We start from the raw sequence: 141,926 nt of genomic DNA on the forward strand, positions 1-141,926 counted from the left end.
CTGGATTTTTTAAAGTGTCTCATTTTCCCCAAAGATTATTTCTGATACAATTTAAAAAAAAAAAGAAAAAAAAAGAAGATTATTTCTGATACTAATTTACTAATCCAACATTACGCACACACAAAAAGTCCTCGTGAACATGTACAGTAAGGAAGTGCAAATCATGGAGAAACTAAGGAACTGCTACGGTGTTCGGTCACTTTTGTGAGGATGATAGTTGATATGAGTAGAGACACTCATGTTTCTAATCAAATACCGACAAAGTCCAAGACATACATACATACAAACAAGAGAAAATGGGATAAGCACACAAACCCTCAACATCACATTTAGTGCATGTTCTTACTGTCCAACCTCAGGAATAGTGATGAAGGAGCACCCTGTAAGAGGCAGAGGGATCTGTCACAATTCACACGGTCACATTGATGCCCAGCAGGTGACTAATTTGTGATTCAAGTCTGCAAACATAAACGCAATCCATTTGTGATTCATGTCTGTGGACACAGAGGAACTGAGGTGTCTGGTGGCAAACAGAGTGAATGAGAGCAGCAGGGTGAATCTGCCTCATTGCAGCTGGGGTGACCCACAGAGAAAGAGGAGGGTGAATACGGCTTTGTACAGCTTTCTTCATGCTGACAGTCCAGCCACAGTATCAGACACTGGAGGAATTTAACATATAAGCTAAGCACCTCATCAGCTAAGTCCTAAAGCAGGCTGAGACTGGCCAAATGCCTCATTTAGGCATTAAAGGCAATTTAGAATGAAGGCTTTTGCTTTCAAAATGTGGACACACATGCTACAGTCTCAGAAGTCACTATAACTCCAGTCAAAAAGTTATAGAGAGGATCTGTAGTTGGAATAAACAGAAATACTAGTATAACCATGTCATAATTATCTAGATACTTTTAAAACCCAACATTTTTATAATGTATTTTGCTATTTAATTATTATATTTTCAGATTTTTATGTATTTTTCTTTTGTTATTTGACATCTTTTCCTATATTTATTTATTTTTATTTTATTTATTTTTTTTAATTATTTTTCATGTGAACAGACAGTTATCAAAGCATTTCACTGCTAGTTGTACCATGTAGTACTGTTCCATGTATGTGACAAATAAACTTTGACCTAACTTGATTAGATCGCTGTTTTACATATCTTGAGACACCAGCAATTAATGAAAAAATGCCATGGCATGGAACTAATAAAAAGAATTGGGTACCTGCAGAGTATTTCACAAAGCAGAATGTTGCAGTTAGCCAGACAATTTAACATCATTTTGTGCTTAGACCCACAGCATTACTGAAAAAAAGATAATACTTTTATATTAACTCTTATAGTTAATTTAAAAATCAATCCGTAGTGGCCAGCTTGCCCTTATTACCAATGTAATCCAACCACAAATGAAAGCCACAAGCTTTGATAGAAGTTTTAAAGAAATCAAACCAATAAAGTGTGCTTTAGCAGTGGTGTCTAGCCATTTCAACCAATTATGTGGTTATATAACTCTTTACATTACTGAGTTTATTACACAGTAAGAGGACATAACACAATGCAAACTGACCAATTTACTAAGTTATTAAACAGGGGAACGTAAGCCTGTACCTGCATGGTCTGAAAGCATGCATGTTTCTGAGGCAGTAATACCAGTTGCTCTTAGCTCTGGGTCTTGGGGTACTGCTGCTCTCCAACCCTCAGGTCACCTTATGATTATTAACAAAACCATGGTATGTTAATTCGTTCATAATTAGTAACTGGCTGGACAGCATCAGGTGAAACTCTAAAATGTTTAGGGCAGTGGTACTGCAGGACCAGGACTATGAAACACTGATCTATATTGTAAGTAAATATCTTGTTATATTAATGTAATTGCATGTTTACATTATATGTGCTCAGCGCTGACTTGCTGCTTGAAACATAAGCACATAAATGACATTGCTGCTACCATTAGGGCCAGTTAAATCCAGTCAAACCACGACCAGGAAACTATGAACTCACACTAAACATTGTCTAGCTTTTGCACACCACATCTACAACTGTGCCTGCCATTACCTTTCAGCATGGCTAAATTTTCCAGATGAATTCATGCGGCTTTTCTAAAGGAAATACAAGACAATCTGAAGAAATACATTTGCAAATGACCCAACTGTTTTCTCATGTAACCACTTGTGGCAGAAAAAAAGGTTTACCATCCCATGAGATTGAAGTATGAGAATACAGACCATCCTGTAAGAACGGGATCATCTTTCTCCAGCTCAGACTGCCTAGATCCTGAATGTAGTAACCACAGTAATGTACAGTAGTTGACGGTTGCCCATATAAAAATATATAAAGAAAGCCTGTATTGAGAAACTCCATCAGTCATGATCTATGAAGAGGCAGTTGCAGGATGGTGCTAAGGCTGGTTTTGGACAGAGGTCACTCAGCAATTAATGCTGTGGTGCTGAATTTATGACAGCAGAAAAATGCTGACCATAGCCCTAAAAGGGGGAAGGGATTTTCTCAGACATGCCATCACCCTGCAGTCTGCAGCACACACTGAGTCAGCCAGACTAAGCAAATTTTGACTCAGTTTACCTGAAATAAGGAATCATCTCAAATGAAATCAGAGTTAGACTCCATAAACTCTTATTGAACAACAACCACAGTTTACTGTTACAGTCAGTGTAACGAGCGATACAAACTTATTAAACAATAAGAATGTAATAAAGATCCATTGTTCAAAATTGTAAAAACAGCATGAACAGTTTAAAATCAGTTGAAATCAGAGCCCCCTTGTTGTACTTAAAACTTTGAGAGTACAGCATAAAAGGAGCTTCAAACTGTGAGATCGGATTAAAAAAAAGGCATTTGCTTCACAGTTCAATAAAAAACTTGGCATCATCCAGACAATACTTTTTTGTTAGTTCTTTTTCTAACATCCAGATTTAGAGGCCAAAGTCCTCTCCCACTCCAGTTCTACCAATTTATAGAGCTCCATGGTGGCTTTCGCATCTTCTACTGATGAGTGGCCCTTCTTTCCCACCTAAAAGCACAAGAGTGAATTATTTTGGATTGTTACCCATTAGTTCTACAGCAAAAACACACCAATGCAGACTCAAATCAGTACAACTGACCACACTAAGAATTTACGAATTCAATTCAAGAATTCACTCCGGTGAAGGATGTGTCAAACTGAAGCCAAACTCAATTACTACTCACTGAATTAAAGCAGGTTAGGAAAAACAAGTGGGGGGGGGGGGGGTGTGCTTGGAAGAGACTCTAAAAGCAGAGAGAAACTGAACATGCAGAAAATGACATGCATAATGTAAAGTATCAAAAGCTTTTTTATTATTATTATTTAAAAAACTTATGTCCTGGCTCCAGTTTCTTAAAAGAATCCAAGTGCTATGTCATCTTATGTAGAGAAAGCATTTAGTGTGATGTTTGCATGACCCTTTAAGAATCATCTTTTTGCCAAGGGGCTTTTGGCCCTGAACTGAGTTATGCTAGTTAAGCGGACATTTGTATTTATATCTGTGCGTAAAAGCCTTTACTAAAAGCTTAGTTGCTTTAATTCAGTTACACACTGTAAGTCCTGTCTTAGACAGTAACAGCAAACTAATGCACACACTGCTAAAAACCTAAAGAGAACTATGTGATATGTTACACGTTTATGGATTTACAAGTTATTGTAAATGTTGAATTTTCTAATATTAATCGATTATGATTCCAGGTAGATTCCAGACCCACCACAAACCTAAAAAAAAAGATGTACATAAGAAGATAAACCAAAAATGAATGTTAGGCTTTGAAAAGTTTTTTTCTGGCCAACCAATAAAGCCAGAGAGTGGGCCCAGAGGGTCCTGCAACAGTTTAAACACATGCAGCTAGTGCAACCAGCTCTAGGCTTTTAATTAAGGTTCCAATCTCTTGATCGAACCCACCTGAATATCTCTGCCGAAGAGAAGCTTTGTCAGGCTCTTTAGGGAGGCAGGGCGGCCCTCGGGCAGGCCAGCTTTCTTATTCAAGATCGATATGCGTGAGGTATCTCGTGTAAGGCAGTCTGGATGGAAATAGTGTAAAACCTTAAAGTCATTCTGAATGGCATGGCCCACAACCACCTTCCCTGAGAGGATCTTTAAAATCTGTGGGAAGATAAAAAAAAACACAGACCTATAAGGACATTATAAACAGAGACTATGTTACTAATTAGCAGTTACCAGATTAAAGCGTACAATTATAACATTCAAAACATAGCAATGGTGTATCTCCTTACTTCTTTCTGGGCTTGTTTGAAAGGTGTTGCACTACGGAGATCTTGCCACCTGATCCCGCTCCAGCGAGTGCGAAGATCTGTGACTGGATTAACAGGTTTGATGAACTTGTCATAAATGACATCCCCATCATAGGTGACTATGCTGCAGCGGGCCAGTTCACTGCAATGCCCTTTGGCCCCCGTCCCTACCATCTCACAGTCAATGGCTACATATTTCTGTGGCTTTCCTAGACATGGTGTCAGTCTCTGCATTGCTGAAGTGGATTCTCCTTGAGATGATGAACTTGAAGGCACTGTGTATTCCTTGTCAGCCTCCGAAGCACAGTTGTGGTGGCTCTGCATAGAACTGGAAGGATCTGAGGACAAGTTATGTTGAGAGGTAACAAATTTGGGGAAAACAGCACCAACTTGAGAATGGTCCTTGTTCTTCTTCTTTTTCTGCTGCTGCTGCTGCTGCTTATGCACCTGTTTCTTCTCGTTTCCTTGCTTGTGATGGTTATTTGGGTTTTGCTTTTTATTCAATAGACCTTTGTTCTCCAGGTAGTGCCTCTTCTTAACAAAACTCCTGTGTTTGGCATTTCCGCCAGGTTTTCTTTGTCCCTTATCATAGCTGGGGCCATCACAGTCTATGTTCAGAATTAGTCCTGACATTTTCAAAGAAGTGTGTCTGAGAAATACCTATAAAGATGTTTTATAGGTTTTCTTTACCAGATGGTCCAGTTAAAATGTTAGCCCAAAGAGACAATGAGAGACTAATCTAAAAAAGAACCACCAGGCTCAGCAAAACTCACTTAGACCTGGGGACTCCATCCATATGTTCTATCCAACCTGAGAAGAAAACAGCAGCAGCAACATGCATCAGGCCTTGTCAAGTGTAGTATATCATCTCTGTCTGACAAATAAAACTTTTTTTGTATTTTACATTTTGACATGAACTTGCAGTGGTTCTACATCTTCCTTTTGAATTTTGCCAGACAGGGACCCACAGAAATGCTCTACAACGACTTGACGAATAAAACATTTTTACTTCGACTTCCATTGAAGGTTAAGATATTTTCCCTTCTCCTGTGAAGTTACTATTGTGGAAGTCTTTTGCTGTGTCATTGCATTTTCGCTCTCTGAACTACGTCTCGCTATTAAGATACTTTGTATGCAAAGGCACTTAACCTTTAGCAGAGGAACAGGAAATAGTAAGTTTGCCTCTGGCGTATTATACCTTGGTAATTATGTCTGCAATCTGATCTGTTTTTTTTGGGGGGATTGTTTTTTTTGGGAGGTGGATGAAATGGCAAGATGAATTCTGATGTCTACAGCCAAATGTCTCCAAACTAAGGGGGCACTCTGAGACAGGATATTAACCATTTACTACCAAAAGTACATTATTGACTGACTTCCAATTTTCTAAAGACTGTTACATCTCTACAGTTCATCCCAACAGAGTATAAGACTAACCATGCACATGTAGGCATTGCAAAGTTTAATAGACTTGTAGACACATGTAAAGGGTGACCAGTCAAGTCCAACGATTGCCTTTTCTATTATCCCTCACTTTGAGAACACAATTCTACACATCTCAGCTAACTTAACCTCTTTGTTTGTCAGAACAATCCTACAAATATTACACATCTTGAATTATACGGCTTCTACACGAATCTGTCATGTCTGAGACAGTGGCTCAGGCTTCACACTGAACCTAACGATCAGGTGCAGTAAATCACAAGCAAACACAATGTAATAATAATAATAATAATAATGAGCAGCAGTAGTTAACGTAATTTAAAGAACACAGTCATACGTGTTGTAGTGTCTGCTTATATAGCAGTATAGCAGGCTGGTTATATCGTGCGTTTGGTTTGCCAGCGATTTCCAAAACAACATGTGAAGCTAAGTGGCTAAAGTCAGCTAACGTGCAGCGCTAACTCTGCGTTACGCTCCGTGTCTACTTAATTAACTCGCTGTATTTGCGAAACAAGTGTCTTACCCTTTATTTCCACCGCCATCATAACATAAATCACATCAGAGAACTAACCTTAGATGAAGTTGCACTGAGCATCACTGAAAACCAGCTGGTGAAAGGAGGACTTCAGATACATGTGAGTTCTCTGCGTGTGTATTTCCGGGTTGAAGGGCAGCGGCTTTCCGCGTGTTTTCCTTCTGAACACAACAAGCTAGACATGTTTTCAAGAATCTGCCTCTCATGGCAGTTTGTCAGCAACTAGTTTTCCTTCAGCTTATTTTGTAGAGCAGAAAAGGCGATGATAAGCAAACTGACTGAGCTGGGATCATGTTCTCTTCCACGTTTTCAGAGCAGCAGCAGAAGGATTTGGCTAAGAGGCTCATATCTTTCCTGTCCATATACAAGCACATATCCGACTCCTACATAATTGTAATTATCATTTTATCTTAAAATTTATTCAGAATTGTATACGTAATATAGCTATATGTTATCCATACGGTTTTTGCCTCCTACTAAACGTGATAACAGATAGTTACTTAGCCTAGCTCAGGCTGTAAGCAGGATTTGTGCAGTTGTTGGAACTATGACTGACAGAACCATTTTTAAAATGTATTTATTTATTTATTTATTTTTGCAAGTTGCATTTCATAGTATAGCATTTAAGCTATTATTGTGTTAATTATTCTATAATTTGTTTATTCAGGAGTTTTTTACTGAGAACCTATGGGACACACTACCAGAAGGATGGCAGAAAGCTCTGAGTGATCTTACAGCACCTCAAATTGCAGATCTGCTGCTGGACAGTGAAATCAAGAACAGAATGTAAGTATAGCCTACTCAGTATAAGCTCATATGCCTAATAACTGGCTATTTCGAGTGCCAGCCTTGTCCCAAAGGTGATAAGCCCTTTACTCAAAATAACTTTCGTACAAAGAACAACTACCAGGGGTAGGGGTGGCTCAGCGGTTAGAGTGCCGGGCTATCGATAACAGGGTTGTGGGTTCGATACCTGGACTCGGCAAGCTGCCACTGTTGGGCCCTTGAGCAAGGCCCTTTACCCTCTCTGCTCCCCGGGCGCTGGAGTTGGCTGCCCACCGCTCTGGGTGTGTGTGTACTCACTGCCCCTAGTTCACTAGTGTGTGTGAGTGTGTGTTCACTACCACAGATGGGTTAAATGCGGAGGACACATTTTGCAGTGCACAGTGACAAATACCTTTACCTTTTTACCAGATTCAAATTATGTCAAAAATACATAGGTTAATGCAAGATGCAATGACCAACTTTTTTTTTTCTTTCTTCAGTTATCCCTCGGTCTGGCCGCTTTCATTACTTGCACTACGAGCCACAGCTCACACACTATCCTTTCCACGGACACCTTCAGACCATCGAATAGTAGAGGACACAGTGGGACATGTCAAACCAGAAGAGTTTCTTTCCAATAGTAGCCAGAGCTCTCTGCTTGGTCACATCTTCCGAAAACATGTGAAACCCAAGAAACAGCATGAGATCCGCAAACTTGGAACGGTATGTTGGTAAAAGCTTAGCAATTCGTACTTAAAATGATGCATTTCAACAGATGTGAGTTTTTATCTTTTGTTTAATCACAGTGGTAGCATGAATACAAAGTTTACCTCACCTGTGTTCCACCTGCTTTATTTCAGTTGGTTAAGCAGCTGTGTGACCAGACTCAGTGTAGCAGTGTGGTTGATGTTGGGTCCGGGCAGGTAAATTTGCTCTCGCATTGCATTTCATTTGAAGTTTAAAATTATATTTGTTACATACAAAATATGCATGATGTGTTGCAAGTAGCACGTTCCTGTGCAAGCATGAACAATAAAAGTGGCACTACAATATGATGGTGTATTTACATATAATTTTCTCAACTTAGATAAGTTAATTGTCAGTGAATTAAATTATCATTGAAATGATCATGTTTTAGTTTTTTTAGGGTTTCTTTGTAAAATTCCGATCTTCAGGTGTGGAGTAAATACATAAAAATACATAGAAATGTCAATCATAACCGTAACTTGCATTTCCCCTTTTATTTTGTTGTGCATCCCCAGTTTTGAGTCTGTCCTAACACTCTATTATTTACATTACTTCATCGCAGGGCCATTTGACCCGTTTTCTTTCATTTGGACTCGGGCTAGATGTTACTGGTATTGAAGCTGATCCCAACCTGGTTTCCATGGCATCCAAGTTTGATGGACAGCTTCTGCTGACATTGGCCAAAGAAAGTCAGAAGGTACCATTTTATATATACATAAGTGCACTCCAACATTCAGTGTTATCAGTCCTCTTCTCATTCAAGAATTTCTGTGTTTTTACTTTTCCAGACTGGCACTTCTCCACTCTCAACAATTGGTCCTGAACCTCAGCATGTGCTTGGCTGGGTCAACCCCAGAGCTACCTGGGAGGTCTTCGTCCAGCAGTTGGGGAAGAGGCAGAAAGAAAGCGAGAGTTATCCAGACTCCGCAGCACTGTGTAAAAAGAGACAGCGGGTGTCTGTGTCAGCCCAGGGGCATGAGGTTGAAAGCAAGCTTGTTTATGGAAGTCAACACTTGTGCACAGAGGAATGCAGCTCAGTAGCTGATGTTGATGAAAGACAGGTCATATCTCTTCTTCAGAAGCCTGATGGCGGTAACTCTGACTGTTTAGCCCAGTCAGTCAGTGTACCAACAGAACCTCTACTTAAAACTACAGTTGGTTTAAACAACTTGCATAACAAAGACTTGTATAATGACACACCTGTGGGTCTTGTGTCTAACACTGGTTCTGGATGGACTCCAGCTTCAGCTTTGGGGGAAGTCCATTCTTGTACCCAGAGTTTGGATTTTGTCCTGACTGGGCTTCATGCATGTGGTGACCTTAGTGCTACTCTCCTCCGTCATTTTGTAAACTGCCCCCATGTTCAAGGAATCACCTCTGTAGCGTGCTGCTATATGAAGATCACTACCAAGGAGAACCCCAACCCACCTGGACTTATCCCATCTCCACTTTCTGACAACTTAGAAGAAGTGTCACAATCAGACTATGGCTACCCAATGAGTGAGTGGGTGAGAGGTTTGCCTGGACATGAGCTGTCTTACAAAGCACGAGAGGGGGCATGCCACGCAATGGAGGACTACCTTAATAGACTGAGAGAGGAGAGTGGGTTGCTGAAAACGCACTGCTACAGAGCAGCACTGGAGAGCATCATCAGAGCAGAGAGGCCTCACCTGCGGAGAGCAGGAATCCAGACCATTAAAAAAGCCCATACTCTGTCCTTCTCAGAGTCAGTATCACTCTTTCTTTAACTTACACAGAACATGTACTGCTTTATAATATGTATTAAGCGTCATTTACTTTTTACACCCCTGTCGTAAATACAAATCACACCCTCAGTGTTCCCCACATTGGCCAGCTATAAACATGCATTTGTTGAGATGCTGAAAGATGCAGTGCTGGCAACTGCAGTGAAGGATCCGTGATGCAGTAGAGTAATTTTACAGGATTTTACAAATATATAACAAATATATATTTAAAAATATAGCGTTGTAACAGTGTTCCTGGCCTGGAGTGGCCATGGCAGAGACACTTTTCTTCCTATTACAAATCACTGGAGCAACAAAATGGTTTTGAAGCTGATTTTCAATGTACAATTGCCACATAATGTTGCTTTCATTAACACAACATTGTTGAGAGGCTGTACCAAGGCTGTTTTACTGGTAGAAGCTAAAGCACAGGTTCGTTACTCTAGAGTCCAATGCTGGGGGTGATGGAAGAGTTTTTATTTACCTCTTTAGCTAAAGCTTGTTCTCACCATGTGGCCCATGTGTGACTATTCCCAACTGTGTCAGCAATTGGTGCAACATTAAAGTAACTGAATTCACTAGAATAAGTGTCTTGATACTTTTCAAAATGGAGTATATTAAAAAGGGCACAACTAGAAGACTTTTGTCTGTACTTTTGACTATTTTATTGATAATAGTATGCCATTTAATATTAAACCCCATAAGCATGTGTTGTTTGTAACTCAACACATTTAACATTATTTGTAAGCTACATTAGCACATAGCATCAAATCCAATTAATGTAAGTTAGCATTTGCGTACATTTTCCAAACTAGTTCAAATTGACTGACGGATCATCTCACATTATCCGTCTTATTTACTTTCTCTGAGGCTCCAGCCCAACCTTTGATGTTCTGCCTTTGCTTCTATAGGTATGCCCATTTGGGGCTTCCTCGTGTGGGCCTGTCTGCTGACCTTCCCTTTAACCGGGACCATGTGGAAAGCATGCTGGAGCAGCAGGGTCGAGTGGTGGTGTATTTTAGCCTGGCTCTGCTCCTGGCTCCAGTGGTGGAGACCCTGGTGCTGCTGGACAGAATGCTGTTTCTGCAGGAGAATGGTAAGCCTTTAGGACTGCTAGCAGCCAGTGATAATCACCGGTTAGCAATTAATCAGGATTTGTTTACATCTACTAACAGTATTGTACTTCAAATAAAGCCTGATACTTGGTTTGTAGTGTTTCTTTTTTAGGTGATTTTTCCATCAAACATAGCCTATTTTTAGTGCTGTTCCATTACACATAAATCAGTAAATGCTGTTTCCTACTCAGGGATAAAGTCCAGTACTGGAATACAGTTTTCCATTAAAAGGAAGTCTGAGACTAATCTTAATCCCTGTCCTGGAAACCAGCCTTAAATGTGTTCACAACATATTAACTCAAGTATGATTATGCCTATAGCTGCAAAGTAAGCTGATGTCTATATGTGGTGTTCTTAGGTTTTCAGAGCCGGTTGGTTCCTCTGTTCGATCCAGCTCTTTCGCCTCGAAACTTCGTGCTGGTGGCAGTGAAACCAAAAGCAGATGGAGAGGAGATTCATTAGTGGAATAATTCCAAGTCATCTGCAGTCAGTGTTCAGAACCTCAGGGTGGGTTTAAAAGGCAGTTTCATAGATTACAACAATTCAGACCTGCTTATTATGGGAATTAAGTCTGCTGTGGTCTGAATTTAAAATTGCTTATCAAACAGAATTTCAAAGTGCACTGGACCAACCTTTCCTCAGACAGGCATTTTCCATCAAGTTGTTCCAGGACCATTTTATGGCTACATTGTCTGCTTTCTTGGACACATGTTCTTTAGGAAATTCATTTATGATGCCTATTTTTAACTCAGTGCCCAGAAAATGCTTGTTTTTACTTGTCTAGTATTTTAAGTCAGCAGTAACAGTCTCATGCAGTACTCGAATATGAATTATTTTGAATGGTTATTGCTTTTTTTTCCTGGTTGGTTTGTTTTTAAATATACAACTTTTATAATCATCTGCCTGCTCACTTACGTTTCAAAGTCACCCCACACCATACTCCTTTTTGCAGTTGAGACTAAGGCTACATTCAAACTATTGCCTTTAGCTTTCTTACCAGGGTTTTGCGTTTTGTTGGTCTCTTGTTCACCTACTGGATTACTGTAAAGCTGCATTGTGATGTCCGATGTAAAAAGTGAAATCAAGTTTGATATTTTAAAATGCTATTTAAAAACCCTTTATGGTTCTTCTATAGCATCACTCAAAGAACCATTTGCAGCACCTTTATTTTTAAGAGTGTAGTTACCAGGGTAGATGTGTTACACAGGTTGTTTTACATTAATGACACTGATTAATTACCAGGTTTGATACTTGATTAACCTACTAGGAAGACCTGGGCAATGACGTGCGTATGAGATTACACTGGCACTGCTAGGTCGTGGACCTTGGTGGCCTCTAGCCATTGTGCTGTCCCGGAGACCTTAGTCTCATTAATGCGATATCAGAGCTCAGGATCGCAGACTCATGAAACATTTAAAACAGCACAAAAATGAACTGTCTGCGTTAGGAATCAAATTAAAGAAATAAATGAAAAAACATAAGCAGCGGGTCAAACGGAGCAGGTTTGCGCGAAGCTTCTTTACACAAAGAGGATTTTTAAATAGTCGAGCAAGTGTCACACTGCCACTTATGATTTTAAGCCTAGTATGCGTTTGAAAAACTAGGCCCAGAAGCAATTAACTAACAAATTAATTTAATAAACCCATTTGGGATGGCACTTAAGCACATTTCACCTCTAGAGGGCACCTTTGGAGCAAAACATTATATCACCTATATGGTTAAATACCCATCAGAACTCCACCACCTTAAATAATTAAGATAGATTCATAGATCTAGAAAGTAAAGATAATCCACTTTAAATATGAATGCCAACATTTCAGTGCAATCTTTTATTAATTATCTACAGAAGAGAACTTGAAACAATGTCTCAATTCTTCATACTCTCAACAAAGAAATCATTACATGCCACAGTAAGGGCTGCAACTAGAACTACAAACTCCTGGAAGTCCACCTCCCCATCCCGGTTCTCATCCAGATCAGACATTATCTTCTCCACAACCAGCGGATCCTTACTTGCCTAGAATAGGAATGAGTTTCAGGTCACATTTAGCAAGGCTGGTATGCTATGTATATATATTTAATGTGCATCAAGCATAGCATTATCTGCAAAAATAGCATTATTTGCTTCAAAAAGTTTCATAAATGCAGTTAGAAGAATAAACTCACTGCTAAGAAGTCACTTAGTTCTCCCTGTAGAAGACTCTTCAGCTCCACTTTGCTCAGCTTGTATTTGTCTCCCTCTTTGGAAGAATATGTGTGGAACACTTTTATAAGGCTTTCCATTGCACTCTCCAGCTGAGACACCATGTTTTCTACAGGGATGACCTGTGTACAGCAAAAGGCACTACAGAGTCACTGAAGTCATTACAATGATTTCACAGCCACATTAACGAACCACTCTTTAAAATAATCTAGAACTATAGGTTTCCATGTGTGGTAAAATCAGAAAGTACATGTTAACAGACATTGACATTCTGCAAGTACATTCCAAAAGGATTCTCCTGTATGAGCATCACGGGACTTTTGTCCCTTGGCTCTTCATGAACATCTGCTGACCCATGACTATTAGATCCACAGAGCAACTTCTCACACACACTATAAGAGAGATCCAGTGTCTGAGAGGTAACAAGTGGTTTGGCCCCAGCAGACCGATGATGTTTAGTGGGAATAGGAGGACAGGAGAGCATCAAATATTTAACCAGCCTTTTGTCTGCAGCTTAAGGGGTTGAGAATGAGCATCTGACATTAAGCCTCTTCCAGCACATGTGCCCTACAAGTAACTACCTAAATGTAAAAAAAAAAATCAAACAAAAAAAGCTTTGTGTATTAGACAGTAGAATTAGAATGCATGAAATATATGACCATTAAAAAAAAATTAAATAAATAAAACTAGGAGCAGGCTGATGCTTAGAGCTTGCATTTTTAGGAAATTTACCATATCTGTACCCCCTGCAATAAAAAGGCTATAATTGGATGTATTGTCAGTTTCTACCTTTTCATAAGTCTGCGCACACAATTAGCACATAATCAGAATTCCAATATTGGTGCATCCTACTAGTTACTCTCACTTTTTAAGATGTTAGACATCCCTCAACCATGCAGCTTCTTGCAATCTTAATTTTATACACTTAAAAAAACTTACTACTTAATCAGCTATTAAAGCAGTTACTGCCTGTTAGCCTACACTCATTAAATGCATTCAAATGCCTAGCCTACAGCTGCAGCTTTCTGTGTTCGTTACTCTAATCCCAACAAGTCGTAAAAAAGTTATCTTACCTAGAAAGGAAAAGTAGAAACTAATGCGTGAAGAAATCGTCTCAACTTTCTAGCATCTCACTCATTAAATGGCAGCTACTCACCTGTGCAACGGAATGAGCTCTTTATGTGGCGCCGCCTCCTCCTCCTCCTCCTCCTCACTGCAGCAGTTCCACACTCCCCTGCAGTCCACCTGCAGCCCACCTGCACTGCTCTGTCTGCTGCTTTCCTGCACCTGAATCACATCACTGGTTCTGAAGGTGAATCAGGTGAGCAGGAAAACACGAACCTGTGCAGAACTAAAGTTGAGCAGCGCTTTCTGGGTAAGCATTTTGTCAGAGTAACTGACTCTGCTGTGCAGGGAATGCTTTCTACTAGATTTAGAACATTGCTGTGAGGCTTTGATTGCATTAAGCCACAAGAGCATGAGTGAGGTCAGGATGTTGGATGATCACTACCCCACCCCAGCTCCACAACTCATCCGAGAAATACTAGATGATGCACCATCATTCCAGACAACACAGTCCGGCTGCTCCAAAGCTCAGTGCTGGGGTTTTCTTTAACCCCTCTAGCACAAGCATGTTTATCTGCTCCGGAGAGTCCTATTCTACTGGCAATACTTCTCTACATGGACTAGACAAGTTATGTGTGTTTACACATCTGGGTCATTAACGGGTGCACCTTAAAGTAGCTGAATTCATTCATTAGAAGAGTTGTCCACAAACATTTGGACATGTAGCGTATCTTCGTTTTGGTAAACAGAGCTTGCTTCAACGTGAACATATGCCCGATTCTCATGTAGGCCTATACCTATACCAATGCCAGTGCTGAGCCAGGGGTTTCTCTGTGGAAGAGTGGTCTAACACCTAATATGGGACTGTCCCAGTGTTGAATATGCAATTTTCACAGGTGCAGTTTAGACATTATTTCAGCTAAGGTACTTCTAACCTGGGTCAGCAACATACAGCTACATGTGAAACACTGCCACCTACTGTAATCTCTGGTTCTTCAGTACTCCTGTCCCTGTCTTCTTCCTCTTCTAACACTTCAACTTTTAAAGGCCTCTTTAATGAGCTGGACTGGTTTTCCCAAAAGCATCTTAGCACAAGGCTGATTCTTAAAGTGCCAAGCGAGCATCATACTGAACACACTCTCTACCGGTTAAGATGATCCTAACACTAAGATGCTTTTGGGAAATGGGCCCTGACTAGTTAGAGCAGATATAGCAATAAAATGTGCAGGGCTTGGGTACAAAAGGAGAATTACTGTTGTAAGTGAACATCCGTGCCTTTTCCTCTAAAGAAATAAATAAATAAATAAAAAAATTCACATAAAAAATGAGACCTTTTCTTTCTCAGTGAGCTGAAAATAGATTTATTAAGTACGCCACAATTCTCTTGATACATATTTAAAAATAAACACTCAGTATCTTTGGGAATGTTCATTCTTTGGCTTCTTTTATATTTCGCTTTCACACAGACACATACTCTGACTATCTCTCTCTGTCTCTCATATTCTTCACCAATCACAATAGGCTTTGGCTTTTTATTTAAGAAAGCAGACAGTTATGAAACCAAGTTTAAATCTGGTCTTGTGTCTTGTGTACACATCATAATATACATAATAATTAATACTAACTCAAACCAACAATATATCATTACAAAAATAGTGATAATATGTTTAATTAATTTAATGAATAACAAATTTCAACTTTTAAATTATTCGGTGATTACTACAGTTTGTGATTACTACATCTACTGCAACAAAGACATCTATCCAAAACAGTCAAGTTGCTGTTAGTGCTTATTATTAATTTAGGATTACTTAGAATAGTACCACAGTTTGACAATTTGATAGTTACACATACCAGTACATTGTGATTGTGATTTAAGCTAGTTTATAAAATACATTTTTGGTATTTGTTGCTGTTTATTTTTTGTGAAAAAAGTGAGTACATGCAATTAAATATATCTCAGACTGCCACTGCATAGCTGTGTCCTAAATGTTCATGTCTTTCCACAGGCACATGAACATTAAGGACATTTGGTTATTATTACTCTGCGAGTGCTTCGATAAAAGCTGTTAGTTCTGAAGTTGATTTTATAATTGTGTATCACATCATTCTGCATAATAAGTCTAGTATGTGTCATCCAAAGCCTGTCTGAACACAAAAAACAGATGTGCAGTTTTACAAATAGATCAAACTTGTTTGATGAAGTTTGAGCTGCAGTGAACACAGTGAATACAGGCTACCCTAAAAGCACTATAGAAAAGTAGTCTATTGACTACTACTGCTACAACCACTCTGAAGACTAATGAAGCTGATTCAGTCTGAATAAACATGTCAGCATTTGGATAATCAGCAATGCCAGGATTAGAAGAGTGATTTTTGTCATCTCATTAAATAAGGCCCTGTGTTAAAGCTCCTAGTATGCAATCTTCGCCTCTTCGCCTATCTCAAAGCATCTCTCAGATCAGATGTTATGCTTACAAGTGTGTAGTGGGACACTGCTCTCATGTTGTTGATTCTCACTCTTGTCAACAGATCATCCCAGCTGTAGCTTAATAAGACTCCTGTCTCAAAGCTGCTGTTGACAGCCAGGCTTAAAGACCCAAAGCATCAACACACTTACTGTCATCATCATGTGAATCTCGCCAGCTACAGAGCTGTTTTACCCTTCACATATATATCGTTAACTTCCACAGAACAGTCTGTCCCAAGACACTGTGGTCCAATATCACTCCAGTCCCTTAGGCTTAGGCTAACTGTTCCAGTGATATTCTGAGACCTTCAGTCCCTGCTGTGGTCTGCAGTTTGACCTCTGCTCCTGGATCTGGATCCATTTTAGGGCCACCATCTGCAGGCCTCTGGTTCTCCTCTGGCAGCTCAATTACGGACATTCTGCTCAGCTTGGAGACACGTCTGTTCTCGATGACTGAGTGCTCTTTTAGGAGATTTGGTTTTCCCATGACACTCCTCAGCTGGGCCCAGAAGAATGCTTGCTGTTTAGGCTGTTCAGGCCACTCCAGATATGTTTTTGTATTCAGCATCTTTTTGAGTTTACAGTACTTGCTGGGCAGAGATTTGGGATCAATAGGTTCCTTCACCACCAGGATGACGTCCCTTAAGGTCTTGCCAATAGCTCGTTGCTGGGCAAAGTAGAGTTCGTAGTTGCACCACTCACTGTTCACAAAGTGTCGTGACAGCACAAAGATAACCTCAAAATAAGAAACGGGATGTTAGGATGTGTTGCAAAAAGACAGGATTAGCACCAGATTAGTCCCTGTTCATGTGACTTGACAGCTAGAAACATCTAGAGACTGAAACATCTAGAAATATGTAACAGTTGAAATTAGGGTGTCCATGGTTGACTGAAAATTTGGCTTTCAAATTTGTTCATAATCAAGTCTTTTTAGGTGAATTTCCTTATACATACCTTGTGACTGTGTTCAATGTTCTCAATTATGTTGTCAATGATCCATTTTCCTGGCATGAAGTCTCTTTCATGGATGCAAATACGATAAGGAGGTCTACAGTTTTCCAGGCAAGGTAGCAGTTTGTCCCTTACCCAATCAGCATCTGAGTGGCTATAGGAGATGAAGGCATGAAAGGTGTAGTCTGCAGACAGCCCGACTCCTTCTTTACGTGCCCTATACTTAGCTCTAATGATTTGGTATGTAGCTTTAGCATACCAGGGTATATTAAATATATAGCACATCAGCATGATAGCCAGCACAAAAACAGCAGTGGTGACTACAGAGATAAGAATGACTAGTCTGATATCACAGGCTACATGACCTGGGAAATACTGAGATACCATTGTATTAAGCAGGTCTGCTGGGTAGTAGCACCTATAGTTCTCTGGCCAGTCTGTGATTCGGACATTACCCTTGACAGTGGTCTCCTGTATGAAAGTGTGGAGATCACAGGTGCAGTGGTAAGGGTTGTTACCTGCCTTCAGTTGCTCCAAGTTAGGCATTCCTTTAAAAGAACTCATACTGATGAGCCCAAATGAGTTTCCATCCAAAGCTAGCGACTTTAAATTAGGACTCCTCCAACCAGAGGGAATGAATTTGATCTTGTTACCACTGAGGTAGATCTCCTTCAGACCAATGGCCTTCTCAAAATATTGCATATCTAACTGGTCTAGGTTACAGTATGAGAGATCGAGGGATAATACAGTGGTAGGGAGACATCTGAAGCTGTCAATAACCAATATGTTATGGTGAGCAATGAAGGTAGTGATGTTCTGCTTCCAAGAACACATGTTGTTACCTTCAGAGCCTAGCTGATTGTAACTGACATCAATTGTTTGCAGGCGTTTGAACTCCCCAGCTAGAGAAGCGAAAGAACTGAGGCTAGTCAGCTGATTACTGCTGAGGTTAAAGGTATGAAGTGATGGCATTGTTTCTCTGTAGTCACATTGCTGGTTAAAGAGATAAATGTCCTTCAGCTGGTTTTTTGAGACATCCAGAATTTCAACACCTTTCATCTCTTCCCAAGCATCACATGGCACACTGTTGAAGTTGACATTGTGTATGCGCAGGTGACGAATCTTGTTAAACCACGTAAAACGCCAGTCAAATCGCAGGATGTCTGGGTTGCTGATATCCCTGTTAAATAGATATGAAAAACAGACTGAGGTGCTGCAGAAGTGCAATATGGAATATTAAGAAAAAAAAATAGAAGTCATATTCATACGGGGCAGACCGTTATGATACTTACGATAGTAATAACATTTCGAGCTCTAGATTTGTCACACTGGATGCTTGATCAGTGTTCACAAATGTCTGAGACCGTGCAAAGTCAATGAACAAAAGTGACAGAACTTTAATTGGACTTTTTTGTAGGTTAAGAAGGGCCATTCTCAGGAGCTCCTCATTGAATTTACCTCGAAAAAAAATCAGTTGCTGGGAGTTAATATTCTTCAAACCATTGAAAATGTCCTCTTTGTCAGAGTAGTACTTAAATTCAAAGAGATTGCGAAAACGGAGAGCACTGAAAGTTTTGTTCTCAAGGTCTTTCAAAATCATGGGTAGTGCAAATGTTCTGTTATCTATGGCCACATCCAGCCACATATTCTTTGTCTGTATGTTTTTGAGATACCCTGGTTCATAAACATCCAGTCTAGAACCTGTTTTAATCGCAAACTTCTCCAGAGATACATTCTGTAGTGCATTAAGATCATCTTTTTTCAAAATACTGACAATGGGACCACCCATGGATAGTACTTTGAGGTTCCTGAAATTTAAAAACACGTCGTCCAGTGTTGCCTCAGTGTAGAGATTATTTGACATTTCTAAATTTTGTAGTCTGATGAGAGGCGCAAGGGCTTTCGATGGGATGGCTGTCAGTGAGTTGTTAAAGATATTTACATCCTCCAGTAGTGGATTTTCCTGAAAGGCTTCATCCTCAATCACAGAAATGTTGTTGAACTGAAGCCTGAGAACACGCAGGAGAGGCATTCCAGCAAAGTCTAGGTTTTGGATGACTTGAAGCATGTTATAGGAAAGATCTACCATCTCCAGAGAGGGAGGCAGGTCCTCCACAGGGACACGCTGCAGTCGAAGGCCTTGGCAGTTAGCTGAGCGCTGGTCAGCAGATATCAGACAGGACTGTTCACTTCTGTCTGGTAAGATGAGAAGAGAGGCTTGGAAGCCAAACACCAGGCTGAGCAAAGTAAACATTCTCACATCAGCAATGTGGATCTGTAAAGAAATACACAACAGTGCGAGTTGTTACTTGGGTTGTTTGTATCCTGTACATGTTATTTACTCCTCTTATGGCACCAGCTGTAAAATGAATAAAATGGCACCAGCAATGTGTTCAGTTTTATCATTTATACAGCATTTTGTCAACAGTCAACATGCCATATCATTAGTAATGAACTTATCAATTATAAAAATGAATGAAAATCAACAGGGTATACAATTCTAATCACTGTACAATATATGTAGTTGTTGCATGGAAATGGATGATAAACGCTGGGTTTGTCACACAGTGAAAAAGTCTTTTTTATAGCTATTATGTATTTTTATGGGTTTGTCGGGTTTCACTTCTGAGGGAAAGGTTTCATCATTGTATGTGCCAACATCTGGCATAATACACCATGCCTGTCGTGAGTTTATTTTTTAACATATATATAATGTATATATGTGTGTGTCTTGTGAACATTGTATAATACTGGGACATTAAAAACTGTCTAAACATCCTAAAGCTGCTAGAAAACTGGCAGCAGAAAAGTAAGGACAATTCTAAGTGCCTGTGACTGACAGAAGCCCTAAAAAGCCCTAAATTGAGTATTTTATTTGTGTATATAATATATATTTTTATTGAGCCTAAAATCTCTGGCAGTGTCTCAGGCTGGCAACATAAAATCTACTTCCGAAAAAGATCAGAAAGGAATTGCAAGTTTTACAATATAGCAAACAGATCATGAAATCTCATGAAGACTCAGCTACAACATACCACTTTAAAAAAAGGGGGAAAATTCCCTTTAGCTCTTAGCTTGCTAACTACTTCCCTTGCAGTTTAATTCTGCGAGAGCATGAAGAATCAGCCTTTTTCTACTCTCTGCATGCAGTGCTTCAGTCCTGATCGAAGAAAGCATTAGTTGTGTTTACAAATGAAGGGCTACTAGCTCTGTCCTCAGCAGCACATGCGCTTTACGACTACTTTTATTGCCAAATGAACAAACAAACTTTTAAAGCTGAGTGTGCGCCAGGTGTAGCAGAGAAATGTTTAGACTTGTTCTAGCCTCCTACACATCCTCTCCTAATTACTTTTCAATCTCTGGTCTGGAGGGGCTCTGTTTGACTTGAGCTACCCTTATCTTTTTTCCTCTCACGTGTGTGTAGCCAGTTAATATCCTAACTGAAAGGTTCAGTAAGTAAGATGATATGGCAGCCTTCCTGGTAAATGACATTAGTCAGTGAATGACCGGCAGGAAACGTTTGTTTTTAACAGTATTTAAAGTTTGGTGACAGACTGTACTAAATATTTAATTTAACGTGAAGGACATATTATTTAATGACTAAAAAGTATGTGCAGCCTTGTAGAGTTCCTGATGCCTGTCCGACTGCCTCAATTTAGCGTTAGACCATCTCTCACCAAATGACCCAGATTTGTGTCTCTCATCAGTCAAAAACCTTGTACCTAGGAGTGGAGGTCAAATGTTGTGTGTGTGTGTGTGTGTGTGTGTGTGGTTTAACTCTTACACACAAATCTATATATCTATATATAAGAGAATATTAGTTACAGAAAATAATGACTGAACGTTCCTTGTTTCACAATAACTTTCCTGGCATCTATCTTTCACACACAGCACATTCAACCAGAAACTGTGGAACCCACTGACCAATTAGGGAACCACCACTTTCTGTCTATACGTGTGTGACCGTGACTGGTTGACCATTAACATATTCCCAAACATCAGGCCTTGACACATAGAAATGTATCAATCACTGATCTGTCATGCAAATGAGCACAGAGTGAACAAAATATCCTCAAAAATATCCTCCCTTTTCTTTTTCTTTCTTTTTTTTTTACATTGATTTTCTTTTACAACACTGAAGCAAATGTTAGCTCTGAATGACCAGCGAAACAAATATGTAAGGAATGTTTGAAAAGACTGTTTGATTTAAAAAAAAAAAAAAAAAACTCAGGAAAAGAGATAAGGTTTACAATGCAGAGGTTGCCTTCTAACGTGCACTACACACAAGTATTTTCCAGCTAACAAACAAGACGTCCATGCTCCGTCAACAAGACACAGACGAATCAGTGTTGCTCATGTGAAAAAATACATTTTGCAGTGTTTACATAATTTAAGCATCTCGCAGCCTACCATCCTCATCACAGGTTTGTATCCAAACCACTTTTTAGGAACCTCACAGCCCAGAAGGAATAGTAACAAAGCTGATTTATATAACAGAATAAAATGACTGACAGTTTGAGTCTGAGATCACAGCTCAGAATCTCTTTAAACTGTTCAAAAGCTTCCAGCCTTTGAAGAATTCCTCTCTGGCACAGAAGAAAGAATACAAGAGTACACCTCAAAGCCTTACTAAGCTGTTTGGTTTTAGTCATCATAAGAACTCCTACATAACTATCTGGGCAGTTAAATATTTGCTGGTTTGTTGAGTTGAGCGCATCCTTTTGGGCACAAGTCGCAAATATCAAAGGTTTGGTATGTTTTTCCTCTTCTTTAATAGAGCAATTAGGAAAACAATTCAATACTTCACATCTTCAAAACTGCAGTAATACATAGACCTTGTATCTATTGTAGCTTTTGACCGTATTTGATTCTGGCAGTTCTTCTTTACATTTGTGTCCATATTTCATGATGAATGAACCAAAAGAACTTCTCTGGAATGACTCTGACTTAACGTAATGACTTTAATTAAAAATGTTTTTTTCCTTCTCCTATAAAGCTTTCTAAAGATTTCAAGGAGTTAGGAGGACCAACATTTTATTATATTGTGCTAAAATCAGTTTTTGTGCTACACAAAATGCTTTAATGAGCATATTGTGGATATTTTAGTGCTAAAAGAACACTTAACACATTTTATTGCAGAGAGTGTAATTAGTTCTGTTTAATTGAATGGAGTGCAACAAATAACTAACAGTAAAAGTTAAGGGAGAGGGTCTGGATCAGTATTTAAAATCTGCATAATTAAAAAAAATCTGGATAAAAGTTTTTTTCTAAATCAGGTGCATTTTGTCTGTATGAAATAAAAGTGTATAATGAAAATGTCTGAATATTTTTATGATATACCATTTTTGATAGTGGTACTGAAGTAAAGATTCTGGTATCGTGACAGCCCAAGTAGTCATACTATAAGTTATCTATTGTGCTATAATACTTCTATAATCATCTATAATTTTGTTGTTTTTATGTTTTAAAATAAGTGAACAGTTCTTGCAGTGCTTGCATCATTTAAGTCAGTTTAACAAGATGCAACACATCACAGGTGAAGAAGTGACTGAAAAGATCACGCCAAAATGATCTCCATCAGATACCCATCAGCTCAGTGGTAGCATCCTGTGATAAGCTTACAACTTTTACAAACAAGACATTAAGCTACTTACTTCTGAATCAGGCGGGTAGAAGTAGACATGTAAAAGCTTTATCGCTTCAGTTTAATTGAACCTTTTCATTTCACTGTCGTCCAGAAGTTTTGTCGGAGTTTTTGGCAGGCTGTGCCAGCGCTGAGGTGCAGCTACGAGGACACAGCACTCACCGACCACAGTCAACTCGCTCCTGCTGTCTTTCTTTCGCCTGAGAGAGTTATTTTGGAATGTGGGCGTGTTGAAGGACGTCAGTCTCGCCACCAACAATGGCAGTGAGAAAAGGTGCTCTTTGCTTAGACGAGCGCAGTGTGTGTATGCGCTGTTCGTGCGCAGTTCTGAATTTCTCCTGATGTTCCTTCAACGTTTACGCATGAGAGTGCAGCAGTTGTGTGGTGATCTAGGTGGGGTTCGTTTATTATATACTCTGCAGTGTAGCCTGGTTTAGGGGGGGAAACCTAACCCTCTAACCCTAGCATTTAAGTTAATTTTAATCAATCTCTAGCTCCAGTATTAGTCAGCATAGAAGCCCTTGAACCTAATCTCCAGCTCAAAACATCTTAAATACAAAAAAAAAAAAACATCTTATCCAAGTAATTATTAAATATATATTTCAATATTATCTTTAACTCCATGAGTCAACATAGAAGTCAGAATAGAAGCTTTAATATTTACCATATTTTTGAAAAAACAAACAAACAAACAAAAAAACTCCAGCACACAACCAATAATACACAACCAGAAAAGTGTTGGATAGCACTGAGGTCAGGGGTCTGTGCAAGCCAGTCAAGTTCCTCCACACCAAACTCGACAAACAATTTTTATGTCACTAGAATGTAAATATATGCTGTGGCAATATTATTTCTTATTATCACTTGGCTGGATGTAGCAAAGTAAAAATTCAGATTAGTCTGTCAGACTGCCATATGGCGAAGAAGATTCCAGTAAAATTGCAAGATGGCAAAAAAGATATTACCATTATTAGTTGCATGCTAGTTGCATGCATAGCACCCAAAATCCTGGCCACATTATCAGTGATTACATACATAGAAGCAGAGTGTCACATGGATCTGCACAGCTTTTTTTTTGTCCTAGATGCGCCACTTCACAATAAATTAATTTACAGTTGTCTAGGGCAGCTCTAGCAGGGCAGTAAATTGACAAACCTACTTGTTGGAAAGGTGACACCCTATGAGAGTTCCTGTATAATATTAACATTGTATGGCAACATGTTTTGTGGCTGAAATAAACCCACTAATTAGAATGTCCACATAGTTTGGACTAAATACAAAAACTTTTACTTCATTGACATTTAACAGGAACTACATTTTAAACATGAAATATTTCAAACAGAATTAATGTTATCTTTTATCTGAATTCCAGTCTAGTTTAATTCCACATAGAACACCATCTGCTAAACATGCATGAGGAGTGTAATTACATTATTAGACAGAGCTATCCGAAAACACTGCCATAAAAAGGAAGTTGTAACCCCTTGTAACCACAAGTGACATGTATTGTGTTTTTGAAATAAAACAATGGGTGAACTTTAGTACTTTTTACAATTCATAGAATGATGAATGATAGTTCTTCTGCTTTAGGGATCAAAAGTAATTGCACAAAGTGTAAAAGTCTGAAAGCATGCCATTTGATTGAAACACCCTTTATAGGTCTTACAATATGACAGCATTAACAAAGGTTGGCACAGGCAACACCTAGAAAGGAACTCTGAGATCTTACTACACACACACACACACACTGTGGCAATGCCACAAACAATGAAGGGTTTGTTTTGACGGTAACTGACTAAATGTCCCTTTTTCTCTGGGACATTTCTGGGCAGACAGTTACAAAGTCTCTAAAGTGTACGGGTAGAGTAGCTCTGTGGCCTGGCTGCAACAGAAGCCTCATTCCCTGGCAAAAGGTAAAGGTGCACATATTTGTCACTGTACAGCAAAATGCGTCCTTTAACCCAGACAAATGTGTCCTCAAGCCGCATTTAACCCATCTGTGCCCAGCAGGTGCCTCCAATCTCTTCTGGGCCTTCAGGTTTGTGTATACTACACTTGAGTTTCATCAGTAGCTGTATCCTAATCTTGATACTATTGTACCATCAGCAAAGAAGCAGACTCCGAAAGTGCCACAGAGGAACGCTCTTTATTACTTTTAGACCAGTACAGCCTTAACTAGTGCTGACCAAAGCAACAAGCAAAAAGGAACTAAGAAATTACAACATCCACAAACACGGCAGTGCTCCTAACCACAACAGGTTCCACACTGATAGGAACAGACTAAATGTGTATTTCTCTGTGTATACTGGCACGAAGGCATGATTCATAACTTACCAATAACAGATAGAGATAGAGAAGGAGACATATGTTGCTCTGAGACCTCAATCTCCAATTATTTATAATAATTATTATATATGTACACACTATGGACATATGAACAATAGTGTCACCATTATTGGTCAGCATGGCCATGTCCACAGTTTCTGTTTATTGGGCTTTTTGACCATACATCTGCACGACATCTGCATAGTTATAGGCAACCTTGCAAAGCAGCCACAGTTTGCCTTAAATTTTGATTTGTCTTTCAACTTTGATTTGGAAAAGCAATAACTTGTTTAACTTGTACAGCTTTATTCTTCCTTGCATCTATATACTGTATGTATTCTGGGAAAAAAGGCTGTTTATCCTAACCTAAAAAAATCATGTGGTAGTAAGCAATTAAATTGGGTTTATTCAACTCTGATAAATACTTTGAATTCTAATCATTTGAGTTGTACAAGTTCAATTGCTTATATCTATTTTATTGGTTAAAAGGACAGTTATTGCTTTATCAACTCACAGTTGATCTTTAAGATAAATCATGACTGCTTTGAAAGGTGTCTTCAACCGTGTAGATGTTGCTAATGGCTAATGGCTCAAAAACTTCGACAAACATCTTGAAGAAACTGGCATTCACAGCCATGCTGACCAAAGAGAACAAGATAAACAGATTGTGAAAATTAACTGCACTTGAAATACAAGCTACATGCTATGAAGGTAGCTATATGCTACTTCACATGTACTTAACGTTCTAAGAATGTGCTGTATGTTTAGAACCCACATGACACTAATGTACCTGGAGCAAAGAAAGCACTGCAAAAACTGCAGAAAGAAAAGTCCTGTATGTCAGTCATCGACCGACCACAATGGCTCATTCAGTCCGATTTTGAAATATTTATCTGTCTTGTATCTGTAGGTCAAAGTGGAAGAACTAGTTCAGCATGCATTGTTCCCCAATGGAAAAAGACAGTGTCATTTTCGCTTTACTGACCTTTATTATTATTATTATTATTATTATTAATAATAATAATAATAATAATAATAATGATAATAATAACAATCATATATTTTCCTTCAGTGATGCACTGATGTTTTATTTTGTAGATTCACTCTAAACCTTTACAGGCATAAAATACTGTCACTTATGAAATAGTCATAATGCAATAGTTTCCAGGAAGCATACCTGCGGTTTTGTTTGGTACTATTTGAATTGTCTCATTGTTGTGAAATAGTTTGTGACATGTTTATCTTCCAAACAAGTTCAACAATTGCTTAACTGACTAGCAGACGTTAATATTATTTTAGTGTGGTTTGTTTTTATGTCAGCACACAATGTCCACTTGTGTTTACGAAATGGAGATTGCAAAAGTTGAACTATATTTAGAAAGTCTTTCTCATATGTCATAATAAGTAGGTATTTCCCCTATCAGTGGTAAGATGTGTTCACAGGTGTGAACGAAAGCAAGTGTAATAATACACAAAAACTGTAGGTATGTATTAATTTATCATGTGAAACCACAATATTACTCACTTCCAGGAGTCGAAGAACATGCTGTATGTAATCCTTTTTTGTCACACACACTTAAACTAAAATCATAATGTGATGACCCTGTGATGCCAGACACAAACAAATGTGCAGCTTTTCCAGAATTGGTAAGACCATTTTATACAGTTAGCCACTATGTCATGAACTAGTGTCTGCCCCCTGTCCAATGGAGAATGTTTGGACCAGTAGTCAATTTTCCAGTAGTAGACAACATCCCAAAATCTTAAAACAGCAAGATAGTTCAAAAAATCATCCACCATTTAACAAAGAACTCAAGAACAACATCTAAAGAACAGCAGAGCTCTCTTGTCCCAGTTAAAGTGTTTTCATGTGTCCAGTGTCCTCAACCAGAAAAACACTAGGACTTAATCCATGTCTGAATAGCAGGGTTGAAATTATTACTGAGCAATGCTCATCTCATGTTTAAGGAACAGCTAGGCAGTCGTTCTGATTTTTGGAATGATGTGTTTTGAACATATGAATCTGTATTCTGGCTTTTTGGCTGACATTCTTTTACATTCTTATATCTGGTGAAATCCAGGCTAACATTGCTTTTACAAGGCACACTTATACTGACTCGTGGGGTGGTAGTGGGGATGATTTGGGCTGGCTTTGCTGCATTGGAACTTGCTACCTTGCTGCTATTGAGGAAGCTATACATTCTGAGTTATATCAGAGAATTCTTTAGGAGAATGTCAGGTCAGCTGTCATTGAACTGAAGCACAGTTGGTTCATGCAACAACTGCTGATCCCAAGTCTACCTAATCTTAAAACAATAAAAACCCTGTTGGCAAGAAGTGGTAGGACCTGAAATGCACAGTTCCTGAAAACCATCAAATGTCACTGATCTGAGGCAGTTCTACAAAAAGAACCAGGCAATATTTTCCCCCACAGCACTGTAAAACTGAAAAAAAGGATATGTAACCAACCATTGAATGAGGCCACTGTTTTGTTTCACACAGAGGGATGGGTGTAAATATATATTTTCTTAATAAATACAAACATTACTTACATTGTTTTGTTGTGGTCATTTTATGTATACTATATTTCTAAATGTTTATGGACACTCCTTATGAATGCACACACAGAGTTTGTTTTGTCCCTGTAGAGAAGTATTGCCAATAGAATAGGAGACCTTGAAACAGAAAGCCCCCCAGCTTTGAGCTGTGGAGCAGTGCAACTGTGTTCTCTGGAATGATGATTGGTGCTCTATTCAATACTTTTGAAAGAGGTGGGGAGGTGATCATCCAACATTCTGACCTCACTAACGTGCTTGTCGCTGAATGCAATGAAATCCTCACAGCAAAGCTCCAAAATCTAGTAGAAAGCCTTCCCTGGACAGTAGCGACGGTTACACCAACAAAAGCAGGATAATCTCTTTTTGATTTCAGAAGAAACTATAAATGAACAGGTATCCTAATAGTTTTGTCCATATAGTGTAAATTAAGTGTTGGTGAAGTTGGTTAGTGTCATTTAGTGTGCAAACACTTATTACGGCGTTGTATTTATCACAGCATCATTAGTTTGAGATTTTCAGGATGTTGTGAGAGTGAATTATTTGAAGTGATCGTGATGGACAAAGCCAAATTATTAGAAAATGTCACTTCCTAAGTACAATATAGTTCATCATTGTGATTGTATTGAATTCATACTATTCAAACATATGACTGCAGCCACATTAAGTGCTTAAGTACTGTCAAATATGAGTTATGAAGCTGAGGATCAGAGGATATGATTTTATTAAAGGGGGGGGGCAGTATTCTAAACCATTCTCTGGGGTAGTGAATGATTTCTCTTGGATTATGCCCAAACCATGGAAGTGTGCTTGTTTGGCCTCTCCCCAAAAGGAGAAAGCTAAATAAATGAAATGCCAATCAAACAGTGACTCTGACATCTGTTGTGTTGAATTTAACCCACATTACCTCCCTATGCTATTATATTTGGTAGTTTATATTCAGCACACCATTCGCCCTCACTGTGGAACATTGTAAGATAAGGCTAAGGCCTACTCTGTATATTCCAGTCCCCTGAGCTGAATGCATCTTCACATCCTTTTGTAACAAACTGTCAGTGGATTTCATATTTCCTTTGAATTTTGAGTGTAATGTTGAGAACTTTTTGTGTAAATGCTGCTGTCAAACATCTACAAGAGCATCTTGACAGCTTATAATGGCTCAAACTACAAATACGTTGCAGCTTAGCTGACCCAGTACAATCAATAGATCACTTACTTCATCTGAATCTGAGACACAGAAGTAATGATCACATAAGAACCACTTTTGCTTTCTTAAAAGAAAATTGAGTAGACCGTTGATTAAAGAATTCGTTTCGTAAGTGAGATGAGGCATTGCTAAGTTAAAGCTTTTAACAGGTTAAAGAACCTACACTTCATGTACATGTTCTATACCATGCATCCATCAAAGAATGCTGTATACAATTTGCTAATACCTTTGTTTTAGAATTAGGTTTCATTTTAGAGTTTTCCCTTTAGACCAAAACATGGGGAGATGGTAGCAATGCTGAGGGGAGAGATGGAGACAAAAGCTGCAGTCCATTTCATAGGGTTTCTAAGCAGTACCCAAATGTTCCCTACACACTGAGCATCCAAACTGAAGAGTTAATTAGGATCAGTGATTAGTAACCAGTGTGAGTGCTGCAGTTAAACAGTCTTGATTTGGGCCGCCCTGTCCATTCTAATTCTACAGGCCTTTAAATTAGAGTGAACACACACAATTCGCCTGGTCAGAAAAGAGAAGAGGGATTCCTGAAGATCTCAGAAAAAAAATCTGGAAAAGAGACAGATACAACATACGAAGAGACAGAAGCTGCATTACATTCCACACAGAACAAATGTTCCCTACACTGAGCACGGGGAACACTCTACCACATCATCAAATATAAATGAGCACACCGTGTTTAATGGATGTGCAATGACTGATGGGTAAACTTTACGGCAATTTATTGTGAAAGGAAAATGTGTTGCTCGTGACTCCCAGTTCTCCTCCAACTCCCCATGGCTTGGAGTCACCTGTAAAATAGCTGAATACCCTCACTATGCAGGGATTGGAGTGCACCTAGAGAACATGATAGAGACTAAACAGTCAGGCCTTAAATTCTAACAGCTAACAACAGCACCTTGGCTGAACACTGTTAGGACCAATCAGGGCCATAAAACACTAAAATTCCATTTCACCAGAGGTGTAGTGAGGCAGCTTCGGTAATACATTTGCTCCCAGCATTGAGTGGTCAAGGATGTATAAGTTGGTTATACCATGTAAATGCCAGCAGTTAAAGGACACACAACTTGAGTGACCCAAAATTATTTTCATCATTTCTATTGATCTATTACAGGAACCCAACTTACAAATCTTTACTTTTCAGTAAAAGCTCTGTTTGGGGTGTTTTTGCAGGGTTGTTTTCAGAGTGCTTTTCAGAGTTTTGACTCTGTTTTCATCATAGCAGTAATCCATCCAACATGTTCATTATCATCAATTAATTAAAAAAATTAGCAATTAATAATGATCAGGACCTGAAGGAGTCACATAGTGTAGATAATATCAACTGGGAAAGTTGAATGAAACAGCAGCATTGAGTCACCACTGCTATAATGTAGTTAACATTACACCACTGCTATAATGTAGTTAACATTACACCACTGCTATAATGTAGTTGACATAGCAGCCCATTTTCAGATGATTTAAAAAGCTAGTTTTGAGTAGATGGTAACCTTTATCTGTTTAGTCATTTTACTGTAGTTGTTACTAGAGTTACTAATCTAGCAAACCTAATCAGCTTAGACTAGACATTGAACCACGACTCTTCTATATGTGGTATGTATCTATATGTGATACATTACTCTAGATAAGGTGTTGTTCAAGATGCAAGTGCAAGTGTTGTGTGTCTGTAAAAGATCACTTTCTAACTTTATTTCTTGGGTCCTTACAGATTGGAACATACACGCCAGAATATATACAAGCTCAGAAGAAATGTGAATGTTAATAAAAACTTTGATTTTAATGCAGCAGTTCATTATTGTTGAGCATTATTCAGTAAAAACAAATAAAGTAGTTAAAAGCAACCAGAGTAAGGGCTTAAATGTAACCATATATTTGGAAACTCTTATGATCCAGCATGTTGGGTTATTCATATAGCCCAGCTATTCTGTTATATAGTTGTGGAAATGACCCAAACTGGGTTCTTAATCCAGTATCTAGTTTTTAGTGTACCTCCCCCTCCTCATTCCATTTACATTTCATAAGTAAGACTCTGACGTAAGCTTTGTCGTCTCCATGCTTCATTTGCAGAGCACAAGCAAGAGCTGAACTAAGGAGCACAGTGACGAGCATGTCACTTGTCAAGTGACAAGTGAGACTATCTCCAAAGGCTTTGAGGTATGACTGCCAGAAGGAAAGCAAAGAAAGTCAACACAAAAAATTTGAACTGTTGTGCAGGGCCTCTGTTTCTGTTAGAATAAGAAGTGGGGATATGAAAATATGAAAGATCTATTTCAGTGTACCAAGGGAACCTAAACACAAATAGCAACTGTATGAAAAATGCTTTGTTTTTCTAGATATATGGATTTATGGTCCCATTTGAGGACTAACGATCCTAAACTGTAGGATGTAAAAATAGTGGGTGAGAGTTGGAGTTTTGGATTAAGATTCATGAAATTCTTAAAATCCTTTTTTTTCCTTTGTGTTTTATGGATATAAGTGTATAGGACATGACATATTGAGTTCATCCAACTCCAGTCAAGAAGTGAAACAAATTAAAGCAAGACTTTAATACTGAAACCTCAGTCAAGTTAAGTTATTTGCAAATAAGAGCACTTCTGAAATGGTATTGGTTAATAGAACAGTTCCGAAACATCTTGTTCAGTGATTAGCCAATATAAACAGTGTGTGCTCCTGGGAGATAAGTTACCTCAAAAATGACTTATGTATTACATTATTATAGCAAAAATGCACTGAAAATACCAGATCAATATTTTTCATTACTTTTATTAACATTGGGCCAGTTTAACAGAGGGATTTTCATCCAGATTGGCTGTAGTTGTTGAAATATGAGCAGAATGAGGAGTTTGGTTAGACTGAGGTGGGGGGTGTATGTGCAAAAAGCCTTTTTTTCACAAACAACCAAAATAATGCTAACATTAACAGCAAATATGTTTACCATAAAAATAGAAATAACTGACAGCAATCAACACACAGTACATATTCTTCATATTAGTAATTAATATTTTAAATATTATTGTGTTGACTATTTAGAGATACAGTGAGCTGAAATGAATGAACAAGGTTAAAGACATAACTGGCACATAACTGGCATATGGGGTCAGTTGCACTGGGAGAAATTGATCTGGGAATAAGACAATAAGGGATGCTCCAGTTAAAAAAATCCTGTAATGAACGATTGACTCTCTTTCTTTCTCTCTCTTTCTTTCTCTGTCCATCTATAGAGCATCTATCTCTCTGAGCAGAAATGTACCATTTAAAATAAAAAAAAGTAAAATAATATAAAAACTCTCTTTAGGATTAAATGACCTACACTCTGAAGACAGCGCACAATGACTATAAAACCATCAGGACCACTTTCCATTCACGTAGGCAGCAATGGTGGAGATCAGCATATGCAGAGCATTAGCAATATAAGTAAGATTAAGCACAAGCTTATTTTCACAGCAACTACAAAATGCAAGTCTACAGTTAGTCTATTCAAGCTTATTTGGCCATCATTTCACATGTTTTAAAATGTAATAGTTTTCATTTGGTAAAATGTAATCACACATGAGCACACGAGTATGAAACACTATAGGCCTTTGTAATCATAAAGGAGTACACAGGAGGCCTTGTTTGAAGTGATGCCATTTTTACACAGTGACACGTTTGTATGAAACGTCTGCTCGTACGGTTTCTTTCCAGCCAATGGCCAGCAAAAAGCTAACACATTGAAAATACAACCCAACACAATGCAATAAGCCAAGTCAGATTCTGCAGCTTATGCTCATACGGTGAATTGTGCTTAGGGAGAGGTCCCATACATGTTCTTAAGGCTTTAAAACTGTCATTACCTCAGTATGTGAAAAAACAACATTTTACAGGATACTTTGCAGGTTACAGCATTACTTCAGCTTCAGATGTCCATAATTGAGAGAGTTTAAGTATCTTGAGCATATATTGTAAGTAGTGAAAGATATTGGCCTGGTTCCTTTGTCTTTTAGGCTAGGTTCGCAAAGTAGTAACACTTAAAAAGCATAATGTTATTTGGTGCGAACCCTTTATTGTTAGATAGGTGATTATATATTTCCAAGAGTGCTTGTTTTATGGCTGATATTAGGAAATATTTAAACAGCATGACAATTTCAGGTTGTTCATGTGACTGAAATCTAATATGATGCGTCATTTGGCAGATAGGTCACATTAAGGTGTTTTCTATGCTTTTTGGTGATAAACAGAAATCAGAAATTTACCCGCTTGAATCACAAACAAAAGCACAGTATAGGTTGCACGGAGAACTGCTGTTCTCCTGCGCCATTTTGAACACGCCTAGTATGCGCTCATGCTCTGCGAACCTAACCTTGGTATCAAACCTCCCTCCCCTCCTTTCCAGTAGGACCCTGAGCTGGTAGGGTGGGCCTACAGGAGCCAGAAGCTAGACACTGCCATCAGCAGAGATAGGACCAGTGTGGAGGCCGGGGAAACGGGCAGGGTTCCACCGTTAAACACCAGCCTATATGACACCACTTCCTGTTTCAGGCCGCTCTCCAGCGCCATGCAGCGGAACACACCCTCCTTCAGTGGCAGCTCGAGGGTTGGGGCCAGCACACAGGATGACCCAGTGATGGTGCAGGGGTAGCGCTTCACACAGTTGTCCTTCTCCCACACGTATGTGGCGTGATAAGAATGGACAGGGCAAGGCAAAAACACTGGTCCATCTTTCGCCACCTGCACCTCCTTAGGAACCGTGCTGCGTGCCTTTGGAGCTGCTGTGCGACAAAGAGGGTTTCAGTAAATCAGTAAAACAAAATCAATCGTTGAGATGTAAACAAAGTTGTTCTGAGTGGTTTGTTGTCAAGTAGAGAAGGTTCTCCGATTCATTCACAGTGGTGGAAATAAGAAGCACTAAGAACTTGTAATGTCTAAAACCTGGATGTCTTTTCTTTAATCACACACACATCTCTTGGTGGGCCTTTTTTAAACCTTTTTCTTGCGTAGAACGCTTCATAGGTGATTTCAACACTCAACAGTTTCCATCAGGAGAACACTGTATTCTCTGTATGATTGGATGTCCTATTTGGATTTTCAGGAATTGAACCTTCTTTATAATGAAATAAAACTAGTGCTGTAATACTTGTAGAGTTAAATGTCACAAACCAGCCATAACATTAACACCTGCCTAATATTGTGTAGGTCCTCCTCGTGCCACCAAACCAGTTTTGATCCCTTCAGACCTCTAAAGGTTTCCTTTCATATCTGGCACCAAGACATTAGCAGCAGTCTTATTAGTTGTGAGGTGGGGCCTCCATGGATTGCGTCAATGAGCCCTGAGCACCCATGACCCTGTCCTTGGGTGACTTATGACTTTAACTGACCACTGCAAACCAGAAAAACCCCACAAGATTGATGTTTTGGAGATGTTCAAAAGCAGTTGTCTAGCCTTTACAGTTGTCACTGTTTACAGTCAAAGTGTATTAGAACCTAATGCTTGACCATTTTTTCTGCCTTTACCACATCATCTTCAAGAACTGACCACTCACTTGCTGACTAATATATCCCAACCACTGACCAGTGTCACTGTAACCAGATGATCAGTGTTATCAACTTCACATCTCAGGGGATTTAATGTAATGGCTGATCGGTGTATAAATGCTGTATAAGGCGTATAAGCTTTCCAAGGCATTAAGCACATCTGGTTTCTTGTTCGCCACCGCTGTGAACAGTTCGGACTGAGTAGGTTTCTCTAGAATGGAGCATTCACCTCAAACTGCTCTGAATGCCTTTGTTTACATCTTAACGCTTTAATTATGCAGCAAGGTTGTAAAATCAATGAGTTCCAATTTAATTGCTTGAGGCAATGGCTACTGGATTTAGGTGCAGTTGGGGGAAAAAAAGACTTACATATTACAGAACCTTTCATTTAATCACTTTCACTCTGCATTAAATTTTAATAATCCAGGCCAAAAAAGAAACAGATTTTAATAATTACTGAATGATAAATCTGACAAAAGATTTCTGGAGTTTTCTCTTTTTTTAGAATTTTGAGCTGAATTCGCTGATCACCTCTGAGAGAGCATAAATCAACAGCACGTATTAGGTGACCTGTTTTTGCCTAGTATGCGTCATTAGAATTTTGCATTGTCAGAAAACTACATGCCTTAAATGCAGACTGCTGTATTTGCAGGATGTAAGATCAAGAGGACACACAACTACTGTGTATACATACTGTTTGCCAACAAAGTCAAGGCAAAGTTGAATTTCCTCCTTAAATTTCTTTAGTGTTGCAGTACTCACCAGTAGCGTCCCCACAAACAGAGGCGTTGGACTGGTCAAGGCCCTGTATGAATCCTCTGTATGAAAACACAATAAAGTGAAAGTAATCGAGATTAATTTTTTTTTACTTTTACAACACTGATACTAGTAAAAATGCTGTTGTAATTGAGGCACTGGATCATCCAAGCATTTAAGATGAATAGGTAACTTTAACTACTACTTCACTTACTTAAACCCAACTCCCCCCACAGCAGAAACACAGCTAACAACGTCATCACACAGAGTGTCTGCATGCTATTTATATTTGATTAGATTTGTTACAAGACTTTAATATAATATAAATAAAAAAAATAACTTTTTTTATAATCCAGTTGGGCCAAAAACAATACCCATCATTGCTGATTTTCCTTTAGATTAAAGCACATTTACTGCTCAAATAGACTCATATACCATGCATGCTGTGTTTACTTAATGCAAATATAATAGATCTGCACCCTGTAGTGATGTTGTAGTTTGCTGGAATTGCTAGGCACTTTCTTTTGGCTGAGTCCCATCCACAGTAAGGGTCTCTGGAGAGGATGCATTCGCGGCAGCTGTGTCCGTAGCGACTGCAGTCGGCTAACTGGAGGCGCTGGATTTCCATTGCTGTACCAACATACAGGTGACCCTGGTATAAAGCAAGATGGACAGGGGGTGAAATAAGAGCCATCTGGAGCCACTGTTAAACATGGCCTGGGTATGATATCTGCATGATTCACCAGATTGAAGCTAATGTTCCCACTCTGTCTTTCTGACAGCTCCTGGCTACACTGCTACAGTCCCACATCTAACCTCCAGTCTGGGTTCATCCTTCATAGTGTGAGTATGACAAGGCTGGGTTTAAAATGGACTTTTATCTGTGGGTCTTCATTTAAGGGGTGAACAGAGTGAGCATGTACCTTCTGTGAGTCGATGGCCATGTTAATGATGGGGCCCTCGTTGTGGAACAGAGAGTACTGAGATATGATGAAAGCTTCTGCATTAGTGTGAAGCACCTTTAGGACTTTCCCCTGTTCTGTAACAATACAGAATGCAGCAAAACAGTCTTAACAACATCTTAAAAACAATAAAGGAAGGTAGCCAATTTACTATGTTTCTACAAGCTGCAGTGAGGTACAATTGCAATAAAAGAAACACAAAAGAAGCCTATTTTACATTGTTCCTTGAAGGATTTTTTCTCATTTCTTTGGTACCAAACCACACTGAATCTAATTAGCCCTTACTTTGTTTTGCTCCAAGGTTTTGAAAAAGACAATGCACATTATCAGTGTCTGGAAAAAAAAAACTAAAACAGTATCTATACAAGAGAAGCAAAAGGCATTCTTAACACTTACTGTTATTAAATTCAGTGCAATTTTGAACTGTTTCTATTGATCCATTTAACACAAAATGCACAAATAATATGAAGAGAAGCTAGCGCTGTACAAATTGTGTTAAACAGACAATACTATGTAACTAGTTCTTCAAACTTTTTTCAGGAAACTTTCCCTGTTACCTGTGCCCAGGTAGATAACGCTGTAGTGCTCATCGTTGACGGCCAGCACAGTGTCTGCCACTACATGTGTAAAATGGTCGTCAATGGGCAGGTCTAGAGGAGCTCCTCCTACTGGCCAGATCACATCGTCAATCTCAGGATGATCCTTGATCACAACCAGTGTCCTTGGGTTCAGAGTTGCTGTACTGTTCTTAGAGGAACACTGAGAGAAGAGAACCAGCAGTTAGTGAGTTTTATCACAATTTAAGAGTGATCAACCTGGGGAAGATAAAATGTGATATATAATAATCAATAATAATCATCAAATATGGGCAGATGTTTACAGATTATTATAAGTAATTCTTCTTCTTCTTCTTCTTCTTCTTCTTATTATTATTATTAGTATTATTATGTCCTCTCTGTCCATTTAAACACATCATTAAATCATCATTACATTACTTTTAATGAATACATTCAGCTACGCTAAGTTGCACTCATTGCTGACAGCTTGTCTCTGGTCTCTGTAGAAAAGGACTGCCAATATAATAAGAAAAAAACATGAACATGTAGGCACAATGCAATCAAATCCCTGGACACAAACAGTTACCCCAACAAAAGCAGGATAAACTCTTTTTTTTTATTGATTCAAGTCTAAATTTTGGAATAAACAATAAATGAGCAAGAAACCCAGTAATATTGTCCATGGAGTGTAGTGACACATTAGTGTCACTAAAGTTATTGTTAATGTCAAATATTGAACATTGTGGGGAGATGTACCATTCCAGGTCGGTGTCCAGTCAGTGGGATCGTGTAGCCTTTCAGCTTGGATTTAGCAAATGCCTGGTCAATTTCCTCAATGGAGTATGCACACACTACAGTAGTGCCCCTATTAGAGAAGAAGAGAATAGATGTAAATAACAATGCTTGTTACTCTCTGACTATGCAACATCAGTGTTTTACCATTAGAGCAATTAAAAGAAGTTTCAAGCTCAACATATTGGTTTACTTGTAAATACTGTAAAATATGTGCAGTATAATATCTACAGTAGCACATCTAACAAAATACATACAATACTCTGCAAAGATTGAAGGCATCTAAGAAAAGTATACTTTTCCAAAAATCATGTGTTTCAATCCCTGGTGATGCCACAGCCATATTTGCTTCATTCTCTCTTGGAGGGTTTCTCTAGGATTCTCATTCCCCCGTCACTTAACACAGTGCTAGCCAGTATGGATCTGTTTGCTGATGTAATTGAACAGACAGTTAATTGCTCTCCATCAAACACATTCAGCTGTCCAGTGACTATGCATTAGCAGCAAGCTATGGTTGCAAGTTACTGAGCGGTTGGCTCAGAGAAACCACATGATAGCTTTAACCCTCCCAGCACAGGTAGCATTGTGTGAGGGGGGAGTCCTAGCTAGCCTGTGAGAATTGAAACTGACTAAATTAGTGGAAAAAATTCCATAAAAAAGGGATGGATTTTCCAAAAGCATCTTGGCAAAACATGAATCTTAAGTGGTCGAGTGAGCTTCACATTAACACTCTCTCCACCAATTAGGATCTTAACACTAGGATGCTTTTGGGTTTATTGGTTCACATAAAAACACTAATATTCCTTGGGTGCCCAAAATATATAAAGTACAGATAATATTGATGCTACCTCTTAGAGATGCATTACTGCCACTTACCACACATTGGAGAAGAGTCCATACATGACACCAGTTCGATGCTGGGATATCAGCACAAATGCTCGTCTGATGTTGTTGTACTGCTGAGGAGTGCTGGCTGTTCCACACATCACACGTGCCTTTAGGAACGTAGTCCAGGAATCAGGCAGCAGACTCTTTATGCCCCCTTCATCATTCTGGATCACATGCACAAACACACACATGCTGTACCATGATAAAATTCTGTCCAGTCATTTGCAATATTCTCCAGAGGTCAGTGATTTCTAATTAATAGCACATAATTTAGAATTACAAGCATATTATGCATACACTTCTTATGGCTGTATATGATCTCAATATATTCATTAAACAAAAGCAAGGCACTGGCTACCATGCAGATTCGTCCAATTCGCGCCCGATATGGTTCTTCATCCAAACCGGCTGTCTTGTTGAGCTCGCTGAAGAAAAAGTAGATCTCCTCATTGTATTTCTGTGTTGCAGGAATGACTACTGCCCCAGCAAACTGAGGGTCTAACAAAGAGAGAAAGGGACACAGCAAACAAGTGCTTACTGTTTTGATGTGCTCAAGTACTTCTTCGGCCTGTCTCCACTGTTAAAAAGCATTCACCTATTATATGCTTATTTGAATTGTTCTTGTATGTGAATTCTGTTCGGTTTAAAGGAGGACCCCTATCCAAGATGCTATGCCATCTCCATTGTGGGTAATGGGCTGAAGAAAATTACGGTGGAGGGAGTCTATTTACGGGGCAACACTTTCAAAGGACATGCATTTTAATGCCCACTGAAGGTCGTTTTGTTTCTGTTCTGAACTTGGACAAAATAAAGGACAATAGCACTCACAAATGAGTGGTGCTACCACAGGCAAGGGCACAGTTTGAAATCCATGCTCCTTATACAAACCAGCATTGGCAGAACACGGTCTAAGCGACAATCTGTCCTTCTCTGCTGTAGCCTTTCATGATAAGATCAGTCCCTGCAGCTTCATGATTATAATCATATCTTTAATATGTCGCATATACTTCCAGTGGGGGTTTTATTCAGCTAAATCCCATTTTAGGTCTCTCATACCACGTTATAGAGCCACCAATCTAGGAGGAAAAAGCTTACTCATGCCATCCTGCTAAACAGTGTAAACAGTAGGCCTTGCAGTAATGTTGATCGTTTCCCCCACAACTATTCCTTCAGCTAGAGATTAGATCAGATTGCAATGTAGAAGCTAAATTGAAGCTGTTAACAATGTAAAGAATTCTGGTGGTGTATCCCCTCTTTCAATGAGAAGATAATAGGCTATTGACAGCTCCACTACTTATTCGCAGGTGGATTTCTTTGTGCCTCATTACTAGGCCATACCACAGCTCACCAACATTTTTAAATGGTATTGTCATCATGGCCGTATTGGCATGCTTCTGTGTCTTCATAATAAATTGAGTAATTAGAAGCCATACAGGCTAAATTATTATTTTTATTTTTAAGAAAACGTATTCATTAACAAAGTTCTCCAGTTAGACATGCTGGGCTATCCATCCATGCATCACTTAGACCGTTAGCCTCTGTTATTAGACTTCATTGAACAAGATCAACTACAGTGCTATGTAAATATCTTCAGTTGTATGTGTAACTTAGTGCCCCCTAGGTTATGACAACAACAGCAACAACTATAATATTATTATTATTATTATTATTATTATTATTATTATCCATTTATTTCATAATATGGTAGTTTGTTTTGGTAACAGAATTGAAAAGTGCATAATAAAGGATTATAAACAATAATATAATAATAATAATACAAGCCAGTCATTTCGCCCCAGGCAAGTATGAACGTCTGTTGTGTTGTTGCCTTTATAAATGTGTATATAGGCTTATGTTAGTCATGTAGGGTCACTTAGGTGTCATGTAGCCTTTTAAAAACTGTGCTTCAGCAAATTTGCCAACATTTCGGAAAGAAAAAAAATACTATTGTTGGAATGAAACAGCACATTTACATCGAACAGAAGAAAAAAAAAATGTTGTCAAATATTCCTATTTCAGAATGCCAGGCCCTGTAATTGTAACACCTCAGCCCACTTACTTAGCAGCCATTTGCTCTCAGTCTTAAGCAGCTTGTTGGAGCTGTAGGTGCGACGGATAGAGCCAGGCTGCTTCGCCACTGCTGACAGAGCAGAATACAGACTACCATCTGAAAGAGAGCGAGAACGAGTGAGAGAGAGAGAGAAAGAGTTCATGCATCAGCACCTCTGTGAGGAGAACATCCTTGTCTGATTATAGAATGCCTGATTCATCTAGATGAGAACGCTGGACTTGGAAAATGTCTAATGAAGAGGTGTTTACACTCGCCCCAATGACTTTACCTGCTGCGAGACTGACAGAGCGTTGAGAGGGAAAAGGAGGGGAGATATCTGAGGCTGATGTCCGATCAGGTATGTCTGTGAGAACAGTTTTGTTGACCTGGTGAGAGATAAGGTAAAAAATGTCAAGATGAAACATGATGGTGCCATAACGACTATGAAGTTCATTTCTATGAAAAGCCTCTACTTGCTGTTTCTCATTTTAGAAAGAGGATAAAATCCTCTAGACTAGTGTGTTTAGATCTAGCAATTTCACAGCACCTGCACCACAAATGACTATAAAATGTTATGATCATTCTGGAGGTGGCGCAGCCTCAGCTAAATAATGAGCTAAACCACAATTGAAGCTGCAGATGTAAGAACAGATGCACACAAGCCTCATTACCCTTCAGACATTTTAGTATGTCAGTAGACAATTCTACCTTACGCTGTACCCATTATTCCTGTAAACTAACAATATTTGATACTGAAAATCAGGAATTACATAATTTGTAAGGGTTTTATGTAGTAATGATGTTACAAGCCTGCACTCACTAATGCCGTACTTTGTAAGTCAGGCTGTCTGTTAAATTCAGAGTCATGGCTACACATGGCAATATGTTCACACTAAACAATGTAAAAGTAAAGGAAAGAGCTTTTTGATGGTGTAGTAAACCTTACTCACAGCATTCTGTCTTCATTTGTAATTTCTCGAAAGGAAAGAGCAACACTTTTATTATAACTTTTATTATAGGTATAACGATCAAGATGCCTTCCTTTATTAAGTCTATAAATATCTTCTTTGAGATGTTATGATAGAAATCTGAATGCACAATACTGTGGTAGAGAGTGCAGTAACAAATTTCTTACACTGACTTTATACAGACAGCATTAGCTGTCAAAGCCTAACTTATTAGTTGTAAATTGTTAATCAATGACTTCCCAAAAACAGTTCCCTAAAAAAGGCAGTTCTTTCCACAATTTACCTAATGTTTCAGTTCTTAGTGCAGTTATTCAGTGGACTTAAATGGAAATAAAGAGTGTTCTAAAACCTGTGATCAGTAGGGTACACTTAGGTTAAGACCTACTGCCCTTCTTCTATAAAGTTACTATTTTGAAAATATGAGGTTTTGTCCTAATAACATCATGCTGTCTGTGTATGAGCAATTAAATATTAGCACCTTACCAGTAGCCAGCATTTAGGAGAGCCTGCATTTGTCCCACACACCACAAAGGTGTCATTGACTTTCTCAATGACAGTGATGAAATTGTCACACTCGAGCTATGCAAGGTGAAAGAATACATTAGATTATAACATGTGATTATGTAATATCTGAACTGTACATTCCCAGCAAAACATGCCTACATGATTGGTATATGCCAGAAACCAGCACTGCAGACATAAACACTAAAGACCTTAATGATGTGAGCACTGTTCAGACCTTCCTTTGCATCCTTTTAAAAGAATTTGACACACACAAGGGTTCTGTTCAAAGCCATTAACCTTAAAACATAACCCCATTCAGTCTGCTGTGATGATGAGTGATGTGCCACTCTCCACATATGACTATTTCTGTAGATTTAGAATGAGGCCACAGTGCTTTGCTCTCTGCTCTGACTGGCCCTTGTGGCAAGAATCTGGGTCCATATATACACAAAGTGGCTGTTTCAACCATGCTTAAATGCTTGTACACCTGAGGAAAGCTGAGGAGGACTCAACCTCAGAAACAGCTCTTAAAACAGAGCTAATTAGTATGTCCCTGTGTTTTCCTATGAATTCCAAATTTAGAAAGTCTACACCTGACACAAATACTGCTGGACAATTTTCAGTAGGTTACTGGCAGCTGTGTGGCCTACTGGTTCTAAATGTACAGTACAGTGGCTTAATTGTACAGAAAATCGCAGTAACTATTGTGAACACGTTGTATGTTCCTAGACATTTTTGTACAGCCAAAGAACAACAACCGTAATGTAAATCAGTATGCTTTGTAAACATTTGCTGAAAAGTCACAGGATGTTTTACAGTGAAGCTAGGATAGGACACTAGATTTCCTTTGAAATGTTAGATGTAAGGAGCTGCCATAACAATCAAACAAAGGTTTATCTTACCTGTAGAGGTATTGATCTGGCAAGGCAGGCCTCTTTAGCACTTTCATCAGTCACTACCGGTATCTATGTGTGGATCGATAACATACAGTTTTACATTTCTCTCCTCTGACTTTCATATTTTGACAAGTATAAGACTACACTGTAACAAATGTCTGTAGTATTTACAGAAATACTACTGTATAATTATTTTTTTTACTGTCAAGCCTGAATACAGCAGTCAGTGGTGGGTGAATTCTACAGTAAACACTTTTTATCTTGATAATTGTATATTTTCCATTATTTTCAACTCAGATATTAGTTTTTTTGTCACGCAGACAGAAAGAGTTCTTTAAATCCTCCATGATGATGCTGAAGGCTTTATTTGCTTCAATTTGTAGAAGTACAGGGTAATAAGTATGCCATTCTATGATACTGCATTGCTACATAACTCTGGATACACTGCACTGGGAGAAAGAGAAACCTAGATGCTGGTGTGTGTAGCATTACCCAAAGTTTTATCATCTGGCGACATTTAGCTGATGGCATCATCAGTTTGGTATAGGAGTAACAATACTGGATAAATGTTTCTTTGTGTCCCCAAGTGTTTGTCAGATGGACACCTTTTTGGTTCTCAATCTTAAACTTGAGTTGTTTTCTACTGAAAGACTCTTTACTGAACCGATATGGTTCTCCTGTGGTCCCACTATTTATTAGTGAGTATAATATGTTCTCTGATCCAGCTTTGATCTGACCCTGTTAATTATAATTCTTCTGCAATCATAGTTGATCTTGACTGCAGCATTTACTCAGTGCTATTTTACATTACTGAAGAGTTCCATTATCTGCTGAGGGCAGTCTGATGTTGGTATTAGGTGACCATATCAGGTCCATACCATTGTCTCTTGCACTTCTTTATGGGTGAATGAGATCATATAGATGACTGCTTGGCCCCCCACATACAGAACATCGCTGCCCTGCTGGTGGTACACCGTCATGTAGTTCTCTGGTTTCATGAAGTGAAACCTCGCTGGCTCTGAAAGGCAGTTTACAAAGGGTCAAGGCACATACTGTAAAATACTGTAAAAAGAAATAGACTGAATTGACTTGATTTAAATGTATACACAGTTTCCATCTAATGCAATATACAATGAAGACAGTTATGGACAAAAATGTAGACATATTATTTCTATGTTCTTATTGTACATATACACTGTCCCCCAAATGGCAAATAATATAGAGGTAAACTTAAAGGTACTTCATTTGTTATCAGTATATTAAATTCATTTTATCTGTAAACTAGATTCACTATCTCAGTGAATTATTATCTACATAATGGGGCTGTAGAGATACCTTTGGTTGTACCACATCACAGTCAACAGTAAAAGATTTTTATTTTTTATTTTTTGCACAGTACAACAAGTACCAAGCGCTTCAATGCAATTTGGTTTAGTTTATTTAATAACTGCTGTCCAATCTAAAATCAATAAATAAATCAATCAATGTCTTTAAAGATAAATGGGGATTCATTATGTGAATGTATCATATACAGTTGACACACAGCATGGCATAAGCCCATTAAAACCATACAAATGTATCACACAGGCACCAGTCTATAGCTATCTATGTTACATCCCTATAACAAATTCCTGTAGAATTTGTACACTGGCACACAGAACTAACAGATTTTTCTTCATCATCAACAGGTGCTTGCTATCCAACAACCCAACTGTTTGTAACTCCAGTGCAACCTCTTTAAGATATTTCCGGACTCCATTTTCAGAAGAGCTTGTGTTTTATTCGTCATATCATCTATCGTGGTAAACATTCGCTCATGAGATGGTTGTGTGTACGTGTGTGTGTGTGTGTGTGTGTGTGTGTGTGTCTCGCCCTTCCTTTGTGAATCGAGAAAGACGTGCTTTGAATTGAGGACGCGCCTCCATTTGGCCGAGATAAAGAGATCGATACTCTCCATGGTGCTGAAACGGGCACTACGAATACAAGCCACAGTTTTTCGTGGACGATTTGGGTACAAAGAGATAGAAGCATCTCTTAGGCGAGTGTTTTCAGTGCAAACAGGGTAAGACTATAATAAAGGTCTGGACAGGCAAATATATATATAATATATATAATATAATATCTAATATATATATATATAAAGGATGATAATAAGAGGGTGTATATCACGGTCCTATCGCCACTGGTTGTGGCTCAGCGAGAGCACTCAGCCTCAGCGTTGAGGCGTGTATAGAATAAATAATTGTAAGTTGGATTATGTGGAATTTTCCATGGGATATATCCTATATATTTGTGTGTTGTGTGTGTGTTTGTGTGTGTGTGTGTGTGTGTGTGTTTGTGTGTGTGTGTGTGTGTGTGTGTGTGTACGCGCGCCCATGTGTGCGCGTGCGTGCGCATTTTACGAGGTCGCGTGTGTTTTCTGCTCTGATCTTCGAAAAGCCTCAGCTACTGCAATGGCATCATCTCCATTAGCTCGTACCTGCAATGCAGTTCTGCAGCTTTGGCCACTTACACGCGCCACAACAAGCACTTGTTAACGATGTTAACGATGTACAGCGTTTTCAAACGTGCTGTTTTTCCGCCCAGTCGACCTCTGTTAGCTCTACAGCAGCCGCAACGGGAGAAAAGTCCAATGAAAACCCTGCAATCCTCCGTCCAGTGCTTGTTGTTGGCGATAACGGTGGGCGACTGTGCATTGGAGCGGTCTCTGAAACGAGCCGGTGTTTATAACCAGAGGCAGTTTACCAACCGGTAAACAACGGACATATGTCAAGATGGCGTTACCATGGATACGAAGCCATAAATATCGACCCAATATCTATGTTTGACCACTCTCATCTATTACGGTGACACGGAGCAGCAGCAGCCAGCGGGTTTCTTGAGGAAATCAGACGCAGTGTCTGCAGTATTCAGCCACCCTGGTTGATTAGTTTAGTGCACTAGCTTTAGGCTACATGAATATTTCATAGGACGACGTTTAATATTGGTTTATATATTATAATGATAGCTGGCGACCACATTAACAGCGTGTCGTCAGAAATACTCCGCGCAAAAATGAATGAATAACTGACTAACTAACTAAAATAAATAAATAACGTGAAGGATGTTCAATGACCTGCATGCGCTTGTGTGCTTCTTAATCAATGGCAAAAATCTCCCAATCTCCACCTAAGAACAGCTGTATCCAAAGAATTCGTGGACAGACTGTTAATTAGTAACGCACGCGTCCTGCTTCATAAAGTGAGGATTAAGTACACTATATGAGACCAGATCTACCCCCAGTTCAAGCACATCAGGCACGTAAGGAATATGAGGTGGCTAAATGCACTGCATTCAGAAGCATATGGCCAGTATTTAGTTATGTCTTCATGTGGCACAGGCTTTATGCACGAAAACGAGCGTGTTTTCTCCCCCTCATTATTTCACAGCAAGCTACTTTATAGTATAAACAACGTTGGACAAACAGGGCGTTTCTGTCCAGCTTTGTAAAAACGAGATGTTTCCAGAATTCATCCCGGGTGACGTATTATCCTTAACCTAACAGTGCTTGAAAGCCCGAGCATGACAGAAAAGCTCTGCTTACCTTGTACTGTAAATTTCAGTCGAGGGGATTTCTCAGCCAGGACTATAGAAAAGAGGGTGGTCAGAAGAATCTGATTCATGATTCTGAAGTCTTTTTTCCTGCAGCCAGAAAGAGAAGAGCGTCCTCTAATCTACGAATCCAAACCCCTTCCTCCGAATCGCTCGGTGTGGTGTGGCAGGGCAGGTTGAGGCTACGGTTTAATACGCAGCATTGGTCTCAGTGCTAGTCTAAATCCTTCTGTCCCTCACCATCTCCGAGAGGTAGTCGGGGTGATGGTCTTCACGTCACACTCCCCAAAGGAGAGAGGAGGGATGAGAGAGATGTTCAGGCTTTAAACCATCCAGTAGCTTCACACCAGCTGAGAACATTTAGCCAACATTTACTCTACTCATTTACTGATCTACCATAAATGCTGTATTGTAGAGAAATTTAGATTTAGACTTAGATTTCTTTACGCTCTTTTTAAAATAAAGATGCCACAAAAGGTTCCTTGAGCGATGCCATAGAGGAGCCACTGTAGGCTTCATAAAGAAATCTGTGAGTGTAAAGAACCTTCGCTTGATATAAAGGTTCTTGACCTTATTCGATAAATGGTTGACACTAGCAAACACTGATTTCTATCTGTGCCATTAAAGAGCTTAGTTTCCCACAAGCATCAAATGATCTTAACTGTTAACTGAGACAATGTTAAAAGTAAAACTTTACAAATTTACAGTTATCTGAAAGGAAATCTGAACAAAAAAATGCCTTCTTTGGGTACAATCATGTCTTGCAGAAGTGTTAAACGTCCTTAATCTTCACATCTTAACGATATACCTATGCATAAATTAAAATAATGGTGGAATTCCCCTTTAAGAGTTCTGACAGCCTGCTCTTACTGAATGTTGAGGCACTGAATGAGATGTAGGGAATTTGTCTGATGTGTCAATCAATGTGTCCAATGTTTCAAACATACACTGTACATCCAGCATTTCTCCAGACACCGCTTCCAGTTAGTGAATTCCAATACGTTTTACTTTTTTGCTCACACAGGAGTTCAACTGCTCACATTCAGCTTATATAATGTCCATAGAAAAGCACTGCTGACGGAATGGGTTGCTCTGCTGCAGCCGTACATAAGTCTAAGGTCACCATGCTCAAACGTCAGATAGAGGGGTATAAAGCAGATAAGGCTCCCCAGTAACTGCATTCTCTGGAATAATGGAGCATCAATTTGGGATGAGTTGGAGTGGTGTTCTTGATCCAGAACAATTCATTCAAGGTCACTGTTCTTGTGGCTGAATGCAATCAGATTCTAACAGAATTTTTTTAACATCTACACAGCCAACATGCTCATGTGGGCCTCACATAGGTGGAATGTGGGCTAGGTGGGCTTCAGGTGGGCAAGAGCCCTGAATGGGTTTGCACATACTTTACATATGTTACTTCCCAAATGGGCCCAATTGTTACAGACTACCTTAATCATACATAGGTCTCATCTAGGCCCCATGTGCAGAGGTACAACCCAGATGCCAATACCCATGCCTAACCCTTCCTGGTCCCATCACTGACAAGGGTGGGCATCCATATGTGGGGCCACCATGAAACCAGAGGACAAAACTTTCTGGTTCTCAGCAGGGCTACCCATTCGAACCCCATATGGATATGTTTGAAGGGTAGAAGAATATAGACTGTTACTACAGCAAGAACGGAGAGTTTGTATGTTTGGAGATACACAGTGTTCTTATTCAAGATGTATCCAATATGTTCCTCTGTTTGAAGTAGTTATTCCTGTAAGGCCATTAACTTTATACTCTGCAATATTCAGAGTGCATTTAACAAAAATAGTGCTGTAAATATCAATTGTGTTGTGATTTTGAAATTCAAGACACTGCCCCCACTTAGCTAATGTGGTATGCTTTTTGTTTGTCTTCTGGTATCCTCTCAGCATAGCATTCACTAATGCTCCAGAGTAAGATGGAGTCAGCAAGGCAGTTCCAGCTGAGAATGTGTTCTGACATGCATATTAGAGTATCAATACATGATCAATACAAGTAAATCTTAGGTACTGTAATGCTGACTAGAAATGCTCACTGTAGGAAGTCAAACATTAGATTAGGAACCATCATGCCATTACTGCGGCATAATATCTAACCACGGCACAAGTGGTATAAAAAACACCTGATAGGCGAGCTGTCTTTCTGATAATGTACGCGGTCAGGCAGCTGGCTTCGCATTGACAAATCTTTAGCAATGGCTGCCAAACCACTGAGTGGTTCTAGACCAGACAAAGTGTGCATTTTAAACAGATATTCACATTTGCATAATATGGACAAAAGTATTGGGACACCTGGTCATTCGTTGTTTCTTCTGAAATCAAGGGTATTAAAAAAAAACGTATCCTGTTTTTTTGGATTAACTGTTGGAGTTTCTACTGTCCAGGAATGGCTACTATTTTGGAGCACCATTGTGAGGATTTTATTGCATTCAGTGCCAAGAGCGTGGGGGGGGGCACACCTGGCATTAGGCATGGTGCCAATAGGTTCATGTTTTTCTGCTCCAGAGAGTCCTATTCTATTGGCAATACTTTTCTACAGGGGTTAGACAAGCTGTGTGTGTATTTGCACATCTGTGTACAGCTTTTGGCTCCACCTATTGGACACTACTGTCAATGGCACTGATATTGAGTGTCATCATTATAAACAAAGTAAAGATAAATTGATTTATGTTGCATTACTACACACAAGTCTCCTTATGTAGGAATGTACTGTCATTTATATCATGTATTTAAGGCATGCACACTGTAAGTTGTAATTGTAAATGGAAAAAAAAAACAGAAAAGCTGTTTATTCAGCTATTTGCAGGTTTAGTTTTCAGCTTTCTGCTGAAAAACACAAGAAACAAACAAAAAGGGGTTTCTGTTTTTAGAAGATTATGCTGCGTGGTAGTTTATCTATGGTCTGCTCTCGGCACATCCACAGCCAGACAGACCTATATAACGGATTGAGTCTTTCTGAGGTAATCCTAAAGGGTTTAAACCTCTGGTCATACACGTGATTATCATCTTTTTTTTCTGGGTTATTCTCGGCAACTGCATGAGCGAATTCTCTCACTGCAGAATCCCAAATAAATCCGAGGAGGCTTGATTAAGGTCTGCAGCATGGCAACAGCGTTCAAACAGAACACTGACCTTCTGCCTCCACATTCTGTCCTCTAACAGGACAGCTGTCAAAACATCAGATTTATCAACATGCATCTCACAGAGCAACGCCACTGTTTAATTTCATTATGAACACTGAATGAGAAAGGTGCAAAAAAACAAAAGTAAATCAAATGGACAACTGAGGCAGGTGGAGGAAACCGCTTTTAGAGGCACAACAAATGAGATAGAGATTTATGGTGATAATCAAGCAGATTTCTCTAGCATGACAGCACCACATTTCCTGTTTGGCACACATGCAAAGAATTATCTGCAGTTAAATATCAACTTTAATTTTTTTCTAGTCATTTAAACAAATAAGCATTTACAGTGCCCTCTAAAATGTTTAGGACAAAGACAGATTTCTCATATGAACAAATCAGACATGATTAAAGTACACATTCCAGACTTTAATTTAAGGGGATTTGCATAAATTCGGTTTCACCATGTTTGAATTACACAATCCCTTTTGTTTCAGGGCACCATTATGTGTGGGACATACTGATTATAGGTCCATTAAAGCAGTCATGTTTAGTTTTTTTTTATTTTTTCTGGCATGCAATGACTGCTTGAAGTCTGAGATTCATAGACATCACTAGGTGCTAAAGATATTTTCTGGTGATGCTATGTCAAGCCTTAATGTTGCCATCTTCACCCAGGGTCTTGTTCCCTTTTCTCTTTAGCATATGGAATGCATGCTCACTTGAATTTAAATCAGGTGACTGGCAACCTGTGTTGCCTTAGCAGTATGTTTGGGATCATTATCTTGCTGTAGGTTGAAGCACTGGCCAATAAGTTTAGAGGCATACACTGAAATTATAAGCTGTTCCGATACACCTCAGAATTTATTGTGCTACTGGCTACAGCAGTTCCATCGTCAATGAAGACAGATGCAAAGATAAGTACCTGTGGCAGCCATACATGCCCAAGCCATGACACCCCACCACCATATGATGGTATGCTTTGGCTTATGGCAGTTCCTTTCTGTCTCCACACTTTGGCCTTTGGCCTATCACTCTGATACATGTTAATGCTGGTCTCATCTGTCTACAAGACTACAAGAAGTCCAGAAAGTCTAGAATTCCAATCTGTCAAACTGAGGATTTTTCTGAAAATTAGAGAGGATTCTTCTACAATTGACAGTGGAGGCCTTCCTTGGCCTACCTGTCCCTTTGTGATTAATGAGCTTAAATGATATTCCACACAGTCGATTGTGGTATTCCCAAGGTTTACTCTTGTTTTTCAGCCTCGTAATAGCTTCTTTGACTTTCACTGGCACAGTTCTTGTCTTCATGTTGAATGACAACTACAAAGGTGTTTGAAAGATTAGAAGCAAGCCTAGGTAATTTATGCCTGCACTAATGAGACAATGAAATACACACTGAAATCATAAACATCTGTGAAGCCAAATGTCCCAAACACAGTGTCCTGAAATGAGGGGGACTGTCTGAAAAGTAGACCTGTGGAGTAGAGAGACAGCGTGTAAGTTATTTAATAAGCCAGTAGTCAAAACAACACAAAAGCTGCCCAACCAGCAGATTTGCATAGTCTTTAATAGTTTAAAATGCAAAATTCTACACTTTCTAAATAACTTAGCAAAACAACATTGTATGACAGAAGTATAAAGTATGTACATTAAATACATTTTCTTGGTTATTTGGTTATGACATTTAAACATAGCTAAGACACATCCAAGCAGTTTATAATTAATTAAACATAATTACCATGGTTAAAAAAAGACACACCTTTACAGGAATATTAAATTCATGTATGTATTACTGGATTTCAGTCTGCAAACTGACAAAAATAATACTGATCATTTGACCACAACAATTGAACTGAAGCTCCATTCTATTATGCTTCAAGTGCAAACAATATTATGTTACATAAATATGATATAGACTGAAAAACATATACTTTCTGTACTATTACACCATTCTTAACACTAAATGTTCTTGTTTCTGGTAATGCCTGTTTTGGAGTGAGTTATTTGAAAATAACTGTAAAATCTTAAAGTTAACAGTAAAGATGATTGTATCACTATGATGCTTTTGAAAAACTGAACTATTTAATGGTACAGGAATAAATAGTCTTTGACACTGTTAACCAACAAACCTATGTCATTGGAGTTGCTATATTTGAACTTATGAACTTATGTCACTGGAAAGCTATATTTTACACTAAATGATACTTTATAATAAGTGAGAAAATCCTAAATAATATAATTAGCATTCTGATGTTAGCAAATAAAAGGCAGCATTCACATTTCACATAAATAGTTAATGTTAGTATTATTATTAATATTAATATAAATCCCAGACAAACACAGTAATATGTTCCAATTTCACAGTTCCACAGACCCATCCCATTTCCAGTGGATCAAACTGTGTTCTTAACATGTCCACAAATTTGCTGAGGCCAGCATAATCATCCTATTTACAATAATTATAACACTTCAGCCCAATAAAGTTGCATACACTGATGACCAGAGTTTAACAGAAGCTGTTTCATGGCCTATTGTCCTATACTGGATTCAAGGCAGTTGTAAGCTGCATGCTTTTACAGTGTAACTGCTTATTATTCCCCAGTTTTTCTGTACATGGTCTCTCTCATGGTCACATCACAGCAAAAAATGACGAGAAAAGGCCCATCTGTATTATATTTACAGTAACAAAAATGAGCGAAAATTACACCAGGCTGACTTGAATGGTATACCAGAAAGAAGTAGCACTGATAGCATGTCCTGGAGCATTTGTGAGTACAAGCTAATTTGCAGTGCTGCAAGTAAGCCCGTTGTTTCTGCTTACCTTTGTTACTTCTAGCTACACGGCAACATTTTTGAACATTCCTTTGATGACTTCATATGAGCTTCATTGTAAATCTCCCAGTGTCTGCACCGTCACCGCCTCCACCCATAGATGAACGTGGCACAAAGTCAATGGTGGCTGTGTGCTTGATCTGGCCCTTACTTTGGCTCCAGAAGAACATAAACACAAAACAAATGGCCACTGAGCTCAGGAAAGAAAGGAAGCCCATAGTAGTGGCAATGACAAGGGTCTTGGCATCAAACGGGTAAGGGTTTGACACTTGTGCTGAAGAGTTGGTGGAAGGAGGCAATGAGGTTTCAACCCACGCATCATCAGAAAAATAGGAACTTGTAAAATTTCGAGGGAAACTCCGTACCTGAAGGCTGGCAGAGATACTGTCATTACCGGCAGGATTAGAAGCAGTGCAAAGGTAAGTCCCACTGTCCTGTACTTGAGCACAACGCACCTCCAGACTTCCGTTTGAAAGTACCCGTATTCTCCCCACAGAGCTAAGTGGAGTATGCTGGGGAGACAGCCAAGTTATAGAAGGCTGTGGATACCCATCTGCTTTGCATTCAAACTGTACATTTGTTCCCTCATCCACTGTAGCTTCTTGCATCTGCCGGTCCAGCATCCGTGCCTGCTTGCAGATGAACACCACAGGGAGCTCTGCATCTGAAAAGTCACGGAAATCCCGCTTTCGCACATGATCAGGGGAAGAACATGAAGGTTGGCGACCATTAAAGTTCAGCCTAAACCGTCGTCGCACTACCCACAGCAGCCGGCAGTCACAAGTCAGGGGGTTTCGATCCAGACGCAAGGTCTCTAAGTTCCCCACTGAGTGGAAGGCACTCTCCTCCAGGGTGGTGAGTTGATTAGAGGATACATTGAGCAGTCGAAAGTGGACCAGTCCTCTGAAGGCACCTGGCTCAATGCGCAGAAGATTTCCACCTGCCAGGTGAAACTCCTGAAGTCTGAGCAATTCCCCTAGAAGGTTGCCTTGTATAGATGTGATAGGGTTGTAGGACAGGTCAAGGTAGCGTAGGTAACCCAGATGACGCAGGGAGGCATATGGTACGGCACTCAGATTGCAGTTGCTAATGACTAGAGTGGTGAGGTTGAGACCAATCAGGCTGTTGCTGTTTAAGGTCTCCAGGGAGGGCCACTGAATGATCTGTAGGGTGCGCAGCTGGTGTAGCCGACGAAAGGCATTGTTCGGCAAGACGCTAATAGTGAGTCTTCGCAGACGCATCTTAGTCAGACTCTGGAGCTGTGAAAAGGCTTCAGTAGGAATGGAGGTCAGGTTACTGCGGTCCACATTTAGTTCCTGTAAGCTTTGCAGGCCAACAAAGGCTCTCTGAGAAATGAACACCAGGTCATTCTCCCCAGCGTTCATTTCCCTCAGATTTCCCATCTCCTGGAATGTGTAGTCCAGAAAGACGAGTATCTCATTCTTACTGATGTCCAAGCTGCGAAGGTTGGACAAGCCAGAGAAAACACCTACAGGGATTATCTTTAGACGGTTGTTTTTAATTCGTAAGAATTTAAGATTTTTAAGACCCTGGAATGCCTCTACCTCAATCATAGATATAATATTCTCACTTAGGTCCAGATCCTCTAGCTTGGACATTCCATAGAACTGTCGCCGACTCAAAGTCTTCAAGCGGTTGCCGGAAAGTTCCAGGCGCTTTGCATTGTTAGGCAGGCCTTCCGGGACATTAGTCAGGTGTTTTGAAGAGCAGTTGACTTCTAAAGTGTCCTGTCTACAGATGCACCTTTGTGGACAAGGCCAGGACAGATCACCTGCTGACAAACTTAGACACCACAGCAGCAGGAGTGCCCACGCCCCCTGCTGGCCACACACCTCCACGAACATCTTACCGCCTGCCTGATGGAAACAGAAAGAGCCTCAATTAGGGAAAACATTTACTTTACTGTTACAGTGTGTGATTAATTTATGTGGCCCTCCCTCCATGTTACCAAGGAGAACATAATACCTTATTGAAAAGCTATATATAGCAGCCTGTATTGTTTCACTAATTTGTTGTGGGGTGACACTTACCGCGTAGCTTCTGTAGTGCAAGTTCTCATAACCAGCTTTTTGAAGGTTCAGATCTGACTTGACCTTTAACAGAAAGAGGCATCTCCAGACAATCTACAACCCAAGATAGAGAAGGATTTTTAATTAACGCGATTCGTTAGTCCCAGTAGAATCGATTAACAAAAAACAAACAAACCAAAAAAAAACAACAACAACAACAAAACAAGAGTCCCAAGAATTAACAAAGCTAGACTCAATTGTTCTCGGCAGTTTGCCATGTTCGCATTTAAGTGCCATGTGAGAAGCACAGCAATAAGCACTCCTTCTGACCAGTTCTCTGGAGCATGCTGTGGGACAGCTGGAGGGGCAAATGTAAGGAGGTAGGTCTGTAAATTGTAGTCACACTGGCCACTGGTTTTACCTGAGGCCAGGAGCGCATGTGGTGAAAAATGGGCTTAAATGAGATTTTTGCCATCTAGTGCAGATCTGCACTCTGAGCCACCATTTGAGCAAAAGTGAACACATAAATGACAGCCACGCTCTTCAGAATGTCGTTATCAGCCTTTCTGTTTAGAGATGTAAGAAGTAAATGTTGGTTTTAAAATGGTGATCTTAATCACAAATCTATAGGGTACTGAGTACAAACCATGGTTTAGCAGTATGTAATGAACAACACACTGCAAGATACAGTAAGCCATAAAAAGTAACTGAACTCAATTTCCTGACTTTTCTTGACTCACTAAGCTGACAGAGCAGGGAGGTTTCATGGTGTAAGCAAATTCCTTTCTTAAAAATGAAAAGCCAGCAACAACTGTTCTTGTCTCATTAACATCTAAGCCACTAACAAGGACCAAAATCAATACTAAATTGAATTAACATACATTATGTGAAATACGAACATCTAAATTAGGAACAGATCCTTGAATAAGGGTTTCTTTCATCGTTATTTAACTGCAATTACATATAAATTTACACATAAATTTAGTGTGAAGTGTCAGAATACTTTATATCATACAAAAGTTGCATTTGTAGCTACACAAATCCAAATTCAGGCAAAGCAAGATCGCATTGTATTGACATGTATGAAAACACAATATTTAATGTACTTATAGTATATTGGTGTGTGTTTATATATATATAAATAAACACACACCAATATACTATTAAGATACCAATATACAATATGTACACACATAAAAGAACACACTCATAAGTAGCATAAGGATCCATTCAAACCTGAGCAGTTGAAAGTCTCTTGCGTTTTCTCCCTCACACACAGTCAGACCTTCAGGAGGCACATGATTGAAGCTGAGAGTAATTCTAAAGCTTTTCAATGTTGTTCTCACGCAAAGGTTCTTCAACTGCATGGAAGCGCTGACTCATAATGTGGGGCTAGCAGGTGGAGAGCTGGACATAGCTGTCCTAACACCATGCAGCCAGTCTGTGGAGCCCAGAGCCCAGCTTACACAAATTAATGTGTTGATCCCTCTGTTCGATATACAAGAGACGAGCACTGACAGGTGCACCAGATTAGCTTGGATAGTGCTCAAAAAGTGGCAGGATCGACTCTGACTGACTACCTCTCGTGTTGTCTCTCTTCTTACCTTTGCATTCATTATTCATTTCTTTATCTCAGTTTCACCACGATAGAGTTCCTTACACAACAACTTACAACTTCACCCACAGTTAAGTCTCAGATCATGCTCATTATGCTGAACTGAGGAATACAGTCCTTTTCATGGTTGGTAAAATGCAATATCTGAAGCTCCATACCACTGTACGTTATGTCATCCTCCATGACAGCTATTCACAATGCAGAAGATTTTATAACAGTCATAATATAATTGGTGCTTTTTCCCTGACTGATTAACATGACGTTTCATAATATTTGTTTTGCGTAACACCACAGTTCACCCATCTACATGTCAGATGCAGCCAAATTCTTATCTAATGCAGGCAACTATGCCAGAGAACATGTTATTGCCAATCAGATTGAACTTCTTCCACCCCATGTGCTCTCTGGTCCACACACACACATACACAGTTATAGTTCTACATTGACCTTTTTACTTGGAGATCATAATTCAGAACAGTTGAGGAGCTCTGGCCAATAGTCACATCAACAGTTGACACTCATCAATACTGGACCGCTTCATCAGGTTGCAGCTAATGGTATAGGTCATTAATAGAGAGACAGCAGAGACAACCCCAGCTATTCAGTTTCTCAGCATGCTTATAACTCAGCAGTACACATTTTTTGTAATAACTGGAAATGTGGAGTTGTAGGTAAGGGGAAGCATTTTGTAGCAGATTGTAATACATTGTGCCATAATATGCTTTTCTGAGTATATTATACTAGTAGCCAGTACTTCCTAAGCATAAAACAACTGCAAACTGAAGATAGAAAGATATTTTTAAAGGCATTTTTAAAAGTTGTGGTTCATGTAAATATCTGTTTCTTCTGTTCCCTATTAATTTTTAAACAGGACACATGTTTAATTACAAAAAGAGGTTCTTCAAGATTTCTTTAATAAAAGCAATGGTAACATACATGTCCAAATGTTTGTGGACACCTGTTCTAATTAATGCATTCAGCTAATTTATGTTGCACCCATTAGTAGTGGAGAAGTACAACAGAACGGAGAAGATAAACATGAACTTAACACTGAGCTGTGGGGCAGTGGGACTGTGGTCTCTGGAATAATAGTGCTCCAATATTTTTGGAATGAGTTGGGGAGTTGGTTATGAGGAGGGGTGGTGTTCATCCAACATCCTTAATTCACTAATACAGTCACTGAATGCAATCAAATTCTCCAAAATGTAGTAGAAAGCCTTCCCTGGACAGTAAACTCTTTATTGATATTGGAAGAAACAGCGAATGACCAAATATCCCAATACTGTCCGTATAGTTTTGTCTGTCTGAATGATTCAATATCGTAGCAAAATCATTTTTACTGTTGGTAGAGATGAACAATCTGAAGAAAATTAACTCTAGGAAGAATGTTGAGTCAAGAAATTTTGTTACAATTTGCTCTCAAATATTATTTTTTATATCCTTCCGAACAGGTCTTTTCAGTGTACCCTTGTTTGAAAGGTCAACATTTCAAGCACTCAGACTCGAACAATAACCTTCAAGACATAGAACTTATACAGGTTTTATTTAACTTTCTTTTAATATTCTCTCTGAGCGAGCAAACAGTTTCAGAGTTGTGTGAGAGGTCACTGACCTCTGTAACTGGCCTGACATTTGCCCTCAGCATGCAGACAGGGAATCGGCAAGGCTGACTGTGTTGCCCTCTCTTTCTAACACTGTGGTGCTATTCTTACCCCGCCTGAGTGAGAACTAACCCCAGCCACTCATGAATTGCCAATTAGAATTCCTCAGATAGAGCGACAATAGTGGGTGCATATGACGGGGTGCGTTTTATTGGCCTGGCACCTGGCTCTGTCGCTACCCTCAGCAGAATGCTGCGCGGCCACAATCATGAGTATTAAAAAAACTCCCCAAGCAAATAACAGGTGCTGGATGGACTGGGGGGAAAGATGACAGTTCTAAAGAATGCCAGAGTGGCATTCCCCCTGAGCTTGCCAATGGTAAAGATAAAACATGACTAAATGGAGAAAATGAATTAAAACAAAACAGAAATGATACCAGAATCTACTTACAGTAGATAAACAAAGCTCCCACGGGTATCTGAGCTGTGTGCTCAATGTGTACCACGCTGTCTGTTTTTATATTTAAATATTGCATTTTTCAGCTGATGGGCTGTGACTCTGGGATATAATACAGGTTTTCATATCTCAGTATATGCACAAGTAAGACTGATTTCTATGCTTTAGACTAAAGGTAGTGTGCGAGAGAGATAAAGGAAAAGTGCAGAGGCTTCGGGCCTGTAACGAACATGATTACATGAGGCATTCACTCTGTATACATCATTATACAATCCCACAGCTGTCACAAATGTATTGCAGAGGAGAAAGTAGGAAAGTAGGTGGCAATTTGTGTATGTATGGGCTTTTCAGTGAGAGTCTGTTTTCTGTTTTAAGGATACAGAGAAGAACGCATACAGTTTCTCTGAATGTATTCAGTGATTCTGAGGAGGAGAGAGTGGAGGTTTGGGGTTTAAGGTTTTTGTTAAACCCACTGTAGTTGTGGAGGGAAACAGTGCTTTTGATTCTCATTTTTGTGAATAAATAAAGAAAGCTTGATAAACAAATAAAACATTGATTTACTGGACATCCTTGACTGATAGCCACTGGGTCAGTTTAAGTGTGTATTTTGTTTTGGGCTGAACTGACATTAGGTTTAACTTGTACTTGTCTTGTGCTTGTTAAGAGAGAGCGGAAAGGAGCTTAATCCATTTTCCAAAAGAACTCTATCACAAACGACCGGCAGACAGAATGTGATTAGAATTAAATATGATATCAGCTTTGCGCTGTACTTTCCTGTTGGAACTTGAACACTGTGTACCACAACAATGTGGACTAAAATAAGAAGCTAGGGATAAAAAGGACATGCAGAGATGTCAGTTTAGTTAGGGTTATTGCTTGCCTGTTTTTTGTTAGTTTGTTTGTTTTTGTAATGTCATCATTACTCTGGCCTTAGATTGTTTAGCGGTTTCAGTCTAAGGCCAGATAATTTTTTTTATTGGGGTATAGATGTTTGTTAAACATGACAAAAGGTATGTGCATTAATTAAGTATTAAAATATGGATTGCCTCCACTGGATTCAGTAGATTAAAAATACCATAGAATGTGAATTCAAAAGCAAATATTTGCATAATCCTCAACTCAGAGAGGACAGCTGGCTTCTCCTATTTGACACACATGTTGGCCGCCTAGAGCTGATATCATTTGCAAAGTCCTGGTTTCAGATTTGATTCCATTGATGGGAACTTGCTGTTGTGGGGGAGGAGTGTGACTCAAGCCCATTTCACGTGCAGTCGACTAGCCAGAGATTACCAGTAATCTTATAAAGAGGGCACATGATGTGAATACACACATATTCAGGCAGTAAACCAAAGGGTTGGTCATCTTTTGGTACAACAGCATTGGGACACGCCTCTTAATCATTGAATTCAGGTGTTTCATTGAGTAGCATTGCCACAGGTGTATAAAATCAAGGACCTGAACATGCAGTCCACCTTTAAAAACATTAGTAAAAGAATGGGTCATTGTAAAGAGTTTAAAGAATTTCAGTGTGGTGCTGTAATAGGATGCCATCATGGCAACAAGTCATTTGGTGAAATTTCTTCCCTTCTAGATATTCCGTCATCAACTATGAGTGGTATTACTGAAAAGTGGAAGAATTTAGGAACCACAGCAACTCAATCACAAAGTTGCAGATCATATATAGTTACAGAGCTGGATCGCAGAGTGCAAAAAGGTCATCAACACTCAACGCTGACTCAATAACTGCCCTGTTCTGAACCTTCTGAACCTCCTCTAGCATTAACATCAGCACAACTGTGCACCAGGAGCTTCATGGCATGGGTTTCCATAGCTGAGCAGCTGCATGCAAGCCTTAACATCACCAAGCACAATGGCCAATGGAGCAGTGGAACTTGATTCTGTGGAGTAGGTGTGGCGCAACAGATAACACCACTACCTGCCACTGGGTTACAACACCATGTGGGAGACCAGGGTTCGATTCCTGGTCTGGGTGACTATGCTGCGCTACGCCAATAAGAGTCCTTTGGCAAGACTCACTACAAGACAACACTACACTGACCCACCTCTGTAATACAAGTAACCTTGTAAGTCGCTCTGGATAAGAGCATCAGCTAAAATACCATAAATGTAAATAAATGAGTAGCAAATCATGCTTCTCTATCTGGCAGCCTGGGTTTAGTGAATGCCAGGTGAACGTTAAACTGCCAGCCTGATTGTGCCAACTGTGAAATTTGGTGGCGGATAATGCTATGTGGTTCTTTTTCAGGGGTTGTTCCAGCGTAATGCTTCAACATACCAATACATTTTGGACAACGTCATGCTTTCAAATTTTAAACAGTTTCAAACAGTTTAAGGGAATGCCCTTTCCAGCATAGCCATGCCCCAGTGTACAGGTCCATTATGACCTGGTTGGGTTGGCTTGGTGTGAAAAAACTTGACTGGCCCATGGAGCCCTGACCTTAACCCCTCTCAAGCCCCCTTAAGCACTTTTAGAATTATCTACAATTGAGATGGCAAGACAGACCTCTCCAGATAAATGGGCAAAACGTCTCACAGACACTCCAAAATCTTGTAGAAAGCTTTCCCAGAAGAATGGAAGTTGTAATGGCTGCAACCAACTCCATATTAATGCTGGATTTAGAATGGGAACGGTGTCTTAAAAGCAGCTGTAGATGTGCCAGTACTTGTCTGTATAGTGTACATCATTAGAGCTGCAACTACTAAGTACTTTTATTTCTATTTATTTATATTCTGTTTCTAGCACTTATCTAACATTTCTGTTTCTCATTAAAACTATATTAAAATGCCTTTTAATTATTTTATCATAAATCATTTATGATTCTGTGTGAAGCATGTCTGCCTGGGTGGCAGCTGATACATTGCTGGCAAATGGTTTCTACATGAAATACTAATGTAATGTCTGTATTTGTTTCCACAATATAATCATTGGTAATTCTCACTTGATAGATTAACATTTATTGCATTCGGCCGATGCTCTTATCTAGAATCACTTACATTTAACCATTACACACTGACAATTCGCTGACAATTCCATGCTGACAATTTTCTAATATCTAGGTAGTCAACTCTGGTTACAGCCCTCTGTATTATCCTTTTTTATTTATTTTGTTTTAATGTCTAGTTCTAGGGAACTTCATTAATGCACTACCAACAAAAAATAATGTGTATTGAAATGGAACTGTCAAAACACATCTCTGCCTCTCATTTACTGTCTTTTGTGGAAACCACTGTCAGTAATTAAAAGCAAAGCATCTTGATGCATCCCGTCACAGTACAGTGGACTAAAAGGGTGAGTGTTTGTTATGCATACACTCCAGCTCATATAACTGTGTTTTAATGGGTTTAAGTCAATTATGAATAAGTTTAAATCATGAACGCTGTCATGACCAAACCAATCTGAGCCACAGCAATCTGTGTAGTATATAATTATATCTCTGTGCAACATGAGAGCATATTAACACATGTAATACTGAAAATCTAATGAAATCTTGAACTTTCACTACCTTGTGACTAACCTAATTAGCTTGCAGCTAGAGGGTTATTTCAGGGCACTATAAAGAACAGCTTCTGTTGCCAATATAGTCCTTCATAATGCTGTAAATGGAAACATTAACACATTGACACACAGCACATTTTCAGCCATGTCATTCTTTCCTGTGGTAAAAAAAGATTTTAATCAAGACCCTAACCCTAACCACTATCATCATATCCACATATTGCTGAGTATTAAATGGGTGGCTAGCTGCGGCCTGTACAGCACTGCAGACACAAGCAGGGTCACATTGTGCCCTGAATAGTTATATGCGTCTGAGCAGTCTGAGCAGGCAGGTCTGGATCAGAGCATCAGGATTACACACAGAAAGAAAAGGCAAAAACCCTGTGGAGCAGACAGCTGACCCAGGACAGGCTGATCACCACCAGCAAGCTTTTGCTCTCAGAAGCCTTTTAAACAAATCTGAAAGTGCAGTTGTCTTAATCCTATGGGATCTCGTACAGATAAACCTACACCAACTAAACATTTAGCATTTAACACAGAAGATGTGCTTAGCCTTGTAAATGTGTGATCATACCACCTCTAAAACGCAGACCAGTCTTGGCTCTGCGGCCACCATTAATAAGAGCCCTTAAATCAAAGACACATTTGTTTCGGGCCTGATTGAGAGTATTGGCAGGTTGGCTGAGCAAAACAAAAGGCAGTGATCAGACGAGTGCTTTTATTGGTGGACTCCATCAGTCCAGCCACTCTGACAGCACGGTGAATTACAGGAGTCAGAGATAAATCATGCAGCAAGAGGTGACTGGGACAGTGCCTGTGCATTAAAACTTGCCTGATTAAAGTGCCCATTTGAATCCTCTCCAAGCTTTCTGACTTTGGCTTCCTCCCGCACGCGCAAGGGCAGAATTTGCTTTGACGCACATTATTGGTAGTGCAGTCTGCTGTTTAATCTCTCATTAGAGAAAACTTCCACAAAATGGATTATTATCAATTCGACAGACTTTCCCAGGGCTGGGGGAGCAAAAACCGAATCAGGAAACCTGAGCTCATCAGAATGTGCTGGGAGTATTAAAGGTGCCAGATTTTCTGCTTTGCTGCAGCAGTAATCTGGCTCAGTATACAGGCAAAATTGATCGCAGGAGTGCTTGTTTTAGCTGGGACTTCTCAGTTTGACCTCCTTTTAATCTTCAATGCAGACTTCCAATAGTTGCTGAGGGCTGTAGGTGGGTGACTGAGGGAGGAAGGAAGTGGGTTCATAAATGAATGAGTTAAGGGATGGGACAATGCAGTACGAGCTGTGGAACTGCTATTTCCACAAACATTTAAAGCAACAGTTCTTACTAACATGTTGAATCAATGTTAAAATAATAATCTCTTCTGTAACTGTTGTTGTATTTATTCTAATACTGTAGGTCTGTCCCGTGTGCAATATGTACAGTACTGTGACACTGCAATTTCCTTCGGGATCAATAAAGTGCTATCTTATCTTATAACACTCATGTAGGCTACATCATTTCAACACCAATTGATCACTGGGTAAGAATGTTTGGTGTCCTAAGGTTGCTACTTTAGGTCTGTACTGAAACTAGGAGGCTAAAATAAAAGTCAATTATGTCTCCTGGACAATGTAGACTTCCATTAGGCTTCTGTTTAACTACATTAGGCTTTATAGCTGCAGTGCAAAAACTAAAAAAGACGTCTTTAGACACCAAACATGACTTACCAGCTGAGAATGAAAAAAGCATTAAACCGTTAGAATTAAATCTCTGCGTTTTTGCTTCCTAATGGGATTTACCTTAATGGTTACCATTACAGACCACTAGTTTCCTGTAGGACACATTTAGATGCCATAATAAAACCATCAAATGCTTGGTGATATGAACCCAGCCGGGAAAGAAAGAAAAAAAAACATTACAGACTATATTATACACCATTGCAAAACCACCGTTTAGGACCTTCAACAGCTCTGTTTTCAGCCAGGTCGAGATTTATTCTATCTGGGATAAGCGAAAAGCTCTTTAAAGCTCTGCTCTTCGAGTACGAACTGCTTATTTCAGCTTAACACAAAATAACCCACGACACCACAGACAAGTCTGTAGGTTATCTGTAACTGCCAGAAGATGGACCTGGACCGATCTACACCTCTTCTCCTTCAGCTTTGGACGACAGGTTCTAAATGATCACCCCAATGCTATAAGACTTCAGGAGCCAAAGGCTAACCTGTTACAGGTTCACTTCACTTTCATGAGTCGTAACCTCGCTAAAAGACATGTAGCCAGAAGATACACATTGAGACCCGAGCAATGGAGAAGTAACGTGATGCTTTACAAGAAATGAGGAAACTTTACATATTATTCATAACCTCATAAAACAGGAAGTCTACGCTTCCCGCTCGTACACACGTTTAGCTCAGCAGGATCATCTCAAAGCGAGTAAAAGAGGCGATGGTGGAGCTCACCTGCTTCTGACTCTGAGAGGATTTTCCTGCTTTCCTTATTTTCCCATGTCCTCGTCCCTCTGCCTCTCCTCTCACACCGCCTCGTCCGAGCCTGGTGTTGTTACTCGTGGTACTAGAAGAAGGAGCGTGTCTATCTGGAGACCAGACCCGAGCATTTTAATCGTTTTACTCCTTCATTAATTTCTTCTGTCTAACACGCGTCGTCCCTGGGGTCTATAAAGATAATTGGTGCCATGATTTAGGTCGACTCCTCTCAGAGCTGAAGCTTCCTTTCCATCTCGTCTCATCTAGCTAACTTCCACACACTTTCCCTTCTGGCAAGTGGAGCGATGCAGCAGGAGAAAGATATACACGATGGTTTTGTTTTAGGAAAAAAACAACAACTCCCATGTAGCCTAATGTTATTCACTCAAACTCAAGCTCATGAGAAATGAAACGTATCCTGTCTGTGTCTCTCTCTTTCTATGTGTGTGTGTGTGTGTGTGTGTAAGCCCTGGGATTTAGAGTGTGTGTTCGTGCTGGATGGCTGTCCTGACAGGATTTGCTGTTATATTCGACAGACTGACTGGAGTTTATCCAGGACAGCACACCACTGGAGTGTGTGAGCACTTTATTCAGCCCCCATGGACATGGCTATCTGCACTATACACACACACACACACACACACAGTACTGGGCACAAGTTAAACACTATGATTTATTAAATCCCCATTTAAAACAAAACCCGAACACATACATTATACAGAAAACTGCACACGGTGCTTCAATAATGATTCAGTAAAACATCAGATGTCCACACTTTCAGATTTTACACACCTCCAGCAGTAGAAGCATGTTCTGCTTTTTACCATTCAGTGATGTTGAGGTCTGGACTGGACTGGGGTGGGGAGTCTGTTGGGCTTAGAACAACAGCATCTTCTTTTTTTAGGTGTTCTTTTTTGCTCCACATCCTCAGCTAGATCCACAGTCGTCTTCTCACAGTGGAAATAGAGAAACACATTTGATTTTTTTGAGGTCTGACTTGGGCTTGATTGGGGCCTGAGTGCTGTTGATCTGCTGGGGGCAGTTCTGGTGGTCTAACAAGTCCTTGTCCCTTATTAGGGGTCACATTGTTTCTGTACCTTTTTAATAATTGTTTTGAACTCATTTTTTGTTGAACACCTTTTTATTATCTTACTTTTCTTGGACTCTTCTTTATGCAAGTAGTTTATCGTATATATATATATATATATATATATATATATATATATATATATATATATATATATATATGTTTAATTCTAGTCTATCCAATCTTTCAGTATCTGAATGGAATGAGTAAATTCTGCTAGTTGTTTTTCCCTCATTTGAGCACTGCTGTTTTACTACAGTATAACTATATATCAAAACTCTTCAGGAATCCTAGGGGGAAGCACGACCCATCTACTATGTTTTTGTGATAGGCCTGTTAGGCAAGCACACAAAGACCTACCTTCCCCCAACAGCAGTGTTATAAGCATGGGCACATTCAGAGTCCTTCAATGAACTGGCTACCATATGGCTGCACTCTCACATACCATGTACATACCAGCTGCTCTGGAGAGAAAAAAAAAGGAAGAAAAGCTTTCTACACAATCTAGTTTCCTTCCCTTCCCAAGAGCTCATGTCCCAAATTTAGGCCAATATCCAGTTTTTTAGGCCTTAACAAGAATGACGTGGAACTAATGTTGATGTGGTCTGATTCATTTCACACAAATGTATCAAATATTGTAGTAGAATTGAATAAACTGAATAATATTTTTGATTTTTCTTTTATTTTTTGTTACAGAGCATTTTTATAAGAAAGGTAGCAGTGCTGCCGTCTGCTGCATGCTAGCCTGAACCTCTTCAGCCAAATAGAAAACATATGGCTTTATTATTCATACTTTGATTAAATTACTGAGACTGCTGCATCATCAGCCTGTTGATTGTTCGTCATCAGCCTCTCATTGTTTTTAGATGACCTATTATCCTCAAATGATCCCTGAGCCTGAAGCTAGCAGGGCTAGCAATGCTCCCTCAGCAGAAAAAAACATCTGTCCTCCTTTACTTCACTGTACTGCACCAAACGGAAAGCATGGGAGTAAGAGAGAAGTGCAGTGAATTAATGTTTATGGATAGAACTGCCTGCAGTGGGCGAGGCAATAATAATGTAACAGATCGGTTAGACTTACTTATGATTTCCAAATCCTTTTTGACAGTGCCTATAAAAGAGAGGAAGAGACAGACACATACGCATAGAGGGAAAAGGGAGAGAGAAATCTAGAGAGAGAGCCTTAATGTGGTATTAGTGGACTGGGAGTACTACAGCACTCTTGGTATTGCCTCTAGGAATTTAATTAAATCTGGCCACTGGAGGGGGAATGTCTCAGATGAAGTGAAGGAATGAGAGCCAACCCTCTATTATAGGAAACATTCACCTTTATCCCCATTAAACACTGGGTTCTTTAAACTCCTTAAAAGTACTACACCAAAACACAAGCCAGGCCGACAGTAAAGTCTTTAACTTACACTCCAGTGTATTGTAGAAGATATGTAGAAGGCATCAAACCACACATTATCATGTATTGATTGTTTCTGTTCACTGCAGGATTGCACAACTCTCTCCTGTACTGTATTTTGTTCCTGAGCTTTTGGGCAGTCAGGTAATTTTGTGTTTTTGTTAAGGATCTCATTTAATTTCAGCCTGCCTGCTCGGCTGTGAGCATAATCAGTTCTCTATGGTAAGACAGTGATTGACAGCTGGCATGTAGCCCTCTGCAGGCCCTGCTTGGTATTTAGCCAGCGCTTGTTTTTCGTAATTAATATGATTACTTTGGGATTCATTTTGGGCTTGTTGTTCCCCCATGTGTTCTGTTGTTTTTGTGTTCTGAAAAGTGTGAATAAACAAAAATAAACAAGAGGCAGGGTTATGGTACCGCTGTGAGCGTTGAGGTCAGATAAAGATGAAAACAGAAAGACAGGAGGAGGGCATCTGTGTTTATCAGTTTATCACATTTGGACATCGGAGGGCATGGTGATTAAAGTAAATAGACAGTGGACAGGGATGAGAAAAGGGTTATATGTAAATTGATTATAAAGAGGCCAGAACGCTGGTTAAAACTACAACAAACCGGCAAATGACTACAATTCAAAAGTTTGGGATCACTGTTTTCAATATTAAACCACCTTTGCTGCGGTTACATATCATTGCTGTCACACAAAAACATGTTTGACTTTTTTAATTTTGATGTAATGTGAATCTTGCTTTTGTTCTTCACATTGTGTCAAAAGTATTATGATGAATGGACCAATTACCCACTAAAATCATTTTGCTTTGAAGGTTTTTTGCTTCTCCTGTTAAGTTGGCATTTTGAAGATGATTTTGTATTGATATTGTTTTGTATAAACTAAAGGTCTAAAATGTTTGTTTTTTGTAACTTTACAGCTTTCATATTTTGTGTATTTTCATATTTTGTAAGCAACATACAAGTAACTGGAAGACATACAAGTAACATATTGTTCTATTCTTTTTAAATTGCTGTTTTGCAGTAGATCTTTATGTAAAGTATCTTTAAAGCCTAATCACTGAATATTAATTAAGGAGCAGTTTAAAAAGGTAAAGGTGCACGTATTTGTCACTGTACAGCGAAATGTGTCCTCCGCATTTAACCCATCTGGTAGTGAACACACACACACATGTGTTAGGGGCAGTGAGTACACACACACACACACACACCCAGAGCGGTGGGCAGCCAACTTCAGCGCCCAGGGAGCAGAGAGGGTAAAGGGCTTTGCTCAAGGGCCCAACAGTGGCAGCTTGCCGAGCCCGGGAATCGAACCCACAACCCTGTTATTGACAGCCTGGAGCTCTAACCGCTGAGCCACCACTTACCTATCCTGACTCATGAATCTGCTGATCACATTATTCTAGTTGCTTATTCAATAAACAGTCAGGTCTTTAGTTTAAACAAACCTGGGTTCTTACTTCATATATCAATACACTCAGCAGTCTATGTGAGCAGCATAACAGTACATTAACAGCACAGTGGTTTTAGTGATTTGGCACAGTCATACAGAATGCAGTTGTTGTGAGGCAGTCATAAGTGTTTGTATATTGGGCATTATACCAAGTGGTTCAGCCAAGGTGGTTTTAAAACCAGATCTATAAATGATCCATTGTATAACACTCTATATTAACTCAGAATGATGAATAACACGGAGAAAGAAGTAATAATACAATTAACATCCAGAAACATATTTTAAAAGTGATCAAAGCAAATAGTTTACCAGAAAATTATAACTTAATTTAAGAACAAGTACAAATTGACAAGCTTAATGATAGTGTACACCCATTAGCCATAACATTAGTATGGCTAATATAATGTTGAGCAGGTCCCCCTTGTGCAGCAGATCTGACTATTGAGACATGGAGTGCACAATACCTCTGAAAGCATCCTGTGGAATCTGGCACCAAGATGTTTGCAGCACATCCTTTAAGACCTGTGAGTTGTGAGGTGGAGCCTCAATGGGTCACATCCATGAGCCTTAGGTGTCCCTGGTTGTCCTTTCCTGGGCCGCTTTTGGTAGGTACTGCCCACTGCATACCAGGGACACCCCACAAGACCTGCTTTATGTTTTGGAGATGCTCTGACCCAGTTGTCTACCGATCACAATTGTCAAAGTGGCTCAGATTCTAATGCCTGACTACTTTCCCTGCTTTTAGCAAATGACCTTCAAAAACTGAGCGTTTATTTGCTGCCAAATATATTAATGTTTTTCACCTCACCTGTGGTACTAATGTTATGGCTGGTCAGTGTGAATTTATACTGATGCAGAAAGTTATTCACTACAATTTTCAGCTTGATGATTGCATTCCTTAAATATGGAGAACTGTAATGATTACAGGAAAAGAAGAAACTCTGAGGAGAAAATTGCCGCACATGGTGATTAAATTCATCACTGCATTCCCAGAGGCTCTGCTACATCGGCTACCCTATGGACACACTATGTCTATTTTTCATCATTCATCAACTTCTGTTTCTCGCCTTTCTATGAAAACAAATATGCAACAGCCATGCTCTGTAGATACATTTCAGTGAAGCGCAACCTGTAAGACATGCACCAGAGTTGGCCTAAATCCCAGAAACCTTGTGATCACTCAGCACGTGCCAGATGGGAGAGTCTGTAAACGGTGAATGTGCATTGCCTGTTAAGAAGCTTTTGCCTTGCTGTATATTATGTATAGTCTTCCAGTACTACTTTGACATGAGTCTAATCCACAGCATGGGGACATCTGTGCATCAATGGAAGCACCACAAGCTGTTATTTGTGAATGGTCTGGGATACAGCAACACTCATTGATAGTGTGGCAGCATAAGAAACATGCTAGTGTCATTGCATTTCTCATTTTGACACTTTATCTAATACTATTGTGTGTGTGTGTGTGTGTGTGTGTGTGACAGGTTGAAAATGTAGTTTGAGTAAACTAATTACCTGTTTTGTTTGCATTGGGTATTTCACTGTGTTTATCCTCAATTTTTTATGTAAATTCCCTGGACACTGAACACTGCGTTATTTCAAAAGGTAGTAATTTCAGCACTGGACTGTTCTAATGTTAAGGTTTCTTTCCTTCTCCAACATGGGCATTTAGATGTGCACGCACAGCTTGTGTAATTTCCATGCTGTCAATTGAATGGGAACCTCTGAAACAGTTGCACATGACCCTAAGGTCACAGTGCCTAATGCCCAGGATCAGCTAGAGGCATATAAAGCCCCTAGACATTGCACTGTGAAGCACTGGCATTGCATCAAATACTTTTGGAATGACTTGTAGTGGTGCAATCCAGGAAGAATCACCTTCACTTCAGTACCCAACCACACTAATGTGGTCTCAGAATAGTAGAGAAGAGGCTGCAACTGCAACAAAGAAGGGAACAAACCCCCTAACAACACCCTTGATTTCAGAAGAAACACATTATGAGCAGGGGTCTATAACCTTTTGGACACAGTCTATGTCTGTTAGCAATCACTGTGTACTACTAGTCACTAGGATAGAACTTCTATGCTCCAACGTACAACATTGCCAACATCTTCAGCATTGTTAAACATTAACCAGTATGAAACATTACACACACATGTACTTGAGTAAACCTGGGGCAGTCCTCCTTCTAGTAGACTAAGCATAAAAGGAAAAACCAAACACTTCATTCTCAATAGATTATTGTTTGACTGACTTTGATGAGAGCAAATAATTCAGATGTTATTTAGACGTCTGAATCTAAAGCGTAAAACAGTTCTTAAACCACTAAAAGAAACAAGATGTTTACAATAAACAGTAAACACCTAAAGATCTTGTGATAGTCATGGGATCAGTCATGTGATCATACTGGAGGCCGCTGGGTAAACCTACGTTCTCCAGTTATGCTCTACTTTGAATGGAATGCAAACTAACAGGAAACAGATGTTGGCTTCAGTTTACAGCTCCGAGAAAGTCATGGGGGAGATGTGCCAATCCGCCTGTGAACCTTCACAGGCCTTCAAACCTGAATGAAATTCAAACCAAACAGACCATAAGGTATAGCCATGCAGGGTATGCAAGCCCATGTCCTTCTGCATTACATAAATGTTAGGTCTCCATATCACAATATTCGCTTGATGGGGCATTGCTGTTGGACTAAGCAGACCAAGTAATGATCACCTTTCATCCTGTTTTTTCTATCGAAATGTGTCTTTGCTTGGATAATATCAGAGAAGACTGGTGGTATGTTGTGGGGCCTAGTTCTGGTGCTGGAGTTCTACCACCCTGAGAAATTCAGATCCACACCTGGCTTTAATTTTCAAAGCTCCTGAGGACCTTTATTATTTGGATTGGTGCTAAAATGATGACCAGGACCAGGTTTGAAAACCAAATGATATAGGCTGGTGGTACAGGATTTTGCATTTTGAAATATTCATAGACACTCATCGAGATTTGCTTCTGAAATCAGGGATATTAGTAGGGAGTTTATCCCACATCTATACCCTTCTAGCCAACACTCAGCACTGGGCATGGTGATTTAGGCTTATATGCATCTTCTCCAGGACATCCCATTCTATTGCCAATGCTTTTCTATAGAGATTGTACAAGTTGTGTTTGTTTAATTGAAGGCCTGAGTTGGAAATGGGTGCATCTAAAAGTAGCTAAATTCACCAGAAGGTGTTTACACATCATTTTGAAAATGTAATGTATGTCATATAACATAAAATAACATAGTCAATGTTGAACGTTAAATAAAGCCCAGAGCTTAACATAGCATAGATTAATTGACACATTTTTGCCATTTTGGAACAATGTTAATGCTTTAAATAGCAATGCGTGTGTTTTAAAACATGTCATACTAAAATAAAATCACACAGCAGTTTATTAACCTTTGAACAAAAAAGAAAGACTTAAACATTATAAAACTGTTTGCATTATAAGATCTAATTTGAATTTCTAATTTCTAATAAGAAGTAATTTGAGTGATTAGATGAACAGCCATATCCTCAGTTTGTGCCTCTCTTTGTCCCATTGTCATGTCAGCTGGCAATGTGACATTTATACTAGGATATTTATGGATTCTTGGCATGTTTGTGACTAACATGCACACAGTATGCAGCTATACCACCAGGGCATTTCCCTTTAAACCTGTCATTCACTTATTTTTTCTCTCTTCTGTGACTGTCTGTGATGGAGTCATGTCCAACTGCATGCCTGCTTGGTAAACATCATGGGACAATGTTCATATATACCTCACAGCCTGAGTAAGACACAGCCCTACTGCCTCAAGATGCTGACTAACAAAGGGAAGCAAGAAAGACTCATTTAGCAGTGTCAGTTACATCACAACAACTATCCAAAATTACCAGCTGCCTAAAGTATATACACATTAAATATAATCATGTAATAATAACAGTATGGCACTGTAATGGGATGGGTGAAATAACTGATGTTATAAAATGTAAAGATATCACATCCACTGCTGGAGTCATGTCTGACTGAAAGTCTTTGTCTAGGTTTCCTCCTTGCACATCTTCTGTTAAATCACACTCTTTCTTATAGTAGATATGAATGTATTTTGACTTTAACTGTGGCAGGAGCTACCTGTTGACAGGTACAATTTAGGATTGTTGTACTTCGCAAATTGCTGGGATGGCCTGACTTGGCTTAATATTTTAGTTTTGTAGTTTGTTTACTTATATTATCACATTAATATTGTTAAAATGAATATCACTTTCAACTTAACTGTATTTTATGTAAATAGGCATATGGAGTAGGATAAACTGAATGTGTTGCTTGCTTGCTTATTTATGTTTTTTGATTTCAGTATTTTCTCTTAAATATATCCTACTCTTACACATCTAAGGCCCTACAGGCCATATGTAATCAAACATGTATTGTGCATTTATTTGAAAACTTTGCAACGTGACTCTTTTTGCATTTGCCAGGGTCTGCTCTGACCCACTATTTTCATCCCATCTCCCTGGCCTCTAAATGGGAGAGCTGGTCAACCACCCACAGGAAGGAGTATAATGGCCTGGTAACTGATTCTATATTATACAGTGCATTAGTCATATACAATCTATCCACAATTTGTCAATTTGATTCTGGAAATAATAAATGTCCCCTCTCCATTTTCATGGGTTACAATAGTGGTGAAAGAAAGGTCTTCCATGTATGGATGATCAAAACACTAATTTATACATCACAGTATACATTTATTCAGTAGTCAACACACTGTAAAAAGTGGAACAAGTCACAAGTACATCTGAAGAGTGGTTTTAAGGCTGATTTGACTGATTTTACTTCACTGGTGTAAAACAGTACTTTGCTCATCTGAGCCACAGTTTTTCTTTAACTAGTTCCTGTAATGATCAGAAGACGTTCTTTTTAACATGACACCAAATTATTCAACAACAATGAGCAAATATGAGCAAAAAGTATATAGAGCTCATGAAAGCGTTTTAACTTTGATATTACTGTAAAATGATTGTATTATTGTAAGCTATAGGCTTACAGCTAGACCTCGCTCTGTCCTGCTGTATCGTTCCTGTAACTCGACACCTGACATCATTGCTGTGGGGCTGGACCATCTAAAAGATTCCAGACGAAAGCCCGTCTCTAAAGCAGCCTTCCCCCTTTTTTTCTAAACGGAGCACTTCCTCAAATTGCTAATATATAAAGCAGTGCTGAGTTGACCCAGTTTCAAACCGAGATCGGAGCGTTTCTGCACAGGACCCGTCTTCTGCTGCTTTCCCCAACCGCTCTTTAAGGTAGGCCAAGATCCCATCGCGAAATCGTCTTTCGTTTTGCGGACTCTCGGGACACTGTGCTGAGAGTCGCACGTTATAAGCTTTGATGATGAAAAGTTGGTGTTGCACTGCAGTGTGTTTATGTGTTCTGTATTTCAGGGTTTCATTTTAGTTAATTAATTCTGCATGTGTCCCTTCGACTTTGCCCCCTTTATGTCCTGCTTTCACTTTGTGTTTGCTGTAACTGAGAAGTGTTTAACCCAGGCAGAAGTGTAAAGGGTCCTTTCTGGCCTAAAGAACACACACTATAAAGGATAACCTGTTGCTTTATGCTGAAATGTAATGTTTGAAGGTTTTTTATGTGTTGGCCATGCAGGTGTGGATAATACATACCTGAAGTCCCAGGTCTTGCTGTGACTGTGACTGGTCCTGTGACTTTTACTTTCAGAATGTATCTGTGTGGGGGAGTGCTGGTGCTGTTGCTGGGGTCTGCAGTGACTCTCGCTTTTGATCCCATCTCTCTGGACTCCGAATGGGAGAGCTGGAAAGCCACTCACAGGAGGGAGTACAATGGCCTGGTAAACAATTCTATATTATACAGCATATCTAATCTAATCTTCTAATCATTCTGAAAATTATATTGGTCTCAACTGCAAAAGTAGTAGTAGTGGTAAAAAAATAAAAAAACATTAGACATATGCACCATTTATAGTGTATTATACAGTGTGTAACAGGGCAGTAGTTGCATGAGATTTTTGAGATTTGAGTGGGTGTAAAATATTTATTTAGTTTAGCTTTTGTTTGCATTATTCCATTCCAAATAGTAGCATATATAGCGGATAGTTATATTGGCACCAACTGATGTAATGTAGGTTGTACTGACAGTCTAGTTGTACTCTGTGCAAAGTTGCATTTCCTGATACATTTTATTTAACATAAGTAATAGTTCATTTGCTTGTTACCAAGCCAAGCCATTTATTTACAGTGTAATACAAAAGGAAGTGGTTTTAAGTATGTTCCTGCACCATTTCCAAACTTCTAAATTCAACAGCCTATCAGTACTCATAGGTATCATCCATTGCCTAGTTTATTTAATGAATACATCATTAAGTTAAATCAGGTGTGCTGCTGGTTTAATAAAAAAAATATATATTAAAACAACATTATATGGGCATGACATTCCATTCTAAATCCATAGGCATCAATGTGAAGTTTGCCCCTGTTTGCAGCTCAAATCGCAGGTTTGGAACTATTAAGTCAACTGTTAGGCACTATGCTCCTCAGCAATTGGTGATCTCGCTCTGTAACGTTATGTGGCACTTGTGGCTGAGTTTCTGTGGTTCCTAAGCGCTTCCACTTTCCAGTACCACTTACAGTTGATCATGGAATATCTAGGAGAGAAGTGATTTCACCAACTGGTTTGTTTTAATGGTGGCATCCTATTACAGTACCACGCTGGAATTCAGTGAGCTTTTTTGAAAAACCCATTCTTTCACTAATGTTTGTGGAGGCTGCATGGCTAGGTGCTTGATTTTACATGGCAAAGGGACTGAATGAAAAACCTGAATTCAATGATTAAGATGTGTGTCAATACTTTTGTCCATATAGGCTATAGGCATTAAAATGTAGTCAGGAGGTAAAACATCATTTTCTTCTAACTAGCTCACAAGACAGCTTTTACAAAACAGGGAAGATTTTCTACTTTTTACTGCATTCATGTGGATTTCTATTTCTTTTAATGATAAATGGTGTGTTTACATGGAAATAAAACACCCCAGATAAATTACTTTTAAATAGCTTGAGGCTTTTGCACAGTACAGCACAGTCTCTTAGCATCGTATAGCTTACATCCATTTGTGATTCTGGCGGATATTCACTGTTACTGACATTATTATGCACCTTTGATTTATTATTGTTTATTAAAGCACAGTCAGATAGTTTATAAAATGTACCAGTTAGTCAGTGGAAAATGTCTACTTTTATTTAGGATGAAAGGCTTTTTCATAAACATAAGCAGATCCTTTTAAGACTGTTATTGGATTTTTGCTTTTTTATTCAAAATTCAGTTTTATTAGTAAGAAATCATTAGTATTTATTATTGGTAATACAAAAAAATGATGCTGGTGTGTATCCTGCTTAAACAGACACGTTACTTGATTTCCCATCCATTCAACATTGGTGGTAAAGAAATAAGGTATTTCACTAAATGTAAAAGGTAATTTTTTTCACATGCTGAGGTAATGACAGTTGTAAAGCCTTTTAAAAAACCCTCCCTAAGCACAATTCACCATTTGGACATAGGTTGCAGAATCTGAGTCTTCATTTCAGTGTGTTAGCCTTTTGCTGGCCATTGACCATTTCATACAAATGGTGTCACTGTGTAAACATGGTATCTTTTCAAACAAGGCCTCATGTGTACTCCTTTATGATTACAAAGACCTAGTGTTTCATGCTCCTGTGCTCATCTGTGATTACATTTAACCAAATGAAAACTATTACATTTTAAAATATGCCAAATGATGGCCAAATAAGCTTGTCCAGACTAACTGTAAACTTGCATTTTGCAGTTGCTGTGAAAATAAGATCTTACTCAATCTTACTAATATTGTTAATGCCTATGAAGACCTCCACCATTGCTGAAAATGCTCCTGATGATTTTATAGTTTTGTGTGCTGTCTTGGGATTGTGAATGACCTGTAATGCAATGTGCTCATATTGTATGTAAACATTACTGAAAACTAAATGCTTCTGAAGTTTGGAATAGCTTTCGCTATGTGTTCTCTAAAACCCCCCAAAAATGGGTCTATGAATGGTCTATTCATGTCTATAGGAAACATTAAGTTAGCTGCAGTGTCAGCATTCCTTCGCATGGTGCTAGAATGGAAATGGCAGCAGTAAGCTGTCTGACACACTTGCAGCACCAGCACTGTTCTCACACTTAGAGGAAAAGCGCTTAAGTCTCTGAAGCCTACCTTTATATATATATATATATATATATATATATATATATATATGTGTGTGTGTGTGTGTGTGTGTGTGTGTGTGTGTGTGTACTTGGTAGGGTGAGGAGGGTATTCGCAGGGCTATCTGGGAGAAGAATACAAGACTGATTGAGGCCCATAATCAGGAGTATGAGCTGGGCATTCACTCATATGAGCTCGGCATGAACCACCTCGGAGACATGGTAAGTAACATTCTCAACAAAGCAGGCTTACCAGTTCTAAGGTAAACAGACTTCTAAAATGCCTGCTAGCGTAGAAGCCCGTTTTTAAAAATAGAGCTGCAGAAACAATACAAGTATAAAAGACAGTCTACTACTACAAATGTGAGAACATATCACAAGTATAAGAGCTGTACTTCACTTCAACACACAACACAGCCAAAACTTTCGGTGTACCCAAGGCTTCACTGTTTCCAGAATGACACTGTTCTCTTTTTGTGCGACAATCAGGAAGTGAAAATATGTTTTTTCTGTGGTTTTGATTTGAGCTGCCCTGACTCCTATTCTCAGATCAGTCTATCACATTCTGTCATTTGTCAACTCAGGAGTTTCATAGAGCCAATTTCCCATCATTGCATTCATTCCAAGATCACAGATAACTTCATAAGTTCATAAGTCAGTTTATTTACTGATGTTGTCTGTATGTACACTGTCATTGTTGACTTTTGGAAGTGAATTACATTGCAAATTAAAATAAATTCCAAAGTACAACATGTGTACACATTATAGACTATGTACATTACACATTACACAATGAAGAAAAGAAATAGTAGACTATCCTTAGAAATCCTTATACACAGCTAAAAATGTATGAGACGGCAATACCAAAGGCATCAAAATTAACTGCCTTCCGGAAATAATGTACATGCCTTAGGTGAATGAGAGGATTAGACAGTACAGTTAAATGTAAATGGCAGTTACCTATAAGTGTTTAGTTTTAAGTGTAGGTTTACATTTTGTATATCTGTATACTGAACAAAGTCTTCAATCCTCTGTTTCTCCCTGGCAGACAATTGAAGAGGTGTCTGAGAAGCTGATGGGCCTACAGATGCCAATGGAGAGTGATCCCATGAACACCTATGTTCCTAATGAACACGAGAAACTGCCAAAATCTATTGATTACCGCAAACTTGGCTATGTTACTCCTGTCAGAAACCAGGTGAGGATTCACGATACAAAGTGAAGAGTTTAAATAGCTTTTATTTTTTAAAGGCATGAATAGGGGAGTGAGCATGAACACTGTATCTGGTGATTTTTTTAAAATCCACAATGTTCCAGCATTTACCAGCTAAATGTCCCTTTTTAACTAAACATGTCAAGTATGCAAATAATACATCTGTGGCTTTAGAGGCTCTGTTTATGTCTCTATCAAAGGGCTCATGTGGCTCCTGTTGGGCCTTCAGCTCAGTTGGTGCTTTGGAGGGGCAGCTGATGAAGACTACAGGCCAGCTGTTGCAGCTTAGCCCTCAGAACCTGGTGGACTGTGTGACTGAGAATGACGGATGTGGTGGCGGATACATGACCAACGCCTTTAACTACGTCAAGAACAACCAAGGCATTGATTCTGAGGATGCCTATCCATATGTTGGACAGGTAAGCCTCTTAACTGCATGTTAGCAGTTCCCAGCCCTGGTCCTGGAACACCTACTGTCCTGCAAATTCTTTATGCCCCAGAACACCTTATATTTGTAAGACATGGTGTACTCCAGGGCCAGGGTTGGGAACATATTGTTTAGACAACAGTACATCCTTTGTTGGGTGAAGCAATCAACTGCTTATTTGACTAAATGTTATTTTCTGCCATGATAATGATGATGCAAGTTCTGACAATACAAACCATTGGGCTTTATCTGGGTTTGGGATTAGATAATAAATGCAGCTGTTCTCTGTTGGTACATTTTTCACATCCTACATATTACTGCCCCCTGCAGGATCAGCAGTGTGCTTACAATAAATCTGGGAAGGCAGCAGATTGCCGGGGGTATAAGGAAGTACAAAAAGGCAGTGAGAGGGCACTGACATCTGCTGTGGCTAAAGTTGGTCCAGTGTCTGTGGGCATTGACGCCATGCAGTCCACCTTCCAGTTTTACAAGCATGGTGAGTGGCAAGACCAAAGCTCAGTAATCCTGCCCCAAGATCTGTAGAGACATAGAGTGTTCAGCTTTCTGTACTTCCATTTTGCAGGTGTGTATTACGACCCCAACTGCGACAAGGAAAACATCAACCATGCTGTGCTGGCAGTAGGATATGGTGTCACACCTAAGGGCAAAAAGTACTGGATTGTCAAAAACAGGTGAGTTGTTAATGATAGGTGCTAAAACAGAGATTTATTTTTACAGTTTATTTTAACTGTGTTGTGTATGTAATATCCCTTTCATCTCTCATTTTCTTCTATTAAAGCTGGGGTGAGGAATGGGGAAAGAAGGGCTTCGTCTTGATGGCCCGCAACCGTAACAACGCCTGTGGTATTGCCAACCTTGCAAGTTTCCCAATTATGTAACAGTTTACAATCCTACCTGATGAATGCCAAAAAAGGAACCTGGGACCAATAATCAAATGACACTAAGCAATCACAAAAGGGACTGGATTGCTTAACTCGCCTCAATGCACTGTTGTTTTGTGTGCCTAAGAAAACATTCAGTTAAAATAATTGTTAAATTGTCTGTTCCATTACTAAATACTAACTTCAGTTTAGTTATGTCTGATAGGGGGTGTTCCTGTAAAGAGTTAGGAGTCAGATGCTTTGTGCAATATGTTACATTTGACAGATAGTTTTACTTTTGGTAAACTTTTCTGTAAGAAAATGCATTCCTCTGGTAGGAATTTATTGTTCTGTCATGATGTTTTGTTATGCACTGTTTAACAAAGGGAATTTTTGACAAAAATTAAATAAAGTTTCTGAATACATGTTTGTCTTGATGTGTTGATGTATTACTTGATCTGTGCACCAATGCTAAAAATTTATAAACCAACATTATTACTGTAAGAAACTCTTTTTCTAATTTACCAAGATATGTAATGTTTTTGGGGGCAGTTTTTAAAAAAGCACACAACAAGTTATATAAGAACTGTAGTTTTTGCTGCCAAGCTGGTCAGAGCTGGAGCCCGTCAGACACTGCTTACCATGCGATCCAGGTTGGTTTTGCATGCATGGTAGTAGTTTGTAATTGTAGATAACATGTTGTAGAATGAGAATTTACATAAATAATAATCTTAATAAAACTACAGGAATTTACATTTTATAAGGCTAAATGTAGTGGCTTTGCCTAGATACCACTGTGAATATTTGTGAAGGAAATGGGGAAATGTTGATTGACATTTAGATAGATAGATAGGTAGGTAGATAGATAGATAGATAGATAGATAGATAGGTAGATAGATAGGTAGGTAGGTAGATAGAGAGATAGATAGATAGATAGATAGATAGATAGATAGATAGATAGGTAGATAGATAGGTAGATAGATAGATAGGTAGATAGATAGATAGATAGACAGACAGACAGACAGACAGACAGGCAGACAGACAGACAGACAGACAGACAGATAGATAGATAGATAGATTGCAATGTAGATAGATTGCACCTTCAGGATAATTGTGTCTGGCCCTGCTAACACACACTGATGAACTGACCAGGCCAGTTGGTTTTTTATGTGTTTATTTGTTGAGGATCTTTTGGAGAACACAAACTAACCTGTAACCTGAACTACAATTATTAATTAATATTCTCAAGGGTTAATTATCAACCAATAAGCCATCAACTAGACAAAAAAAGTGATTTTATCTTTTTAACATAAATATTAAATAACCTCACACCCCAAATCTGTTTTAGTTTGGTTTGTGGGTTGTAATTTGTTCCTATCAGTAAATCTTAAAAGTTGAAAGAAATTATAGTATTTTGGATTAAAGATAAAAAATAAAAGTTTTTAGATAGAAATAATAATTCCTATGATGGATGGACTTTTTGACCATGTAAATTTTCTGCATACTTTGTTCCCTCCTTTCACCTTGTTCCTCAGTGGTCAGGAACCCACAGGACCACCACAGAGAAGGTGTCCAGACCATTGGCATGAACAGGATGAAAGGAGGCTAGATGGGCTACAGTTTGTAATTATAGAATTACATAGTCCTCATATATGGCAAGTAGAGCTGGGAAATAAACACTGAGTGTAGAAACAAGGAGGTGGTTTTAATGAAGTAGCCGGTCACCTTATATACACCCTCCAAAGTAAAACATTGCAGCTTATAAATTCAAAAAGACATTTGTGAGCCAGTATAGTCTCTACAGCCTGGGTTGTCATTTCTATTTCTGGTCCACACCTCACCTAGTTTTTGCAACCCATTTTTTTCTTATCCTTGGCGTGACATCACAGCCCATTGTCAGCACTGCATGATTGATGTTTTCTTGTCAGTATTGGGATCTTAATACACAATTGGGAAAGCTAAGCACTCTTGAGTGTAAAGTGAAGCAAAGCAAAGCAAACAGCATGCTTAGAAAATGGTCCACATTCATATATATACCCTCGACACTCTTTAGCCTTCTTGGACTGTAACGCTTTATGTCCAGCAGGGGGCGGTGTTTAAAACATCTAATTTATTAGCAGAATACGTGACATATCAAAAAGAAGATTTGGCAGCTGGATCTAATATCTAACGTCCAACATATTCGTCTAAAATCTTTAAGCTTTAACTGGGAAAATACAGTCAAAATCATAACCTTGTATATTTAAGTCCAATAGTCCTAAAGAATAGATGTTTAAAAATGTGACAGTGGAATAAAAGCAGTTAGTCATGGACTGGGAAACAAAAAAGGGCTACTGAACATTAATATACAAAGTCATTGCCTCTGCTCTCCCTGATGTAACTAAAATATTGGTTCTGTATCTGCCATCATCATTATTCTCAATCATACAGTGCACCAGGTGAAGGCTGAGCTCCTCCAGCTGACCTGTGGTTCTCTGTCCTCCAAAGCACCCCAAAAATTAAACAACCAAAACCAGAACAACAGAACATTCTCTCTAGTTATCATAAAGTGTATTTTCTGTGCTGTGTGCTAATTGCTGGGTGTATGCACTGTTGTGCATCTGCAGTCTATGGAGTCCTGTAGTCCAGGTGCTTCTTTTGTGTTTTGCATCAAGGACAAATTTGATCCATTATAAGTTATACTGATGAGTGACAATAAGGACCACTTAACTTGACATGACTTGTCACTTAAAGCAGTTCAAGTATTAATAAGAAGATATGGCATTAGATCTCATCTCTTTGAAATTCATCTATATTAAGAAGGCTTCCAAAAGTGCCTTTTTGCCAGTAGACAGTTTTTAGTGCTGGCGTACATCAGCTGATTTCATTCTTTCATTATTGTGGACTTAAGAAGAAATGAGGAAGTTACAGTCAGAAAACAAGCTCTTGCAGCGAGACAAAAACTGCAGAGCAGTTGCGAGATGCCCTTTGGCACTACTTGTGCTTTTTCCATTAGGTGCTCAAAACCCGTTCATCAAAAAACAAATTCATGCCTGCTTCAATAGCCACTCCATACTCCATAGTTTAATTATATTTCCTTTAAAGAAGTTTTAATATTTGCCTTGTTGGCTATTTACATGCATAAATCTGTCGGAATAAATTTCTCTTGTAACACTCTGTAAGTTGTGTAAGCACACAAGGTACACAAGGTAGTTTATCACAGTGACATTTCATTGGCTTGAAGTTTTCGTGATTTTCAGAAACCTTTCTTCCTTCATGCCAAGAATACATTTAGATGAAACACATGCTTTTGACATTTTTATTTCATTGATACTGTTCCTCACAGTAACTGGTAGGTGGTTTTGGTAATATGTTTAATTAAAAATGGCTTATTGTTTAAATAAAATCTTTAAGTTTAACAAAAAAAAAAAAAAAAAAAAGTTTATCATCTCATCATCTGCTTCAGTCCACTGATACTCACATAATCCTCTCCCTGAGCTTGGCTGCCACCCATCTCATAAACTAAGCAAAAGTGGAAGAGTTTTTGGGACATTCTTAGTGAGACTCTTATAGAAACTATTAGCTCATACTGTATCTTTTGTACACGTTTTGCGAGTTGTCACAGACCTCCTAAATGTAAAAGTTTTAAAAGGCTAATGATGATTGTGAAACCATACAATATAAACAGATCAGCCATAACCTTAGCACCACCTGTCCAATATTGTGTAGCTCTCCCTTGTGTCAGCATGACAGAGCTGACAATTTGACTCCACAAGACCTTTAAGTTCTGTTAATTCAGAGATGGGGCCTCCATGGATTGTATTAATGAGCCTTAGATGCCCATGACCCTGACCATGACCCACTGGTTCTCCTTTCTTGAACCACTTTTGGTAGTTACTGATCGCTGCATACCAGAAAACCCCAACAACCCCAACCTGCCTGATGTTTTGGAGATGTTCTGACCCAGTCGTCTAGCCATCATAATCTGGCTCTTGTCAAAGTGGCTCAGATCTTTATGCTTGCCTATTTTTCCTGCTTTTAACACATCATCTTCAAAACTGACTGTTCACTCGCTGTCTTATACATCCCACCCCTTGACAAATGCCACTGCAGATGAAGAGTATCATTGTTATTCATATCACTTAATGTTATGGCTGATTGGTGTGATTAGCTATCTATATGTGCAATGAACTCTACTGTACATCTGCTGGAACATCAGTGGCCCACAATACATTGTCACTGACAGAATAACATATGATTAGCATGTGATCCACAATTCTGCTTACAAATAATGTGGTGATGACCTCACAGCAGTCTGGCTCACACAGAGTTACAAGATATTTCGAAACCCAGTGTTTAGTGCTGTGTATGTCATAAGTTACCTACCACAGTACATATATGGGCCCCATTTTAATTTTTTAGAAATTGCACACAAAGCAGTGCCTGTCTTGCTCAACACTCTCCAAAGTGAAAGGAAGCAGAGCTGTGTGACTGATACTATTTCACTAGCTAATGTCCTATGTAGCTCATGTCACTATTGTTTTGTTTGCTTTTCTGTAAAGTGGTGGTTCTAAAGAGAATAAGACACTTTATGTAACTGAAGACAGGACCGTGCTGACCATAAATGCGTCCACACGTACAGAAAAATCCCTCTTAATTACTTTGGCATATTGTCATCTTTATTTTCACATTCACATATTAAAAATAACTCACTGTGCTTAATATTTTTAACACATCTGTTTTGAAAGTGCTGTAAACTTTTACTTTTTAATTTTTCTTTAAATCAGTCACCTCAAATAAATCACATTGTGAACCATTATGCACGGCATAGTGCTTACACTGCAACATGAACCGATGACGAGAACTAGTTCTGCTGGAACAAGCGAAGACAGCCTGTTCTAAAACGTGACCACTTTCATGCTGAGTCACTGGTCACGAGTGTTGTTTGTTTCTAAATGAAGTGTGTTCCTATATACTGATGTATTAAGCTAGTGTTTAATCAGCTCTACAACATACAAATATATGTATTTAAAATATTGACATACTAAAGTAGTGTTTAATTTACTTACGGCACGAAGAAAACTCTTCTAAGTTTGGCCTCGATTAAGGGTGTGATATCAGAATGCACTGGTTCCTCTTTCTCCTCGTACATGCAATACCTGTATTCATATCTTGAATTTGGAGGCCTCTGGTCATAATGACCACCTGATTTGTATTACCCACATAGACATGCATAATCATAGTTTGCAAAAGAATTTTATTGTAGTCAAATGCAGCTAGCAGCCTGAATGCACATGATTTTAAGTGTGCATTTTAATACAAAAGGGATAATAAAGGACAGAACAATATCCAGCATTCAGTGAGGGAGTCCTTCTGTATATACGCAGGTGCCTTTAGAGTTAAGTGGCTTGAAGATTTATGATTTATGCAAGCTTAAGAGTGAACGCAGGCATAATAAATGCATTTAAGATATGCCTATTAATTGTACGTTTGGCAGATTGATAACCCTGTGTGGAAAAGTAGTTATGACTTTTTTTAATATCGTATTAGATCACATTGTCCTCTTGCTACAGAAGAAAGAAATACGGCTTGACTACATTCTATGAGCCATTAAAGGAGCATTAGGTAAGACTACTATATTTAATCCTCATTTAATGATTGTTATATAAATCTTCATGAATCTTTTTTCACAACATTTCACTAGAGCCAACATGCCTTGCCTCGTTATTTCCAGTTTTTCAGCTCTAACAGCCTCACAAGGGTCCAGGATGCATCTCATTCAGGTCTAAACATAAACATATTCCAATTCTGCCTAGAGGGAGATTTTACTCATTGCTGATAATGAAGTGATTGTCACAAGAAATGGTAAATATTGTTATCTTTATTTTCACTTTAAGACAGCCTTTTTTTTTCAGATAAACTCAGGAAAGACCAAAGAACTGGTGGTGGATTTCTGCAGGTGCAGACACCCCCCTCCATCGGTGAACATCCAAGGTATGGACATCGAGTGTGGACTCTTATAAATACCTGGGTGTTCATCTGAACAACAAACTAGACTGGTCAGTCAACACTGCTGCTCTCTACAAGAAAGGCCAGAGCAGACTCTACCTACTGAGGAGACTGAGGTTCTTTGGAGTGAAGGGAGCACTCCTGTGGACTTTCTTCGACACAGTGGTGTCTTTTTATGGAGTGGTCTGCTGAGGCAGCAGCATCTTGACGGCAGACAAGAAGAGACTGAACAAACTCATAAAGTGGCCCGGCTCTGTCCTGGGGTGCTTCTTAGACCCAGTGCAGGTGGTGGGAGACAGGAGGATGACAGTCACGCTGGCATCCATGCTGAAGAACAGCTCCCACCCCATGCATGAGACTTTGTCAGCACTGGGCAGCTCCTTTAGTGACAGGCTGCTTTACACCCAAGTGTGTGAAGGAGCGATATCGCAGGTCCTTCCTTCCTGCTGCCGTCAGACTCCACAACCAGCACTGCACCCAATGGACCTCATAAACACACACTTAAACTACACACACATGTTTAGGGAACAGAGGTCCCTCAATGTAAAAATACTATGTGCACTACACCCCCCCCCCCACACACACACGTGCAATTAAGAGTAATTTGCAATTATCTGTAAAAAAATTTAGTTTTTGCTTTTTTACTTCTTATTTATATTGTGTATATAGTGTAATTTATTTATCTACATTTTTGGAACTGAGTGTCTTGCCATCCCTTTCTGCTGTGACACTGAGAATTTCCCCACTGTGGGACTAATAAAGGATTATCTTATCTTATCTTATCTTATCTTATCTTATCTTAAGCCACACTTGATAGTCATCAACGCCAGTGGGTGGTGGTATCAGCCTGACATCAGCAATCCAAATTCTGAATTGTATACTGGAGGACAATGAATGAATAAATCCAATCTGATCTTGTAACAAAAATAGTTGGAAATTAAACACTCACACTGTTTCTTTCCTGTGGAGTGTTGAGCGAGATGAGAGCCTTATACGTAAACATGTCTTTAAGTGAAAGGCTGAAATGAAAACAGCTCATAATGGGTTTTTAAAATAACTTATTTCTAATCTTACCTCATTTCTACCAAATTTGGAAAGCCAAACACCCAACCCCTATCCTCTGACACACATGAAGCCACTAGGAGTGATGTGGGGAGGAAGTGCCATTAACCCATCCCTGAGAGATCAGGTCCAATTGTACTCTTGGATGCCAAGCTGATGGCAAGTGGCATGACCTGGGATTTAAACCAGCAACCCTTGGATCATGGTGATGATGCCTTAGTCCACTGGGCTACTCGGAGCCCCCAAATTAAATTGGTATCGGTTTCTGCTGAAAAAGTAGTATAATCTTTAAACACTTGCACATGTTCATCTGTCTCATCTTTAAATGTGATTAAAACTAATTTTAGGAATCAGAAATGATCTAAATGCCATCCAGTCCTAATATCACATGGGATGGGTGGATCAATACTAAGGTATCATTAGGACTTTTATTCCACTGAACAGTTGCTTTATGTGGCAGTTTATTTTAAATAATACAAAATGATCTGATTTTACTGGTTTTCAGAAATAAAACATTGAACAATCCATTTTATACATGCATGAGAAGGCTATTGAAAGTACTGGTATCATCATTGGGATTTTAGCATCGGTTTACCCTGAACTGAAACAGCGGTGAAAACTACATCACACGCCCCTAATGAAGTGATGGTGCATGCCATTGTTTGTAGTAAGTGACTACTTCCGTGAGGCTAATACGAGTTTTAAGCCCACTAGAACTTGAAACCTGTAAACCTGTTAAAGTCATTCAAATACGTGGAATTGATTTAATCACGCCAACCCTTTATTTGATTAATCGCTACGGAAAATGTGGATTTATAATGTCGTTCGTGTCACAAGGGGAAAAAAACAGGAAAACACCATAACGGGCTGTCATTGACACGTGACATCACACTTTAAAACCGAGGTCGAGATTCAGTGTTAAGCCTTCACCTCAGCCAGCAGGGTCGGTTCCTCTCGTCTGGGTCATATCACACAGGTGAGCGATATTCGCATATTACATCAGAAGTAAATGTTTTCTCGTTTTGAGACGTTATAAATGTTCTATTAATAAAAAGGAAATTCGCTACTTAAATGTTTTACTTTCGGTTTTATTGTGAGGCATTTGTGCCCAGTTGTGCCCAGTCGTCTTCTCCCATATAACCGAGTCTCAAGGAACTAGCTAGCTCATCTGCCCTGTGTGAAAAGGGTCTTGGTGTATGACCATGAACTGAACGTGTTGAATACTGAATGTGTCTTAGTTTATGTGGAGGGAAAGAAAAGGAAGAACACGTAACGGGCTGTAAAGGAGGTTGGTCGAGTTGGCTACTTTGTACGAGTTGCTTAGTAATTCAGTTATCTAAAGGTCAGCTGTCTGTTCTACGATGTTTAGTCAGCTGCTCGTTTCCGTTGGTTGCTCTTTTATTTCCTCTATTTAACTAAATGTCAGCTATGTGTCGTGGTGGGCTTTTCTTTGTCTACATGTGTCTTAAACCTATTTCGCTTTCAGGTGTGGCTGAATTAGTTATTTAGGGATCACCCCTGAGTTTGTCCATTTGGTTTTGTCTGGATCACTACACTCTTCTCCGCATTCGTTCAGTAAAATGTATTTAGTTCTTGGTCTCATGACACCAAGAACTTTTTGCGCAAGTGATCTCCTTACCAACTTGATAACTTCCTCATTCTCTTCCCTATGCAATATTTTTTTTTTTTTTTTTTTTTTTTTTTTTTTTTTCCCCCCACTCACCAGTTGCTGTTTAGAGAATTGTATGGGGAAATTGAATTTGAGTTAAACTGTTGAATGATTCATTTTCTTGGTTAACCAAGTAATTCTGTTCTCACTTTTTATAGCAGGTAAAGATGCTGAGAGGTTTGCTTTTCACATTGCTGTGTGGTGCAGCAGTGGCTCTCACTGACCCAAACCTAGACCTGCACTGGCAGTTGTGGAAAAAGAAGCATGGCAAGACTTACTACAGTGAGGTGAGGGCTGACTTCTAGTTTTTTGTTTGATAAAGAAAATGAGCACACTTTTAGGCTCTTGTGAAATGATTGCTCTCAGACCTTTTTTTTTTTTTTTTTTTTTTTTTTTTTTTTTTTTTTTTTTTTTAAATGAGCCTTTGTTTTAGGAAATAATTTATGAGCAGAATGGTAAACATTATTTCAGCTACAGCTAACTGCACATGATAAAATGGCAATGTTTTGTAACGGCAATTTTACATGGATGTCAAATTCTGTCCTGTATGTGGAGGCCCAACAAGCAAAACTGGTTTGGTTCCCTCCACAAATGGCTTTGTGTGGCTATAGGTTTTCGTTACAACTAAGCATTAGCAACTTTCATTTTAGTTGACCAATCTTTGGAGCCTGAGCCCAACTCAGTAAGCAAGTGGAATCTGGACTGTTTCTGGGCAAATGAAGGGAAAACCTCTAGCCATGTTGGCCCTTTGCAGTTCTTAAGCTTAAGGCAGTCTTTATTTGGATTATGTTTCTATGAGGCGCTATTTGCCAAAAGAGTCTGACTTTGTACTCCATGGGACTTTCCCTGGTTTAGTTAAAAACAACTATTCAAAACTGGTTCACTGGTTATTTTGTTTTATGGTATTGGCAATCTCAGTTTTAGTGGCTTGTAAACGTATGCTGACAGGTTGAGGACCTGGGTCGGAGAGAGATTTGGGAGAGAAACTTGCGGCTGATCAGCCTGCACAACCTTGAGGCCTCCATGGACATTCACACCTATGACTTGAGCATGAACCATATGGGAGACCTGGTAAGATTTCTGTTCATCAATAATGGCAACATTTTCTTTTCTGAACATAAAATGCATTGTAACTGTCACACACTGTGGATAAATTTTTCACTGTTTGCATTCACTGGTGACAGACTAAAGAAGAGATCCTGCAAACGTTTGCTGGCACTCGTGTGCCTCCTCGTCTGAGAAAGCGGTCCTCATTTGTGGCCTCCACTGGGGTCCGAGTACCAGATTCAGTTGACTGGAGGGAGAAGGGTTATGTCACTGATGTGAAGCAACAGGTAATATTGTGCAGTGTACTGGTGTTGACTGTTCAGTGTGTATTAAAGTCTTTATGCTACTCTGGACTTCTTTAGGATCACTGTGTGTTTCCAACGTTTAATCTTAGAATTAGCAAGTTTATTTAAGCAAAGGTGGCCCTCTCCATGCAGTGATTTACCTTATTGGCATCCGTGCTGCCTGTAATCTGTATCTTTAGCTGGATGCTTGTTAATGTTTAGTGACAGCTAATGCGCGCCCCCCCCCATTTAATTCCAACCATGACAGTGAGGATTTTGGTGGTTGAGGCGCATGACTGAAGCCTGACTGTACTGGTTTCACTTCTTTTTTTTTTTTTTTTTTTTTTTTTTTTCTCCCCCTTGGTCAACTGTGAGGACTCTCCATAATTCCTGATTAAAATATGTACAGCAATGAAATGATAGCCATTGTTCAGTGACCACTCATAGAAGTATGAAAATGCAGTAAAGTCAAAGTAAAGTGGTGATGGGAGACCCATATTTCTGTACTTCAAAAAGTACAGGTTCATTTTACTCTAAGGATTGTTAAAGATTGATGTGCTAACATGTGGCAAATACACGCAGTGCAAGCACGCAGTTGCTTTGTGGTAGTATAGGCAAATGATGTATAACACTTATGGGGAGCTTATTAAAAAAAAAATAATAATAAAAAAAATATATATATATTTATATATTATTTATTTATTTTTATTTTTAGTAAATTGTATGAAGTAACTCACAATTGTATTTAAGTCTAACCTGATGCTTGGATTCAAGTCTTTTGAGATGGTTAGAAAATATGCCCCCATGTTTACCTGCGTTTTCTGTATGTGTAACTGTGTGCTTTAGTGTTCAAATAATGCTCTAACCTCAAACCCTTATTCACAAGCTAACAAGCTTGTCACAATATGGTATCGTTCAATGCAGTTAATGTTGTATGGGCACTCTACAGGTTATTGTCCATAGAAACCAAATGCAACATACTGCTTGTTAATTGTGTTAAATTTTCTTCCTGTTAACTCAATTTTTGAGTGATAATGTAGAGCTTTTTCTTGTCAGGGTGCATGTGGTTCGTGCTGGGCGTTTAGTGCTTCTGGTGCCTTGGAGGGTCAGCTGATGAAGACGACAGGACGACTGGTGTCTCTCAGCCCCCAGAACTTGGTGGACTGCTCCTCTAAGTATGGAAACAAGGGGTGCAATGGAGGCTTCATGTCTCAAGCCTTCCACTATGTCATAGACAATGGCGGTATAGATTCTGATGAGTCCTACCCATACACTGGAGTGGTGAGTTAACAGCCAGTAAAGAGTTATAGAGTTATATGCTGTGTTCTCTGCAATGCAACTGTGGTGATGGCTTTTTTTTTTTTGTGTGTGTTTAATTCCTTTTGTTTAACTCCTTGATTTTTTTTTTTTTTTTTTTTTTTTTTTTTTTTTTTTTTTTTCCTCCCCCCAAGCAAGGGCAGTGCAAATATAATCCAGCAAACCGTGCTGCCAACTGCACCAGTTACAGTTTTCTCCCTGAGGGTGATGAGGAGGCTCTGAAAAATGCTGTGGCCACCATCGGACCAATTTCTGTGGCTATTGATGCCACTCGACCGCAGTTCATACTGTACCGCAGTGGTAAGATTTGATTCTTGCACCACTTGTAAAAAAAAAAAAAAAAATATCTTGTTTATTACTCCTGATCACCAGAGGGCAGTGTGTTCAGTGGGTTTTTTTTTTTTTTATTGTTTGTCATGGCCAGGTTTTATTAGGGCTGCAACAAGGAATTGTGATGTAAAAATGTGACATCCCCATGGAGCTGAATATAACCTCTGCATGCTGTGTAGATTACTTGACTCTATCTGAATGTTTGCCGCAGGAGTCTACAATGACCCAACATGCACCCAGAAAGTGAATCACGGAGTGCTGGTTGTTGGATATGGTACACTAAACGGAGAGGACTACTGGCTAGTGAAAAACAGGTATGAGCTAATGTCTTGAAACTCCTGGGCAAAATACACATGATTTTCATCAGCAAGTCAGCTTTGGAGTGGGGCTAATTTTGTCTTAAGGATGGGCAGTGTACTGATTTGTACCGTATGTAATACCTGTTTGTATGGCTCTTACTTTGGCAGCTGGGGCACTAGCTTTGGAGATGGAGGATACATCCGCATGGCTCGCAATAAGGGCAATATGTGTGGCATTGCCAGTTATTGCTGCTATCCCATCATGTGATCAGTACATACTAATGGTTTTTTTTTTTTTTTTTTTTTTTTTTTTTTTTTTTTTTTTTTTAAACTTCTATTCCTTTATCAACCCTTATAAATATTTCCTTTATCATTTTATGTGTTTTAAGTCATATGTAGAAAAAAGTAAATATGAATAATTTTTACTAAATAAATACCTGATTTGATTTGTTCTGGTTGTGTTTATTACTAGTGCAGCTTTTCTCTCTTCCCACTTTCAAAAGTTTAAAAAGATGCCATAAATGATTCCACGCAATTTTACAAGTGACTTTTTTTTTTTATTATTATTATTATTCAGTGCAACATCACAACAAACAACTTCACATGAGGTATCAAAGGATTTTCAAAATTGGTACACAACATCCAGTTATGATTGACATGTAGACTGTCGTGATTCAAAGCCTTTGGTTGGTTAGCCACATTCATAGGTTAACATGAGGAGAGGATGGCACAATGACTGACAGCTGTCCAAACGTAAGACACAAACAGAATGAATGGTAATGGGCTTTAACGCTTTTTGCTACCTGTAACTTATGGGTTTTGGGGTTCACAAGACTAAACACTGTATTTTACCAGCTAAATTGGAGGCCCAAAAGTTCTGTCAACTTGATGCCTTTAAGTTGCAGGATCTGGCAATGTAACTATATATATAATTTTTTTTTTCCCCCATTCATAGGTTATTCTATTTTGACATTACAAAAATCAAGTGAAACTACTTGTATGTTTTAACACTGAGGCATTAACATTATTTTTGGCTGAAGAGCATAACTTAATTGTTGGAAGTCCTTTTTTTTTATTATTATTTTACTTCAACTGGCTACACTGCTTGTAGGGAAGAATAAGCAATCATAAGTACAGCAAGACCAGCCTCTCTTGCTTCGATTGTCCCATTTGGTCTCTGAACTCTGTATTTTCTCCATTTCCCTGTTTACACATACACACGCATGATCTAATACTCTTCTCCTGTAAGTAAGCTTTCTTGGTCTTGTAGGTAAAAGTGTGATTATTTTATTTTATTTTTTTTTTTTTTTTTTTTTCCCCAGTGGTTTACAGATTGATTCCAGCACATTTGGTTAGAAAAGATGAGACACAAACTCTCCCTGAATGCATGGGATCTTTGGTACAGTTACGTCTCGGCTACACCACACACAATTTGAGGTAGATGAATTCTTCATAGTAGGGAAAGGGTAGACTTGTTGCTTCAGTGGTGAAAAATGAAAACGTCTTTTCAGCAGTTCCAAGTAATTTACACATGTACAGCAGTAGTCTGAAAATAAGGGAGGAAAAAAAACACTGTCCCAGCATCTAATGACAATGCTTACATACATCCATACAGTTGTGTTCGCATATATGCGTGTAAAGACAGACAGTTGAGACACATTAACGATAGGGGTGTGTGTGTATAGGCTGTGCACACACACCCACACATGCCAAAGCTCAGAACATCCCTCAAACAGTCCTGTCCAGCCTTTCTCACACCTCAGCTGTGAGCCATTTCCTTCTTCAGTGCGAACAAAACCTTTAGCCACTAGGGGGTCCCACAGACTTACTGTGGAAGCATCTTTCAGTGCGAAGACTGTGTTGGCTCAGCAATGCCAAATGAGAACTTCATCTGCCATTTTATCTAGAGTAAGAGCTATGGTGTGTCTAAAGCACTCAAACCCTTAATCAAACACTAGCAACCACAAGGAGCTGCACTCATACAAGCACTGAGCATTAACACATGTGCTGAGGCAGACACCCTTTGCTCTGCTCACAGCACGCTAACAATTGTTACTCATTAAAGTTTAATTCCCACTCTCCAGCACTCCCCACTCACCTCCCCTTGGTTTGGTAATGCAGTTCTTCTCTGATCTGCCCTCCTCTTTGAATGCCCTAAGCCCATGGGTCTGGCTGAGTGAGCGGCAAGCTCCGGCCCCAGCCTCCAACAGGACACAGATAAAAAGGGCCTCTTTCATGTCAGCAAAAGTCGATGGCCCCTTTCATGGTCCCTCTTTCAAGTGCGTGCTGTGAAGGGGCCTCGCTTCACGCCCTGCGAAGGTTAAAGACGGAGGGACACGCGCAAGTGCGGCCAAAACGGACGGCCCTGCCGCTCTCTCACCCCTGAACCCCCCAAGCTCCACATAGCCCTGCATGGCACATCCCTAAAGACACAGGCCTGGTGTGTGTGTGTGTGTAAAACACAGCGAGCCTGAACTGAGGGCAAGAGGTCGTATCATATATTCAGCACTGACTAAAAGACAGTCCATGGAAAATGGGGTACACAGTAAACTTTGTGCAGTACTTCAGGACTGGACTTGGACGCCACTGACATAGACAAAGAACCTCCACAGCCAGACATTCTGAATGTCCAGAATCCTCACCCAGTACTGTGTAAATCTGTTGAAGGATTCTAGTATCCTCCAGTCAGTGTGGTTTCCGCATTAGATCAGTATAGCTGAGGAGCTCTTGCTTTAAGCATGCACCGCATGTGAATCTTTTCAAACGTGCGGCTGGAAGGCCAGCCTGGTTACAGAGACGAATGATAGCAGAGCCTACATTCAGGGAGGACAAACCTTCATCTTTGGTATCGTGATGGGACTCCCATCAGAGACAAGTTCATAGACAAACAACACATAATGAAATAAATACTTACAATACGTAGCAAATAAATAAGCAGAAGGGAGGAAATAAATACATAAATAATTATAAAAACATAATAGTTAATTTAAGAGTCCATGTCAGATTTAAGCTCAAGTCACAAACAAGATCCAATCCAATTTTTATCTTTTTTTTTCTCTTTGGGGATTGATAAATGTCAAGTCTTTGAGGTTGAATAACCAACAACCTGTGATCCACCAGGGCTTGTGTGCTTGAAATTTGTACAAAAAAAAACATGACCCAGGAACAAATTTCTCCATCTTCCAATGTGAGCACCAAGTAACAGCTTGCAATGGATCTACAGGAGTTTTCTCTACTGGTCATTTTTAAATCACAAACACAGACAACCAGCGCTCACTGTACATCTGCAGAGGACTCGGGATTCCTCTTTGTACTTCGCCTGTATTTCTCTGCAGCAGCTCCCGTGAGGTTCACCAATCAATCGATCAGTCCTTTTGAGGGTTCTTTAAAAAAAAGAAACGCATCCACTGCCCCTCCTCCCCCCTCCTCCAGATCTGTTTTCATCCCCGTAGGATTCAGACTCATTGTTTGGTTAGGGAGGATGCTGTTCAGTTCTGCTCATAGGCTCTGCCTATCTCCACACAGAACCCTGGGCAGCAGGATCAGAGAACGAGCCATAGCTTTTGTTCGAATGGGCAGGTTGTTGAGCTATCCATGATGAAATAACCCCCTAAAAATCCACACAGGGTTACAGTGTTAAATTATTTCTCAAAACAAACAAAAAAACCCCTCATTTGTCATTCTTTTGGTATTTCTCTTTGGTCATAACTGTCTTTCCATTTTGTCTAAAGGAAATTATGGTTGCTCAAAAGATTTGGGCAAAATTGGTCCATCTGATGCACAATTCAATCACGTTTTGATTTGTGAAACACTGAGATTTGACCGATCAGTCCATCACCTGTATCGGTCTCACTTCATTCCTTTTCACCGAAGCAAAGACAGACGTGATTTCTTCCATAAAAGGAACGCATTGGCCTCTATTCCAAATTAAAGCTAAAGTATTGATTCAACACTGAGAACTACATCAAATTATATCTCGTTCCGTAGTGTTTTATCTTTGGTTTCATTTGTTCTTTGATTTCTGTGTAAAAACACCTCTGATTTGAGAAACAAACAAACAAACAAAATCTCCATGGGCAGCAGAGACGTTCAAGCTTGCCCCGTGCTGTGGAGAACCGCCACATTCTCCCATCATGCCGTGGTGCAAGAGACGGCAGGGGAGGAGGTGCTGGACCCTGAGGAGCCAGTGGAGGATGGGCGTCCCTCTTCACTCCAGCGGTTGAGGTTTCTGCGGCGAGCGTTCATGAAGAAGTTGCTTACGGTGGATAGCTCCAGCCCCAGCTGCTGAGAGATGGTCACCTGCAGGTCTTTGGCAGGCCGCTGGTTCTCTCTGAAGATGGCCATCAGCGTACGCCGCTGCAAGTCAGTGAAGACCAGCCGAGTACGCTTAGGCCCCTGGTTCCTCTCCTGCTTCGACTGCTCCTGCTCTTTACGCTTACATGCTGTGAGAGAGAGAGAGAGACAGACAGAAAGCATCAGTAAAAACGTTTCCAAAAAGTGTTTTTTGCTGTATATTTCCACAAAACTTAACTTCTGTGAGTTTCATTTATAAATAATCTGAAGAAAAGTGCTTCAGAGTGAAACACTATAATATGCATATATTTTTAAGTTTTGGCATTTCAGTATTATGCAAAATCAGCAAGCACCTTAGCAGTTTAACTTTCACTTTATGACCTCTTTTGCTTTTATTTCTACTGCACAACTCTGTTCTCACTTTTGTGGTATTATTCCCAGACAGTGATATGTTTTTACCTGCAAAAGCATTAAAACCATGTTCTGAATCTTTTATTTTTTATAATAAGGTGTTTAGAGGTATTTACTCTTATAAAGTTTTACTACTATATGACAATCCTTAGAGAGAAAAACCATAAACAACCATATAGCATAATTCACTACAAATCATTGTATGCTTCATCTGGAAAATACCACAAGTGCCCCCCAAATTATTTAGTTATTTATGTATATATAAAAATTTCTTGTATATTAAGATTTTACAGAAATTTAAAGCTGGTATGATACTATGTTTTATAAGATTTGTTAATCTTTTTTAATTATAATTATAATTGTGTTCATTTGCTAAGGCTACTAATCCATAGAAATACATATCTCACTGTGACATTGCTTCCATATTTATAATTGGACTAGCATCTAATCTAGGCATCAAAAAACATGAGACTGGAACTCATCAAATCATGTCTTGTTTAAGAAATAGGAACAGCTTCATGCTCATCTACTAACTCTATTTCTATACTACATCCCAGCAGCACTGCTATGTAATTTGTCTCACTGTAAGCCAACGACTTGACAATTAAAACAACCACACTAACATGCAGTTGTGCGTTATACGTGTCCACGTCACAGATTTATAAGGCCGGTGCCAAGCGACTCCCCTCCGTCCGCCTCACCTACACTCCCCAACATAACGGCAACCATTAACTAAATGCTTCCTCATGTTGTAATCATGTGTAAAAGGCTGTGAATTACCATGCCATAAATCCGAGGCACCGCACCTCTCTCATAGACATAAACATCCCCCCATAGAGTTCTTATGATTGCAAGAGCCGCCCTTAATCATGATGTATGCCTCTTGTCTCATGTTGCTGAAACGTGATCGAAAGCACCCCCATTCCTCATCAACCCCCCACCCCACACACCCACATAACCCTCCCCACATCACCCACCACCCTCACTCTACTACCCCCCTCTCAGCCTCCCCCACTCCTGACCCACCCCCTGCTGATTTCTTGGGCCACGGGCTGATAGAAATTATTGATTAAATCTGTGCTGCTCAGACTCCTCGACCTACAGAGGCTGGTTAACCCCTTCAGCGCTGGACCAGGTCACAGCTTCCCCCTGAACAAATACACGGTTTATTTTTTAGGCTCCGCAGGCAAAACACTCCCCGCTTTCTCTCTCCCTCACTCTCACACACATGTGAATTTGGATTGTAAACAGTGCAAACAGGCCCGCAGTGCATTTGCGTGGCCTGTTTGGCACATCAACAGCACGGCTAAATGGCTCTCAAACCCGCTGATGGTGCAGGCAGAGACACTGAGAAAGCCACTTAAGCCTATTTTATCTCGCTTATTCATTTAGACTTTAAGACAAGGGCTTCAGGCTCCAGTGCTCGTGTGTGAAATCCCTGCACTGCCAGGGAGCTGAGGGTTAGAGTAATGATCTCCATCCTGCTCTGTGACTGAGCCTCTCTCTCTCGCTCTCTGCTTTTCTCTCTTCCTCTACCTCTCTTTCTCTCTCTCTCTCTTTCTTTTTCGACCCCAGCCAGTCCATCCTGCATTCAGCCGCACTCGGCCTTCCTCGAAGAGCAAGGACAACACAAAGGGATGGCGGAAAGAGGTGGACAGACAGTAACCCTGCACTTTACTATTGACAACTGTAACTTAATAGGGAAAAGGAGAGAGATATTAATATGACAAAGGTGTCCAAATACACAAAACAATAATACATAATAACAAATAATAATAATAATAATAATGCAGCTAGTCTATGGCAAGCACTGTGATTGTGAGTACTTCTTCATACCATCATAAATTTCCCAATCTTCTGAATTAATAAGCACATTAAGCACATCTATTTTTAAATGTTACCACACTAACTCGTTAACTTCTGATGAATTTAGCACAAGGCATTTTCAGAAATACTATTTTCAAAGTCTTTTAATAAATAAGTTTTTTAATCATATGATGATGACTTTTTTCAGCACATCATATCATATCATATCATAATATGTTATAATACAGAGGTGTGAGTAATGAATGAAAGAGAATAGTCTCATTAGAAGACAAACAAAAACAGTAATTGTATATTTAGTTCACAAGCTAGATGATTTGTAAAATTGATCTCCAGTCAAATTTCAATTTCCAATTCAAATAATTAAAAGTTTAAGTCATTTCAATTGAAAATTCATACTGAAAATATGTAGAGACCTATGTTACCTAATCAGCACCATGAGTGGGATATCATAGCGCTTTTCAGAGCCATTTTACTGCATTAAGCTGAATCATCTTTTCACGCGTCCATGTTCTGCATGAACTCCTGCTATCTAAAAAGAGGCGTGGGGCCGTGTGCATTCTAATTCTAGCCTGCGCTTGCTTATTCGCAGGAGCTGTGAGCTGGAGGCCTGTGCTCTGCTTTCCCAAGGAAATCAATACCAGCTGATAATTAAACAAAAGGCTTGGCAAGAAAAGCCAACCCTCATGGAAAGTAGGTTACATAGGGAGGCACAGAGGTGTCCACCTTGTGCCTTTGCCAGGGCTAAAGAGATTGGGTATGAGTGCATGTGTGCGTGTGCATTGGTCGGATGATCCGGGAGGAATGCATGGTTCATTCAGATGATTGTATGATCAACTAAATTACCATATTTGGCATCTTAATCTATAGCTGGGTATGGAAATGCGGCTATATTTGAAGTGGAGATCTGAACTATGCACACGCTTATAAATGTAAAAATGGGAATCATGTACAGTGTCAGGGACACTGTAAGAAAAAGAAGTGGCCCTGTTTAAATAAACATACGACTCTCTAGACTACTGTATACGTGGTGGCAGCTGTCGAGCTACCCACATTAGTGTATTCAGGAATGGGCACGGGAACAACAGCAAGATTCAGTACCATGCTGCTAAACAGGGCATTGATTGATTTTGTGTATTTCAGCGCTTAGAACACTCCTATGACTGAGAGCACAATGGTTACCAATCAATATCTGCGGTGGTAATGCAAGCAGAATAATTCATTCTGAAGCACATTTCAAGCTTTGGTGATTGATCGCTTGGGATTCGGACAGACTTTGGCAAGGCGGTGTTCGCGTTTGTCTCCCAGCCCGTAGTCTTCGTGGCTAGCTACTGTAGAGCTCTGTCCGACATTTTGAGAGCTAGCCCCCCCCCTCCACCACCACCAACACCACCATCACCACCACCACCTTCGCCTGTTCTCATGTTACAGTTCTTCTATGGAGCTCTTTGTGCATCAGCTGGACGTTCAGCCCTGGTCATGTCACAACACTGCAACACTATGACAAGCACTGGCTTTCAAAGCAAATCTCTGAAGAATATTAGATGGCAGCCAACAAAGGCTATCTCTCTGGGTATCTTGTGCAAAGTGAATTTAGTACAATCACTGCAAAATGACCTCAGACCTGGGGAGTGCGTTTTGTTATTTTGAGTGCATGTGAAATTTAAGATTTTTTTGGGGGGGGGGTTTGATACAGGACATTCTCTGGTAGCTGCTGATGAAATTTAAAACAACATACAGGTCAACAGATATGCACCTGTTTGTACCCAACAGTTTTAACTCTTGTAACTCACTGGATTTGCACAGACAGACATAGAAAGAAAAGTCTGTGCTCCCCCAGGGAGAACGATCAAAACTACACACATCTTAAGTCGGGGTTCTACAGTACGCAGCTGCTTGGTGTACAGTCAGCTGAGGATTCTTGTGCTGGAACTGGATCTAGGTGTTAGTTTGCTCGCTCTGGCTGGGAGGCATGGACTTACAAAAAAACAAGCAAGCATATCTTAAGAGTTCTACCTTCCAGTCGAAGCGACGCCATCCTCTGAAACTCTGGCTCTTGTAACCAGCGGGACATCCTCTTGAAGGTCTCGCGGCCGGACTTGAGCTTGCCCCAGGGCTTGGGGTTTCTGAGCAGGTCAGACAGGGTGCCCTGAGACCTGCACAGCACCCTCTCAGCAAAGATGGCCTGCGGGATGCTGTATCTCTTCAGCTCTGTGATGATCCGCTGGGCCACGTCTTTGGTGTTGATCTCCTCTCCTGCCCCGCTGCTCTGGGAGCCGGCCAGCATGCTCTCCCTGGCCAGGCTGGAACTGGAGGAAGAGGAGGGGGAAGAGCCAGGGAGCTCGCCCAGCTTTGAGGCCTGTTGACTGTGGTGGTGCTGTTGGTAGCTCTGTGTGTAGATGTGGGGGTGGTAGGTGGGCGCATGCTGGTGGGTGTCCATCTTGTTTAGCTGGTGGCTGATCCCATGGTCACCAGTTAGTGAAGGTGGCGACATTTCCCTTCCAAAGTCTGTTGCTGTTCGGCAGAATATGTTACCCCCGTTGCTGCCCATATGGACATCGTGGCTGCTTGCTAGCATCTGTCCAGTATGTCCATTCTGGCTCCCTAAAGAGCCATAACCATGCATGGCAGTCTCCAGGCCAGAGCTGCCCAGTGGCGGAGACAGACTCTGTGCCATGCCCAAGTCTTTGCCATACGGGTTGTAGAAGTTTCCCCCAAGGCCCCTATCCTCGCGCATGAGTGTGAAACTACCGATGACATTGCTGACTGGTAAACACGGGTGGTGGTGATGGTGAAACTTGTCATCAAATGGCTGGAGAGGGGTCAGCGTGGTGTAGGTGCTGCCACAGCTTGTTGGGGTGTCCCTGCCGTACCCCAGCGTTGGGATGCTGTGGTCGTACGCGGGACTCCTGTGCTCATGTTCCAGGCCCATGGGGTGGCCTCCCAGTGAGGGACGTGGGAAGGCAGCGGAGAGGTCTCGCGAGTGTAACATCGCGCGACTGTCCTGACTGTGTGCAAGCTCCACATGGCTGTGGACTGACATCTCTCCCATATTCCCATCCATTTCCAAAACAAACACCCCTTCCCTTTAACAGTCAGCAGAAGCTTGTCAAAGGTATCAGTTGGGACGTGTGAATTTATGCAAAGTGATGTAAAAAACGAGACACGGGGTGTCCACTCAGGCTTGTGAATACTTGAGTTCTGGTTTCAGTCCAGTTTCAAAGGGACTCTCATTTTATGTGTTCCATAAAAGCACCTGGGTTTATGTGTGTCCGTCTTGTCCTTGACCGTGAGAAGCCTGTGGAAGAGATACAGTAGGCTACGGTCACTTGATTGGTTATTGATCAGTTATTCAAGAGACCTCGTCGCATATTGATCAAGCACACATCTACACATTCGCGAGGACCCTGTGAGAAGTTTCACTTGCTAGCCTAGACAAACAATTAGGCTAGTTTCGTTTCATCACGCCGTAGCGAAAGTGTAAATAATTCACCATAGGCTTTCAGCATCTCTTGCTCATTCGCTCTTAGTCCTTTCACAACTTCTACATATCGGCTAAAAAGACATTTTCAGACATTTCGCAGGCGTTTCGTTCGGCGTGCTTACCTCAGCCGCTCAGGCTTGATTGTGGACAAGATGACCGGAGCTCGACCACTGTGGAAAGGAAAACAGCAAATACAATCCCGTGCGCTCGAAAGTGTGTCTTCTCTTCCAGGCTGCACCGCTCGCACATATGAGCATCCCAGAAAAGTCCCAGAAGAAGCGGGCGACGCGTGGACAGATTTTAATGGCCGTGATAAATCGCGATGCTCCGTCTCGCTGAAGCTCGCTGAGGAGGAGGCCACATAAAGGAAGCGCTCGGTCCCTCTCACTCCTCTCTGCTCTGCGCTCCGTCCAGCCTCACGTTAGCCTGGCTCTGTGTCTAACTACCCAGCTCCCTTTCTGTCATTATCTCTGTGGTCCCCCTCCCTCCTTTCCCTTTCCTCTGTCTCTCCATCGATCTCTGCCCTCTTTTTTTCTCCTCTTCTCCCTCCCTCCCTCCCTCCCTCTCCCCCCCTCCCCTCCTCCTCCTCCTCCTCCTCCTCCTCCTCCGAACGTCACACACTTAAAAATCTGACAGATGTGGGATGAATTCCGAACTCGGATTAACCCTTTCGCTCCTGCACATCTACTCACTTCGCTTATCTCTGGCGATCGCACTGGCTAATTCAATTCATCAGTTTTACAATGGTGTGATTTCTTCATCATTTCTGCAAACAGCCGTGACCAGTTTATCTCTGCTCACATCTGCAGAAATGAAATGCTTCTCACTCGTGTTGCCTAACAATTCACTTTAGAGTGATTAGTTTAGCGCTGATTAAATTGATCATTAAGCCCCACTGAGTGATCCACCTCCCATCTCCCGCTCCATCTCCATCACCTTCTCTATCCTCCTCCTCCTCCTCCTCCTCCTTTGATTTGCATCCTACAGTATATGAAGGGTATAAAGAAGGGTTCTGTGCAGTACTGAATGAGGTAATAACAGTGGAACCTTTTTTTTTTTTTGGTGTTACAATATTAAAAATAAAGCTGCTACAAGCTGATCTTTGAGCGATGCCACAGGGGAAACACTTTCGGTTTCAAGAATGTTCCATCATGTTTGTAAAAGAGATGTATTAGTGTGAAACTCTTTAAGACCTGATGTACAGGTCCTTACTAATTTCAAGGTTCTACACGCTCACACGTTTCTTTTACAAACGTGGTTCTTCTGAACACGAAGGTAGTCGTATATACAAAGAATCCTGCATGGCACCTTTATTTTTATGTGAGTCATTTTTGACAGATTTTTAAAAACCTATGTAAGGCTTTTTTTTTTTTGCATATGAGGATTATTTAACCAGATTTATTCATTCAAATGGATATTTGGGTTGTCTGGATTTTAGAACTATGGCCTTTACTTAAAAACCCTTGTTTTTTTTGAAGTAGCGCACTACCCTATACTCATATGTCTTATATTCTGTGAGCATTTAATGACCAGAGTTAGTCCAGTTAATAACAGCGTGACTACAGTTAATCCATATTTCTAAACTGCGGTCCTGAAATTAGTTAACCACACGGATTTCAGCCAGACGGCCTATTAACAGACCACAACTATTAAAGTTTAAAGATGAAATTTCTAGCCTACTGCTTGTCAGTAGTCATTATAAATTCCCTTAGATTCCCAAGTGTGGTAGTTCCATGTTTTGGGACTTGAGCTGAACTGTGGTGAATTTTTAATACCAAAACAACTTATTGATTGCATAATTGGAGGGTGTAGGGGTGGGTGTACTGCTATATCTCAATTCCAGACCTTTAACATCAGATAAGCCTCTTCAGTCACTTATCAGCCTTTAGAGTGAATGAGACTCTCCATCTGAATGCGCGTTTATGAGCACCACTCCAAGAAACACTAAAATCACACCTCTGCCAGATTTCCCTATTAGAGTGCCAGCCATCGAGAGAGCCAGTGTGTGTGTGTGTGTGTGATGTTCTAAATACACCCCAGTTCAACTACATGTTTAGTTTGTTAATATGCTGATTCCTGGGGGTTGCTCTTATTTCTATGGCATTGTGTATGTGTGTATGCACGTGATACCGCGCAGAAGTCACGCTTTAATTCTGAATATTTCAATCGCTTTGCGCTGTCATTCGTACCCATGGTAACACTGCACCTGGCAGTATTACAACTACACCTGGTAATATTGCATCGAGAAGAGGAGGCCGTGGGCTCTTGCAGTACTGATCGCGCATGTGTATGTGTGTGTGTGTGTGTGTGGTGTGTGTGTGTGTGTATGTGGAGCTTTGACTGCGCCGTGCTGCTGGATGTGGGAGCGGCGCGCGCTGCAGCAGATGCTGCACTATCGATCCACAGCACGGGGAGAGGAGCTGCAGGGGAGACGGACACAGCTCATACACACGCATACACACACACATACGCAAGCTGAAGGGCCCCGGAGAGGTCGGGGTGAAAGTTCAAAGAAGGAGACCATCCAAACCAAACCATGACCCTCAACATCGCGCAGAAATCCGCTTCTGTAAATATTAGATATTTATTTTGGAATAATAATATCACACAAATGGTATATTTTAATGTTTCTGTGCCAGACACATGCAAGAATTCATGCGGACTGCTGATGAAAACGTGCCGGGAGCACCCAGTCACGCACTGCATTTTCTATTGCATTAATTGATCAGTCAGATACAGGCAGACCCAGACACGTAAACACCAAATTCTCTCATTCTCACACTCTCTCTCTCGACCAATTTTTGAATTTTAGAGTTGAATTTTATTCAACACTTTATTTGTAATTTACGTGATGAGTCTTAGTGTGTAGACATCTGGCTTTTATGTTTCATGTAATTTTAAGAAAAAATAATATATCCAAAATGGCAGCTGTACAGGAGAAGAAACCCCCTTCTTAGCTTTTAATGGAATTCAGTGAAATATTTTATTCATTAGTCATTTCGGAGCATTTCTATTGGTACACTCATGACATTGTGACACAGTGTAGAAGAGAACAACCTCTTTAGAATTACTGTTATTACAAAAAAGTAACACAAGATTTTGGCGTACATATATGCATGCACACACACACACACACACACACACACACACACACACACACACATATATATATATATATATATATCCACAACAGTATTACAGTATTATTATTATTATTATTATTATTATTATTATTATTATTATTACTATTCATGTAATAATCATGTGGCTGAATAGAATTCCATAGTAACTGCGTGGTACACAAACGAATCGTGTATATATATATATATATATATATATATATATATATATATATATATATATATATATATGCGCGTGTGTGCCTTGTAAGTGCCTATGAAGCTAATCTATTTTAATTAAATGAACTCCAAAGCGCAATGAATATTATGCATATTCCTCATTTACACTGGCCATAGGTGGAGCATAAAGAGCATAAAGAGCATAAAGATGCAGATTAATCCAGTTACAGCTCTAAACACTAGCACGTCTCATCCACACTGATGATCCTCCCCATCACTAAGACCTGTGGCTCACACCCCTCATCATCCTCCTCTTTAGATCCACAACACACACACACACACACACACACACACACACACACAGGCATACCCTATTCTACATCGGTTACATTTTACATGACATTAAACGTAATATATTTTATTAAGGTATGTATAAGGTAGTCCTGCAGTTAGTAAAGTGCACCTGTGAAATACTTTAATTCAAAAAGGAATTAACAGAGCACACAGAAAGTGAAAAACATAGAAATGGGGGGGGGGGGGGGGGTTAAATAAGTAAATATCCTACATTTTGAAAATAAAGAAAATATACACCATATAAGCAGATTTCGACGCGTCTACTTGGTGTTAAAATGGCATTAATAAAAAGATCGGGCCAACAACATCCTTATTCAAAATGTGTAATTTAACATTTCTTAAAAATGCTCTTAATTCAAAACTATATTTCCATACCTAAATCCTACATTTCTCTAACAGTTCTAAGCAGCAGAGCAGCTTTCATTCAGAACAGGATGTAAAACACTCACACGGCAGTTCCTGTTCCTCAGTGTTATCAGGGTTGTCTACGGGAGAAAAAAAAGTTCCTCCACATGCTCTGTCTGATTTTCTGCGCCGTATTTTTTGGTAACAAAGTGTTTTACAGCATCAGAGAGATCAGACAAAAAGAGAGAGTGATGTGATCCTAGATCTCCGAACACCACAAATATCATCTTTATAAAGGCTCACATCCGCCCGCTCTGACTGACACCTTTACTGAGGTGAGTAGAGCTCAACAATCCTCTTCAGAAAAATTCTAATACTTTTCGTTTCCAGAGCAAAAATGATTTAAATTGGTTTTCGTTTTTATTAAAAAATAGAAAATACAAAAATAGCTTAGCGACATTATGTTAAACCGCGAATTATATAAAATGTATGAAATGAACCCAGTTCTGTTCACAAAACAGAAAACAGAGCTTCTAATTTAAAAGAAATGAAAGGTTAAAATAAAAAAAATTAAAAAAAACTTTGACTGTTTACTGTAGTGCATATTTTGAAGCTTAAAATATTACACATTGATTAATATATTTTTACCTAGCTTTAAAACTTGGCTTTGAGAATAAACCGCATTTTTATCAAAGAAACACAGACAGTGTGAAGCAAACATAGGGGGTGAATAGTGAAAAGAAATCGATCCAGGTCTGAAGTCAATATTTCAATTAACGTGATTCTGATCCACACTCTCCCGCAGCAGCACTATTAAACAGCAATAGAGTCCGTTTTGCATGATGAGGAACTGGTGCTATGCGATTACAGCAATCATTTGAAAATACTTGGGCTACAGCTTAAAATAATGTTTGGCTTAATTTCTGTATTTTGGGACTGAACTTATTTTACTACGGATGCTTTATATTTGCTGATCAGGCCTTATCGACCCCTAGCCACATACACTTTAGCTAAGCTACCTTTTACATACTGTAATTTGCTTTTTTAAAGCTTCACATTTTCACATCAAACATATTATTATGTATTTAAAAATAAAATCATTCCTAAACGCATTTTTTATTTATTTACTTTTCTACAAATCCCCAAATGCATGGTCCTGTATTTAAGTATTTAACTTTAAGCTCTGAGATAATTACCAGACCAGTAAAGAGAAAGAACAAAAAACACTAAATGAGCAAACCAAATCTCCTCGACTATAAAATATTAATATAAAGTCGGCTAAATATGAAATGTAAGGCACAGAAAGCTAAGATGAGAATCTCTCAGGGCCCTAATTATCTCTCCCTCACTCACACGTGTAGAAGAGCTACAGCTGCATCTCACTCTTCATTAACGTGAGTCCTAAAGGGTCTACAAAGACAGCGCGATTAGCTAAAACTGAATTCATCAATATAGAGGGACTTTTATTTCTGAAGGTTCTGTTCGTTTCTACACTAGACAGAAAACATTGTATATTTCCTATAAAATCACGTAATATTGGAGTTTATGATACACGTGTACAAGCCCCCATTTTTCCTCACGTGTAGGGAAACGTACACCTGCAGAAATAAGGGCCGATATAGTGTGTAAATATGAGAGAGCGCTGCACTGGGTTCACTCATGAACAGCCCACGCTTGTGATGATAACTTTCCACATTATGCTAATCCACTCCCACCTTAAACTCGGCATTAGGAGGAATTAGCAGGCTGCTCAATAATGTTGCGACTCTGGAACGACCACGTTTTTTTAAGCTAGACATATATTTCATATGATCATCGTGTGCTCACTTCTGCCTGTAGCCTGTATCGATTAGAGGAAACGATGTAGGCGGACTGTTCCCTTTTAGCACACGGAGCATAATTTACAATTCTGTCTAACCTCGCTAACCTAACCTGTATGTATACTGGGACCTCTTAGATATATTTGCATACTAACACACAAAACGTTGCATGTTAATTGTCACGAAGAGGGCTAACAACAATCAGACTTAGTCTTACAACAATCCAAATTAGTGAAAGTAAAGGCCTGTGAGAGATGTGAGGTTAAAGCTTAGCTGAGAAGCGAAGCCTTTTCCCTCTGCAGTGCTTTTGATTTTCTCTTCAAATGAGAAGCAAGTTAGTTAATGAAAAAGTGTTCAGGTCTGTATTATAATACTATAAATAATAATAATAATAATAACAATACTGTAAGTGTTGTACTTTACAGCAGCCTGATCGCTCGGGCTCAGCAGCTCATAAGTGTTAACTGTGTGAGATTTCGAACCTAGTTTTTCCATCTCCAAAGGTCAATTTTTAAATCAACCACATGAATGCCAATTTATGCGCTTAAACAAGATTCATGGCGCTCATGAGTCTGATCAATACAAGCCAGTCTCGGCTCCTTTTAGACCTGGAAAACAATAGCAACTCTCAGACTAAAGGGTTTAGTGGTAGTTTTTTACAATGTAGTTTTACGGTGTAGACAGTGTGTGATCTTACACTGGCAACACTGACATTCTTCATGTCTGCACTTGTTTACCAAACACAATATATAGAAGAACAGCGAGAAAGAGCTATCATTCCTGCAATGGCACAATCCCCTGCTGTACAACATCAGCAATACACAGATTCGCTGACATGCATTATTAGACTGCAAGACATATATGTGAATACAAGCTACTGTGTTTTTTCATGCAAGATTTGAGTGGGTGAGTGTGTGTGTGTGTGTGTGTGTGTGTGTGTGTGTGTGTGTGTGTGTGTGTGTTTGTGTGTGCATACGTCTGTGAGTGGGTGGGCATGTGTGTGTGGCATGTGTATGTGAATCTTACAGCAGTGTCTGTGCATGCATGTGAGTGAATCTATCATCAGTGTCTGCATGTGTGAGTGTGTGTGTGTGTGTGTGTGCGTGTGTGTGTGTGTCTTTTCCGCAGGAGTGAATCCAGTACGTTTGCGGCTCCTTGGCTGGGTGGGAGAGGAAGTCGCAGTGCAGTCAGACTGCATCTCTCTCTCTCTCTCTCTCTCCCTCTCTCTCTCTCTCTCTCTCCCTCTCTTTCTCTCTCTGGATCTCTTCAGCTTTCAAGTCCACATTTGAAGATATTTCCTTCTGCTCTGCACTGCTTTCTGATCTTTTAGCTTCATTGGCTGGTATGCTCCAAATCCCCCGTTTTTCTGCTCTCCACAAATGCATATCCTCGTCCCTCGATGTGGTGCTGTCCATGCCTCGCCGCCGTGTGTGTGCCTCTCTCCGCTCTCTGTTACTCCTCTGCTCTTTTTAATCAGCATGTTAATAAGAAAGGTAACTAATCAATACGTTCAATGGCCTGGCCCTACGATTGATACCATCTCGTCCTCCCTCCCATCCCTCCATCAATCGCACGCACACACACACACCCAGGCATGGTCTTGAGCAGAAACATACTGTAATTGAAACAAATGATTATAGCCTGACCATTTTTTTTGTTAGGCCTCAGTTACTTAAGGCACTGATTTTCTCACCACATCTTCTTTTCTCAATCCTTAATATCCAGCCAAATATGTCCCTTCATTTGTCACTTCTCAGTGTGGATGGAGCTTTCAAATGCAGGCCAGATCCTACAGGCAGATCAATCCCGGTCTACATGAGAAGATGTAAAATCTAAAATTCTTTAAGAAAGTGAGATATTTCAGCTGCCAGATGGTGTTTCCAAAAAGCAAAAGCTGAGGGCTTGGGAAGAGAAGTTTTTTCTTTCTTGAACCAAAAAAACAGAATCGTCCTACTCCCATCTACCCCATGATAAAAATATCTCCGAAAGTTGAAAGAGTGTGTGTGTTCCCCACCCCAGGGTAAGGTCTCCCACAACAAATGGCCTTGCATCAAGTAGGTCGACTAGAGAGTGATGGCAAAGGATCAAGCGAATTCCCTCATAGAAGAAAGTGTCAAGGAGAAAAAAACACAACCTAAAAACAAAACCACACAAGCAAACTCAAAGTGGTTCTTATAGCTGACATCACAAGGCTATTGTTCAGAGCCCAGGCTTGCCTTTGCCTTGCGGTAGGGTCTTCACAGTGTGAATATGGCAGAGGTTTTCTAATGTTTTCCTGTGGCTTATTCCAGCCCCATCTCCCCACCTTCACTGTCTGAACAAACATTGTTTTGTTATGTTTTGTCTGGTATTGACAGAGAACACTTTCATTTTCTTTTCTACTGTCTAAAAATGCCACTTTTTCTTGTCTTGAAATATCACATGTGCACTCAGCTGAGGAGATGTGATCTGACAGGCAGCCTTATTAATATAAGCAGTTTTAATGTCATATTGTGACACGAAGCTAAATTGGGGACCTGCCTGAGATTTTATTTACATTTTTTTGTGTTACACTTTATATTGACGTATTATCGTTGCCATGTAAAAAGCTTGTATCTTCAAAAAGGCAACTTTACAGGGGAAAAGAAAAACCTTCTTAACTTTTAGCTTTTGGGCCATTTCTATTGCTCCATTTATCATGAACAATGGCCAGATTCACATTATGTCAAATAGTTGAAACGACAAAAATAGAGATACAAGGTTTTTACGTGACAGCGACAACATATTGCAACAAATCTGCTTTGAATGAACCTTCTCATTATTCATAGGAACCAAAAATCAAAAGAAGAACCAATGCGCCTCTGGATGATGCCAGATAAAAGAGTTACAACACAGGTAGGACATGTTTACTAGTAGGATTATACAGAGAAAAGAACAATGAGCTCTCAAAGTCCACAGGCATCAAAGCAAAAATGCAAAATTTGCATCAGAAAACATTTTTATTGTGAATGTGCTCAAAGGCAAAAGATTAGACCTTAGACCTTATAAGAAGTATGATAAATAAGGCTGCAAATGGGGTGTCAGCATTAAGGCTAAGAGTTGTTTCTGTATGTTGTGGTGCTCATTTTGTGGTGACATTTTAGCTCATGCATGCCAGTGTCCCATGAGAGTTTGGAGTGACCATTGCCTCTCTGACCCCCCTTTAGGCTGTCACCCCATCACCCACACCTTCATCAGAGATGCTGCGGTCACCTAGCAACAGAGGTCTAAGGTTAGGGGTCAAAGACCAGGGGCTACTGCAAAAATTATACGCATGCGTGTGTACATGCATCCACAACCTTCGCCTAATGGATCGTTCTTTGCTCCATAACAATGCGTTGGTTATTGATGCAGAACATCCCAAATGATTTTTTTACTTCACTGTACAGTGTGTTTTTACTCAGTGCAACAACTAAGGACTAAAATGTTCTCATTGTGTACACTTTTTATCATTGTGTACACTTTTTACGGCGCAATGCCTAAAACAGTAATGCCTAAAACAGTGCATCTATGTTAACATGACGTTTGAGTAAGAGACTGTATGCCAGTTGAAGATCATTTGATTGTAGATCCTGGATAAAACACTATTGATGTGTGGTGAGATTTGTCCTTTGTTTTGTAGTGCATCTTCCATGACCATTCCACTCTCCCCTTGTACAATCAGGCCAGGGTCAGTGACCTCTGACCTCAGCTGACCATGCAAGGAGGATGGGCACGATCCAATCACCTTAAACAGTCGGAAGCAGAAGGCCGGACAGAGCGATGAAAAGGTGGGGGGAGGGAGGAGGTGCTGACGGTGGATAGCTGCAGTGCTAATCTGTGCCTTGATCAGGCCTGGAGCACCCTGAATGAAGGGATGAAAAAGAAAGGGAAGCATGAATGAAGATCCCTCCTCTTCTCCATCTGTGCAGAGGGTTTGCTCTGGTTTGCAGAGCATGAAATGTGATGATATGTACTCAGCCCTGATTCAATCTGAGAGCCTTTACAATCTAACTCTGTTTATGCCTTCGCATAGAGAATGAATGGGCTTTATATGTTGGAATTTGATTGAAGAACTACATTATTAGGTATTGCAATTTATTCCTTTCCTCGTTGGGACATTTGTTTAATTGAACTTGGAGTTCTAATAGCAATGGTACATTCAGCTGCAAGTACTTTAAGTACATTACATTTATACCAGTGAGTGGACAGCCTTATCCAGACTAACACACAAAAGTGTAAAACCTGGAATGAAGCCTGATTGCTTTGTCATTGTTAGAATGGCTCAAACTGCTTGCTGGCTTTATGGGGTGCCACATGCTGGCTACTACAGGCCAGCTGTGCTGTCACCAAAGCGGCCAAACGTTGGGCAACTGTCACTCTGCTCCACACACTAAAAGTAGGAAGCGGCCTACCTCCCTCCCCCACCCACTCACACACACACAGATGGCTGGTCAGCACGTGCCCGGAGGAGGGCAGATCAGTGACCCCCCAGCTGGACATTGTGGACAGGTCAGTGATACTCAATCCCCTCTTTCAGGACAGCTGCTGCTTGGGTTGGGCTAATGGAGCCCCTGCTAACACACACACACACACACAAAGCCTAGCCCTCAGGCCCCCCCAATACTGACCAGTAAAAGGCACGTGTTGGGGGGGGGCAGCTGGACATTCGCCATTTCTGGTCCTCCCAGGGCAGGGTAATTGTCTGCGTGTGTGTTTGAGGAAGGGCTTGTGGGGGGGTGGACGGATGGCTAATAGCCACAAAGGTGACACACAAGGACGAATCAGAGCCATGAGAGGCCTGACAGAGGGTCACTTGAAAGAGCAGTATGGCCATGTGGCCAAATGTTTTCTTGCTTTTTTGGCCTCTGTTAGCTATTATGTTGTGTCCACTCCCCCGGCAGAACTTACAAAGAAGACGTTGCTGTTAGAAACATATACAGTATATAATATAAACCATTAAAAATTTATATATAACAAAATCTTTTTTTTTTTTTATTTAGATTTTCAGATTGAGAAATTTGGGTCAGAGCATTATATGAACAAGGCAATGACAACAGTGACAAGAAAAACCTACCTCAGAACAAGAGGAGGAACTGAAACTCAAAAGGGGAACCATTCCTTCTCTGGTCAACACAACAAATAACAAAACAGCAGTGGAATAATGACAGAGTGAGATAATAAAGAACTATGGCTAATGTCGGACAGTTAAATCATCCCTATAACTTGCGTTACTCACAATTAGTGGAAAGGCTGCCTGGACACATTCGATTCAACATATCTATCTGTTGCTTTTATTACTAGTCCTACTTGGCTAAATCAATTAAAGCAAGCCCTTTTAAGTCAGGGTTATAAAACATGTGAGGGAACAGTTCACTAGTGTTTAAGAATGAACTGTACCCACATAAGGTGAGGTGGGTGAATGATGGGTTTTGCTTTTTGAGTAATGTCAAATGTACCACATTTGCCCTTGACTTTGTACCACTGGAGTCAACTCTGCAGTAGGTTTTAGAGGGTGCTGTATTGACTGCGTTGTTTTGCTGTGTGATGGTAGTATAGGCTGCAGCAGGGCGAGTGCAGGTCCAGTGAGCTGGAGCTTCAGGCTACCCAGTATGGGAGAGGGTCCTGGGCCAGGCTGAGCCAAGCAGTCGATAAATCAATAGGACACGCATACACACACACACAGGCACACACACGCGTCACTGCAGGCCTGAGAGGCCATATGAAACTACCATTGATCGGAGGGGGTAGGGAGCAGACTGATTTTCTGTGTGTATGTGTGTGTGTATGTGTGCATGAGAGAAGCTACAGGGTCTACCTCCTTTCTGAATGCTGTAGAAGGTTAAAGTGACCCGACAAAGCCCTCTAATACACACATCCCCAAATTGTGTGGGTACTGCAAAGATAATGAGTGAGAGAAAGAGAGAGAGAGAGAGACGTGTGTCTGTCAGTACCTCTCTGTCACAGCTCACAAAACACACGCTCAGTGAACTAAGGCTTCTGCTGTGTGTGTCTACCTCCCTCTCTCTCTTTTTCCCTCCCTCCCTCCCTCCCTCTTCCTGTCAGTGTGCCTAGAATCACCCAGCGCCTATTAATAGTGCTGTGCCAGAGGTTCCACACGGGCTCCACTGTTTTTAATACGCACAAAACCCTATTATGAGCTCTCAGCAGAACAGCATGGTGAATTTCTATAGAGCCAAGCGGTTATTAAACTTTGTCCTCAGCTTCATTTCTAATATCGACGGGTTATCATCCCTTTAGCCAGATCAAAGGTATTATTTAAACAGCTTACATTCAATAAGCCAACATGGAGGGGGGTACTTCACTGAGAGTACCAAACAGTTGAGTGCCACTTGAGTCCTTCATACATATCCACTATCCACAGGCTTCAGTCAGTGCTTCAGTAAGTGTTGTTGTGGTGCTCGACTCTTTGTTTCTTGTCCTGCCTCTTTTATTTTTTGCTGGAGAGCGTTTCTCTCTCTTATGACCCCCTCCCTCATGTGCTAATGGGGCAGGCCGCTGCTCATGTTTACTTGACCTGCAAATTGGGGTCAACTCAAGGTAAAGACCCGCGCACTTGTGCAAAGACTCTTCCACTTTTTAATGCACGAGAGAAAGCGCGCGAGAGAGAAAGAGAAACAGACAATCATTGGAAAGGGGCACATCTCCCCTCTCTGCACTGTATGTGCCAGCGTGTCACTGCTTAAGAGACAGTGGGTAACACCAAGCTATATCTCACTGCTGCACTATTTACAGTAATACTTACTGTATCATTCTTCCTGTTACTGTTTCTATGTATATGTAAATGTGTAAACTTAATTACTACTATTGGACTCATCACAGTCATGCTAATAAAGCTACTGCTGCTGAAATTTGAAACTTGAGAGAGAAATCCAGAGAGAGAGACAGTGAGTAAAAAAAGAGAAATCCATGAAAAGAGAGAAATTCTGAGAGAGAGAGAGAGAGAGAGAGAGAGAGAGAGAGACCATAGAGATATAGAGGGAAAGTGTATGAGAGAAATCTAAAGACAGGGGAAAGAGAGACTGGCAGAGAGAGTAAAATCCAGGGAGAGGAAGAGGGAGAATTCCAGAGTGTGAGAAAGGACTTGCACATGGCAGCGAAGAGGATCTCCTGAAACAGAAACGCTGCATGCACCTACATAGAACACAAACTGGGTGAAAAGTAACAATTCACCTTTAATTCCCTATTCCTCCTCTCGCAAGGTTAATGCAATACGAAATGGCGCAGTGGACACCTGATAAAGTGCTCTGAACGTCACCCCCCCACCCCCCCTCCATTTGTTCCACTGTTCTGAGACCAGCACGGAGAAGCAGCGAGAAGGAGACAGGTGTAAATAAACGGCGGGGTTCTGTCCTCGTTCGGCGAGAGTTGCCATGGTAACGGCTGATAGAGTATCCTATCGATCGCGGTGTCCAGTCGGAATTGTGCAGCCCCTGAACCCGGGTTTTTTCTTCGCCGTGATGGGCGTGGATCAATAGGCTGATATTGTATGCCTCTTTTGCCTTATGTCTCCCACTGCCTCCATAATAGTGATAATGATAGTGAGAAGGCAGAGCAAGGCAAAAAAACAGCGAGAGAGAAACAATAGCTAAAATGTCAAGAGGGATCTTTTCATGTGAAAAGAAAAATCTGAAGATCTTTATGAATTCAAAAGCCTCCTTTTCAGACGGTGGATTGCTATCTTTTCAAAAAAGACATTTCACAAGTTCACAACAGACAGGCCGCTCTACAGCTTCTGAAGGACGGAGGATATCACAAGGCTCTTCCTACAGCAGACCAAAGTGCACTCCAGATGGAATTCCGCTTCCCAGGCATGCCCTCTGTCACATTTAATTCAAACACCCTCCCTCCTCCCTCCTCACATATGCAAACAGCCAGCCAGCATTTACCTAAAGTGGAACCATTTACTCTCTATCCACCTTTCGGGTTATCATACAAATAAGCAGAACCGTGAGGCGCAGGCTGAGGTGCTGCAGTAAGTGGAGAGGAGGTGAGAAAGGCGCAGAGGAGGACCTATGGGAGCTCGTTTAAATCTGGCCTGAGGGATCCCTCCAGCTAGGGGTCACGGTTGGAGTCACAGCGCGCTGGATTTAAAGGTGGGCCTCCTTAAGGTGCCTCTGTCGCCTGGGGGCACAGCCATCACAATTCCTGCAGTGCTGGAAATGAAAGCAATGCCAGGACAAAGGCTCTTTCCTTGCTTATGGCCACTGCTCAGAAAAATTACCCAAATGATTGAGATGTCGGTTACATCTTTCTTTTTACCTCCTTGTTCTGCAACAAAGCCGTGCAGTTTTATGGAGCAGTGTGAAGTTTGGTTCTTCTCGGTAGTCTGCTACCTTCCTCATGGTCCTTAAAGGGGGAAATGTACCTTTGTAAGCTTTTGAAGAATCACTGTTTTCAGAAGCTACTCTTCCAAATCAGCATGTCATGCTCTACACTCTTAAAAATAAAGGTTCTGTGAGCGATGCCACAGAAGAACCACTTGTGGGCCTCATTTTCTAACTGTTCTTTAGAAGAAATGTCTTCTTGAAACCTACTCATGCAGTTTTCACAGAGAGGTGTTTTCTTCTTTGGGATTTGTTCAGTTTGTGAGGACAATGGGATTCATCTTTGTAAGAGCAGGGCTGAGAACAGTCCTGCTGTTTAAAAACACATCATGAATCTGCCGTAGAGTTTTTGTCTTTTTGAGAACAAATGTAAAAACAAATGTAAGTAAAATTCTTAAGAAAATATTAGTGAATGAGGCCTCAGAGATGTGTGAGTGTGAAGAATGTTTACACTGGGAAAGAACCTTAACATCAAAAGAAGGTTTTGTAAAAGTTCTTAAAGGTTCTTCACACTGCCACGTCTTTATTACAAACATGGTTCTTCTATAGTACTGCTTAAACCATTTGTAGTACCTTTATTTTTAAAATGCACTCAAATAAACATAAGAGTAGAATTTACTTGATGAAAATGTGTACAGCATATCAATGTTTGTATATTAATAAACAATAAACGTATTGCAATAAATAGCACTAAATGTATTGATTACAATGTATTGGAACATCTGCTTATTCATTGTTTCTTCCAAAATCAAGGGTATTAAAAATAATTTATCCTGCTTTCTACAAGCATTGTGGTGAAGATGTTGGGTGATCACCACCCCACCTCATCCCCAGCTCTCAAATTCATCCCAAAAGCATTGGATAGAGCACCACCTTCCTTCCAGAGAACACAGTTCCACACTCCATATCCCAATGCTGCTGGGTTTTATACCCCAATAGCCTATGCCTGGAATTAGGCATAGTGCCAATAGGTTAATGTTTAACTTGTCCAGAAAGTCCTATTCTATTGGCAATGATGTATGTGCATTTGCACGTCTGTGTCAGCAATGGATGCAACTCAAAGGAGCTAAATCATTCATTAGAAGGGGTGTCCAAAAACATTTGGACATATCGCATTTGTTTTCCAGTTGTCGGCTCCTGTCTAATTATATAATAATTTCACATTGCAGTCATGACACTTTATCCCCTGTCTATCTGATGTGTGTGTGTGTGTGTGTGTGTGATTTTTTAACAGTTTTGCCTTACACTATGCTACGTCTCTTCCATATGTCCAGATCTAATATTTCAGCAGGGTTTGCTGTCCGCACCCACCACAGAGAGGGGCTTCAGTGAAGCAGCCTCGCTGCCTTGGACGTCTGCCAACAATCAGAGCCGATCATAGCTTACATCACGGCCTAAAATAAAGTGTGCTTCATTCCGGGTGGCACTTGGATGTGTGGGATGAGAGGCTTGGAGAATGGGGCTTCAGTCCTCATCCTCCTCTAGAGGTTCAGCTGAACTCTCCAGAGCTTTCTCTCTCTCTCTCTCTCTCTCCCTCTCTCTCTATAAATCTCTCTCTTTCACTCTTTCTCTCTCTCTCTGTTCCATTCTCTGTGGAACAGGGCTGGGCCTGGAGCCGGTGCAGCCGTGGAAATGTAAATGGGCATGGTGGGGAGGGGGAGTGTGTGTGGGGGGAGCTGCCCTCGCACCCCGGCCAGATGAAAACCCATCCGCCTGGAGAGACGCAGCGGCTGGCGGGCCAGAAGTCAGCCGCGCTGGGGCCCGGCATGTGGGAGAGAGGAATCAAGGAGAGAAAGTTTTCTCTGCCTCCAGCACTCTGCATGCATTGTCAGAGACAGAACCCAGCCTGAACTTGGCTGCACACAGTGTAAAACTTTCTAGAACAGACATGCACGCTGCATCCTAATTCAAGCTGTGCCTTTTAGCACTCCTGATGTGTGCCATTAATGCTAATATAGGCCAGACCTGTTCATATAAGAAATAATATGTTGACACGGCTACGTGTTGTCAGAAAGACGTGTAGTATTGATTAAAATAAATAAAAGCCTAATATGATTTGTGCTGGTACATGCCATTGAAACATAGAAAGCCTACTTCAGTCCATAAATGTTTTCATGTCTTATATAATAGTCTTCTCAGGAATAATACCTCACAAATGCTTTACAAGGATAATAGCCTAAGTGAAGTGGCATATCATAGGTATAGCAATAAAAACATCAGTGATAATCAAATAAATATATATATAGAAATATATATATATATATATATATATACATACATATATATACATATATATATACATATATATATATAGAGAGAGAGAGAGAAAAATATATAATGTACTAGATATCATCTCTTGTGTAACTTCACTTCACAAGACTTTTTGCAATAAAACTAAAAATGGATTATTAGAATATCATTGTATTTACAAGATTATGAAAATATTATTATTAAAATATATATTTTTCCACAATAAAGCATCCAACCAATATTGCTGAAGTGTCTAAACGTTATGTAACAGTCGCTGAATAGAAACAATTTCACTATTAAAATCATTTTTTTCAAGTTTGAATGACATTGATATCTTTCCATTTCACAATGCAGCTATAATTACAGTATAATAATACCCTGCAAAAACTACTGCAAAACAAAAAAAAGTAAAAAAAATCCTTCTAAATATTTCTTCCTACCTGAATAGGGCAAGAATACTGTTCCATGACTACATCATTAATCACTAAGGCACATTATTTAAAACCATTTATTAGCAGTAAGAGTGTTTTTACTTATATAAATCCTTCATCACAGTAGAACAGATTAACAGATGCAAGCAAACATAAGCACAGCAAAAAGTGAGAAGAAATTCTCAATCTAGAAGATCTCAAAGTAGCTGAGATCTTGTGAGTTTGTCTGAAGAACAAAGCTTAGTTCCAGAGTTCTCACCCCCATCCCGTGCAGCATGAATGTGTTCAATTCCATCACCAGCCCACCTCATTTAATATCATTAGACACTGATTTACCAAACCAAGTGTTGGATAAGAACATATATAAATAATGCTAGACGAGAGTTTTTAATGTTTTTTAATGTTTTAAGGAACACAGTGATGTAAAACCTGTCTGGATGAATGTTATTAGCATGTTTTATATTATTAGTGTTTTACTGTATAACCTTATGAGTCATTAACAGTAACATTAACTATATGCAGTAAACAGTTAATTATTCAGAAAGCTCATTCGTTGCAGGGAGTTTGTGTTTCCAGTTACTTCTTTCTAAATACACATTTTGTGTTTTACTCAATTTGCCAGTTTGAAGAAATGGTTAAGAGATGATACTGATTTTGGAGTCAAACTTGTGCTGGGACATTTATCCTGCTCCATCTCAGCCCTTCTGTCCAGCAGCAGCATTCATACAGCAGTCAATAGCTATTTATCATCTGCCATATTAACGATTTCAGTCTGTCAATATGAAGTCCAGGGCTGAAATTAGTCAGTGCCAAGCCTGTGGCTGCAGTTCAAGGTCACACATGCACGCACATACACACTCTATAGTGACAGGACTGATGTGTCTCTGCCTTGTGCCACATATATCCAGCCCAAGGTCGTGTACTGTACTGCTGCTTTAAACTAATATACACATAAAGCACTCAGTTTGAGAGGGAGAGACTGGAGACAAACACATATTTCTTTCACCAAATTAGAACCCTTATAGTTGCTAAAGATAGTATTTCTTTGTACAGCCTGATATTTAACTATTATACCATGGACTGCTGGGCACATATTAACACAACATTAAATGTGATGGATTAAACGGGTTCAGGAAAATATGCTTTTGGTCATCCTTTTGTTTTCCTATAGCAACTTCATCCATGGATTTTGTTCTTATATCCATGGATATAAGAACACAATTAGAGCCAGCCAGTCTAAAATTCAGTCTCCACACAACCCAGTTAGTTTTAACACGACCAATCAATTTTTTGGAAATGTTTTATTGATTTATTCTTTCAAAATATGCAACGAATGTTGTGTAAATTAAACGTATGCCTGATTTATCACAATATATGTTGTCCTTCTTTGTGATAAAATAGACTTGTTTGGGGCTGTTACAGGCTAATGCAGCCTGTTTTACATAGCCTACAGTCTTGTGTAAAAGTTGGGCACACAATGTGTCATTTTTTTTAAGTTAAGAAGCGGTAAGCACAGCCTCTTCAGCTAATCAAGCTTAAAATACAATATTTTTAGTCAAATCCTAATGCACAATTACTCTGTCTTTCATAACACAAATAAAAATATAAAAAATCATGTGGCCTGTGCAAAAGTTCTGGCACATCACAGAGTCAGTACTTAGGAACGCCCTATTGTACACCTCTTATAGCAGCTAAAGGTCTTTCAATTTCCAAGCTCAGCAACCATATGCCCCTACAAGCAACTGTCTAAATTTATTCTGCAAACAAAGGTAATTTGTTATTATTATTAATTCCCTAAGACAGGGGGAGCCTATAATATATATTATATATATATATATATATATATATATATATATATATATATATATATATATATATATATATATATAGCCATGTCATTTACAGCTTGCAGTTTTCACAATACTGGGAACTCTGGAGGCCAAGATGAGATCTGGTGATGAAGACAACTCTGGGAGATAACTGCTCATATGCTGGTAAGATAAAAAACATGGCAAATAAAAAACATCAAATGACTGCCAAGAACATGTATGACAGTTACCTGAGTCAAGAATGGTTGTGATTGCACAAGCAGTCTTCATGGAAGACTTCCTTACAAAACTTAATATTGAAGGAACAAGTGCTGTCGACTGATGGGACTAAAACAGACCTCTACAGACTACAACCAGCAAAGGTCATGAAAAGAACATGGGGTTTGATCTATTATGCTTTGGGGTGATGTTGCCTCCTGTGGCACTGGCAATATTGGACAGGTGGAGGGGAAAAATTTACTCCACAAAATACCAGCAAATCCTGGATGCAAATGTCAAACCATCTGTAAAATGTCTGAAGCTTAAAAGAGGATTGGCTTCTATAGCAGGATAATGATCCATACCTCAAATCCACTATGGGCTATCTGAAGAAAAGCCTCACATTCCCCTAACATAAACATTATAGAAAATTTGTGAATAGACCTTTAAGCAAGCTTAGCATATAAGACAACCCAATAATATATCAGAGAGATAGAACTAGATGCCTTCTGCACAGAGGAATAGAAAAAAGAAACCTACAAGAACTTGGCTGCTACAAAAATGTGTTGTCAAGCCCAAGCTTTCGCACGAGCCACAGTAATTATTTGTTACTTTTTATGTTGTGAAATACGGTAACTGTGTTACTGAATGATTGTGCATTAGGATTTGCTGAAGACGTTGTTTTGTGTCTCGTTAGTTACAGATGCGGTGTTTAGCAGTTTTTTTTATTTTGTTTTAAACATAGAAAACCACTAAGATAACTGTGTTTGAAACAATTTACCAGACTTTTCAAGAGAATATTACCACTAGCCCCTCAGTCTGTTACATATCTTTATCTTTATAATTATTTATGTTTACATTTTTGCTTAAAACTGGCCTAAATATTTATACGTTTAAAATAAAAAAATAAAACATTATTAATATTTTACCACATTCTGTTCTAATCTGAACTGGGCATGTGCATGTTTTGTTCAATCACAGGCTTAACCTGGTTTGTTGCAGCAGGTAAATCACACTTAACAAATAATTCGATAAGTATGAGGGCCTATAGCAAAAGCACAGAATATTGAATACTGTAAGCTTATCTTGTACAATAGTAACAATGATATTGTGTTCATGATATTGTTTTCATATAAAAAAGCAGATATGAATCTAAACACCAAATGAAAAAATACATGTGTAAAGTTTTTAAAAGACTGACCATTTTTTGTTCAATTCATTTTTAAGAACTTGTTTACTAAAAAATAAGCTTAATGGTAAAGAATTAATACCAAATAGAGCTTGATGAATTTCAGGATTCAAGCCAGTTTAATCTAAAGGCCTCCAAAAATATAAATACACTGACCATCGTCCATCTTTACAGTATTCTAACGGGGGAAAAACTTTCTCCACCTCTTCACATATTCGATAGCTTCTACCACTTTTTACTAAACTGAGGCATAGTTTCTAGATCCTAAAGGAAAGCCTACGGCCTCTGCTCTGTTTGAGGCATGCTGAGGGGATAAGATTCAGCCAAGCTGCAGTACTGAAGAATTACTAATCAGCAGCAAAACATTTGCTGCCCTTCTGGCAAGGTCAGGGGATCAGGGTCCCCTGCTAAATGTCCAGAGCTCCTTTGCTCTCCTGGGGCAGAAGCCCTGAGGGGTAATAACACTCTGCCTCCCCCTCATGGCCTGACAGCAGCTCAGATGTGTGAACAGACCGAGGGGTCTTCACTGTCTCTAATCAGCCTGACAGCTCACAGTCTGAGGCTCGAGCTTCACAGCCACACAAAACACTTCTAGAGTCAAAAGAGCTAGACATCTAGAATGCTGAGGAGAGAAGTCTCAATTTCCACGTTTGTCAAGTGACTTGACTAAAACTGAACTTTCAACTGGATCCAGATTTTCCCAGTGTACCTGTCATTCTCAGCAACAATAGCCTTTCTTTGCATTGTTTGCATGATATGTTTAAGCTAATTTAAGCAGTAACCTTTTAAATATTGAACAAATAATACAGTGACTTGCTATTTTTGTGCCCTGCGTTAGAATCAGTATTTTATTTGAAGCCAGGACATCACACAGACATCACACACTTTACAGTGCTTTATCCATATGTCTTTTCAACACTTTTCAGTTGACTACTAGAAACTATGCTGCACAGCAGCGAGGAAGCACTGTGTATTTCCGGCATGTGAGTTTATAGATTATTTAATGAACTCTCACTCTATGTGTCTGTGTGTGCATGCATGACTAATTTGTGGCAGTATTGATCTGTGGTAGACTGGAGTAGCGCATCTGGGCTTGTCTGACTAGCAGGCAAAAATATAAACAACATAGAATTGATATTTTAAACAGATCCAGTATTCTGATTAATATTTTAGACCTATTTGTTGATGATACTGGGATTTAAAAATACTGGTCCAATTGAGTAAAACCAGGCATACTGCTTGTCATAATTCTCTTGATGTGGGATAAATGGGGTTGTTGGTTTGTTTTCAACCTAATCAAAGCCTATGTCTCATTAGGTCTCTCCACTTATCTTTGAATGATTATCCTGAGTCTTGGCTTCCAAAGCAGGGCCCAAATTCTATGATCTGTAGCTCTATACTGACACCAAGAGGCTATTGAACAAGTACAAATACAAGCTTTTCAATTTCCAGAATGGTTGAAATATATCCAATAATTTAATAAAAACTAGACATGCATTTTCTGACAGAAATACCAGTGCTTGTAAAGTAAAATAAAAGTGAAATAAAAAAAGAAAAAGTCTCTCTAAAGTGGTTGCTATGGCGTTTGCAAGATGCTTGCTATACTATCCTCACTAACACACTAAACTGACATGCATAGCACAATTATTTAAACTGACATAAAGTCATGTTTGCCATATCAAAACAAGCTATTGCCATTCAAAATGACGCTACATGCGCTAATTGGCCATTATATGTGCCACCTAGCAAAACACCTTAATGGTTCATTGTTACCACTTCAGTAAGGAAGTAAGCACTATAAAAAGGCCACAGGTGAGCACCTTTTTTACAACAACAATGGAAGACATTACAGAGAGAGAAAGAGGAAGGAAGTGTTAGGAAAATTGGTTAGGGGAAATAATAAAATTAGATTACAAGAAATTTAAAGACACATCATCCAAGAATTTTGAACAACAGTCTTTCTGTTCATATTGGCTCGCAAGCAAAACCAAATCAGAATAAAACAACTTTATAAGGTGAATTTTAAGGGAAACACTCAGGCGAGCATATGTGAATGTAAGTACAATATTAACTACATCACACATATTGTTTCTCAGTGTACTGGATAACATCATATTGACTGATTTTTGTTCATTGTTGTCAGGGAGTACTGAAAATGGAGGCTCATGCAATCCCACATGAGATCATCTTTATAGATGAGGCTGGGTTCAACCTAGCAAAGACCAGAAGAAGGGGAAGAAACATCATTGGCCACAGAGCCATTATAAATGTTTCTGGCCGACGTGGTGGAAACATCACAATGTTCGCTGCCATCTCCAATACACATGGTGTCCTCCACCACCATGCCAACCTTGGACCATACAATACCAGCCCATATTCTCATATTTCTGAACAGACTCCACAACATTCTCATACCATCAGAGCGAATGAATGATGCAGACCGCCAAAGAAACAGGTACGTTGTAGTGTGGGACAATGTTATGTTTCATCATGCAGCCCCAGTCCAAACCTGCTTTCTGTGCATTTGAACAATCTATAGAATGTTGTACAATTTGAACTAGTTTATTATTATGGCAAAGCTTACTAAAAATGAGGGTGCTCATTATGCTGAACAGTGTGTAGTTGTGGTAATATGAAATTGATAATATGAATGAAGTGTGGGCCATTTAGTTCAAAAGTTTGATTATGATAATGCTGCATGTAGTTTTGGTTGCAGTGCTTCATCTTGCAGGATTTATGAGGTACTTTGTAGTTTGTGTGGTTTTATGAACTGTGTTCATATGAAGCCAGCCATATGAAGCCAGCCTAGTTTACACAATTGTGTTTTAGCAATTGAGGAAAAACTGTAAATTGAGATTACTAAGTGGTTGTTATGGTGGTGCACAGGGGTTTATGATTTCCCATGTGGTTGCTATGGTATCCCATGTGTTGTTGCTAGGCAGATATGTTATTTCAGGTGGTTGCTAATGTGTTGCTAGGTGAAATTGTTCACAGTGGTAGTGAATGGAACCGGAAGACTAAATAGAATAAACAAAATGACCATCTTTATGAGATTGCGCAGCGTTTTATTTAATTTTTAGGAGAGACTAGAGAGGATGTTCAGGAGTCTTGATGGTGGCTTGTGTGCAGACGTGTGGGAAGGAAGGACATTGTTGAACTCAGATGACCTCAAAGCAGGACAGGCCAATGGCAAAGGCCTGCAGCGCGCAAAGAGGGGAGCTGAAATCCAGCGCGAAACAGTCTTCATCCACACGCCCAAACTGCAGGAGAATCAGGTCCGCTGTGGAGACACAAGCAGAGAACCCAAACATGAGTTAGAGAGAGAGTACAGAGCTACTACAGAACGAGAGAAAGACAGACAGAGCAAGAAAGAAAAACATTCATCTAAAGACTTGCTGGAAGTTGACAAATGAACAGAAACTGGCAAACTTACATCTTACAGGAGAGATGAGCTGGAAGTTTTTCACAGACGGTATTTTAGCCCTTTTGTTGAAGTTCAGCACATATTCCCCAATTTCCTCGTTCCACACCGGCTTTTTGGCCTCCAGTCTGATTTTGTCCTTCTGTTCATGTGCAGATCAATACAATAAAACACACAGATATTAATACACAATCCTTTTAAATCATATAATTACATAATGCAGTCATCTACCAGTAATGCTGAAGTGCTGTGTATCAAACTTACCTCAACAGACTGAGCCGGAAGAAGCTTCTTTTTGCACACGCAAGGAAGGATGACAGACATATTCCTGAAGTTCTTCCAGAACCCTAGCATGGTGCTTTCCTACAGGGAGAATAAACAACAAGTGTCAGTCATCTGTGACACTGGGCAGAATCCGAACAGGATGTGTGTGTGTGCTGTATGTGTGTTTGGAGCTGGATGTACTTACATAGCAGATGGATAAAAGGTCCTGCTCCTTGTGGTTCTCCTCCCCAGGAACTCGATCACTCACATCAGGGTTTGTGTTGTTGTTGTGCAGCGTGAACGCTGTTCGTTGTCGATTCCACCTAAAATAAAGACAGAGAAGTTTTAGAAGACATGATCCCAAATTACTGAAAGAGGGAGACAGGACTTTTGTCATGAATCTGTACGTACCTCAGTAGCCACACAGCGCTCTCATCCTCGCCCACTCTGATCACAAAGGTCTTGCTGTTCTTTTTCTTCTTTGCAACCAACAGCAACTGCAAAAAAAAAGGACAGAATGAGGTTAGAACTAGACTGAACATTAAAGAGAATCTGCACAATACAATACAACACTCCCCAATAGATGAAAAAGTTTAAACAGTGATTGATATCAGCCATCATATCTCTTACCTCTTTCCTGTCCTCTCCCTCCTGAAACATGCTGTAGGTGGGACCGTTCTTCTCACTCCTGTTGCGCTCCACACAGCACTTCACCAAATTACCCATTGGAAGAGGCCGCAGCATGACATCCTTCAACATGGCCACTCCGCTACTGTCAGCCTCAATTTTCTCTTGCCCCACCAAGCTGCCTGAGGACTCTCCTTGTGGGCTGACTTCCAAAGAATCAGCTTTGCTTTCCGGGTCTCCCCCAGTGTCCTCCACAGAAGCAGGTGTGGTTGGTTCAACTGGGGAGGGTATGATCACTTCAAGCTCCTCTTCAGGCTCTGGACCCGGGTTGAGGGGGTTCACGTTGATGAACAGGGGTCCTCCATTGGGTGAGACAAGACAAAACAATTCCCGAGGCTCTTTCTGCTCCGTCTCCAGCTCAGAGTTCACTTCCTTCTGTCCCTGAGTAAACATGCCAGTTCTCCTCTTCCTTCCGAAAACCCTGTGCTGAGCCCCCTCGTCTGATGCTCTAAAGAAGTTCTGTCCTGGAGTGAACATCTTCCTCAGGAGCTCCTTCTTTTTCTGCCTCTCTCTATTCATATGTTCTTGCCTGGCCTCCTTTATTTTCTGGACTCTCAGCTGCATCTCAGCCTGTTCGTCCTTCTCCTCCTTTTCTTCTTTGCCCTCCTGCGTCTGTCGTCTGTCTTCTTTTGCCTCTCCCATTTTCTCTCCCTTTCTCTCCTCCTGATCTCTCTTCATCTCCCTCTTTCTTTCCTGCTCTCTCTCCAGCTCTTTCTGTTTCTCCTGCTCTCTCTGTCTCTCCTGCACTACTTCCATTTCTCGCTGTCTCTCCATCTCTTGCTGTTTCTCCTGCTCTTTTTCTATCTCACGCTTTCTTTCATGCTCTCTCTGTCTCTCCTGCTCTCTCTGTCTCTTCTGCGCTCTCTCCATCTCTGTCCTTCTCTCTTGCGCTCTCTCCATCACTTTCTTACCCTCCTCCATCTTTCTTTCCATTTCCTTCATTCGCTCCTCCGTGATTCTCTCCATTTCTCTCCTTTGCTCCTCCTGCTGTCTTTGTATTTCTCTCATCCTCTCTTCATGCTGTCTCTGGATCTCTCTCATTTTCTCCTCCTGCTGTTTTTCTTTCTCTTTCCGTCTCTGCTGTTCTCTCTCCATCACTTTCTGTCTCTCCTCCTGCTCTCTCTCCATTTCTTTTTTTCTCTCCTCCTGTTCTTTCTTTGCCTCCTTCTTCATCTCTTCTAGCTTTCTCTCTAGTTCCCGCTCCTTATCTGCCATCCTCCTCTTCTGTTTCTCCACCTCCTCTTCTTTATCCCTCAGCTCTATTTCCACCTGCTTCTTCAGGGCCTTTTCTCTCTCTGCCCTTATCTCCATCTTCAGACGTCTATGCTTACTTCTCTTCTCTTCCTGCCTTTTCCTCAGTTCTTCTCTCTGTTTCTCCTCTTGTTCCTCCATCATCTTCCTCTCCATTTCCTTTTTTCTTTCCTCCTGCTCTCTCTGTTTCTCCTTCACTATTTCAGTTTCTCGCTGGCTCTCCTGTTCCCTCTGTCTCTCCAGCTCTCTCTGTTTCTCCTGCACTTCCCTACACTTCATTTCCTTCTTTCTCTCCTCCTGTTCTTGCTTTCTCTCAGCCTTACTCTCTCTAAGACGCTCCTGCAGCTCTTTCTCTACCTGTCTCTCTCTCGCCATTAGCCTATGGAGAGCATCTACATGGGATGCTCTTTCCTTCATCTCCTGCAGCTGCCTCATCAGTTTCTCCTCTCTCTCTTTCCACCTCAGCTGCTCCATCTCTCTCTCTTTCTGAATCTGTTGAAGGAGAAGCAGGCTCTCTCTCTCAACATCAGACTTGCTCTTCAGGTTCTGGTTCTCTGATCCCACTTCTTCTCTCTCCATGGCTCTCCTCTCAGACAGCTGCAGTCTTCTGTGTATTCCTCTGAGTGTTTCCAGCTCCCTCTTCTCCTCCTCATTCAGTCTCACTCCATCCCTCCATTTTTCCCACCAATCCATTTCTCTCTTCTCTTGCTCCTTTCTAAACCTCTCTCTGTGCCTCCTCTTCTTATCCAGCCTTCTCTCTTCCTTCTCTATCCTCTTCAGACCCTTCTTCATCATGTCCAGCTTTCTCTCCATCGTTTGCCTCTCTTGCTGAACCTGGCGGAGCTGCTCCTCCTCCTGCTGCCGCCTCAGGACTTGGCTCTCATTGGGCCTTATGAGTTTGGAGAAGAAGCCACCCCAGAACTGGAGCAACTCTCGCACTCTCTGCATCATTCCTAACCAGATCAGTCAGCTGTGCTTCCTAAAGTTGTGAGTTTGGTTTTCACCTGAAACAATTTTTTTTAAATGAGAGAAAATGTTAGGATGAAATCATGTGTGAGAGATAGAGATAGCAAAACATAGAGAGATAGTAGTGAGTGAGTGAGTGAGTGAGTGAGAGAGAGAGAGAGAGAGAGAGAGAGAGAGAGAGAGAGAGAGAGAGAGAGAGAGAGAGACTTACCTTTCTCTGTTTAGCCACACCGCTGAATGAAGCTCTGGTAGCAACACCTGCCTTTTATATTCGGAACCTTTCTGATCCATTATGACGTCACAGGCCCATTGTTGGTGACCTTCATCTGCATTCCGTTCTCTTTTCAGCAGAATTCCACATCCTTTGATGTAAAGGTAGAACTGCACAGTCCTCGTTTATTCATGGTTCTGATAGAAGACCTTAGATTTTAGACTAAAACCACTGTTCAGACCTGGGTACTTCTTAAGGGCTCTAAACTCAGTTGTGACGATTCCACATACAGGGCTTTTATTTTGACAACACTTCTGAGCTAAGTAACCAGTAAACTATCCAGCAGTAACGGTTCTATTGCCCCCTAACCTTTATTAGTTCCCTCTTTTTATTTGCTCTGTTTAATTTCGTTTGACACCCTAGATTTATATTCATGAATGTATTTATTTTTAATGATTCATAACGTTTGTTTATTTCATTTTTGATTTTTTTTTTTATTATTATTATTTTGGCCCAGAATTAGGCCTGGACTACACCGTGAACGGACATCATCCACTAGAAGGAAAATGTAGTGCAGGAAACAGTGCAGTCCTTTGTGGTTCTAGATCCTCATGCAAACTGCAAAAGAAGACAGGGAAAACAGGAGGAAATATAAACCACAGTTTTCATTCAACCATATAAATAATAACCATATAAAAATATTAGCGATGTTTTTCTCAGTGTATTTTAATCATGAATAATGAACGAATGAGAGAAATCGACACTTTTGCGTCTTTAAAAGAGAATTAAATAGTTCTTGAACATGATTATAGATGATTATGAGAATTTCTTCGCCACTCACATCTCATACAACAAGAAATATAATATCATTTATGACAAATTAGTGTTGAATTAAATGACTGAAATAAATCCAGGGGATTTATCGAATAGAGTCGATTTTCAGTGTGAGGTTGGACTATGGACAGCTCCTCAGCGCTCTCCTCAGTCTTTCTATCATCTGAAGCTCTTCACTGACCTCTAGTGTCCGCTGGTTAGATCAGGATATTACTTACATTATTAATAAATAATGAATAATAAATAAGTAATGAGTTTTGCAAACTAGCATTGTACAGCCTAGTGCTTGCAAACTTATGTACTTATGTAGATGGAAGGCTTATACATGTGAATGAGCGCTGTAATTGACTGGTGTTTATTGTCCCTGGTTGAAAAAGCAGTCTATGCTGAAATACACACTTAGTGCAGTCAAAGAACTGAATGGAAGGTATTTTAATATATTTATTTATTTATGTTTAGTATGTATTTATTCTCAGTGTCTGTTTGTGTTCTTGACTATGTCTGATGTGCTCAGTGTCAATTAAAAAAGAAGAAAAGATGAAATAGGAGGTTGGACGAAAAAGCTTACAGCACCTTGTATTCCCATCTAAGTGCTGACCAGCTGAGCACTACACAGAACAGCGCTCTGCACTTCTAACCTTACAGTGTCCTCTCTTTCAGAAAACACCACGAAACTCCCATTGTAACGTTAGCATTGGCGCCAACGCTAGCTTGCATCCATGCTAACGGTAAGGCAGCTCGCGTTCACCGCTCGCGGGTTTACGGCGGCTCGAGGGCTCTGCTGCACATATCTGCGGTAGGTGGCGCTGTCTGGCCTCTCTGCAGTCAGTTCAGGATGGGTGGGTGTGAGCGTTTACTCGCACAGAGTCTATAGTCATTTTATTGATTTATTTCTACCATAGATTCATTTATTTAGCTGTGGTTTTATGTCTATTTATGTATTAATAAATACGTAATTTAAATATATATTATATAAAAACATAATTATTGATGTTTATTTATTTATTTATTTGTGTTTATATTCTCATCATATTTTTAGTTCTTTTTTGTTTCCGCTTGAATTAGTTAAGTAATTTATCGTTTGGGTGAACTTCGTCCTCCACAGGAACAAATCCTTATATCCAAAATTGGAACTTTTTCCCAGGGACAGAAACAAACATCTTACATTTTCCAAATTAATTAAAATAAAATTAAGATTGTAAAATAAATTTAAAAATGAAATTTCAGTATTAATATTTTGAGCGACGGAGCTTTAATTAGATGTCTATACAGTGAGGGTCATAAGTATTTGGACAGTGAGACAGATCTTGTCATTTGGACCCTGTACACCGGTTAGGAATTCCAGCCAATTTGATCAAAGTCGCTCCACGGAAGATGACTGACGTTTTCTGTAGTGCTATCTGGTGTCGACCAGAGGAGGACCGGTTCCCCTTTTGAGTCTTGGCTCCTCTCAAGTTTTTTCCTCTCGCTCTGAGGGAGTTTTATTTGCCACTGTCGCTCAAAAGAGGCTCGGACCCGGATCTTTGTAAAGATGGTTTCTAACAACGTCCCTAGAATTGAAGCTGATCGACTCCACTGTCCAAATACTTATTGACCTGACTGTATATGAGAACTAGGCTGAGAACAAAAGTAATGGACCACGCCAGGCTGTAAAACTTAGAACTAGGAACATTTAACAAGAAGCTAGAACCCGAACAGAACCAGTGTTAAAACGGCTATTAACAAACCGTCAGCACACAATAACGAGACACCGCCCAGAACCCTCAGAGAACCCTGTCTTTATGCAGGAGCTGAGAAGCGCAGACCAGGGGAGGCAGGTGAGTCTCATCATTGCCTTCAGCATAATAATTTGACCTCTGGACAAGATCCTTTAGGAACCTTCAAGAAGTAAAGGGTTCTTTGATGTACTAAAAGTACCTCAAGACCCATGTCCTTTTAACAGTGGGCAAAACAGCGAGCTCTATATGTGGTGAAGAACATGCTCTGCACTCTGACAATACGGTCCTTAAGGTGAAACATGGTGGTGGCAGCATCATGCTGTAGGAGAGCTTCTCAGTGGCAGGGACTGGGAGACTGAGATGGATGGTTCTCCATGTAGGAAACTCTAATCTGCTGATTTACACACCTAAAACCTCACCCAGCGAAAGCGTCCAGTGTAATGGAGTCACTCAGCAAGTCGACCTGTTTGATTCCCTTTAATTCTTTTTCTCAAACGTTTACAGTAAAATAAACACAACCAGCGAAACGAAATATCAGGAGCTGGATTCAACACTTTTTAGTAGAAGAAGAAGAAAAAGAAGAAGAAGAAGAAAAGCCACCAGACAGAAACTGAAGGAGAAACATCTCGCTCTTGTAATGTCCGTCACTAACCAAGATCATTTCTCCAGAGCAATTCCACGACCACAGCCAGTGAGTGGACGAATGAAGAGAAACAGTGATAATTCATTAGAATCCTGGATTCATACTGGATATTAATTTAGTTCAATTTTACTGTGGTTATTAATTTATTAAAAGTTCATACTGGATATTGATATATTTTACATCCAGTCTTCAGTCTTATAATTTAATTTAAGGATATTTATTAGTTCTTAATTTTCATTTATTATAATCTTATTCTGGATAATAATGCTATTAGAACTTCATACTGGATATGAATGTATTGTACCTCCATTCTGTTCAGAATTTAATTCCATTAAATTATATATATATATATATTAGTTTTATCATCAGTATTCATTTATTAGTAATCACAACTCTTTACATTATTAGACTTTTTCTGGATAATAATTAATTAATATTCAAAATCTAACTTTTTAAAATGTAAAATTTCCTCTAATTTAAACTGGGAAATATTAAATAATCTTGGATTTTAAATGTTTTAACAAAAGTTAATAATAAAAAGTTTAGAAGTTTATAAAATGTTAATACTAAAGTTCTTACAATCAGAAATATTGAGGGTTCTGCTCGACTTCTAGATCAATATTCAAATCTAATCAAATGTGTGAGAATGAGCAAGTCTGATCTTTCTCACTGAAGCTGGTGTTCAGAAGACTCTCAGATGGGAGAGAACCCATAAAGAACCGGATTTCAAAAGCTGGTCTGCACCCGTACCCAGTTAATAGCTAGAACTGGAATTCCAGTATTCCAAGTAAGCAGCTGGTACTTTAGAGCTTGTACCACCCCTGGCTTATATCTAGAACTTCAAGCAGAGCAAAATAAAGTGCTACCACTTTTTTGTGTATTTACAAAAAGAGGAAAGTTGACCACACCCATCACGCCTCTGTCGACGCGAGGAACCCTGCAGCTTATGGAAGAACAGTACCAGACTTGGCAGTGCTGTTAGCCTGGCTACTAGCATTCATTGTTGCCATTGGGGTACTCTGATCTTTTTGCTCTTCTGCCTGACATGGGAGAAGCTTCCTCAAAGCTCTTTGGTACGCTTCCTTTATCTTTGGGACCTTGAAAGCGTACACCACAGGATTGACAGCTGAGTTGGCATGCGAGAGCAGAATGCCCACGTAGAAAGCCTCGTGAGGAACGCGGCTACCCTGGCTGTAGAACTCGACGGTGTTCATGACGTGCAGCGGCAGCCAGCAGGCCGCAAACAGAGCCAAAACCAGAGCCAGTGAACAGGCCAGCTTCTGCTCCTTTATGTAATAAGCACTGGATTTGGTGGCCTTCGCCACGCCTCCCCTCAACTGCTGAGATATCATGCAGAAGATGCAGCAGTACAGAACCATCATGATCATCATGGAAGGAAGATGGCAGCTGAGGAAGGTGAAGTTGACCAGGTAGGACATTGGGATGACGGTCAGGAACTGGCACACAATGCTGGTGGAGTTAGAAGGCGTTAAGGAGCCATGATTGTTCCATCCAAACATGGGTATAAAACCCAACAGCGTAGCAGCGACCCAGCATGCTGCAATTATGACCCACGAGTGTTTTAGCTTGACTTTCTCTTTGTACCTGAAACACAGATCACACTGGATTAGGAGTCAGGAACCAAGACGTAGCTGAATACGCTGGGACAGTTTCAGTTCAGTGGTGTTTAGATCGGGGACGCAACCCCATGTTGTAGTGTGGAGAGGAGTGAGTGGATAAAGCTCATTTCAGAGCAGTGATTGAAGTGGGCTGGCCAATTTAAATATTTTAGGTAGTATGAGAGATGCCAGAACCTCACTGCTCACAAAACTCTGTAAACCAGCTCCCCTACATCAAGTCATGTTTCATTGAGAACAGTGACTCTAGACCAAAGTGATGGAATCCGTCTCAAGGTTCTAGCAAACGAGCCCACAAAACTAGCCAAGCTGAATCTGGTTACAGCTGTCCTCTTGCTACCTAAGTGTGTATTAGAGGACTCTTACCTGAGAGGGATGTAGACACGCAGATATCGGTCCACAGCAATGGCCAGTAGGGAGTATACAGAGGCCTGGGTCAGCACAATGACAACACAGCTGATAAAGACGCAGCCGTAGAAAGACATCTCGAACCGCCCGTCTACCAGCACGGCCAGGGGAACAGCCACAGCCCCAACCAGGAAATCAGCCACTGCGAGGGACCCAATGAAGCAGAAGGTGGGCTGTCTGAGGCTTACCGATGTCCGCACTGCCCAGACGACCAGAGCATTGCCCAGGCAGCACGCCACAGCGATGGACATTTCCAGTGTGGTGTAAATCGTCTCTCCAACATTGGCCATCGTAAACGAGGGGAGACAAACTTTAGAGGAACTTGCCGACTATGAGGTTATTAGAGGAAGCTCTCAGCACATACACACGTGCAGGCATAGAAAAGGTGAAGGATAAGGACTGTGTGGGTACGTTGTGGTTGCAGAGGTGGAGAGGCTACTTCCTTAAACTTCAGTGCGTCTGTATCTCAGAATAGCAAAACACACCAAACCATGATGAAGGAAGGAGTTCTGCAGAACATCTAATGAACGTGACTGATCACTGACCCCAGTCTGATCATCCTGCAATCATGACCCACGAGTGTTTTAGCTTGACTTTCTCTTTGTACCTGAAACACAGATCACACTGGATTAGGAGTCAGGAACCAAGACGTAGCTGAATACGCTGGAAGTTCTGCAGAACATCTAATGAACGTGACTGATCACTGACCCCAGTCTGATCATCCTGACCAAACTAGTCAGCATGGTGACCAGCTTGGCAACCGGCTAGTCCATCCAACTCTAATGAAAACATACGCTATGCTGGTGGAAAGCTAAAGGTATATAGGATATAGGGTATGTTTTCGTCTGGGTGACCAGCATTTTTCACCATCTTGACCATTAAAGACCAGTTTAGACCAAACCAGAACCCAGCTACCAGCAGAAGGGACATTCAACCAGAACTGTACATTATCTGCCCAGAACTGCCAGTAAATAAAACTTACCTGTCCATTCCATAGGTTCTCAGAAGAAGATTAGGTTCTCCATAAAAGGACAGGTTCCCCTTTTGAGTCTTGGTTCCTCTTAAGGTTCCATCTTCTTGGTCTGAGGGACTTTTTCCTGCTCCAAAGAGGCTCAGATCGCTTTCATTGTGAAAAGCGCTGCAGAAAGCATGTGATCCAAGAACTAACTTCGACTAACTTAGAACTAACTTCTCTCTCTTTACCTTCCCCGAGTAAATGGCCACCCAGCCCGATCTGCAGGAAGATTGCCCGCTGAGGTCCCCTCTACCTGCATCTAACCAGCTGCCACCTACCAGTCCAGCCAGCGGGTCCCCCCCAACCCGCCACCACCCATGGCTCACCCGCCAGCCGCTGCTGCCTGTTTGGTGGCCGTGCTGAAACCTAGATGGACTCGTGCCTGTCTGACACTATTAATATCACAACTATTAACTTTCTGTTGTACCTGGTTTGGTAATTTTTATCATTAATGTTTAAAACAGTCTGGCCAGAGGAGGATGGGTCCCCCTTGTGAGTCTTGGTTCCTCCCAAGGTTTCTTCCTCCAGCTCTGAGGGAGTTTTTCCTTGCCACTGTCGCCGTTGGCTTGATCACGGGGGTCTTTGACGCTTCATGTTATTTCTTCTTTCTTCTCTGTCTCTGTTCTTTATTAAGTAATAATTATGTAAAGCTGCTTTGTGACGACAACAGTTGTAAAAAGCGCTATACAAATAAATTTGACTTGACTTGACTTGACTTGATCAAGACTGCACAGTCCATTTCCGGAGCTGCCTTCCCCTCACTGCCGGACATTTACAGGACTAGGGTCAACAGGAGGGCCCACAGCATTATCAGGGACAGTACAAACTCTCAACACAGCCCTCTTCACGTGCCTACCATCGGGCCGATGCTACAGGACTGTGAACAGGACCGTTTCCCCCCTTCCACTCTGAACTGGCTGAACTCTGACATGCACCCATTAATATGAGCCCACTACATATATCGCTGCTACTGTTGTACAAATACTGCTTACTTTTGTACATTCACAATGCACTTTACACATGCACATGCAACTCTACTCTGTACTGCATTCTTTAACTTTCTTTACTTAGTATTCTTCTTTTACTTAGCTTTACTTCAGTGTACTCTAGTGTATATATTTATTTTGTTTCTCTCTTTTCATGTTGATATTAAATGGAGGAACTGAAAAGTATACATTTCATTGTAGTGTAACTACTTGTTCAGCTGTGCACCTGACAATAAACTCTTGAATCTTAAATCTTGGTTCACATTCTCAAACGAAACCAAATCAGAATGAAAGAACTTTATAAGGTGCCTTTTGAGGAAACTCTCAAAGAAACAAAGAGCTCAGGTGAGCATATGTGGATGTAAGGACAATATTGACTACAGTACACATATTGTTTCCCAGTGTGCTGGATAACACCACTGACCATTTTCGTTCATTGTTGTCAAGGAGTACTGGAAATTGAGGCTCATGCAATCCCACATGGGTTCATCTTTATAGATGAGGCTGGGTTCAACCTAGCAAAGACCAGAAGAAGGGGAAGAAACGTCATTGGCCACAGAGCCATTATAGATGTTTCTGACCGACGTGGTGGAAACATCACAATGTTCGCTGCCATCTCCAATACAATCCAACCTTGGATCATACAACACAGCCCATATTCTCATATTTCTGAACAGACTGCACAAAATTCCCATATCACCAGAGCGTATGAATGATGCAGACCACCAAAGAAACAGGTCCGTTGTAGTATGGGACAACGTGAGCTTTTATTGTGCAGCCTCAGTCCAAACCTGGTTTGTTGACAACCCACCATTTCTCGTGCAGTTCCTCCCACCATACTCACCATTTCTGAACCCCATAGAAGAGTTCTTTTCGGTATGGCGGTGGAAGGTATACGACCGGCAGCCCTTTTTGCGCATGCCTCTTGTGCAGGCTGTTGAAGAGGCATGTGATGAAATTGATGTGGGTACGATTCAGGGATGGGTAAGACACTCAAGGTGCTTTTTCCCTCGATGTGAGGGAGGCGAGGCGTTGTGGCCAGACCCAGCTGTGCATCAAGATGCTACCTAATTATTTTTCTTGACTTCAAATGTATATAAATTGCAATTATTTTCTGTAATATTCTTTTTCATTTTAGTGTTTTGTCAGCATATTTTTGTTCATTCCAATGTAAATATATGTGCTGTGTAAAAAATAGCTGCAGCATGTGTGTGTATATGCAAATATTTCTGTGCATTTGAACAATCTGAATAATGTTGTACAATTTGAGCTAAATTAGTATTATGGTAAAGCTTACTAAAGATGATCTCATTATGCTGAACAGTGTGTAGTTGTGGTAATATGAAATTGATAATATGAATGAAGTGTGAGCCATTTAGTTCAAAAGTTTGATTATGATAATGCTATATGTAGTTTTGGTTGCAGTGCTTCATCTTGCAGGATATATGAGGTACTTTGTAGTTTGTGTGGTTTTATGAACTGTGTTCATATGAAGCCAGCCATATGAAGCCAGCCTAGTTTGCACAATTGTGTTTTAGCAATTGAGGAAAAACTGTAAATTGAGATTACTAAGTGGTTGTTATGGTGGTGCACGGGGGTTTATGATTTCCCATGTGGTTGCTATGGTATCCCATGTGGTGTTGCTAGACAGGTGTTATTTCAGGTGGTTGCTAATGTGTTGCTAGGTGGAATTGTTCACAGTGGTGGTGAATGGAACCGGAAGTCTGATCTTCTTAAAGCTCCATCACAGAAATGACTAAACCAAATGTTTATGCCTCTTGAACACTGAGTATTACTCAGAGAAGTGTGTAAAGCCTTTTATCACGCAGGTTAGGTATAGAAGGCTTTGCTGAGAATAAACAAAATGACCATCTTTATGAGATTGCGCAGCGTTTTATTTAATTTTTAGGAGAGACTAGAGAGGATGTTCAGGAGTCTTGATGGTGGCTTGTGTGCAGAAGTGTGGGAGGGAAGGACATTGTTGAACTCAGATGACCTCAAAGCAGGACAGGCCAATGGCAAAGGCCTGCAGCGCGCACAGAGGGGAGCTGAAATCCAGCGCGAAACAGTCTTCATCCACACGCCCAAACTGCAGGAGAATCAGGTCCGCTGTGGAGACACAAGCAAAGAACCCAAACATGAGTTAGAAAGAGAGTACAGAGCTACTACAGAACGAGAGAAAGACAGACAGAGCAAGAAAGAAAAACATTCATCTAAAGACTTGCTGGAAGTTGACAAATGAGCAGAAACTGGCAAACTTACATCTTACAGGAGAGATGAGCTGGAAGTTTTTCACAGACGGTATTTTAGCCCTTTTGTTGAAGTTCAGCACATATTCCCCAATTTCCTCGTTCCACACCGGCTTTTTGGCCTCCAGTCTGATTTTGTCCTTCTGTTCATGTGCAGATCAATACAATAAAACACACAGATATTAATACACAATCCTTTTAAATCATATAATTACATAATGCAGTCATCTACCAGTAATGCTGAAGTGCTGTGTATCAAACTTACCTCAACAGACTGAGCCGGAAGAAGCTTCTTTTTGCACACGCAAGGAAGGATGACAGACATATTCCTGAAGTTCTTCCAGAACCCTAGCATGGTGCTTTCCTACAGGGAGAATAAACAACACGTGTCAGTCATCTGTGACACTGGGCAAAATCCGAACAGGATATGTGTGTGTGCAGTATGTGTGTTTGGAGCTGGATGTACTTACATAGCAGATGGATAAAAGGTCTTGCTCCTTGTGGTTCTCCTCCCCACGAACTCGATCACTCACATCAGGGTTTGTGTTGTTGTTGTGCAGCGTGAACGCCGTTCGTTGTCGATTCCACCTAAAATAAAGACAGAGAAGTTTTAGAAGACATGATCCCAAATTACTAATAGAGGGAGACAGGACTTTTGTCATGAATCTGTACGTACCTCAGTAGCCACACAGCGCTCTCATCCTCGCCCACTCTGATCACAAAGGTCTTGCTGTTCTTTTTCTTCTTTGCGACCAACAGCAACTGCAAAAAAAAAAAGAAGGACAGAATGAGGTTAGAACTAGACTGAACATTAAAGAGAATCTGCACAATACAATACAACACTCCCCAATAGATGAAAAAGTTTAAACAGTGATTGATATCAGCCATCATATCTCTTACCTCTTTCCTGTCCTCTCCCTCCTGAAACATGCTGTAGGTGGGACCGTTCTTCTCACTCCTGTTGCGCTCCACACAGCACTTCACCAAATTACCCATTGGAAGAGGCCGCAGCATGACGTCCTTCAACATGGCCACACCGCTACTGTCAGCCTCAATTTTCTCTTGCCCCACCAAGCTGCCTGAGGACTCTCCTTGTGGGCTGACTTCCAAAGAATCAGCTCTGCTTTCTGGGTCTCCCCCAGTGTCCTCCACAGAAGCAGGTGTGGTTGGTTCAACTGGGGAGGGTATGATCACTTCAAGCTCCTCTTCAGGCTCTGGACCCGGGTTGAGGGGGTTCACGTTGATGAACAGGGGTCCTCCATTGGGTGAGACAAGACAAGACAATTCCTGAGGCTCCAGCTCAGAGTTCACTTCCTTCTGTCCCTGAGTAAAGTTGCCAGTTCTCCTCTTCCTTCCGAAAACCCTGTGCTGAGCCCCCTCGTCTGATGCTCTAAAGAAGTTCTGTCCTGGAGTGAACATCTTCCTCAGGAGCTCCTTCTTTTTCTGCCTCTCTCTATTCATATGTTCTTGCCTGGCCTCCTTTATTTTCTGGACTCTCAGCTGCATCTCAGCCTGTTCGTCCTTCTCCTCCTTTTCTTCTTTGCCCTCCTGCATCTGTTGTCCATCTTCTTTTGCCTCTCCCATTTTCTCTCCCTTTCTCTCCTCCTGATCTCTCTTCATCTCCCTCTTTCTTTCCTGCTCTCTCTCCAGCTCTTTCTGTTTCTCCTGCTCTCTCTGTCTCTCCTGCACTACTTCCATTTCTCGCTGTCTCTCCATCTCTTGCTGTTTCTCCTGCTCTTTTTCTATCTCACGCTTTCTTTCATGCTCTCTCTGTCTCTCCTGCTCTCTCTGTCTCTTCTGCGCTCTCTCCATCTCTGTCCTTCTCTCTTGCGCTCTCTCCATCACTTTCTTACCCTCCTCCATCTTTCTTTCCATTTCCTTCATTCGCTCCTCCGTGATTCTCTCCATTTCTCTCCTTTGCTCCTCCTGCTGTCTTTGTATTTCTCTCATCCTCTCTTCATGCTGTCTCTGGATCTCTCTCATTTTCTCCTCCTGCTGTTTTTCTTTCTCTTTCCGTCTCTGCTGTTCTCTCTCCATCACTTTCTGTCTCTCCTCCTGCTCTCTCTCCATTTCTTTTTTTCTCTCCTCCTGTTCTTTCTTTGCCTCCTTCTTCATCTCCTCTAGCTTTCTCTCCAGTTCCCGCTCCTTATCTGCCATCCTCCTCTTCTGTCTCTCCACCTCCTCTTCTTTATCCCTCAGCTCTATTTCCATTTGCTTCTTCAGGGCCTTTTCTCTCTCTGCCCTTATCTCCATCTTCAGACGTCTATGCTTACTTCTCTTCTCTTCCTGCCTTTTCCTCAGTTCTTCTCTCTGTTTCTCCTCTTGTTCCTCCATCATCTTCCTCTCCATTTCCTTCTTTCTTTCCTCCTGCTCTCTCTGTTTCTCCTGCACTATTTCAGTTTCTCGCTGGCTCTCCTGTTCCCTCTGTCTCTCCAGCTCTCTCTGTTTCTCCTGCACTTCCCTACACTTCATTTCCTTCTTTCTCTCCTCCTGCTCTCTCTTTCTCTTGGCCTCACTCTCTCTAAAACGCTCCTGCAGCTCTTTCTCTACCTGTCTCTCTCTCTCCATTAGCCTATGGAGAGCATCTACATGTGATGCTCTTTCCTTCATCTCCTGCAGCTGCCTCATCAGCTTCTCCTCTCTCTCTTTCCACCTCAGCTGCTCCATCTCTCTCTCTTTCTGAATCTGTTGAAGGAGAAGCAGGCTCTCTCTCTCAACATCAGACTTGCTCTTCAGGTTCTGGTTCTCTGATCCCACTTCTTCTCTCTCCATGGCTCTCCTCTCAGACAGCTGCAGTCCTCTGTGTATTCCTCTGAGTGTTTCCAGCTCCCTCTTCTCCTCCTCATTCAGTCTCACTCCATCCCTCCATTTTTCCCACCAATCCATTTCTCTCTTCTCCTGCTCCTTTCTAAACCTCTCTCTGTGCCTCCTCTTCTTATCCAGCCTTCTCTCTTCCTTCTCTATCCTCTTCAGACCCTTCTTCATCATGTCCAGCTTTCTCTCCATCATTTTCCTCTCTTGCTGAACCTGGCGGAGCTGCTCCTCCTCCTGCTGCCGCCTCAGGACTTGACCCTTATTGGCCCTTAGAAGTTTGGGGAAGAAGCCACCCCAGAACTGGAGCAACTCTCGCACTCTCTGCATCATTCCTAACCGGATCAGTCAGCTGTGCTTCCTAAAGTTGTGAGTTTGGTTTTCACCTGAAACAATTTTTTTTTAAATGAGAGAAAACGTTAGGATGAAAACATGTGTGAGAGAGAGATAGCAAAAGATAGAGAGATAGCAATGTGAGAACATGAGAGAGAGAGAGAGAGAGAGAGAGAGAGAGAGAGAGAGAGAGAGAGAGAGACTTACCTTTCTCTGTTTAGCCACACCGCTGAATGAAGCTCTGGTAGCAACACCTGCCTTTTATATTCGGAACCTCTCTGATCCATTATGACGTCACAGGCCCATTGTTGGTGGCCTTCATCTGCATTCCGTTCTCTTTTCAGCAGAATTCCACATCCTTTGATGTAAAGGTAGAACTGCACAGTCCTCGTTTATTCATGGTTCTGATAGAAGAGCTTAGATTTTAGACTAAAACCACTGTTCAGACCTGGGTAATTCTTAAGGGCTCTAAACTCATTTGTGACGATTCCACATACAGGGCTTTTATTTTGACACTTCTGAGCTAAGTAACCAGTAAACTATCCAGCAGTAACGGTTCTATTGCCCCCTAACCTTTATTAGTTCCCTCTTTTTATTTGCTCTGTTTAATTTCGTTTGACACCCTAGATTTATATTCATGAATGTATTTATTTTTAATGATTCATAACGTTTGTTTATTTCATTTTTGATTTTTTTTTATTATTATTATTTTGGCCCAGAATTAGGCCTGGACTACACCGTGAACGGACATCATCCACTAGAAGGAAAATGTAGTGCAGGAAACAGTGCAGTCCTTTGTGGTTCTAGATCCTCATGCAAACTGCAAAAGAAGACAGGGAAAACAGGAGGAAATATAAACCACAGTTTTCATTCAACCATATAAATAATAACCATATAAATAATATTAGCGATGTTTTTCTCAGTGTATTTTAATCATTAATAATGAACGAATGAGAGAAATCGACACTTTTGCGTCTTTAAAAGAGAATTAAATAGTTCTTGAACATGATTATAGATGATTATGAGAATTTCTTCGCCACTCACATCTCATACAACAAGAAATATAATATCATTTACTACATGGGTTACTTTACATACATATTAGATTTTTCGTTAAATGAAATTAGTGTTGAATTAAATGACTGAAATAAAACCAGGGGATTTATCGAATAGAGTCGATTTTCAGTGTGAGGTTGGACTATGGACAGCTCCTCAGCGCTCTCCTCAGTCTTTCTATCATCTGAAGCTCTTCATTGACCTCTAGTGTCCGCTGGTTAGATCAGGATATTACTTACATTATTAATAAATAATAAATAAGTAATGAGTTTTGCTAAACATCGTTTGGGAAGATGTACGTTTATAGCTGATAATAATCCACACTAGCATTGTACAGCCTAGTGCTTACAAACTTATGTACTTATGTAGATGGAAGGCTTATACATGTGAATGAGCGCTGTAATTGACTGGTGTTT

The 141,926-nt window shown here is 40.2% G+C and overlaps 12 protein-coding genes across 16 annotated transcripts; 3 read left to right on the forward strand and 9 right to left on the reverse strand.

The window, feature by feature from the left end:
• Positions 1-2,351: 2,351 nt before the first annotated feature.
• isg20l2 (interferon stimulated exonuclease gene 20-like 2) lies at positions 2,352-6,392 on the reverse strand. Of its 2 annotated transcripts, XM_072679532.1 has the most exons (4): positions 6,289-6,392; positions 4,260-5,087; positions 3,928-4,128; positions 2,352-3,026 (listed from the first exon to the last, which is right to left on the reverse strand). In XM_072679532.1, exons 2-4 carry the CDS (start codon positions 4,908-4,910, stop codon positions 2,916-2,918), a joined length of 963 nt encoding a protein of 320 aa, XP_072535633.1. In that variant the 5' UTR covers positions 4,911-5,087; positions 6,289-6,392; the 3' UTR covers positions 2,352-2,915. The 2 variants fall into 2 exon arrangements, with proteins under 2 accessions (XP_072535633.1, XP_072535634.1); XM_072679533.1 differs by lacking the exon at positions 6,289-6,392 and having other exon boundaries at positions 4,260-5,222.
• mettl25b (methyltransferase like 25B) lies at positions 6,393-11,485 on the forward strand. Its single transcript, XM_072679530.1, has 8 exons — positions 6,393-6,645; positions 6,920-7,038; positions 7,518-7,740; positions 7,878-7,940; positions 8,327-8,461; positions 8,553-9,490; positions 10,421-10,605; positions 10,983-11,485. The coding sequence occupies exons 1-8, from the start codon at positions 6,544-6,546 to the stop codon at positions 11,084-11,086; spliced, it is 1,869 nt and encodes a 622-aa protein (XP_072535631.1). The 5' UTR covers positions 6,393-6,543; the 3' UTR covers positions 11,087-11,485.
• A 1,006-nt stretch (positions 11,486-12,491) lies between these two features.
• On the reverse strand, positions 12,492-12,946 carry s100a1 (S100 calcium binding protein A1). The gene is made up of 2 exons (XM_072679535.1): positions 12,791-12,946; positions 12,492-12,641 (listed from the first exon to the last, which is right to left on the reverse strand). The coding sequence occupies exons 1-2, from the start codon at positions 12,929-12,931 to the stop codon at positions 12,492-12,494; spliced, it is 291 nt and encodes a 96-aa protein (XP_072535636.1). The 5' UTR covers positions 12,932-12,946.
• Positions 12,947-15,224: 2,278 nt separating this feature from the next.
• tlr18 (toll-like receptor 18) lies at positions 15,225-23,137 on the reverse strand. Its single transcript, XM_072679527.1, has 4 exons — positions 22,968-23,137; positions 18,606-19,588; positions 17,317-18,493; positions 15,225-17,098 (listed from the first exon to the last, which is right to left on the reverse strand). Exons 2-4 carry the CDS (start codon positions 19,565-19,567, stop codon positions 16,637-16,639), a joined length of 2,601 nt encoding a protein of 866 aa, XP_072535628.1. The 5' UTR covers positions 19,568-19,588; positions 22,968-23,137; the 3' UTR covers positions 15,225-16,636.
• A 7,674-nt stretch (positions 23,138-30,811) lies between these two features.
• LOC140556045 (semaphorin-7A) lies at positions 30,812-46,837 on the reverse strand. Of its 2 annotated transcripts, none has more exons than XM_072679529.1 (14): positions 46,527-46,837; positions 43,822-43,961; positions 42,950-43,012; positions 42,027-42,122; positions 40,865-40,961; positions 40,585-40,692; positions 38,884-39,023; positions 38,514-38,689; positions 37,602-37,710; positions 36,846-37,047; positions 36,250-36,365; positions 35,806-35,978; positions 35,333-35,388; positions 30,812-33,804 (listed from the first exon to the last, which is right to left on the reverse strand). In XM_072679529.1, exons 1-14 carry the CDS (start codon positions 46,603-46,605, stop codon positions 33,458-33,460), a joined length of 1,902 nt encoding a protein of 633 aa, XP_072535630.1. In that variant the 5' UTR covers positions 46,606-46,837; the 3' UTR covers positions 30,812-33,457. The 2 variants fall into 2 exon arrangements, with proteins under 2 accessions (XP_072535630.1, XP_072535629.1); XM_072679528.1 differs by having other exon boundaries at positions 30,812-33,807; positions 46,527-46,836.
• Positions 46,838-51,130: 4,293 nt separating this feature from the next.
• On the reverse strand, positions 51,131-64,543 carry lingo4b (leucine rich repeat and Ig domain containing 4b). 2 transcript variants are annotated; one of them, XR_011979699.1, is made up of 4 exons: positions 64,200-64,543; positions 54,574-54,666; positions 52,512-54,399; positions 51,131-51,164 (listed from the first exon to the last, which is right to left on the reverse strand). XR_011979699.1 is itself a non-coding variant. In XM_072679531.1 (3 exons), exon 3 carries the CDS (start codon positions 54,385-54,387, stop codon positions 52,564-52,566), a length of 1,824 nt encoding a protein of 607 aa, XP_072535632.1. In that variant the 5' UTR covers positions 54,388-54,399; positions 54,574-54,666; positions 64,200-64,543; the 3' UTR covers positions 51,963-52,563. The 2 variants fall into 2 exon arrangements, 1 of the variants encoding a protein (XP_072535632.1); XM_072679531.1 differs by lacking the exon at positions 51,131-51,164 and having other exon boundaries at positions 51,963-54,399.
• An 8,820-nt stretch (positions 64,544-73,363) lies between these two features.
• On the forward strand, positions 73,364-79,377 carry ctsk (cathepsin K). The gene is made up of 8 exons (XM_072679536.1): positions 73,364-73,490; positions 73,918-74,047; positions 76,531-76,653; positions 77,480-77,629; positions 77,845-78,063; positions 78,402-78,567; positions 78,655-78,763; positions 78,871-79,377. Exons 2-8 carry the CDS (start codon positions 73,919-73,921, stop codon positions 78,968-78,970), a joined length of 996 nt encoding a protein of 331 aa, XP_072535637.1. The 5' UTR covers positions 73,364-73,490; position 73,918; the 3' UTR covers positions 78,971-79,377.
• Positions 79,378-86,870: 7,493 nt separating this feature from the next.
• Positions 86,871-91,392, forward strand: ctss2.1 (cathepsin S, ortholog2, tandem duplicate 1). 2 transcript variants are annotated; one of them, XM_072679538.1, is made up of 8 exons: positions 86,871-86,978; positions 87,830-87,958; positions 88,620-88,742; positions 88,856-89,005; positions 90,059-90,283; positions 90,454-90,619; positions 90,861-90,963; positions 91,117-91,392. In XM_072679538.1, exons 2-8 carry the CDS (start codon positions 87,839-87,841, stop codon positions 91,214-91,216), a joined length of 987 nt encoding a protein of 328 aa, XP_072535639.1. In that variant the 5' UTR covers positions 86,871-86,978; positions 87,830-87,838; the 3' UTR covers positions 91,217-91,392. The 2 variants fall into 2 exon arrangements, with proteins under 2 accessions (XP_072535639.1, XP_072535640.1); XM_072679539.1 differs by having other exon boundaries at positions 86,926-86,978; positions 87,833-87,958.
• A 2,769-nt stretch (positions 91,393-94,161) lies between these two features.
• onecutl (one cut domain, family member, like) lies at positions 94,162-101,420 on the reverse strand. Its single transcript, XM_072679537.1, has 3 exons — positions 101,083-101,420; positions 99,493-100,774; positions 94,162-95,390 (listed from the first exon to the last, which is right to left on the reverse strand). Exons 2-3 carry the CDS (start codon positions 100,538-100,540, stop codon positions 95,080-95,082), a joined length of 1,359 nt encoding a protein of 452 aa, XP_072535638.1. The 5' UTR covers positions 100,541-100,774; positions 101,083-101,420; the 3' UTR covers positions 94,162-95,079.
• A 22,758-nt stretch (positions 101,421-124,178) lies between these two features.
• On the reverse strand, positions 124,179-127,591 carry LOC140555839 (uncharacterized). Its single transcript, XM_072679159.1, has 7 exons — positions 127,239-127,591; positions 125,336-127,178; positions 125,117-125,202; positions 124,911-125,028; positions 124,706-124,804; positions 124,454-124,583; positions 124,179-124,300 (listed from the first exon to the last, which is right to left on the reverse strand). Exons 1-7 carry the CDS (start codon positions 127,589-127,591, stop codon positions 124,179-124,181), a joined length of 2,751 nt encoding a protein of 916 aa, XP_072535260.1.
• A 4,368-nt stretch (positions 127,592-131,959) lies between these two features.
• LOC140555841 (adenosine receptor A1-like) lies at positions 131,960-133,350 on the reverse strand. The gene is made up of 2 exons (XM_072679160.1): positions 133,019-133,350; positions 131,960-132,620 (listed from the first exon to the last, which is right to left on the reverse strand). Exons 1-2 carry the CDS (start codon positions 133,348-133,350, stop codon positions 131,960-131,962), a joined length of 993 nt encoding a protein of 330 aa, XP_072535261.1.
• Positions 133,351-137,048: 3,698 nt separating this feature from the next.
• Positions 137,049-140,454, reverse strand: LOC140555842 (uncharacterized). The gene is made up of 7 exons (XM_072679161.1): positions 140,167-140,454; positions 138,211-140,091; positions 137,987-138,072; positions 137,781-137,898; positions 137,576-137,674; positions 137,324-137,453; positions 137,049-137,170 (listed from the first exon to the last, which is right to left on the reverse strand). The coding sequence occupies exons 1-7, from the start codon at positions 140,452-140,454 to the stop codon at positions 137,049-137,051; spliced, it is 2,724 nt and encodes a 907-aa protein (XP_072535262.1).
• Positions 140,455-141,926: the final 1,472 nt, after the last annotated feature.

The sequence above is a fragment of the Salminus brasiliensis genome, chromosome 5 (genome assembly GCF_030463535.1).
Source record: "Salminus brasiliensis chromosome 5, fSalBra1.hap2, whole genome shotgun sequence".
NCBI classification, from domain to species: Eukaryota; Metazoa; Chordata; class Actinopteri; order Characiformes; family Bryconidae; genus Salminus; species Salminus brasiliensis.

Coding starts and splice junctions, on each gene's coding strand:
- LOC140556045 (XM_072679528.1), bottom strand. CDS start 46,605: ATGAATCAGATTCTTCTGACCACCCTCTTTTCTATAGTCCTGGCTGAG. Junction 35,389..35,805: donor AACTACAACATCACTACAGG/GTGCAGATCTAT, acceptor GTTTTCATACAG/AGGATTCATACAGGGCCTTG. Junction 33,808..35,332: donor TGTTTGTGGGGACGCTACTG/GTGAGTACTGCA, acceptor TTTGTCGCACAG/CAGCTCCAAAGGCACGCAGC.
- LOC140555839 (XM_072679159.1), bottom strand. CDS start 127,591: ATGCAGAGAGTGCGAGAGTTGCTCCAGTTCTGGGGTGGCTTCTTCTCC. Junction 125,203..125,335: donor AGGGAGAGGACAGGAAAGAG/GTAAGAGATATG, acceptor TTTTTTTTGCAG/TTGCTGTTGGTTGCAAAGAA. Junction 125,029..125,116: donor AGCGCTGTGTGGCTACTGAG/GTACGTACAGAT, acceptor TCTTTATTTTAG/GTGGAATCGACAACGAACAG.
- onecutl (XM_072679537.1), bottom strand. CDS start 100,540: ATGGATGGGAATATGGGAGAGATGTCAGTCCACAGCCATGTGGAGCTT. Junction 95,391..99,492: donor GGCGTCGCTTCGACTGGAAG/GTAGAACTCTTA, acceptor TCTCTCTCACAG/CATGTAAGCGTAAAGAGCAG.
- ctss2.1 (XM_072679538.1), top strand. CDS start 87,839: ATGCTGAGAGGTTTGCTTTTCACATTGCTGTGTGGTGCAGCAGTGGCT. Junction 87,959..88,619: donor GCAAGACTTACTACAGTGAG/GTGAGGGCTGAC, acceptor GTATGCTGACAG/GTTGAGGACCTGGGTCGGAG. Junction 90,620..90,860: donor GTTCATACTGTACCGCAGTG/GTAAGATTTGAT, acceptor TGTTTGCCGCAG/GAGTCTACAATGACCCAACA.
- mettl25b (XM_072679530.1), top strand. CDS start 6,544: ATGTTCTCTTCCACGTTTTCAGAGCAGCAGCAGAAGGATTTGGCTAAG. Junction 7,039..7,517: donor AGTGAAATCAAGAACAGAAT/GTAAGTATAGCC, acceptor TTCTTTCTTCAG/TTATCCCTCGGTCTGGCCGC. Junction 8,462..8,552: donor TGGCCAAAGAAAGTCAGAAG/GTACCATTTTAT, acceptor TTACTTTTCCAG/ACTGGCACTTCTCCACTCTC.
- s100a1 (XM_072679535.1), bottom strand. CDS start 12,931: ATGGTGTCTCAGCTGGAGAGTGCAATGGAAAGCCTTATAAAAGTGTTC. Junction 12,642..12,790: donor AACTAAGTGACTTCTTAGCA/GTGAGTTTATTC, acceptor TTCCTATTCTAG/GCAAGTAAGGATCCGCTGGT.
- LOC140555841 (XM_072679160.1), bottom strand. CDS start 133,350: ATGGCCAATGTTGGAGAGACGATTTACACCACACTGGAAATGTCCATC. Junction 132,621..133,018: donor CGTGTCTACATCCCTCTCAG/GTAAGAGTCCTC, acceptor TCTGTGTTTCAG/GTACAAAGAGAAAGTCAAGC.
- isg20l2 (XM_072679532.1), bottom strand. CDS start 4,910: ATGTCAGGACTAATTCTGAACATAGACTGTGATGGCCCCAGCTATGAT. Junction 4,129..4,259: donor TCAAACAAGCCCAGAAAGAA/GTAAGGAGATAC, acceptor ATCTTCCCACAG/ATTTTAAAGATCCTCTCAGG. Junction 3,027..3,927: donor TCTTCGGCAGAGATATTCAG/GTGGGTTCGATC, acceptor TTGTGCTTTTAG/GTGGGAAAGAAGGGCCACTC.
- ctsk (XM_072679536.1), top strand. CDS start 73,919: ATGTATCTGTGTGGGGGAGTGCTGGTGCTGTTGCTGGGGTCTGCAGTG. Junction 78,568..78,654: donor CTTCCAGTTTTACAAGCATG/GTGAGTGGCAAG, acceptor TCCATTTTGCAG/GTGTGTATTACGACCCCAAC. Junction 78,764..78,870: donor TACTGGATTGTCAAAAACAG/GTGAGTTGTTAA, acceptor CTTCTATTAAAG/CTGGGGTGAGGAATGGGGAA.
- tlr18 (XM_072679527.1), bottom strand. CDS start 19,567: ATGTTTACTTTGCTCAGCCTGGTGTTTGGCTTCCAAGCCTCTCTTCTC. Junction 18,494..18,605: donor CTCGAAATGTTATTACTATC/GTAAGTATCATA, acceptor TCTATTTAACAG/GGATATCAGCAACCCAGACA. Junction 17,099..17,316: donor ACATTGAACACAGTCACAAG/GTATGTATAAGG, acceptor TCTTATTTTGAG/GTTATCTTTGTGCTGTCACG.
- LOC140555842 (XM_072679161.1), bottom strand. CDS start 140,454: ATGATGCAGAGAGTGCGAGAGTTGCTCCAGTTCTGGGGTGGCTTCTTC. Junction 138,073..138,210: donor AGGGAGAGGACAGGAAAGAG/GTAAGAGATATG, acceptor TTTTTTTTGCAG/TTGCTGTTGGTCGCAAAGAA. Junction 137,899..137,986: donor AGCGCTGTGTGGCTACTGAG/GTACGTACAGAT, acceptor TCTTTATTTTAG/GTGGAATCGACAACGAACGG.
- lingo4b (XM_072679531.1), bottom strand. CDS start 54,387: ATGTTCGTGGAGGTGTGTGGCCAGCAGGGGGCGTGGGCACTCCTGCTG.